This window comes from Convolutriloba macropyga, chromosome 6 (genome assembly GCF_964194025.1).
Source record: "Convolutriloba macropyga chromosome 6, txConMacr16.3, whole genome shotgun sequence".
NCBI classification, from domain to species: domain Eukaryota; kingdom Metazoa; phylum Xenacoelomorpha; order Acoela; family Convolutidae; genus Convolutriloba; species Convolutriloba macropyga.
The window spans coordinates 11,319,271-11,463,449 of record NC_134473.1 but is presented as its reverse complement, the minus strand read 5'-3'; the positions used below and the strand labels follow the sequence as shown (position 1 = coordinate 11,463,449).

General features: G+C 35.1%; 3 protein-coding genes across 3 annotated transcripts; all 3 read right to left on the bottom strand.

The window, feature by feature from the left end:
• Positions 1 to 28,459: 28,459 nt before the first annotated feature.
• Positions 28,460 to 43,992, bottom strand: LOC142340762 (serine incorporator 3-like). The gene is made up of 9 exons (XM_075391467.1): positions 43,613 to 43,992; positions 43,147 to 43,331; positions 36,693 to 36,775; positions 36,314 to 36,407; positions 35,188 to 35,402; positions 34,406 to 34,583; positions 33,572 to 33,615; positions 29,238 to 29,376; positions 28,460 to 28,902 (listed from the first exon to the last, which is right to left on the bottom strand). The coding sequence occupies exons 1-9, from the start codon at positions 43,811 to 43,813 to the stop codon at positions 28,752 to 28,754; spliced, it is 1,290 nt and encodes a 429-aa protein (XP_075247582.1). The 5' UTR covers positions 43,814 to 43,992; the 3' UTR covers positions 28,460 to 28,751.
• Positions 43,993 to 48,942: 4,950 nt separating this feature from the next.
• Positions 48,943 to 104,220, bottom strand: LOC142340761 (microspherule protein 1-like). The gene is made up of 3 exons (XM_075391466.1): positions 103,904 to 104,220; positions 55,421 to 56,092; positions 48,943 to 49,394 (listed from the first exon to the last, which is right to left on the bottom strand). Exons 1-3 carry the CDS (start codon positions 104,215 to 104,217, stop codon positions 49,001 to 49,003), a joined length of 1,380 nt encoding a protein of 459 aa, XP_075247581.1. The 5' UTR covers positions 104,218 to 104,220; the 3' UTR covers positions 48,943 to 49,000.
• Positions 104,221 to 113,579: 9,359 nt separating this feature from the next.
• Positions 113,580 to 129,101, bottom strand: LOC142340760 (carnosine N-methyltransferase-like). Its single transcript, XM_075391465.1, has 7 exons — positions 128,782 to 129,101; positions 126,916 to 127,048; positions 126,371 to 126,634; positions 121,388 to 121,558; positions 118,423 to 118,679; positions 117,553 to 117,841; positions 113,580 to 113,789 (listed from the first exon to the last, which is right to left on the bottom strand). Exons 1-7 carry the CDS (start codon positions 129,022 to 129,024, stop codon positions 113,617 to 113,619), a joined length of 1,530 nt encoding a protein of 509 aa, XP_075247580.1. The 5' UTR covers positions 129,025 to 129,101; the 3' UTR covers positions 113,580 to 113,616.
• Between the last annotated feature and the right edge of the window lie 15,078 nt (positions 129,102 to 144,179).

Sequence of the window (144,179 nt, the reverse complement as noted above, 5' to 3'; positions counted from 1 at the left end):
CGCTGGTTATCAAATGAAAAACGTTTATAGTTTTCTACGAAAGAAAACGCTCTCATATGCCAGTTTTTTTGGTACATTTAGATTATAGTCATTTGTTAACTTTCTCGGTTCGAAAAATTGGCGTTTGTTAACTTTCTCGGTTCGAAATATTGGCGTTTTGGCACCTAGTACATCGCCATTGATTAATTATATAACTTATATTAATGACAATTCATTCAATTTGTTATCATCTTACGATTAAACTATGCTGCTATTGATAATATTAACACATCAAAATACTTTAAAATTGAGTGAACCTATGAATACAGAAATTACTGGAAAATGTCACTCCGACTTTCATAGCGCCACCGCACACTAACTGCTACAAAATGTATGAAAGATGAATAATATGCCTTAAGCCTTCAACAATGTGAGCTGAATCCCGCTCCGTCGCCGTAAAAAAATTGAGGGCAAAAATAAATTAACTGCCGTACTTTAACGAACATGATATACAAAGACAAGGGAAAATTTACAAAATCTACTTTTATACAGCATATTCTTCAAAATTATTTTAACAGAACTCGGATTGAAAATCACTATTTATAATTTTCCTTTAGTATGTTCAACAGTTTTTTACTTCAATTTTCACCTGGAGTTTATCAAGTTAGGATAACAGCTGGGAGTAAGAGAATGTCATTCCACCTGTGATTAAAGCCCCTGCGTTATCTTCAATCTTGCGCCACTTCGAGATCAACTGAAAATCTACACAACTTTTTAGAACCAAAAATTTGTCTCTGAACCGAAACAGCTTCAAATTAGGATGAGTTTCCATACACTCTCGGTTTTTTCGGAGCCATTTTTTAACGTTAGACCAGAAATCTGGTTTGAAAATGGTCGTTCTGATCCGATTTCCAGACTTGTAAGTTTTGAAACTGGGCCAGAAATCGAATGCCACGGCTTCTAAAGAGGGCTGGGCGTTCAATACAAGCAAGGCAAAATTAGACAAGTAGTCACAGAAACTTTTCAATTCATGACGAATCAGTGCGAAAGTTTCGAGATTAGCAGTTAACTTTTTGATCTGTCGTTTGAAAAACTGATCCAATTCGGAACGATCAAGATCATCGTCCACCCAAACGATTACTAGATTCTTGATATGTTTACATTGCACTATACATGGCATGATGTAATAGTCAATTTTCACCGTCCGGCAACATGCAGGCAAATCCAAGTGCAAATTATCGCAGCTTTTCAGATCACCGTCAGTAGATTCTAGTACTAATTCCAGGAATGTCAGATTAGGAAAATTTTTAGTCAAGAATGGAAACACGTCATAGATATTGTCAGACTCTTGTTGTGTCAACTGCAGGACCTGAACGGAAGGGAATTGGCCGGTCAATTTTGGCCAATCTTGGTCATACAATTCGAGGCAAATTGATGACAAAGCGTGTTTACGCAATTTCTTTCCTCTTGTCACGTCTTGCAACAACGGTACAATCTGTTCAAACTCCAACTCTTCGATGTTAGGAAAAGCATCTAACATAGCCGCAATATGCGGATTACAACCTCTGCCTGATTCATCGTAAATTTCGACGAAGTCCACGAGCACTTTATAGACAGCACTTGGAAAAATGTCGAAATGAGGCTTCTCAAATTTCATGTCAAGGGGGAAATCTCCGCCCGTTTTCAGTGAGATCTTAGAAACGGGTGAAAGTAACTGTTCAAGTTTTTCAGCTAAACGATAAAAATGTTGCCAGTGAGAGCTTGTGGGAATATATACACTTAAAAAGCGAAGCCTCGATGCAAAAATGTTGTTGCAAGGGCCTATGCATAAATCAATTTTCCCGATTACTGCTTCAATTTGATTTGGGCCGGGTACATCTACGGTCATGCGACTACATTGCCAATCGAAGTGTTTGTTTAAAGTTTCCAAAAGATTCCAAGGAGACGCCTTGGTCAAAATGACATTCCAGTCCTTGAAACGCAAGTATATTTCAACTCTGGATTGTTTCACTTTCTCATTGAGATCATGGCATGTTGCTCGTAGGTTCAAAACGTGAAGAACTCCAATGCCGAAGCAGAAGTTGTAAACGTCTGAGATGTCAGTTACGAGAAATTGGCATATTTTCTCAATTAAGGGTTGAGGTAATTGAGAAAGTGATGCCATCAATTTTTACAGATCATGCACAACTGAAAATAAAGCTATGCTTATCTTAACAAAAGTCGACTTGGGACAATTTCAAGAGTAGTGGATAAAACAGGGGTTCCAGCCACCAGCCCAATTTGTCTCATTCCCCTCATGCTAGCCGCATTCGGGGAAATGAGCCAAATTGTACTGGTAACTGGAACCCCTGTTTTATCCACTACTATGTTGTTGTTGTGACTTTTCGGCATCAAGCCGAGGGGATTGCTCCCATAAGTTTTGGTCTTGATTCAACTATTTTCTGCAATCGGAGCAATAACAGTCTATAAAGTTCAATAAATGATCAAAAGGAAAAGTGCTTGTCATGCTAAAATGGCCGCAACCATTAACAGAAATGGCCACCACCATTAACAATGCTATCAAACGGGTGAAAATTGCGAATATAAGACATCTTTAAATATTAGCTTGTAAGTTAAGTATTCATTAAAATTTTTTTAAGAATTTTAAATAAGATATACAGAGTATTCAATTTAACAGGACTTAATATTATTTTACTTTAAAATAGGTAATTACTTGGGAAAGGATAAATAATTTTAAGTTATCAAACATGTCTAGAAGAAGTAATGTTCTAGAATAATTCTCCATGAGTGGACTTTTTTCTCCACAGCACTTTTTGGCTATTCATCATGAGTTTCACTTCACTACAAAAACTAGCGATAAATTTTTAACATTTGTTTTCATTTGACGAGACTTCAATAACTGGAGCGTTGTCAAATACTTCTTTATCTGCAGAAAACTTAAACGAGTTGAGTATGAGTAATTTAACAACTCAAATGATTATATTTTGTAAGGAGAACAAATGCGTGCCCATCAACACCACCGAAGAGGAAAGTGAGACTGGAAATTGAACTAAAACATAACTCTTCCAGTTATTCCTTACCAAGTTCAAGAAGGACCTACTAAATTCCGATTGTCAGGAAACAGTGGACAAGTTTGAAGTCAATGTGCCAGAATTTTAATTGTTCCATGGTAAACTGAGAAATTCATTCAATATTGACGAGTTTGAGTCTTATCTAACTACAGTCAACAATATGCAGGGAAAGCTGAATCGTTTATATCTGCTGACAATGTCTGACAGAGGATACAAAGGGGAAAAGTGAAACAAGATCATCAATAAAACATTAATGATATTCCCTGGAAACAACTGCTGATTGATGAAGGATATTCCTACTCTACTATCCGGAGTTAAATGGTGAAACACGGGCGGAGCCCTATAAAACTCTCTCAAGCATGTGAAAACTGTCCAAGGATCAGTGAAACTTCTTCGCAGATCCTAGTTTCAACAGACTACTATTCGGAATGGAAAAAACTACCAACAATGTTCTTAGCAGAAGTTCATAATGATAGTCAGCTATAGTCTCTGTGCATGACAGAGTTAAAATTTTCATAAATGATAAAAAAAATGATTGTTATTGGGAAATATATTTAACATTAATTTGATATCCTTGCTACTGATACATTTATATTGATATCCTTACCACTGATGCATTTATATTGATATCCTCACTACTGATATATTAATATTGATATCCCACTAATATTAATATCCGTCTGCTGAAAAAAAACTTCTTTGCTCGAATTTTGTTAGTAACTCAATTTATAAACTGAAATTGAAAATGGAAGTTCTAATACCAACAGATTGTAGACCTATAATTTGGCTATGTTGCTGTGAAGTTTCAATTTACCACAGTTAGCAGTTGTTAAACAGGTGGGTTTGCAAGGTTGAAAAACTAAAAGCAATAATGAAATTTTTTCGTTAATGAACTTTAACATTATGAAATCTCTCTATTGGATTCAATAACTCCAATATCCAACAAAGCTTAGGTTTAGGCTTCACTAAAGTCAGTATGAACAACTGAAAAATTCCACACCGAAATTTTGTCGGAAATCCGGAGCCAGCTACAGATCGAATCACAACGAATTGTAAAGAATCTGATGCAATTTGGTAATGAATTTTGTCTTTTCTTCCGAATAAGGCTTCAAATAGAAATTCTACGACTTCAGTGCAATAGTCACAGTTGTTGTTGATAGTATGGTAAACTCAGAAATTCCCAATTAATTGTTCGCAAGATTAGGGGAGAAAAAAACTAAAGATACTTTGAGCAATTCACGCAAATTTCTTTCAAATAGTTTTTTGTGCATAATTGGCAAACTGCTTCGCAGATTAGTGAAACCGCTTCGCAGACAGGTCTTCGACCATGTTTCACCATCAGTAAAACTGCTTCGCAGATCCCTGCTGTGAGACTGTATATGGGACACACTGTGATGGGTATACAGTCAAAAACACTGAGATCGGTAGAAACACAGTGATTAGTGTTTTTCAGCTTAACTCTAACTTCTATGTTGAAATTTTTGACATATATCCTAAATCGATCTCTGGTATGTTTATATCTATATCTTTGCAGATAAACACATAGTCTACAATTAAAATTTTTAAATCTAAATCCGCTGTTGATTTACTTTACACATAATACAAGTTATATATAGATTAGGATCATTATAATGTATATAATGTCTGTTCTTAAAGTAACCTTTACAGATATAACACTCAATTAAACTATACAAAAATTTACCACAGCACCTTCTCCAAGAGTTATCTTTAGAACTATCACATTTTACTGATTTAGACATTTTTAATTTGTAAAATTTCAAAAATGAATTTTTGTCTTTAAAAAAAAGATGTCCCAAGTAGAAAGCGCAACCTTTTGGTTCTATTTGTGATTTGGCCGTAGAAACAAGGAAGCAAATTATCAAACACAATTTAAGTGATGAACACCTAAACCGTGCGAGAAAGGAAATGGAAGATGAAACTATGGGACTTCCTCCATGTTACACCATGGAGAGGGTGTATGACTCAGAAGAAGAATATAACTTCCTCAGACCTAAAACTAAAGGGGCTTCGCCCTTTGTTCCCCAATCTAAGAATAAAACTAAAAATATTATTAAAACTAAACCCATCACTAAACCTAAAACTAAAACCGAAGATGGGCTGGAGGCCATGCTGCGCCATAGTATCTACTCTGGATTTAAGTATGAATGTAAAGAATGTCATGCAGAATTAAGAAATAAATTAGCCCTAGATACTCACTCATAAAGTCATAATAGTAAGTACCTAGAAAACACAGAATAGTTTGATATAAACTCTAGCCAGAACATGAAAGAATTTTTTATTACTGATAAAGCCGGAGATTACATTGAAGATATTGATGAAGCTATAAATAAGTCTTTAGACGAAATTAAAAACTGTTACCATTCTCGTAAACATAAGAGTTTAAAATATAAGATCACATCCGAGTGTGAATACAAGAAGAGAAACAAAGAAGAAGTTAAAACCACTAAAAAATTTATCAACACTGACTATATTATTAATAACGCAATAAATGAAAATGGAGACTTTACACAATGCCTAAACTTTGAAAAAGAAATATACAAGAATTAAGGCTATGAATTTGAGTTTCTTGGACTAAGAAGTATTCAGATAAAAATCGAACCGACCAAAGCATCTAATGGTAGTTATTTAGATTTGCCTCCCAATCTGAAAAACTCTAAATCAATAATAAACATACGCAATTCCAACTAACTACTACTGCTGCTTGGCTACATCCCACTATGGACCACGCAACACTCGAAAACAAATATGTAAATAATTTAATTGAACCAAGACAGCAACATGAAGATGACTTTTCTTATGTAATAAGAATACAGAAATTGTACAATATTAATATTTGGGTATACAGACCTTGTGGTGAGGGCAAAGTAGAATTGTTTAAACCGGTGGATGATTTTTATAAAAAAAGAAAAGATGGGGATCAGAATATTAGTTTGGGGAAATCCCTCCGCTCTAATTAAAAACATATAAAACTTGTTAGATCGACCAAATAAAATGAATTATAAATTTTATTACTGTGATAGATGTACATATTGGTTTAATTCTCAAATTAAATATGACAAACAGGTATGTAGTCACTATTTCAAACCAGAGATTATTGGTCCTAAGAAAAAACATATTACTTCTATAAATGAACATAAACATCAGAATATAAAAAATATAATAACTGCTGATATAGAATATTGCATTGTTAATTTCTCATCTAATGACTGAAAATATGTAATAGCTGAACACATACCAATAAGTGTGGGTTACAACTGACAAGGTAATTTCAAACACTATTTTGGTTTGGAGTGTATCAAAAGATTTGCTGGTGATCTATTAGAAATAGAAACAGAGAATAACTTCAAGTGTAATGAAAAGATTGTATTTATTAAAGAAGATAAACTACATCATGAAAATAACACTTGCCATATATGCAGCAAAACAAGTGTTATTAAAGTAAGAGATCACTGTCATGAAACTGGTAACTATAGAGGTCCCGCATGTAAAATGTGTAATCTGAGGTACAAACAACAAAACTTCATTCCTGTAACATTCCATAATGGCTCCGGCTATGATTTCAGTCTACTATATAGTGCATTCTTTAAACAAAATAATGGCAAAAGAAAAGTAGATAACATAACACTAGCTGCTGGTAAGTCGAAGATGTTTAGTATTGGTTGTCTTGAATTCTTAGATAGTTTTAACTTCTTATCTATGCCTCTATATCAAATGGCGAAAATATATCATTGTAAAACTAAAACATTATATCCATATGGACACTTTGGTTTGGACTCATACCAAGAAGTTATAGATAAGATTTTAAAAAACTTCAATCCTCACTATCTAAATAATTACCAACACAAGAAGAAGTTGATATCTTTAATAAAGACAACAGCCATAAATCTGGTAAAGATCTAACTATAGAGTGTTTACGGAATGATATGGAAATATTAGACTACTGCATGAATGAAAATGTTAAATTAAGTATGAACGAATTCATTCTCAACCATCTACACTATGTAAGTCTCTCGGGTTATAGTTTTGATGGTTAAGGTCAAGTGGTGTTACCTTAGATACATTACAAGATAAACAAATGCTAGAAGATTTCATTGAAGCAAAGAGTGGTGGTATATGTGGTATAATGGGTGACAGATACATTAATAACAGAAATATACGGTACATAGACGCATACAACCTATACGGCTGTGCAATGAAGCAAAAGCTACCTTATAAGGGCTTTGAGTACTATAGCACATCTCTAGATGAAATAATAAATAATCCAGATGATAGTGATCATGGTTACTATATAATTTGTGATATTAACTATACTAATAGTTCTAAAGACAGAACAAAGCAACTAGCAATAATGCCTAATAAAACAAAGATAAATGATAATGAATTAGGCTACAGAGAAAGAGAAACAGGTAAGGCGAGAACAGAGAAATTAACCTCAGATCAAAACAACAAAACAGATAATGTGGTTCATTATTGGATGTTAAAAATTTATGTTAAGATGGGCGTAAAAGTAACTAAAAATCATAGAGTAATTAAATTTAAACAAGTTTACATATGTAGACACTTTATTCAAAACAATACTAATAAAAGAGCAGCAGCTAAAACTGAAGCGGAAAAGGATGTAAGGAAATTAATGAATAACTCACTGTATGGAATGATATGCATGAATCCTCTACACTTCCTTCAAAGTAAGTTCCTACACGATGAAGAAAAGATAATGAAAAGTATATGTAAACCAACATTTAAGAATATTACTAGATATATAAGGATTTGAGCCAAATTGAAAATATATAGAGAAAAAAAGAATATGATTTTCCAGTATATGTAGGCGTTACTATATTAGAATTAAGTAAATTACACATGTATGATGCATTCTATAAAATTTTTTAACCATCTCTCAAAGATCTACAGCTCCATTATATGGATACTGATAGTATGTATTAAGCTTTAGTGAGGGTAATGTACCCGACGAATTCATGGATCTGTCCAACCTAGAGGAACCAATCAAAACTAATAATAATGTCTCCGGCAAATTCAAACATGAATTGGGAAGTAGAAGAAAAAAGAGTTTATAGCCCTGTCACCAAAGACATATAGCTTCAAAGTTTATCCTAAGAATACTAAAGAGAAAGGAGTAAAGAATTGTAACAATGCTAAATATGAAGAGTTTTATAATGCCTTAATGTATAACACACAGAGAACTGTAGATGAAAGTAGAATACAGAAAGTTGGTGATAACATGACAACAACAAAAAACAAATAAGATTAGTCTAAATACATTTGATGATAAAAGATTTTATGTAAAAAGTATTAAAAGCTATCCTCATGAGAATCTATATTTATTCAAAAAAGATCTAGTAAATAAAATCTGCGAAACAGGTTCCCTGATTAATGCTGCATCGTTTGATTTAGACAAAGACCAAATAACTATTAAAACTCTAGAACTAACCATTAATGTTGATAGAAAGTTAATTAAGGCAGCAATTAAACTATATAATGAGCCATAAAAAATGACTAAGCTAGATAAACTTATAGAATTAAACATTCTAGAAAAACAAAACAGAAAAAATGAATTAGAAGATAAAATAAGACAACAAGAGTAATATTGTGACATAGAATAGTTATTTGATCCAGTAACTAAAACTTTAAATACAAAGTGAAGCATTACTAGCAATAGTGAAGCAATGCAAGCTCTTCAAAACTAAACTTTAGTAGCACTCGAGGATAACACAAAGGTTTTATAAGCTTTAGACTCCTAACATCAAAGCAGCTTTCTTGATGATCGAGCTGTAACTTTAAAAGATGATAGAGGCAAAACATTTTCTGCAGACAATGATATGATTGATATTTTGCTACTAATGGGTAAACAAACAAATAAACAGTTCGAATTAATATCAGTAGATCCAAATTCGAAAAAATTTCAAATAAATGGTACAGATGTATCTCTAGTACCTGATGGTATGAAAATGAATGGTAAAGTCTATGATTTTTCTAAGGGCCTCCTTGTGTTTTTTACTAATAAAGATGTACACGAAAGAGATATAAAAGTTGATGAAAACAAAAGCAAACAAATTCTAAAGAATATTGATTATAAACAAAGAGGAGATACTAATTGTAGTAGATCAAAACTTATAGGAACAATTTTGGCTAGTATCGTTGAACCTACTTCTCAGGTTATATCAAGACCAACCTCTAGTGAAGATGAAAAAATCGACGTTATACCAATGATTATGAACAAGGGGCAGTAGGAGAAGAAGAAGAAGAAAAGGAAGAAACTGATTACGAGACTGATAAACAAATAGAAGCTAGTGGTCTTAGCAAGGGCCTCTGGCCTTGGTTCTCCAAAGCCGACCCCAACAACTTAATAGAAAGATTAAAAGAATTTATACTGGAAACAAAAGCTGGGCATGATGGATTATATGATGAAATGTTAAATATATCTAAACAACTATTATCTATGAATATTATTAATCAAGAACAACTAGACAATTTTGTTTTTAATTATGGTAAAAAAAATATGGTGCAAAATCAACAGATACTAACTAAAGAAGTATTCAGTCCTCAAATAACAAAGATTAGAAGAGACAGAATAATACCATTATATAAAGATGCAACATGGTCAGCTGATTTAATTGATAAGTCATCTCTAAGTAAAAACAATAATAATTATAAGTTTATCTTTAATTTTAGCCCATCTGGTTTATCTATAACTAATGTTGTTAAAATAGTATTAGGTGAACATAGAAAACCAGAAAAGTCATGGACAGATAGAGTTAGTGAGTTTTACAATAAAAAAATTAAATCTTTACTTAAAGAATATGAAACCGAGTTATATTATACTTATAGTGATTTAGAGACCGTATTCATAGAGAGATTTAATAGAACAATGTTACACATAATTAATAAACCAACGTGTATCAAGGGCGATGGTAATTGGGTAACTATATTTAATGATGCTGTTGTAACATATAATAATAACGTTCACTCAACAATTAATATGACACCTGTTGATGCTTCTAATAATCCTGATAAAGTTACATATTTTATATCTACTTCGACTAAGATTAAACCAAAACTTAAAGTCGGTGATTATGTCAGGAATGCTGATAAACGTAATATCGTTTCTAAAGGATACACTTCTAATTGGAATAAAGAATTATTTAAAGTTAAGGAAGTTTTAAAAACACAACAGCCGACATATAAGAGAGACATGAATGGAAAGATAATAGGAGGTAGATATTATGAACAGGAAATATTAAATTCAGAGTTTGATTTCGAATCTAATAATAAGGTTTTGGAATCATTAAATATAGTTCTTTCTTTAAACAAATTCAAAGATGACGAGAAATAGATTCAATCAGGCTAAACAACAATCGGGGAACCCAATTCTCGGATCAACAACAACCAATAATCTAACAACAAACAAGCCCCGAGAATTGTTCTTAGACGATAACAATAATATTGACATGAAAGATACCTATAAAATACAATTGTACACCCCCCATAGATGAAAAAGATTTTGTTAATAAGGAGTATTGTGACAATAACTTATTGTCCTCTTCTAATGGAATAGACATTTTAAGTAAAAATATAACTGAACAAAGAAAGGTTGGCTTTGATAAAGTTACAACTAAAATCTTAAAACTAAACAAAATACAAGTTTATGAAGAACTAATTAATGAGTTTATTAAATCGGCAAATGAAGTTACAAAAACTGTTAAATTTTGTATTAAAGTTGCTAGTGATACCATCTCTAAGTTTAATCAATTAAAACAAGAGGTTGATAATAGTAAGTTTAATCAAACTATTACTAACATTCACCTATATGATATGTTCAATGCTGGTCTAAAACAAATTCTCTAAAAGAGATTGAGACTTATTTTAGTAAATTAAAATGGAAGAAACTAAACCCAGTGCACCCGTACTTTATCCCAATATCAGAGAAGCCGTTTCGCGGATCACCTCTTTCTCAGAACAAAACATCAATGCTAAAATCCTAGCTAATAATAAATTTAATAAGAATATTACCATTATAAAGGATATTAAAAATTATTATGAAACTGAAACTGGTAACTATAATAAGAAGTTAAGTAGATATAAAAATTATTTTAACGTAGCTGAGATAACAGAAATGCTATTATCATCAATAGCAACAACTGCAACATCAACATCAGTTGCAATAACGGGTATAGGTTTGCGTTATTCTATACCTACAGCTTTTGCTACAGCAACTGTTTGTGGTTCATTATCAAAAACAATTGATACTAAAATAAGAAAAAAAATTATATAGTATTCACAAATGTATATTTCTAGTAAACAGTTTAGTAACAAGTTTAATAACCTATATACTAAAACAATGAATGATAATAAAACAGATATTAATGAGTATAATGAATTAGTTAACGTATATGAAGAATTTAAGAGGAATTGGCGAAGCCGCAACTCCGTTGATAAAAAAGTAAATTGAAAATTTTTTTAAACTAAAGTTATTAGTGTTTAGTTATAATAGTATGTTTAGTAATAACAATATTATTAGTATTAATATTTACCGTTAGATATAACCAGTCATAGTTATACCCATAGCTATAATCATAGTTATAGTTATATTTAAACTCTAAAAAAGTTAAATTTAAACTCTAATATTTAAACTCTAATATAATTAATTATCTTTTCTTTGTACCTAAATATAACCCTCTACCTTTCTGTACTACTTTTATACCTTAACCAATTGTTGCAAATTTAATTAAATTAGGTGTGGCTGATAAAGCAGCTATTCGGTTTCTACTTGCCGCTGTACTTCCTATTTTACTTGCTATTTCTAATGCTCTCAGTGGATTAATAGCAAGTTTCTTTACAAAGTTAACAGTAGCTTTACCAACACTTTTAATGAAATCTCCAATCCCTGAGCTTCTATTGTTGCATCTCTGAGAGTCATTGACTTATTTCTACTATAATGTCTACCACCAACACAATATGAATAACTTTTAAACTTATTAAAGTTACTCATATTTCTATATATATTTAAAAAAAGAAGTTTAAAAGTATAATCCCTTTGTTGTTAATCCTAAAGCCAAATGGGCTTCGCCCTTGGTTCCCCAACCACTACCTGAGCCTAAACCGAAAACCAAGACTAAGCATGAAGCAAAAGGTCTGTCAGGGAACCTACTTCGCAGATGGCATAACATCGGTGAAGCCGGTTCCCGGATGGACGGAGTCCTATTTCTAAAAAATAAAAAGAAATTAGATATTATTTATGCTAAAGGTTTTGTTAAGACTAGTAGGAAATGGTTTGGCTAGTTTATAACATCAGCCATATTATTACGGTCACTATTAACACTTACAACCTTTCTAGTTAATACCAATGCATGACAAATAACATCTGCAACTGCGGCACTAAATTTAAAATTAAGTTGTATTGGTTGTACGCCTATATGATCATTTTGATATCTAGTATGAAATACATATATTCTATAACTACTTTTGAATGTTCTAAGATTTATATATGGTTTAATATTATGAGATAATCTACTATAATCTTTATTAAAATTAACAATCCCTTTAAAAGTCTCATTATAGTTATTAGTGCCATAATTATTATTCCTTCTATCCTCAGTATAAAATTCACCACCAATCTTAAAGGAGCACTCAGTAACATTCATTATATCGAATGTATTTGCAACATGAGTTTGTTCATTAACATTATTTTTTTCTAAACCAATTATTATATATTGTGCTCTGTCCATACCAGTTTACATACCTAAATAAAATAAAAAGTTAGTACCATTGGGCACATTCTTATAAAACGTCGTTCTTTCATAATAAATAAAATCAATCTTAATTTTTTTATTTAATCCTTTCTGTACAAAAATTCTATTATCATTAATAGGATCAATACTAGGTACACACCACATTATATCTCTAATTTCTATATTACCATCAATAGCTGTTGCATCAGCACCAGCATTAATTTTAAATAGAGCGCTATGATTATTATTTAATTTTTAATATTAGTTTAAATCCTAACCCAAATAAATTCTTTTCTAAATCATTTACAAACCCAAATATATTACTCATCTTAACCATGATATACATATGACCTCGTTCTGCAGCAGCATGATCACCTTTGATTTGGCTATCTCTATTACCCAGATTTCTAACAAAATCACTCTCATATTCATCATCAGTACTAGTTAACAACTTATACATTAATAGATTAGTTTGACAAGGATCTATATATTCACTAGCCCTACCACCACTAGTTTCAAGCTTAACTGTACTAAATAATGCAATCATACCATATTTAACTAATCTGATTTTAGCACTATTAGCAAATACACCACCAGCATTATCTGATACAGCAAAAACTATCTCCAGATATGAATCGTGTATATTTAAATCAATCTCTTCTCTATGGAGAATGGTATTAATATTACCATTAAACGTACTCATTGTTGATAGATTATTTGGTATATGTTTTAAATTCTAACATTTGTGTATATCATTATTTTAACCTTAAATTGCATCCAAATTAAAGTCCATTTTTATGAGTTAAAAAATGTATAACTAAAAATTTATAACTAACTACAACTATAACTACAGATATAACTATCAGGGAACCTGCTTCGCAGATAAATACAGCATTATTTGAATAATAAAAATGACTGATAATTTAATCTTAAATGAACAACAAAATATACATGAAGCTCTAACTACAACTAAAGAGGAACACACACTTAATATTAGAATGATGAAGCCAACAGAAAAGTTTAACTTTAGTGAACCTATACTTTATACAACAAAGTTAGGTTTAATCAGATTATCGGTATATAACTCAGTGTTTAATGTGAATAGAAGGAGTAATCAATTTTTATGCGATGGCGAAGTTTTGACTGTTATACCAGGTGCATATGAATCAATCGAAATAGCAGAATTAATAAAAGAAGAAACTAATGGCAGTTTTATAATAGAACCTGATAAGAATACAATGAAAAGTATAATGGAAATAAAGCAGGGTTCACTTAACTTTGATATAGAAAACTCAATAGCCCCATTACTAGGATTTAGAAAAATAGTTTATAAACAAGGTAAATATACATCTCAAAACATTATCGATATTATGGGTTTTAGTACCATTAACATCCACTGTAATATTATATCTGGTACCATTAAATATAATGGTAAAAACACAGACATACTATATACTTTTACTTTAACAGAACAACCAGGTTACTTGACAAATATTATACCAACTAATATCTTTTATCAAAATGTAACAAAGGATAGAATAGAAGATATACAATTTCATATTAAAGATGAGCATGGAAGACCTATTGATTTCATTAGCTTCTTTATATCTTTGAATAGTTGATCGGGAGAGGGTAAATTTTTTATTTCTTTAAAAAAACACTATGTCTTCATACTTTAAATCTTCATTTTGATCACAAGTAGGACCAATGATATATAACCTATCAAATTGTATACTAACCGAAAATAGATTCTTTAATAAGAATGTCTTTCCGCATTCACTAGGACCAGCTATTACACATCTGAAGCTTTCTGGGAATGAAGCATTGACAATTATATTATCATCATCTAGCCATGATTGTAGACTCCCATTAACATCATTCCGCAAAGCAGTTCCCTTGATAGACCTTTGGTCATGCCCTGCCATCTGCAAAGGTGATACCCTACTGCGGGGCTTTACCAGTGGGGTATTTTCTCTAAGTAGATAGATATCAACTTCATCTTCACTATCAATGTCGTTATCTTTACAACACTCATCATACATTCCTGGATATTTAAATTGATTAACTGGAATATTCAAAGCACTCTTTATTCTAATACTCTTGATTCATTACCGAGTAAATATACAAAAATAGAAGAAAGCTTTGGTGGATTTATAAATATAAGTCTAGTGAAATTTGAATATGAAAAGTCACCATTACATACGATTGTTTATGGTGGTACTGGTATAGAAAAGACTTTTTTATTAGACAATACTTAAAGTTATACTTAGATCAAGATCGCGAAGCATGGTCGGAGACCCATCAAAATCAAAATCAAGATAACAAAAACATAATATTAGTTTGTAAAAATAAAAGAGATCGGATCAATCGAGAAACTGGAAAGCCCTATAGTAATTTCAATTTGTGTGATATAAATATGATCACATCAAAAAATGTGCACTTGTTTTGAGATTGTGTAATTCTTCTTGATGATATGGTTGATAAGTTAAATAAAGATATTATTTTACAGAAGGAAGACATCATAAAATTCAAATGATTGTAATGTGTCATAATCCAGCCCAGATAATTAATACAGCAAGAATGAGTTCTAATACTATTTGTTTAACAACTGATAACGGGGCTGATCAATTTGAAAATTTTAATCAAATACATAAATGTGAACATAAGTTCTATGAAATAATTAATCAATTAAATAGTAACTATTATAATTGTACAGATGGAATGTCTGATGGACCTTGTTTTGGTATAACTAAAAATAATAAGAAAGAAAATAGTTTTATTATCATTAATAGTAATAGAACAATGATATATGATTCAAGAGTTGGTTTCCTTGATTTAAAAGCTCTTAGTTTAAAAGATGAATTAGAAAGAGAAGATATAAATAAACTTATAGCATATATGAAACCACTCATGATAAATGCAACAGACGAAATACCATTAAACACGATAATTATCAGTTTTATTTTAATAAACTTCTTACTTTAAATAAAATTAAATTTCAGAATGATGTTTTAACAAAAAAGAAAACTTTTATTATTATTGATAGAAATAGAACTATCATATATGACTCGAGAGTTGGTTTCCTAGAATTAAAAGCTCATAGTTTAAAAGATGAATTAGAAAGAGATGAGATAAATAAAATTATTGATTATATAAAACCACTAATGAATAATGCTACAGTTAGAAATACTAATAATATAAATAATTTTCAGTTCTTTTTAATAAACTTCTTACATCAAGAGGAATAAAAATTCAGAATGATGTTCTAACTAAGAAAACAATTAAAGCTAATGCTTTAAAAGTAGTATCATACTTAAGCGGAATTTTAAGTACGTGTTTTATGATATATAATTTCAAATTTCCTGATACAACAGTAAAAACTGCTGGTCTTGTAGCAGCGGGTGCAAGCAGTATATTAAAAAGAACAAATACTTTAATCAATTATGCTTATGGGACTTCCTCCAAATATTTGAATGAAGAGACTTGTACTTTAAACAAAAAGGGATTGGATGATTTAAAAAAAAGATTTAAATATAATACTCTTAATAAGTTAAGTAAGGAAACTTTAGCTAGGTTTGTCTGCTCCATAGATTATACGATAGCTTTAATGGAAATTTTGTTTGTTTTAGATTGGAATTGTAAAATTGAAATTTTGGCTTGTTATAAATAATGGTTATAGAATGTTTAGAGTGTAATTATAAATGTGGAACTCTTTTACTTTAGCTTTTCATTATAAAATAGAACATAAGGATAAAATTAGTGGGTGTGCATGTCTGGATGAATCATTGTGAAGAATTTGTATCAAAGAACTTGCTCCGCCAATCGGCGAAGCCGGTTGATGGATCAAGGAACTTGCTTCGCCAATCTGTGAAGCCGGACTCCATTCACATGAAACAAACTGTTCTAGTTCTGGCTTTAAGTCTAGTTCTCTTTCCAATTCTAGTTCTAATTCTATTTCTAATTCTAATTCCACTTCTAATTCTAATTCCAATTCTAATTCTAATTCTAATTCTAGCCCTAAGCCTAACCCCAAGCCTAAACCCACATATGCTAATATCAATTTTGTTATAACAAAAAAAGTTTGTAATAATTGCAAGGTTATAAAACAAATAACAACTTTTGATAAAAATAAATCAATATGTAAAGAAAGCAATTGAAAAAAGGTTAATTGTGAATATTGTTCTTCTATTATTAGCTTTAATGGATTAAGGAGTCATATAAAAAAATCTCATAAGGATATAGATCTGGCCAAAGCCATAAAAGAAGAAACAGAGTTTTGTAAATATTATATAGTTTCTAAATTAAAAGCCAAAGGTATAGATATAGATAAACTATTAGAAGAATAAAGAGATAAGCGCATTTCCGCATGCTTGCGCATAATTTTGAGTAAGGGGAGCATGCGCAACAGTGCGCGTGCAAATGGCGTGCGCAATCATGCGGGTTGGGGCTTATTTGTGGTTAATTTTTGTTTTTGATTGAGAGTATAGTAGTGGATAAAACAGGAGTTACAGTCGACAGATCAATTTGGCCCATTTTCCCGAATTTGTGAGGGGGAATGAGCCAAATCGGACTGGTGGCTGTAACCCCTGTTTTATCCACTACTTTCAAGGTCTTGAAAGCTCTTCTCATATCCACTAAATACTGAATTGACTAAATTTGAACCAGAAGGACGCAGCTAATATGCGAGCTCATTTATATATTGTACTAAAATCTTGTACTCTTTTGATACATCGCAACAACTTACCCTTACAAGATAGAGAAATCACAATCAGATCAAAATCAAATAGAGGTTAACCGAACAATTTAATCAAGAAGTGAGTTACGATTGAGGTGAGTCAAGTTTGCCCTTCAAACTTATCAAACGATTGTATTGGCTGACTGGTTATCAATTCATATAAACACACAAAATGCAAAAACAAAAAAACAGACAAAATGTTACCCAAGACTAAGTCCGCGACCCAAGAGAGGTATTGGTCAGACTGACTTGGGTTGCGGACAGGGGGGTCCGGTGCGACCGTTCACAATGGTCTGACCAAGGGCAATTTTGGTCTGTTCGGTCTGTCGAATACCTATATTTCGGTCTGTTCGGTCCGGTCAATACCCATATGTCGACTTCCGAATATATCCAAATGACAGCGAAGGGATTTAATCTTTGTTTCAAAACTATTCCCAGATTTTGGAGAAAATGCGATATTTTGTCAACTTCTAAATTATCCTCATTAGCAAAGATTAAATCCATTCGCTGTCATTTGGATATGTTCGGAAGTCTTAATTACGCATCCAATTTAGAAAACAAGTTGAACTTGAACAAAATCAGAATAATTGACAACAACCAAACAAACAAAAAGCCAATTGGGTGAAAGAACAAAGACAAAACTCAAAATTTTCGAAATTTTTATGAAACGAAAGACATCACTTTTATATGTTTGTTTCCCAATCAGTTGAACAGCAAATCAGTTGAACAGCAATTGCAGAATTTTAGTCAGGTCCTAAAAACTTTAACTATGAACTTCAGCCACTCTTAAGATTCCTTTATACCAGTACAGAATTCAACGGGTCTTATATTACTCACACTAAACCAAACCTACAGAAAAATTAGCGAAAAAATTTCAATCTTTACTGAAAAAACTATAAAACAGTTTAGTTTTTTTAAAACTAATTAAATTGTCAATGAGACCTGTTAGTAATTGGGACTGTTAGTATCAATGCAATACGAATAGATTAATGAGAAAGAAAACTGCATACTTTTAATTGAAAACACGATTTTATGTCTAAGACAACAAACTCATTAGTGGCCCACGTACCTGATCAAAAAACTATCTAATCACGATTAGGACAGATTAACTCAGTAAATAATATATTGAAAATTTAAATTTCATAGACTCTTAGTAAGAACATCTCAATACAAAACATGCACAGCACATGCAATTTGCTAAAAATATAATGAAAGGACACTAGAACCAATGGACGGTCAAAAACCCAAATCCAACGCAGCCTCACAAGATGTATAATTACAATTTTATCAATTTGAAAACAAGTTTTGCTAAGAAAAAAATAATTTTGACCTCTAAAGTCTTTCAACTGACGTTTTCATTGTACATTAACTTTCCTCACCACTAATTGATTGTGATTAAAATATAAAAGCTCAAGAAAATTTATTAGATTATAAGTCAAGTTAAAAATTATCGCCGTACAGCAAAGAGAGAAAGATCATTCAATTACAAGTCACCCAGAACAGATAATCAGATTTTAAGTCACGAGTTAGCTGTGTCAGATCAGGCACTGTATCTTACCAAAAACTTCCGCCAACAAATCATTTATCAAATCAAATAAACTAAACCCGCTGACTGAAAAAAAAACAAAAATCCTGAAAATAGCTGCCCAATTCATCGAAGAACTAAATACAACCCCAGAACAGATATAACAAAAAGAAGTTTTACAGCTTGAAGCAGCTAGGATTTCTCGGTAAGGAGGACAAATTAAAGGTCGAGAAAAAGTTATTTTTCCAAAGTTTGTTAATATTTCTAAAATAAAATCGGAAAACATATGCTGTCCTATGAATGCAATCCACAGTTCCAATAAAGCTTCCACAGCAAAAACAAATTGGATTCCGATTTGACTACTAATTGACCTTTGAAGGCTGAAAAGCGAGTTTAAAGGGCAAAATCAGCAAAAAAAACACTGGAAATCGAAAATTGCATGTTCATTTTTGAAAAAATTAAGTGACAAGTCACTCTTTTCATCTGCTAAAACACAAGCTATCAATCAGCATCCTTCTTCCACTAAAAAAAGGTGAGACCATTTTTTACAGAGACTGCAGCAAAACTAGAAAAAAATCTATAGTCAATGATCAAAAAATTATCTTTTAAAAATCAGAATAATTGATAACTGCAATTTAAAACAACCAAACAAGCAAAAAGCCAAATGGGTGAGAGAACAAAGACAGACAAAACTCAAATACTTCGAAATTTTTATGAAACGAAAGAGATCACTTTTATATGTTTGTTTCCCAATCAATTGAATAGGAAAATTAGATGCAGATGTGCCTCATTTTAATCCTATGAAGACTTTTAGTCAGGTCTTAAAATTTTTAACTATGGACTTCAGCCACTCTTAAGATTCCTTTATACCAGTATAGAAATCAACGGGTCTTTAACTACTCACACTACCAAACCTACAGAAAAATTAGCCAGAAAAATTAATTTTTTACTGAAACAAATCTCATTGACTATAAAAAGATTTACTTTTTTGAAACTCATTAAATTGTCAATAAGACCTCTTAGTAATTGGGAGTGTTTGTATCAATACAAAAGGAAGAAATTAACGGAAAAGAAAACTACTTACTTTCAAATGAAAACACGATTTTATGTCCAGGACAACAAACTTATTAGTGGCACACATACTTAATCAAAAAACTATCTAATCACGATTAGGACAGATTAACTCAGTAAACAATATTTTGTAATTTTAATTTTTATAGACTATTAATGAGAACATGTCGATACAAAACATGCGTAGCATATGAAATTTGCTATAAATGTCAAGAAGGGACACTATTTCCAATGAAACGTCAAAAACCCTAATCCAGCGCAACCTCACAAGATGTATAATTACAATTTTATCAAGTTGAAAACAAATTTTGCCAAGTAACATAAAAATTTTGACCTCTAATTTTTTTCATGTGACGTTTTCCTTGTACTTCAATTTTTCTCACCACTAATTGATTGTGATTAAATTATAAAAGCTCAAGTAAGCTTTATTAGATTATAAGTCAAGTTAAAAATTATCGCCGTACAGCAAAGAGAGAAAGATCATTCAATTACAAGTCACCCAAAACAGATAATCAAAAATTAAGTCACGAGTTAGCTATGTCAGATCAGGCACTGTATCTTGCCAAAAAGTTCCTCCTACAAATCATTTATCAAAGCAAATCTCCTAAACCCACAGACTGAAAAAAAAAACCAAAAATCCGGAAAATAGCTGCCCAATTCATCGAAAAACTAAATACAACTCCAGAAAAGATTTCCACATTGAACCAAGAAAATGCACAAGTTTTACGGCTTGAAACAGCTAGGATTTCTCGGTAAGGAGAACAAATTAAAGGTCGAGAAAAAGTTATTTTTCCAAAATCTGGTAATATTTCTAAAATAAAGTCGGAAAACATATGCTGTCCTATAAATACACTCCAAAGTTCTAATAAGGCTTTCACAGCAAAAACAAATTAGATTCCGATTTGACTACTATTTGACCTTTGAAGGCTGAAAAGGGAGTTTAAAGGGCAAAATCAGCAAAAAAAGAAAAACACTGGAAATCGAAAATTGCTTGTTCATTTTTGAAAAAATTAAGTGACAAGTCGCACTTTTCATCTGCTAAAAACACAAGCTATCAATCAGCATCATTCTTCCACTAAAAGAGCAGTGAGACCATTCTTTACAGAGACTGCAACAAAATGAGAAAAAAAAACATCTATAGTCAAAGATCAAAAAATTATCTTGTACAAAATCAGAATAATTGATAACTGCAATTTAAAACAACCAAACAAGCCAAAAGCCAAATGGGTGAGAGACCGACGAAAGACAAAACTCAAAATTTTCAAAATTTTTAATGAAACGAAAGACATCAAAAAACTATCTAATCACGATTAGGACAGATTAACTCAGTAAAAAGTATTTTGTAATTTTAATTTTTATAGACTATTAATGAGAACATGTCGATACAAAACATGCGTAGCATATGAAATTTGCTATAAATGTCAAGAAAGGACACTATTTCCAATGAAACGTCAAAAGCCCTAATCCAGCGCAACCGCACAAGATGTATAATTACAATTTTATCAAGTTGAAAACAAATTTTGCCAAATAACATAAAAATTTTGACCTCTAAATTTTTTCATCTGACGTTTTCCTTGTACTTCAATTTTTCTCACCACTAATTGATTGTGATTTAATTATAAAAGCTCAAGTAAGCTTTATTAGATTATAAGTCAAGTTAAAAATTATCGCCGTACAGCAAAGAGAGAAAGATCATTCAATTACAAGTCACCCAAAACAGATAATCAAAAATTAAGTCACGAGTTAGCTATGTCAGATCAGGCACTGTATCTTGCCAAAAACTTCCTCCAACAAATCATTTATCAAAGCAAATCTCCTAAACCCACAGACTGAAAAAAAACAAAAATCCTGAAAATAGCTGCCCAATTCATCGAAAAACTAAATACAACCCCAGAAAAGATTTCCACATTGAAGCAAAAAAACTGCACAAGTTTTACGGCTTGAAGCAGCTAGGATTTATCGGTAAGGAGGACAAGTTAAAGGTCGAGAAAAAGTTATTTTTCCAAAGTTTGTTAATATTTCTAAAATAAAATCGGAAAACATATGCTGTCCTATGAATACACTCCAAAGTTCCAATAAAGCTTCAAAAGCAAAGACAAATTAGATTCCGATTTGACTACTATTTGACCTTTGAAGGCTGAAAAGGGAGTTTAAAAGGCAAAACCAGCAAAATCAAAAGAAAATTACCTGAAATCGAAATTTGCTTGTTCTTTTTTGAAAACATCAAGTGACAAGTCACACTTTTCATCTGCCAAAAACACAAGCTATCAATCAGCATCATTCTTCCACTAAAAGAGCAGTGAGACCATTCTTTACAGAGACTGCAACAAAATGAGAAAAAAAACATCTATAGTCAAAGATAAAAAAATTATCTTGTACAAAATCAGAATAATTGATAACTGCAATTTAAAACAACCAAACAAGCCAAAAGCCAAATGGGTGAGAGACCGACGAAAGACAAAACTCAAAATTTTCAAAATTTTTATGAAACGAAAGACATCATTTTTATATGTTTGTTTCCCAATCAGTTGAACAGGAATTTTAGATGCAGATGTGCCTCATTTTTATCCTATGAAGACTTTTAGTCAGGTCTTAAAAACTTTAACTATGAACTTCAGCCACTCTTAAGATTCCTTTATTCCAGTAACTAAATCAACGGGTCTTTTCTTGATCAAACTGTACCAAACCTACAATAAATTAGCCAAAAATAAAAAGAAATAAATTTGTACTGAATGAAACAGATTCAAAGTTTTCAATATCATTGACTATAACAAGACATTTAGTTTTTTAAACCTCGTAAAATTGTCAATGAGACCTATTAGTATTGAAATTTAGTATCAATACAATAAGAATGAGTAATGGAAAAGAACATTACAGATTTTATATGAAAACACGATTTTATGTCGCAGTCAACAAACTCATTAGTGGCGCACATTCCTAGTCAAAAAAATATCCAATCACAATAAGGACAGAATAACTCAGTAAAAGACCTTTTGTAATTTAAATTTTGATAGACTCTTAATAAGAGGATGTCTATACAAAACATGCATAGTACAACAATTCTTATAAATATCAGGAAAGGACACTAGATCCAATGAAACGCCAGACAAAAAACATATCTAACGCAACCTCATAAGATGTATAATGACAATTTTATCAAGGTGAAAACAAATTTTGCCAAATAAAAACATTCGAACACTAATATTTCTCCTGTAGCTTTTCCATTGTACTTAAATTTTTCTCACCACTAATTGATTGTGAGTAAAAAATAAGAGCTCAACTAAGATTCATTAGATTTGAAGCTAAAAATTATCTCTGCACATCAAATAGAGAAAGATCATTCAATTACAAGTCAACCAAGATAGATAATCAGAGAAATTGGGTCAGGAGTTAGCTATGTTAGATCAGGCACTGGATCATGCCAAAAACTTGTTCCAACAAATCTTTTATCAAATCAAATAAACTCACAAACAAAAATCCTGAATAAAACTGCCAAATTCTTCGAAAAACTTTAAAGCTCAAGCTTTAAAAACCAAAAACATCCCCAAAGTAAATTTCCATGAACCACAAAAAACTGCACAAGTTTACCAGTTTTAAGCAGTCAGGACATCTGGCTAATGAGGACAATTTAGAGGTCGAAAAAGATTATTTTTCCTAAAATCTGGTAACATTTCTAAAATAAAGTCGGAAAACATTTGCTGTCCTATGAAAACAATCAAAACTTCCAAAGAATTTCCAAGTTCTCTAGCAAAAGAAATGATTCAGATATTACTACGATTTGACCTGTGAAGGCTCACAAGGGATATTGAAGGGCAAAACCAGCAAAATCGAAATTTGCTTGTTCTTTTTGAAAAAATTGAGTAACAAGTCACATTTTCCATCTGCTAAAAGCTCTAGCTATCAATCAGCGTCTTTCTTCCACTAAAAGAACAGTGAGATCATTCTTTACAGAGACTGTAACAAAACTACAAAAAAAAAACATTTTTAGTCAAAGATCAAAAAATTAACTTTTACTAATCTACATGAGTTCAAAGTAATAAATGACATAAAATATAAACGACGAACATTATTTAGGTCAGCTAAAATTCATGTGAATGTTATTGAGACCAGTCAACATGGGAACTCCGTAACAAAACAATGAAAAAATGGACAATTTTTTTTTAAAATACTAACAAAATTCAGTCAAGTCAACAAAATCTTTAGTTGACAACAGACCGATTCAAACAACAGCATATGTTCACCATTCGAATTGATTGCATGAATTTAGAGTACATCGCCAGCAAATCACGAGATAAAATCAGAAGAAGTCGAATAGCTGAACAAAGCAAGCCACAAAAACAGCTAAAAAACCGAATAACCAGTTCCAAATTCGAATCTGTTACATTTTAAGAAACCACGAATAGCCTTGATGCCACTTTAGGCTTACCAGAGCCCTTTATTAATGAAAATTAACACAATTGCGCAAGAATGGGAACAGAATGGGAGCAAAATTGAAATGTTCACAAAATCTCTAATCCTCAACAACCAGAAAAAGCCAAGTTTCGAAAAGGCTATGCAATTTTACATTCTACGCTACACGGGTTTTATTAAAAAACCACTCTCTACGATAACTAATTCGATCAGCCAAAATTGACAACAAAAAGATCCAGTTGAGCAACGAGTTCCTCCCCCATAAGAGTGGTCGGAACAATCAGACAAAAAGCGTCAAATGTAATTTATTGGCATAACATTATTCGTAAGAATTTTTGCGATTCTAGTTTAATTGATATGAAATCTCCAACGGAAACGTTTAAATTGAGATCTTAATAGCTTTTAATTGAACTGACATAATTTGATATTTTGGTAGAATTTTTAGTTAAAATTGTGTATCATTCAATGCTTTAAGACAGCCATGTTAATACTTAAAATCTTGGTTACGCTAACAACGAAATATATATGGCCTGTTTGCAGCAGACCTAAATTCTGAAACAACCGACATAAATCAGGCGAATTTCTTTCAAACGACCGGCGAGCGGTTGGCTTTGTCAGCAGCTAGGTACGAGGCTATCTTTAGCTTAATTAAAGGAGTTTGAGGTGAGCGCAGCGGGAGGGGGTGCTTTGCACAAAGGCGGACTGAGTGGGTCAGCAAGGGGGCCTCTGGCTGCACGGGAACGCAAGTACTTACGGCATGAACGATGTACAGATGTTGGGACTGGGGTGAAATGAGGGGGGCTGATATGGGACAGGGATGAATTTGGGGGGAGGGGGTCCAGAAACCAGCTCTTTAAACCATGAGAATACATCTCTAAAACAGTTCCAGTGAATCTCATAATTGAGACTAGTCAGCTGAAAGACTCAAAGAGAACTTGATGCCTCTGGGCGCTACTTGTTTACCAAGTTTTTGAGGCCGAAAAGTTAATATTTTCGACATAAAGTCAAAATCAGTAATATAATTGCTACAAACTTGGTTTGAGAGCAATTAATAACATCAATTAATGTCCCGCTCAAGATCAAGAAGTGAAGGCTGAAAAAGAAGAAAATCGAAAACAGAACAATTAAGTTTAAAAAACATGTTATTGATGCAAAAACTCGGCCTCAAGGGGGTTCGGCTCCGCGCGAAAAACACAACCTACAACCACTCAAAAATGAATCTCTTCGGTAAATGAATCGATCAGCTAAAATTGACTGAACAAAAGAAATCCGGTTCAGCAAAGACTCCCCCCCCCCCATAAGTGGCGTCGGAACAATCAGACCAAAAGCGTCACATAAAGTTTATTGGAAGAACATTCATCGTAAGAATTTGAGATTCTAATTTAATTGAGATGAAATCTCCCAACGTTCGAATTGAGATCCTAATTGCAGTTTATTTGAACTGAGGTAATTTGAATGTTGGGTATAATTTTTACTTAACATTTTGTATCATTCAATGCTTTAAGACAGCCATGTTATTACTTGGAATCTTGGTTACGTAAACAAACAAATGTATATGGCTGGATTGCAACAGACCTAATTTCTGTGAAAACCGACTTATCAAGCAAAATTGTTCAAACGACCAGCGAGTGGTTGGCTTCGTACGGTTTAACGAGGCTAGCTTTGGCTTAGTTGAAGGGGCTGGAGGTGACCGCACTGGGGCAGGGGTGGATTGAGGGGGGGCCTTTGCAGAGGCGGATTAAGGGTGGACAGGGGTGAAGTGATGGGGGCTGATATGGGAGAGGGCCGAAGTTGGGGGGGGGGGGGTCAAACTCTTTAAAGAACCCGCTCTTTAAACCATGAGAATACATCTCTAGAACAGTTGCAGTGAATCGCATACTCGAGATTAATGAGCTTTAAGGCTCTAAAAGAACTTGATGCCTCTGGGCGCTACTTGTTTACCCCGTTTTTGAGGTCGAAAAGTTAATATTTTTGACAAAGTCAAAATCAATAATATAATTGCTATAAACTTGATTTGAGAGCACTCAATAACATCAGTTAAGGTTCCGCTGAAGATCAAGAAGTGGAGCGTGAAAAAGTTACCCAAAAAGAAAATCGAAAACAAAAACGAATAAGTGAAAATTGTTATGGGTGCGAAAACTCCGGCCTCATAGGGGTTCGGATCCGCGACACACAGAACACCTTAACCACTAAGCTACACCGTCTTTAAACCTTCCCCGCTCAAATCGCTTTTATATTAGCAACAAACAATGGTAGCAATTGAGATCACTCAAAAATGAAACATAGCTGGCATATTACCAGAAATTAGCCGCAATACCTTCGTAGATCTGCAGTCTCAAAAAACAGTAAAAAAGACAGATCAAAAACTACGTCTTTTCATTGAAGGCTGACATGTTATATTTTGGTTTTAAATATTTACAAGTTTTGCTGCCTCTATTAGTTGCTCTCAAATAACCTTCATTTGGAGTGACACACACCCATTTGACCTTATCTCTTTGAATTAAAGTAAATAAAAGTCAATTACAAAGTCAGGAAGTCATTTTTGAGAGCGAGGTAAGTCAAGTGTGACCAAAAATTTAATCAAGCGAATAAACAAAAAACTCGCTCCACTAAGAGCGAAAAGTGACGTCACATACGCATTCTAGTTGACATTGCATGAACGAATGAACAAAAAGCAGATTTGAAGTGGTTGTGACGTCATATGGTCGCAACAGAAATCGCGACGGCGAAATAGAAAAACATAGCAGGACAAGTCCTGACGTACAATTCATAGAATTTTCTTTGACTAAACAGAAAACTAGACTTAGAACTAACTTAGCTATGAATGGATTGGGAAAACCATTTAGAAAAACATCCGATCCAAAAAATCGAAAAAACAGTAAAAATCAAAGTGAAATTGCCGCATGTGAACAAACCACTAGCGAGAAAGCGAATTTTTGTTCAAACACCGTTTTCTCGCTCTAAATTTAGATAGAAAAAATTTCACGCCGCACAACCACTCGCTTTTTAGCTCCACTTCCTGTTTCGGCGTGACCAAAATCACTACTCCAATTTGACTTCAGCAATCATGAAAATGTGTGAACGGATCTTAAAAAAAGACAGCGCCCCAATACAATTCAAACTCTTTGAATTGTAAAAAAGACAGCGCCCCAATACAATTCAAATTTTTTGAATTGTAAAAAACAAGAGAAGGCCAATAATAGCCCCAGCTATCGCTGTGCGGCTATTAAAAAGAGAATTATCAAAAAGTCAAAGAATGTTCTTGAACAAAAGAGCAAAACGGTTTTCCAATAATTGCCTCAAACTTCGTTCGAGAGCAATTAATAAACAACCAACTAACGTCTGGCGAATTAGTTTCAAACGACTGGCGAGCAGTTGGCTTCGTCAGTAGCTAGCCACGGTTTAGAGAGGCTAGCATTAGCGTAATTGAAGGGGCGTGAGGTGAGCGCAGCTGGGGAGGTGGAGCTTTGGGGGTGGTGTGAGGTGTGGGGCTGTGTGTGTGTGTGTGTGTGTGTGGGGGGGGGGGGGGGTTGTGTGTGGGGGGATTGTTTTTTTTTGGGGGGGTTTCTGTTTATCTTATACTTGGAGACTAATGAGCTGAAAGGCTCTAAGAGAACTTAACGCCCACTGGGCGCTACCTGTTTATCCCGTTATTGAGGACGTAAAGTCAAATGGGTCAGATAAAAAATCGGTCAAGGGAAAAATTGCATAAAAAGACCAACCGGAATATTATAATTGCTACAAAAATCGTTTGAGAGCAATTAAAAAGGTCAATTGAAAAACCATCCCCTAAAAAGGTAATCGTTGAACGCGGGGAAGACAAGTCAACTCAGTAATTCGAAATATTCTGTCCCATATTTGTTCACACTTCGATTTCTCCTTCATCACAGCGCTAGTACAGAAACAATTGGGAGAGACTGAATTAAATAGACTGTTGAAATGGCTAAGTGATCAATCTGACACTGCAAGTAACATCTAAGGAATTATCAAATTTAAAAACTTATAACTTAATGATAGACCCGATCAATAATTGGACTGACAATATTTTTTGAAGCATTTCTGAGGGCAGAAATGTGGAATATGAGCACATAACTTCATGCTGTATTTAGTTTTTTTAAATAAATTAGCTTTTCTATATCAGAACTTGTTCACTATCTAATGTTCGTTCTAATCGTCATCTTGATCTCTGTCTTCGGTTAAAATTCTCTATCCGTCAGGATCATCGGTGCAAATAGGACCCAAATGTAGGTGGCGAAGCAGACCCATGATGAGGATATTTTGACCCACTTGGAGATAGAAGAGTCAGTGAAGTCGTCATCCTCCAGAGAACTATCCACTTCATTTGGGCTAAAATGACAGCACACTCTATATCATGAGTAATAAATCAGTACACCATAGGCCACTTTTTGAATGGTTTTACCCAAATCTTTTTAATTTTAAGCGCAACAGTAAAGATGCGTTTTCAGAAATCTTTTGAAATTATCCAAATTTTGCTTTTCGCGGATTTATTGAGGCAATGTGTTCCATGTCTTGGGACCGCTGACCAACCAAACGTCCTCCGAGCGCTGTCTGATTAGTTATGAATTAGGTATGATTCAAATGCACCTTATGACAGTATATCAAGAATCAAAATAGATTAACTGTCTTCAAAAAGAGTCTGCTTATCAGAAAAAGTGACCGACCTGAACCACTGTGTGAGTGTCATCATAATGTAGAGACATGCAGCTGCCATAGCCAGGTGGAAGAGAGAGTGGTTGTAGGACACCTCGTCTTCTTCGTCATCTATCACCGCTTGTTTCCCACCCTCCTCACCCCCATCATCTAAATCAGTTCCATACCGAATACACACTAAACCTCTGAAAAAGATGCATTGCTTCCTAACAGCAAATGCCCACAATCCGAAATAATTGTACCCTTATTAGAAAATAAACAACACAGCCGGCAGATTGCCGGAAAATAGCCGCGATACACGCTTGTGGCCTACCATGAATTGAAACAACTGAAGAAATAAGATTGACAGATCGACCACCAGCTTTTTAATAGACCATTAGACTTTTTGGGTTAGATTCGGACGGTCATTTTTATGAGACACATTTGCCCTACACGGAAAAAGCCCTAATGGAGCTTTTTCAAAAATAATATTCCATACTAAAACTCAAGACTCTATTACTCAGGAATTAGGGCATATAAGTTTGGCACTACTTAGATGCGCACTATTGACCTTTAATTAGTAAATGTTCATAAAATTTAAAGTTCATTAAGCAACTTCAGAAGTAATTTGTTGAGAAAGGTAAGTCACGCAATTGAACTAAAAGCAGAAATGACGTCACGAACACAAAATTTAACTGCAAAGCAGTAGAAGTGATTGAAAAGTCAATTCCAAGAAGTCAGGGTAAGACGAAACAAAAATCTGTTAGACGAAGTTAAGAAAAATCAGGAGCGCAATAAGAGCCTGCTGGAATTGCTGACGCGGCTATTAATAACCGACTAACGAAGAATTGCTCTCAAACGACCGGTGGAAACTCTAATCAATTGCACTTTTCAGTCTGGGGGATACTAAAATCTTTACTAGGCTTTAAATAACTTTATTAGTAGTTACTTTACACCACTATTAAGACTTAAAGTGAAAAATGACCCCAATTGTGGGGTACTTTTCGTTTGACTACTAGAATTAAATCAAATCTCCGCCAATTGAGTTCAGCTGCTTGAAATAGTGAATGAGAGAAATTTAGATTATGCAAAATGTAAAAGTTAAAGTGTCCAAAATTAATATGCCTACCAGGATTAATTTCCACGCAATGCAAGACAATTAACATTGTATAATTGATTAGCAGAGCTGGAAAAAACCTAATCAGCTACTGAAATAACAAATAAACCGACTAACGTTGGGTTACTCTCCAACGACATGCGGGGAAACTTAATTCAGAGGAGGTAGCTTAAAAATTTTTTTGTGGGCGCAAGATAACCAATTTAAGAGGGGTCCGAACCTTTAAAAAAAGACAGCTCTCCAAAACAATTCAAACTCTTCGAACTGTAAAAAAAACTCTTCGAACTCTTCAAACTGTAAGTTTACCGTTTTTATTAAAAAAGCAAAATCGAAAATTGAACAAGATATAAAAACTTACCAATGTTAACATGACAATTAATTGGTCAACATACTGTTCAAAATTGATTTTATTCGTTAACACATTAGTTGAAAAGAAACTTTTCGCATCAAAAACTCAAAAATCAAGGGCCAATGTTTTAAAAAAGCTCTAGTTTTAGAAAATCCATTCCAAGATAGGAAAAATAAAAACTTTTAACAGAATTCTGGGTATACGGCGATTTCAGAAATAATTGATTTTTAACTTCTTGGATCTTCTTATTTAGAATTTAGCTCAGAAATAAATTACAAAATATTCAACTAAACAAAAAGGAGAAAAATCGTCACAAAACGGCTAAAATTGGTTTAAAAATATTAGCAATATAGCTATACTCAACGTGCTAATTCGCAGCTACAAAAACAGTTTAAAAAAGGAACAAATATAGTAAAAACTTTTCGTTCATTGAGCAGCTCAATGAGCTCATTTCACGGAATCTGGAAATAGACTTGGAAAAACTAGATTAGTTGGCTACAGAGAGTGAGAAATGACGTCACGCGCGCAAATCATGTTAGTGAGAGGAAGAAGTCATTCAGAAAAATGTTAATCGAAAAAGAGCGCCAAATGAGACAAAAAAAACATGGCAGGACGAAAAATTGACAGAAAAAACGAGACCTAGATTGGACTATGAAGGGATTGGCGAAATCATTTAGATAAAATCCGACCGAAAAAATAAAAAACAGTTAAAATCAAAGTCAAAATGCTGCATGTGAACAAAAACCCACTAGAGAAAGCGAAATTTGTTCGAATACCGTTTTCTCGCTCTACTTTGAAATTAGCGCAAAAATTTCACACCACAAGAACACTCGCTTTTCCGCTCCCTTTCCTGTTTCGGTGTGACCAAAATCATCACTCTAACTTGACTTCAAAAATCATGAGAATATGTGCACATATCTCAAAAAAAGACAGCGCCCCAATACAATTCAAATTCAAATGAATTGTAAAACACAGCCGAGAGAAGTCCGGAAGCGACTCGAAGCGTAAAAACTTTACAAAAAAAAAACGAAATTGCAGCTGAATTCATTAGCTTTTGTTTCAAACCGTAAACTCATTCCCCCGGTCTGATCCAAAAATTGAGAAATTTAAACCACTGTCGCCAAAAGAAACAAAATGCAGCAAAAAATATATTATTGAAAACGTTTGGTAACGTTAGAAAAAGTGCAACATAATTAGGATTGTCAAAACACTGATAGGCTGAAAAAGCTGAAAGGGCTATCAATTCCACTCAAATAATTCATCATTCTAATCTCAAAAAGATCGCGAAAGCAAACGGCAGGTAATAATAAAAACTTAAGTAAAGAAACTAAGTTAAATTTTTCAAAAAAAAAATACTCAAACTAAAGAATCAGCAAACTACTACAGTAAGATCGCTAATCCTTGCAATTAACACAAAAACTACACAAAAACTTTTTCCTTATCGTATATATGCTAGACAAAATGATTTCAAACTAATTCAAGAATTAAAATAATCCAAGAAAAGCGACAAAATAACATTCGAAGGCAAGAAATTGTTTAAGAACATTACCAAGGCCAGAACAAAAAATACAATAAAAAGTGATTTGGGAATTTTGGAAAAGGCTTGCTAGCAAATTCTCAGCACTGCCTTATGTTCAATGAAATAATTACAAACCAATGAAATTAAGAAAATCTCAGAAAAAGCTGATATCACTCAATTCTTTAATAACTGAAAAAAAACAATAAAACCAATATAACAGTAGGTGCCAAGACAGAGCTAAAAAGAAACAAACTAGAATTTGAAGAACATGGACACAACGTAAGTAACACCGTAACAAACACTAATTCTTGATTTTTGAAAGTAAAAAAAAAATAAAGTAAAAAACACGAAAAAAGAAACATTTCATTTTTCAGCATTCGAGACATAGAAGACAATGAGCCATCCGAGACAAAGATCCATCCCCCTGAACGGAACAAAAAAAGCAGAAAGCAAACACATGAAACATTGAAACATTTTGCAAAAAATTATAGTCAAAAAATATTTAAGACTGTATTTATAAAAAAATTTTTATTTTTTTTAACAGTTTTTCAAAAATTTAATGCCTAAAAATTATTGAAGTTTTGATTGAAACGAAATTAAATCCCCTCATATTGCAGAAAAAGACTAATTCTTGTAATTAAAACAAAAATACAGACAAAAAAACGGAAGAAAAATTGAAAAAACTGCAAAAATCTGATTAGCATATGTAAAATTTTATAAAAACAAAAATACATCGAGGTAGAAAGAGGCTTGGAGCATATGAATTATCAACATGACGTTGCCATATTAACCAATTTTCGACTAAAAGACGGCTAAAAGATCCAAAAATGAAGAAATTAATAGAAAAAATGCCAAAAATAAATTAAAAAATAAAGAAATAGGTGCATATTTTGAACTTGAAACGCGTTTTCAGGCTCTGCAAAACACGGTGATATTAAATTCCAAGGTTTACATTTCCAAAAACGCATCGAATAAAAATCATTTCTACAAAAAACCAAATTACAAGCAAAAAAATTGGGCCAATTCGACGAAAAAACGGCTAAAAACGGTTATCTATGTGCCATTCCGTCAAAAACTACTTTTCAAAGTCAAAAAGTGATTCACTAAACGCAGCGCATGATCAAAAAACTTCTCTCGCTCAGAAAAAAATAGTTCACACAGCAATTTTTCTCACTTTCACTTTCAGGTCAAAACAGCGTCTGAACGAATAGTACTTCCGGTAAAAAAAAACCTTAAGAAAAACAATACTCCTCTTCGAGTCGTAAAAAACCAAGAGCACCGCAATATAGCTCCGCTCAGCTTAAAGCTTCGCAGCTATATATAAAAAAAACAAAATTCATTATCTCGAATGTTTTGTAAATAGATGACGTTTCGATCTCACCTGCGGCATAACTTGACGAGCTATCTTCTTTGCTCGAAGTGCCACTGAAACAGAATAACTACAATTATATTTTGAAAAACAATGCATCTCCAAACAATTATCTGCATCGCTTTTGGCAGACAACAGCTGATATCTGCTTATTCTAAATTTCACTATAAACAGTAAAAAATTGGGAAATTCTAAATGTGCATTTAGTTGCACAAACATAAGACTTTATAAATGAAACAGAGGTTACTTGAAACACACCGCGGTATCATACTGTCATGGTTACAGTGTATAATAATTTAGAACTTACATTTACTTTACGATCTACTAAAGTACAGAGAAACGATAGAAAAATGTTTGAGAATTGATTTGCTTCTCTTTGAAAATGGCCGTCAGGAGCCACCCATTGAAGGCTACTTACTTCTTCTTGGAGCTAAATAGTGAGACATCTCAGATGAAAGGTATATTGATCAAAACTTTGACTCAGTGCTCATAGGTCCTTTAGTCTGGCAATCAAAATAAGTATTGTGCCAGACTTCAAATATTACAATGGTCGAGGGACAATCACATTTTTGGCAATCATACGGCATTGATGTTGTTTGTGAGGTGCAGGAAAACTGCAACAATCAATTTTTCGCGATGTCAACTGCAACAATCAATTAATGCGCACAATGTGAAAACATAATCGACCAACGTCGGACGAATTGCCCTCGAACGAGTGGCGGGGGGGGGGGTGGATTCTATTGCTGGATTCTAGTCTGCTTATGTTTGTCGGGGAATAAGTTCGCTAATAAAAGAGCAATTATTCAGTACTTCTCATACATTGCGTATTCTCGAATTCGGACTTGCCTAGCAATTAGAACGGTGAAGTCAGTAAGTAGGAGGGCTATAGTGATGCCGACCCACTCAGCTGTGCTTCCAGTAGGGTTGCAGTCATCTCTGGGATCAGACGAGAGCGCCATGTAGGTGAGCCCAACTGCGAACAGACTCGTCACTGAGGCTTGCAATAGCCCGCTTCTAGGGTTCTCTGAAACAGTTATATCCTGTTAATTTGACCCCACTTAGTAAATGCTTGGCAGAGATAAAAGTACATATTGATTAGAAAAGTAGGCCTCATTAACTTTCGGCAGTTTATAAAGTGTTGATGCACGCGAACAGAACACTACTATTGTTAGCAACACCCCGGCAAAAATGTTCGGCGTATAAATTGAGCACCGTGAAGGCACCTAATTGAGCGCCGACCCGACCGTCCACAGGCCGAGGACCAGATCCATCCGGCGAGGCAGAATGCAAACGAAGCAGATCAAATACAGGTATGGGTTACATAAGCATAACATTCATCCCTTTAAAAACACAGCTGTTCAGTTAAAGCATCTTTTAATTTCTCACACATAGCAACACATGTTTGTATTTGCTACAAATTAGTAGACGAAATGGACATATTGGTTTCAAGCTTACATTAGGAAACACAAACCGAGTAACGTCGGACAAAACGACACGCGGGGCAATTTAATTTAGGGGCTGTTGCCTAGATAAATTTTTCTTAACTTGGTTCGAGAGCAATGCAAATGGTGCGTGGTTGGCAACAAGATAGTTACTCTGGATTCATCATCCAGATGTCATACACTAACCCTCTTGAACTTTGGGCAGAATTGACAGAGCAGAAATGATAATGCATAGGATGATTAGCACCACTAGGACTATTGTGTTGTCAATGCAGGATGATCCCGAGAAGTAGAAGAAGAGGAAGATTACTCCTAAAAGAGCAGCTGTGTACATTGCCACCATGAAGGAGATCAACATTCCCATCCAGCACTTGTTGTCCGTGTCCTCCATCCTACCGACCCTGTCAAACGAAATTAATTTCAAACTCCAGAAAATAAACCATTACATCATTCGAAAAGAGAATTCATTATCTTGAGTACATACACTGTGTTACCAAAAATCTACGTACATTTGAAGAATTTTTAAGCTCTACAAACATCAAATAAAACAACATTTCCGTCTTTTCCGTTTAAGCGTAGAAAACAAGAATGAAATAAAAAATTTTTCACGCCCTAACGCAAATTATTCTTACAGAGCAGCAATTCTGCCGTACGTAGATTTAGGTACCACTGTATTTTAATGGGCGTTGCTTCTCATTGAGGTTTGTATAACCTAAGATGTGCGACTGATAGTAATAAAGCATATAGTCATAAGGGTGCAAAAATACCATTTCTAGATGGTCATCTATTGTTAACACGAAATTTTATCAGGGAGAGCACCAACAATTTTCAAGAGGTGCCTTCTGTAAAAAAAATTGTTTCTGATAACAAAGAAAATCTTTTGGAAATTACGGGGCATAGAAAGATAAAATGCAAAATTTGCACCGCCGTACAGCCAGCTAACTGATTTCATCAAGAGGCCGAGATTAAACTAATAGCACCAGTTGACAGTAAGAAAGCTCGACAGAAGCCACTTTGCGACACTTAGAATACGCTGAGTTTGCTTTCCAGTACCACAATAATTAATCAATACAAAAGCGAAAATCAGGCGCAAAAACTTAAGCGATTAAAAGAAAGGTCCCGATATTTTTCCAGTAGTTAGACCAATCCCAAAATTAGAGCAATCAAATTTACAAAGCAGACAACAGCGTCCTCCCGTTTTCATCACCTTTCAATCCTGTTTTGGGTCGAATTCAAAACATGATTAATATTCTATTCAAGTAATGAACGAGAGTCAAATTATATCTGATTAATATCTCTTTTAAATTCTTACCATGACTCGTTCCAGGCATGAGCAAAGTCAATGAGCATCAAAATTTGGACACAAATGAACACAAATCCACCGATCAAACCCATCACGTACAATGCTAAAACACGTCTATTGCATAATAAATTTCTTCAACAAGCTCAGGGCTTTAGTTCTCTTCATTACAGTCCCTTGCCAAATATGTATTGGCACATTTAAGAGGCAACTCAGTTTATTTGGACTAGTGAAATGGGCATTCTAATCTTAATATTTTGAAGAGAGCAATTCAAAACGCCTTTCCCCTTACGCTTTTATGTATCCAGCCTTTAATTGTTACCATGTAAACCCCACCCGAGCGTAAAACTAGAGCAGTAACCTTCTCATGAAAGTACAATTAAATGCTCACTCATGTAGAAAGCATCGGTTGTCGGAATGAAGAAGACGCCCACAATGCAACCAATGAGCAGCAAAAATTTCCACAGCCAGAATCTAAACAGAAACCATGGAATACAGCATTGCACGTTAAAAGAACCGTTGAATTGATTGCACATCTTGAACGTTTCTTCATTAATTTATATCAACATGATCTGGATGTGGCGTCGATTGGCAATATAAATGCAAAAAAATTCATTGAGGGATTTCTGAGATATCACTTTATTAGGGGATTCAAATGACGTCCTTAGAGGTAATTATTATATACCACTATTAAGATCAAAAGTGAAATGGTGGCTCCAATTGCGGCGCACTTTCTAGTCGTCATTTAATGATCTCTCGCTGCGATAACAATAGCTGTTTATCTTACCGGTGAAATAAGTTAACGCCCAATCAACACTACGACATCTGCTTCATAAGACTACGAGTATATCCAATTTTTTAAATCACCACTCTTACTATATCAACAGTGGCGATAAAAGAGTGATAAACTCGTAGTCCAATCACGGCAACAGTGGTTCAAGTAATGCAACTGTTGTAATCGCAAGGAGATTCTTAATTTTACCACACGGTTGTTATAGCCTTCTCGAACTATTCAATAACTCAGCTTCGCCTCGTAAAAATTCTCGATGGCAATAACAACCGTGTGGACTATTCATTAGTAAAATGCCGCCAATAAAGTTCAGCTATTTGGAATTGTGAGAGAGAAAGTTAAAAAAGTTAAAACGGTCAAGCAAAAACTTCGCATAAAAAAGACGCACGTTTTCGATAATTGCCTCATACTTCGGTCGGGGGCAATTAATTATGCGGTACGTAAGGTCATCTACATGTTGTAAATGTAGATGACCTTAATAAGATAAACCAAAATGTAGATAAACCAAAAAATGGAGCCTCTTTTCCTATAATATACAATTAGCAAGCGTGGATTCTCAAAAAAGGGCTTCATTTTTGTTCCGACTCCCACTTTTGGTGGGGAGGAGGAACTATATACTCAACTGGCTTTTTTTTGTTCAGTGAATTTTGGCCGATCGATATACTCATCGTAGAGAATTGTGAGTCGTATCATTGAAAAGCCCGTCCAGCGTAGAATACGGAAATAAAAATTTTTTTTATCGATTTTCGTTTTTTTACAGGGAGTTATCGAGGTTTGAAGTTTTGTGAACATTCGACTGTTTTTGTACACATTTTCAGTAATTTTTGCTAAAGTTTGACACAATTTCGCTAATATAGTTCAAAATAAGTTAAAATTTTTAACGGCATAGTGTTGTTGTTACCATTAGAGATAGAAGAGAGTTGATGAATTGTTTGATTGAAGTTTTTTTTGGCTATAATTTTTGATAAAATTTTCAAAATTCACTTTTTTCATCAAAAATGGCACAAAAAATGCTTTTTGGTCCACTTCGTTAAAGTTTGCCAGACTTCGTGACCTAGAAACCTTAAAGCAGACTCCCTAATCTCAAAAAGAGCGCTAGTGGCAATTAGGTGCCGTATGAAAGTCTTCTGGAATTAAAACTTTGCCGTTTTTTGCAGATTTGTCTCGATAATTATACAAAATGCAGCGTTCTTGTTATTAATATTTGAAGAATTCCACGCAACAATTGGTCTAATTCGCAAACACTTGGAACACTTGGTCGGTTTGCTGGGCGCGCGACAAAATCAGGGAAAGGTTCGACAATATCACGGATTCTTAAAATCAGAGACTTTTTGGTTTATAATTTCATGCTGCCTTTTTTCAAAATATTTTGCTTTTGTTTTTTTAATGTTAATTACTGACAATATTTTTTATTCACGGCTCCATCAATGATCACTCTAATTTACGTAAATTTGAGGCCAAATGTAGATATAGTTTTACAGAGAACCAAAGGGTTTTTATGGCTTTGAGGAAGAGTTTTAGTAAAATTTAACTGAATTCTTGTCTTTTGCCTTCAATTGTTATTCTTTTGACAGTCTGAATTTTAAATTTAAACAATCAAAGATCTAAATTTCGTCCTCAAGAGGAGCAAGTGGACCTTTTCTATTCATTCGGTTGTTACCTAATGTCTCTTATGTTATTGAATGTATTTGTTTTAGGGAAAATTCTGTGATTTTTGAACTTGTCAATTTTTTTATGATATTTTAGTCAACATTTTGTTTATTCTCAGTAAATAAAGGTAGATCTCTCCTCCGTATAGAAGACAAACTATTGTTGTAGCCAATTATTTTAACAGAAGGTTTTCTAGCTTTTGGTACTACGAGTTTTCATACAAAATTTTCTGTGCAAAAATTTTTGTGCAAAATTTCCCATTTTTGCTGTTGTTTTTGTTTCTTTTGTAAATTGTAGCATTATTTAACAATCTAACTGAAAAAAAACTTTACAACACTTGAAATTGAACATCTTTTTGATTTCATAACATATGGTTCGTAGGGCTGCGACACCGTTCTCTTGCAGAAATTTTTTTATTTTTGCCCTTTATTTGTTGTTAATTTTTGTTGTCATATGCCAAATATTGTGTAATTAAAGGTCTCAGTGGCCAACTATAGATAAACAAATGAACTTAATAACTGATACCGGTAAATAGCTAATGGTTGTTTTGAATTTCGAATTATATTTCTAAAAAAAAAGAGTAATAGTATTCTTCAACTTATCCCTTTTTGTTCTGATTTGCGTTTTTTTCGTATTATACGATGTTGTATCATTTTCGTAAATTAACCTCATTATTTAGAGCTCTTTCTAATGTTTTGTTGAATCAAACAATTATTTTTCGTTTTGTTAAATGTTTTAAATGATGTCTTCAGGGCTTAGACAATTTGTTTCAGAAGAATTTTGTGAAGTATAGATACTTTTCAGTTTTTGTGGTTCTTTTTGTTGTCATTTTGTGATAGTCGTTTTACAAAAAGACGTTATGGTGGTGAAAGCAGACGCAAATGAAGATGTTATATTCTCGCGGTTAATATCTTATAAAATTAAGGGCTTCAAAACTGTGGTTTCGTAAAGTTGTTTGAAAATCATTAGTTCAGCTTGAATTTAATGTTATTTTATAGTCTTATGATTCAGTCTCATTAACAACAGTTGCAATTAATTTTCCGAGTAGTTGCAAGACAAACTGTTTACTCTTTAAGTCGAAAGCTTTTGTTGGCTATGATTTTTGAAAATACTTGTTCTTAATAAAAAATAGATTTTTGAGATCTGCCAATTTTATTTCTGTTAAATTGTAGCTAAGCATCTCTATATTCACATCATTTATCTATTGAAATACAAATTGCTCTTCATAACAGTTTTATTTTCCTCAAATGGTCTTTCTTCTTGGAACAACCAGTTTTCATAAAACCAATTTTCGTGATTTTTGCATATTTGCCCCTTTCTTGTAGGTTTTTGTTCTCTTTTCACAATATCACATTAATGGGCGTCATATAATATAAAAATTTTGTTGCCTTTAAAAAAGGCAAACGAAGATTTTTATTGTTTTTAATATTTAATTGATTGGGGGGACATCGTTTTCGTGCATAATTTTTCGCGCAAAATTTTAGTTTTGCCTGTACGTGTCGTTTTTTTGTAGTCGTATGCCTTATCCTGGATACTGAAAGGCATCAGTCGCTCTTTTTGGAGGTATAAAAGACTCTCTCAATGATTTCATTTGATGCGTAATGTTTTTAATCAGTTCGAATATAATTCTTTTTAAAAGAAGCAATGTTTTAATAAACTTTGCTTCTTTTGCTTATTTCTAGTCAACTTGTTGCCAAGTCGCATTGAGGAAAAGTCCCATATTTTGTTCCAATAAAGTGCCGGTGATCGTCCGAGTATAAATTTTATCTGATGCCATTTTGATTTGGTTATTAGTGGTTTTCAAAAAACGGACTAGGGATTTTGGTCGTAATTAATATTTGTAACTATTTGATTTTTATTGCCGTTTTTTCTGGTAGTCATATTATGGTAGCCACAGGTCTCATAAACCCTCTAGAGTAGAATGTTTTTTTCTTTAGTAGTTTGTTGAACGATATGTTAATTTTTTATCTCTTCGTTTGGAAAATAATTAAGTGAAAAATTTAGATGAGCAGGGTCGGACCTTAATGTGCCTCGTTTACCGAGCTTCCTTGTATTAATTACCGAGCCTCCTTGTATTAATATCATCATCACTTCACGGTTATTGAAACTGAAAACATTAATTTAGAAGAGCAATTTTGCAACACGCAAAAACAAAACAATATTACAAAAATAACCAAATAACACGAGCGAATTGCTCTCGAAAACAATGACGAGTGCTTGATTGCGTCATTAGCCAGCTGCGGCTTAGGGAGGCTAGCTTTACCTGCTTATCCCTTTTTGAGGACGAAAGATCAAATGGTCAAATAAAAAAAACTACAGACAAAAAGTCGGTAGTACAAAAAGCCGCATTAAAAAGACTATCAGACATCCACAACTGATATAATTGCAGCAGACGTCGTTTGAGAGCAATCAATTACTCAATACCAATCAAACTCAAAATCATAGACCATTTCCCTGCTTTGCAAACATAGCCGGCAGATTGCCGGAAAATAACCGCGATAGACGCTTGTGGCCTTCCATGAATTGAAACAACTAAAGAAAAGATAGACAGATTGACCAACAGTCCTTTAATAGACCACCAGACTTTTGTGGTTAGATTCAGACTGTAATTTTTATGAGACAAACGCGCCCTATGAGGAAAAATCAATAATGGACCTGTTTCAAAATTAATATTCGATATCATAAGCCCAATATTCTAATACTCAAGAATTAGGGCAAATACTTTTGGCACTACTTAGATGCACACTGTTGCGCTTTATCTAGTAAATGTTCATAAAAGTAATTGCCATATCTGAGTTCAAAGTCATTTTTTGTATGAGGTAAGTCACGCAACCGACCTAAAAGCAGAAAAAATGACGCCACGTCCTCAGATTTTAAATGCAAAGCAGTAAAATCACTGAAACTGAACAAGTCAACTCCAAGAAGTCAGGTCGCAAGAATCATCGATGGAGACGACCAATTAAAAAACATAGCAGGACAAGTCCTGCAATACAATCGAAAGAATTGGGCGAAAAACTTAGAAGTACTCTATCTGACCAGCAGATCAATTGAACAATGCTAATTGCTAAAACTATTTTAGCTTTTACCACGAAGGAAAAAATTGATGTCCTTAATTATACCTACTTCAAAAAATGTTCAAGACCAATTATTATCTCTGAAATCGTTCCAGTATTATATCCACCAGGCCTGAAAAAACTCATTGGCCCATGAAGACCAATTAACTCAGAAAATGAGAAAAATTCAAAGAAAATGTTATAAATTGCAAAGTTTAATGAAAAGTTGCTGAAAATCGTGATATTAATATCTTTCGAATCATTTCTGTTTCTCTAGAGGTTATCCAGTAGCCCAATTCCAAGCCTTAAAAAATTCGTTGTCTCAAAGATCGATCGACAATGATTTTTAAAAAATTCAAATTTTATAAAAAAAAAAATAGAACTTCGTTATATTAAGAAGTTGAAAACCATTCCATAGCCCCAAGCATCAATGCAATAACATGCTATCAAACCCTGGAGGACATTTACTGGCTACTGAGGCAAGAAATAATGAATAAAGGACAAATGTTTTCAAATTGCAAATTAAATCAAAAAATTTCTAAAAATTGAAAAGTTAAATTGTTGGAAACAATTCCGTTGGCACTAATAACCATGCAGTAACTTCTTATCAGACCGTGGTGTTCTGGTTCTTGAAGCTGGACAGAAATCAAAATTAACAAAAATTTTAGGAAAATTTAAAAAAATCATATTTTATTTATCAAAAATGCTGAAAATTCGAGACTAAAATGTTCAAACCAAATCCTTCCATTGCTACTATAAATGCAGTGCCCTACTATCAAACCTCAAAGGATATTCCCTGAACCCTGAGGCTGGAAAAACTCAAAATGACAAAAATTGTCAAAAAACTTAAAAATGCAAAAATCAGTAACATTTTGCGTGTTTGTGTTTGTAGTACCAAAACATATAGCTCATAGAATTGTCATAACAGGTAACTTTCTCTCGCAAAAGACCTTCATCAACTTTTAAAAACTTCACCTTAAGACTAATCAAACAAAAAAACTCAAAAAAATCACAAAAATTATGTAAAATTGTACCATTTTGAGCCCAAAACTCCTAAGAATGACCTTTTAACCTTAATTAAGGTCATCCCAGCAGCTGCATCACTCTAAGCACTTGAAGGACTACGAAAGCCCAATTTGGACCTCTAATGAAGTTCAATGTCCGCTGGGCTTTACCCGTTTCGAAAGATCAAAGTCATTAAAAAATGTGTAAAAACATCTTAAGAAAAACACAGCGCACCAATACAATCCAAATTCTTTGGATTGTAAAACACCACGATGTTCCCAATAATAGCCGCTATCGCTTCGCGGCTATTAAAAATAGAAAATTTTGACAGTTTTAATTCTGTTTACCCTCTGTCAAATTTGACTCTGGGATCTGCGCTTGATTTGGCACAGAGCATGAGAACAGCCATGAACATAAAGTACAGGAATCCGGCTAGACAAACGTGATACACTGCAGAGAAACCCAATACCCTCTTGCACACTGAGCCCTCTTTCACTTGTTGCTCCTCACAGAAGTCGTAGTACATCTTGATCTGAGCAATAATTCAATATTTCTTACTTTAACATACTTAGTTAATTATTAGGGTAATGAGGTAATTGGTAGTATCGACACAGTAACTACAATGGTCGGAGTTGCATATCAGAATTAGTAGAAATGGAAACTGTCCAAAAAATCCGACAACCAAATAAAATGCCAGATTGAAAATTACAGTTTAATGCGTTTGTTGAGAAATACCATCACGCATCATCTTATTTACACCTCCATCTTAAGGAACTCTTTTTGACTAAGTAATTGTTTTTTATGAGCACTTACATCTTCCAGCCATTTTTCCACAGGTGTGCTCAGCAAGACAAGAGACAACAATGCGATCAGAGTGAGCATGGACAAGTACATGAGCCTGGTGGATGTTGAGGCCTTGATGGCTGGGAGACATGAGCAGCAGCATGAACAGATCGAGGATCCAATGCAACACGCAATCTGCGCAGCACAGCACGTACCCAGAACTAGCCCCATTGCGGACCAACAATTGAAGTAATCTTCCTCCAAAAATTAATTGAGTTAGCGAATAAAAACAAGATATGACAACTACAGAATTAAATTTGAGAACACAATTGATAAAATAACTTCACACAGGATTAAAACATTTCAGCCACATCAACAATCTGAAAAATCAACTTCAAATTTGAATTAAATTAACAACAGCTGCGAAACCTTACTGCTGAAATTAACATACCCAAATCATCACTTCCAAATTTTGATCAGATTGCATGTATTCGGCTCTGCTATCTTTTGACATGGGATTAGAGTAACGTTAACGGATTCCACTAACATTATTCACAAATGAGGCAAATTTGAGACACCGCCACAAAAGTGGCGTAATAAATTACGGCTCACTATAAATACGCTGACCTTGTCAAAAGAACATTAGTAATTTGTGTAGTCTCTATACGCAATGAACATATATATAATCAAGTCTGCTCTATCTAAGTGACCTTTAAGGACCTGCGACACTCCTGCTCGCCTTTTAGGGTTTTGGGAAGATCAAGTGAGCTGCGAACATAAACATATCGAACAAATTGTCGAAAAGTAGCCGCCATTGATTCCCGTAACCCCGAATGAGATTGAAAAGAAACACATTGATTGATTTCCCATTTTTTCTTATCTGAGGGTTATTTTGATTGTTTCTTAATGAGAGCATACATGGAATAGTATCCTATCATCATTAAAAGGCTTATAAGAACAACGTTCAAGTAGCGTGCATCTAAAACGGGGATTTATGGGTTAATTTAACTTCTCTTTCTCATTTAGTTTTTTAATACAGACTCTATTCGAGTCAGTATCAAAAAAACTGCACAAAAATGGTCCGAAGAGCAACTGCTGTTTAAAGCCACTTTGCGCATAATGAGTGAAGAATGAAACAAAGTAATGAAGATTTTCAAAGCAGATTGAAAGATAGCTGGAAAATGCCAGAAAATAGCCATGATAGCTTCGTAGATCTACAGTTTCGAAAAGAGGGAATGAACACAAAGAAAAATCTTTTTCTTAAATGCTGAGATGTTATATTTTTACGAATCAGTTTAACTTATTGCTGCTACTATTAGCTGCCGCCAAATTCCCCGCAATTAGTGACAAGCACTCCATTGACATTATTATCTCTTTGAATTAGAGCAAAGAAAAGCCAATTTCAGAGTGAGGAAGTCATTTTTGAGGTGAAGTAAGTCACGTGTGAGCAACAATTTAAGCACGCGAATGAACAAAAAAAAACTCACCTAAGCGTCAAAAAGGACGTCATGCACGCAATTCAGTTGAAATTGCATGAACAAAAAGAAGATTTTGCGTGATTGTGACGTCATATCAAAAATCCTGTTGACCAATTAAAAAACCAAGAGACTGTAAATGAAACCTCAAAAAGCCGCTCGTGAACAAAAAATTCGCTAGCTTAGAGAAAAATTGATGATACCCAGATTTCCAGCGCCTTTTCAAAAAAGAAATGAACAAAAATTTTCTCTCGTCCCTCTGGTCTTCGAATTTATTAACCCAAACAACTTTTTAAACTTCATTCACTACGCAAAGTTCGGTTTTCTTTGCTCGCTCACTAACTAAAAAGATATACAAAAGCATAAGGCCTCCTCATGTCGTAAAAATAGGTCCACAATAACAATCTGCATAGAATAGAAGCCGAGGGACCGAGGGACGCTGTTAACGACATTAACGTTCGAACGATCACCTGACAATTCTCTCTAAAAGTAGACCCAAAAAAGTGCGCAAGAGAACTAAAACACCTCATGCAATCTGAACACAAATTAAAGCAGAAATACCCGCGAAACAGACTTACGTGAAGTAAAATATAGATAGCAACAGATACAGAATTGAGTTGATGAAGTGGTCAACTTTTTTAATGACCAAAACGTTTTTTAAAATAATAATAAGTATATATCCGTTATTTTAACTTGCTCGAAACGCTTTATTATTAATATTGATTATAATATAAGAGTCAAATATTCGCCTTGATTCGGGGGATACAGTGATCTCAAGTGACCTTGATAAAGTCAGAAGTCATTTGGAGAGCATGGTAAGTCAGGTATAATAAAAACTTATCTCGCAATTCAGCTTAAAACTCACGGCCAATTAGTTTAAGACATGACGTCACGCACATATAAGTATCAAAAGAGCAGTGAAATAACGGCATGAAAAGATCAACAAAATTTCTCTTTTGAAGTTTCTGTGTGAAAAAATGTAAAACGAAAAGCGTCACACAAAACAAAACAAACACCATGATCACCGCATTATAGGTTACAATTTCGCATCTATAAACATAGCCGGCAGATTGCCTTAATAGCTGCGAAAGAATAGACGTGCGGGCCCTATAATAGGGATAGAAACAGAAACAGATATAAGTCGAAGTTATCGACGCCGCTCAAAAAGAAATGTAAAAAACATTCAGCGATAAAACAAACATACACAGCAGATTGCGGGAAAATAACCGCCGTTGATCCCAATAACCCCCACCTAATAAGATTGGGAGTGGAAAAGGGAAAAATATTAACGGAAAAAATGATTTTTGTACACAAACAATTTTAAAGTGCAATCTATTTTCATGTCATTTGGTGCTGAATATGATCCTGTTTCGTATTGAGACGCCATAGGAGCTAGTATCAATACTAATAAGCATTAGAGACAATAACTAAGAATAAAGTTCGAGTAACGGGTATCTAAAAGTGGGCTTTATGGGTTTAACCCGTTTCTATTTCTGATTTCGTTTTCTGATAATGAATCTGTTCATTTTGAATTGTTTACTGAGCAACTGCTGTCTGGAAACACTTTTAGCAGAACGAGAGAAGAGTGAAACTAGCGTAGAGAAGTCAAAAAGAATTCACGTAAAATGTTGAACAAGCTGTGAACTAAGATAAAGCAAATTTTTTTATTCGACGAAGCAAAAAAAAACAGGAGCGCTAAAATAGCCGGCTGAGAAGCTGAGGCGGCTATTAATAGAGATTATGAGAAAAAACAAATATCATTGCAATAAGCATTTTCATAAGGGCCTTTATTACAGATATGAGATCCTTTGACCTTAATATAAAGTGAAAAAGTCATTTTATTTAGTGAGGTAAGTCAAGTACGATCAAAATTGAATCATGCAAATAACCTAAAAAGTTTTGTTAGAGAGGGTGAGAAATGAACTCACGCGCGCAAATCCCGTTAGTGAGGGGAAGAAGCCATTAAAAAAATTTAACTTTTTTCAGCTTTTCTGCGTGAAAAGTGAAACGAAAAAGAGCGTCAGACAACGAGACAAAAAAAAACATAGCAAACAAGACAAGTCCTGACGTATAATTCAAAAAATTTTCAATCACAAAACAAAAACTAGGCCTAGAAAGCGCTGTGAGTGGATTGGGAAATCCATCTCTAAAACAAATCCGGTAAAAAACTAAAAAAAAAAAAACAGAAAACTAACGTCAAAATGCCGCATGTGAACAAAAAACCACTAGCGAGAAAATGGAAATTTGGTTCAAACAAATTAGGCATATAATGAACTATGAACCGAATGTGAGAGCCATTTAGAAAAAAAATCTGATTCAAAAATTGAAAAACGTAAGAAATAGAAAAAAAATGTAGAAAATCAAAGTGAAATTGCCGCAAGTGAACAAAAAATCACTAGCGAGAAAGCGAAATTTTGCTCAAACAACGTTTTCTCACTCTACTTTAAAATTAGAATGAACAAAAGGCAGATTTGAAGTGATTGTGACATCAAATGGTTGTAACAAAAATCTAGACGAAACAAAAATGGTCGTAACAGAAATCACTAACGAGAAAGCGAAATTTTGCTCAGACAACGTTTTCTCGCACTACTCTAAAATTAGAATGAACAGAAAGCAGATTTGAAATGATTGTGACGTCGAATGGTCGTAACAAAAATCTAGACGAAAAAAAAACAAAGCAGGACAAGTCCTGACGTACAATACAAAGAATTTTCATTGACTAAACAAAAAACTAGACATAGAACGGACTACGAGCGAATTGGGAAAACAATTTTAAAAAAACAGAAAATCAATGTCAAAATGCCGCATGTGAACAACAGAACACTAGCGAGAAAATGAAACTTAGTTCAAAAAACTAGGCCTAGAATGAACTATGAAAGGATTGGGAAAATCATTAAGAAAAAATCCGATCCGAAAAATCAAAAAAACAGTGAAAATCAAAGCAAAATTGCTGCTTGTGAACAACAAAATCACTAGCTAGAAAGTGAAATTGTGCTCAAACAACGTTTTCTCACTCTACTTTAAAATAAGAGTGACGAAAAAATTTCACGCCGCAAAACCACTCGTTTTTTCGCTCCACTTCCTGTTTCGGCGTGACCAAAATTACTACTCCAATTTGACTTCAAAAATCATGAACAAGTGTGAACAGATCTTAAAGACATAGCCAGCAAATTGCCGGAATAGCTGCGAAAAAACAGATATGCGTGGCATATATAAGAGACAGCAACAGATACAGATCTAAAAAGAAAAAAAAAACGACGCCGCTCAAAAAGCTATGTAGAAGAGATTCAGCGATAAATTAAAAAAAGCTTGTTAAAATTCATTCCGCAGAAGCCTTTTTATTAGGGACCAGTATTGCACATGAGTTCCTTTGACCTTAATTTAATTCAAATTAAACTTAACTTTTAAAAAGCAAAAGCCATTTTATTGAGTGAGGTAAGTCATGTATGATCAAAATCTAATCACGCAAATGAACTTAAAACCTTTGCTAGACAGAGAATGAGAAATGACGTCACGCGCGAAAGCTGTTAGTTAGAGGAAGAAGTCGTTCAAAAATTTGACTTTTTCGCTCCACTTCCTGTTTTGGCGTGGCCAAAATCACTATTCCAATTTGACTTCAAAAACCATGAAAATGTGTGAACAGATCTTAAAAAAAGAGCACCCCAATACAATTCAAATACTTTGAATTGTAAAAACCAAGAGCACCGCAATATAGGTCCGCTAGGCTTACAGCTTCGCAACTATAAAAAAAGACAGCGCCCCAATACCATTCAAGTTGTTGAATTGCAAAAATTCTGAATTGTAAAAATTCTTCGAATTGTAAAAAAGCAAGAGCACCGCAATATAACTCCGCTCAGCTTACAGCTTGGCAGCTGTAAAAAGAGATTGAATTAGGAAACTAAATTCACAAGTCAAAATAAATTCACAATAATCCAGCTGATTGTCAAGTTAGATTCTCAGACTTGAAATCTCTGCCATCTCTATTTACATTACCTTCCTTTTTACTCGCAGCAATTTTCAAAATCTCTTCGTTAAATTTCTCTTTGATCTGAGCAACTAGACTTGAATTAGTCAGAAACAGAAGAGCAATTTTGCATATAATGATGACACTGTTATCAAGAAGTCGTTTTTTATTGCCAGGCAGCACGGCTTTTCCATCCACAAACACGGGCCTTTTACCCTGATTGTGGAAAACAAATTCCCCACTGGGAAGCAGTATCAAAGTCGCTTGTACCCTGGATATTTTGTGAGCGGGTCCCTCCAGGCTAAGATCCACGTCAACAGTGTTGTCTTTGCAACTCCGACCGAGGGTGATTGAGCGAGATTGCATAAGGAACCTGAAATGCAAATCATGCAAATACAAATAAAGTGCATCTTTTTAGGGGGTTATCATAAGGAAACGGCTCGTGCGAGTCTGTGCATAGCACAGTCTTCCAACATACAACAAACATATCCGGCAGATTGCCGGAAAATAGCCGCCGTTGATTCCAATAAGCATGATTGGGATTGAACGAATAGAATATATTGAAAAAAAAAGATTTTTGTACAAAAATATTTTTTAAGTCCGATTTATTTTGATGGCATTTCGTAGTTGAACATACTTCTGTTTCTTAGAGAGAGGCTACAGGGGCTACTATCAACACCAATAAGCATTAGAGGTGGTAACTAAGACTTATAGGAACGACGTTCAAATAGCGGGCATCTAAAATTGGGCTTTATGGGTTTATCCCGTTTCTATTTCTGACTTCAATTTTTTATACCGACTCTGTTCATTTTGAATTGCTTTGCTTAGCAACTGATGTTCAAATTCACTTTTAGCAGAATGAGAGAAAAGAGAAACTAGCCTTGAGAAGTCAAAAAGATTTCACGCAAAATGTCGAAAAAGCGGCAAAATGGTAAAGCGAAAAAAAGTTTGACGAAGTAAAAAAAAACGAGCGCAATAATAGCCGGCTGAGAAGATGAGGGCGGCTATTAAACAACGTATGCAAAAACAACTTTTAAATTTTGTCAGAGAAACTGTTGGGAGCATTCGAAAGCAATTTAAATCCATTGGAGAAAATTTCTTGTACTGTTTCAACCAAAAAACGCCTCTTTACTCGACAAACAAGAAAGAAGACTCTTCACCACATGCTAGAAAAAGAAAAGTAGTACAATTTGAAACACAGCACACCTACACAAAAACCACCAAACCAAAAAACAAACTTTTCAAAATATTCTTTTTGTAAGTCGTCAATATTTTCGTCACTGTTTATTTAGGTCTTTCGTTCTTTTTTCTCATAAGAAAACCACTAGTTGTTTGGACTTTTAGAGGCAACTATCAGTAACTGTATTTGTTCACAGTAATTTTTGAAATGTAACTTTTTCACTTTTTGCCTCACTTTTGATATTTCACGAGCATAATGGGACATTAATTTTTTTAAATCACGCAGATGTGTCGTCAAAGAGATATTGAAACAAACAGTTTTATGTTCTTAAATATTAAAAGCCACATTCTGTAGCAAAGAAGAACAAATTTTTCATGATTGCTGACAGTTCTTGCACTCTGCCTCTACATGTACTTAACATTTAAAGTAATAAGCTCTCCCAGACTAGCTCTTTCTCTCCCTCTCATTTAAACACACACCATACAAATTCACACACACTCACACACACACACACATACATATACAAACAACCACGAAAGCGAACCATACATACAACGCACACATGCATACAACCACACAAGCGAACCATACATACAACGCACACATACACAAATACAAACACCGATATAAAAAACAATTTAAAATTTACTTTTTGGCATCTGAACTTCACTCAAGGTTCATCGACCGTTATTTTAAGTTCTGAAAGGTCCAGGTAAAGATTTTGGTGAGGCCCTCTCTGAGCAATTGTACCGGTAAAAGCAATATTGACAATAAAACTTGAAATGATTTTTCTGGAGTTGTCAAAAAATGTCTTTTTTGATTTTCCACAAGCATAATGTGACAATTTACCAGTGATATCTGAAAGCAAACAGCTTTGGTGTTTGACATATTTAAGGCCGCAATTGCTATCAATTATAAAGTGATATTCTTGGTTTCCGACAATTCTTGCACTGTGCCTCTATTTGTGACTAAATTTATAGTAACTTACTCTCTCATTCTCCGTCTCTCATTCACATTTCATACACGCTCAAAATTCTGTACTTCCACAAAAGTACGCGCACACATTCACACACAAACAATTACAAACCTCGTTTCCAAAAAAACGTTTTAAAGATTTTCTTTTTGCTATCCAATCTTAAATCGAGGTTTGTCACAGACATTTTAGTTCTTGATTGATTTTCCTGGAAAAAGGAGACTTCTACAAGCATTTGTATCGGCAATCGTAAACATAACCGACTAGCGTCGGGCGAATTGCTCTCAAACGACAGGCGAGCGGTTGGCTTCGTCAGTACCTAGCCCCTGTTTAGTGAGGTTAGCTTTAGCTCGATTGAAGGGGCCTGAGATTAGGGTAATAGACGATGACACCACGCCATATAACAGCCGCTGAAGTACGGCATCAACAAAAGAATAAAGGATAGAGAGAGAGAGAGAGAGATTAAACGTGAGCGAGAAGGAGAAAGAAAGAAACGCCAGCCAACACAGAGAGAGGAAGAGAGAGCTAGGAACTTTTTCCATGATGAGACTCGACTCTACAACTCCAAGTTTTCTAAAATTGTTAAACTAAATCATATAGAAAAAACTGAAATAGCAAAATTCCAATGAAAAAGTCTCCACACTTCGCAGTAAAGAAAATGTTCAAAAACATATTTTGTCTTTGGATTTTTGTTAGGTAACTCATCTGCAAGACTTAAAAAGTCTTGCAGATGGGTTATGTAATGATCGTTAAACTCAGAAAAGGACAAAAAATTCAAACATTTTAAAAACAATAGCAAATTTTAACAAAATCTTGCTAAAATTCGTGATAATAACATCTTCAGAACACCATTCCGTTGTCTCAAGCGACCATCTATGCCTATTTCAAGCCTTAAACAACTTCACTGGCTCATAAAGACCCATGCACTTGGAACATGATAATAATTTTTCAAATAAAAATTTATCAAAAAATTTCAAAAACTCGAGTCACTAAAATAATGATAACCATTGCATTAACTCTAGAAACCAAGCAGCAGCTTAGTATCAAACCTCAAAGGAGGCTTTTTGGCTCTTCAGGCTGAAAAAACCTTGAAAAATGAAATTTCTAGAAAACAAGAAGATTGACAAAATTTTTTTTTTAAAAAATGCTATAACTCGTTAAATGTTAAAATCTTTAAAAACACTCCATTGCATTTAGAGACTATACAATAACTTGTTATCAAACTCTAGAGGAGGTTCCTTGGCTCTTGAGGCTAGATAAACCTATAAAATAACAAAAATTGTCAAAAAACAAATTGCAATTTTAATAAAAACAAATCGATAAAATTTGCGATATTAAAAAGTTGAAAACCATTCAATTACCACTAAAAAGATGCAGCCACATATTATCCAACCCTTAAGCAGGTTTTCTGAAACCTGAGGCTGAAAAATCAAGAATAATGACAATAAATGTTAAAAAAAATGCTAAAATTCGTGATGTCAAAATCTTGAAAATTTCGTTACGACTAGAAACTTTACAGTAACCTATCATCAAACCCTAGAGGAGGCTGCTTGGCTTCTGAGGCTGAAAAAAATCTAAAAAACTACAAAAAACTTCAAAAAAACTTGAAAAAAAAGCAAGTTTTAAAAAAAAAAATTGCTTAACTTTGTGACATCAAAAACTTGAAAAACTATTCTATGCCCATTAGAAATCTATCAGTACCTTATTATTAACCCCTGAAAATTTTTTCTGACCCCTGGGTCTGGAAAGACCTGAATAAGGAAAAAAATGTCAACAAATTTGAAAAAATTGCACGTTTTGTCAAAAAATTGCTAAAATTCGTGACGTTAAAATGTTGAAACCATTCTATTACTACTAGAAACTACGCAGTAACCTATTATAAAACCATAGACTGACTTCCTTGACATCTAGGGTTGATAAAACTCAAAAATTTGACAGAAGTTTTACAAAAATGACAAAAATTTTCAAAAAGCTTGAAAAAAATTGTGAAAATTTGTACAAATTTGCGTGTTTTTAGCGAGCGGTTGTTCGTCAGTAACTAGCCATGGGGGGGGGGGGGGGGAAGGGTGGTGCTGATGGAGGTGGCAACAGTCGGGTGGGGGGCAACAGCGCGGTAGGGGGTGGGGGGCAATAGTGGGGGGGTCAACAGTTGGGGGGGGGGGTCTTCAACCTCTAAGAACCGCTCTTCACACCATAATTATAAGTCTCCAAAACAGTTTGAGCTGAAACAGCTGAAAGGCTCTAAGAGCACTTAATGCCCGCTGGGCGCTACCTGTTTATCCCGTTTTTGAGGACGAAAAGTCAAAAGCATCAGACGAAAAATCGGTCAAGCGAAAAATCGCATAAAAAAAGACCGACAGGACTAAAATGATTGCTACAAACTTCGTTTGAGAGCAATTAATAATTGACACTATTTTGAAATGAACATTTTGAACTTTTTTGAAACAATTTGTCATTTTTGATGTTTCATGTGCATAAGCGGCCAATTCGTTTTTTTATAAATCTCGCAAATTTGTTAAAAACTGAATTAAAAAACTATTTTCATTCCATCAATTATTAAAACTGCAATTATTAAGTAATTTCTCTAACCTTTTCAAAATTTCAGTTTTTGCACCCTGTCTTTGTGTCTACATGAATAGGAACGTTGAACGCTGTCCTGAAGGGCTCTCATTTATTAGCAATGAGGTCCTTTGATTGACAGTTAAATTTACCTTTTGGAATTTTCACTATATAAAGTAAGAGTTTTTTTCAAAGAAAAACCAAATTTCAATAATTTTTATGTAAAAGAAAGAAGAAAATCCTTTTAAAAGCACACTTTGTTCTTCAGATGAGAAGCGTCACAACCAAACCACGATTTGGTTTTCCAAAAATATCCAAAGACTAGGAACGATAAAATTTTGAAGGGCAATTTCATAACAGACGTGAAAGATAATTAAAATCATTTCAAAAAAATCATTAACATTTGTATTAAATTTTTCAGCATGGCCATTTATAAACTCCAACTCTCGTTTTTTTAAAACTCTGACTCTCCTTTATAAACTCCAGCTCTCTATCTCTCTTTTTTTAAACAAACGCTCTGTTCTGGTTCATTTGCTGTTCACTTCATGAAACTGTTTTTTACTCTGTCTCCAATACTGAATAGGTTAGTTATTTGAATTAAGAAATGTACTTTCAAAGTACTCAAGATTCAGAAAAGAATACATTTTTTCTACTCTTAGTTTTTATATTCAAAATGGTTTTTTTTAAATATTTTGAGTGCTGTAAAGTGGAAGTCTTCGGTTTCCCATAAATATTTTTCGTTAGGGAACAAAAATGGTCCGTTTACTGTGTTGTAACCAGCAGAACACAAAGAGACGGTTAAAAAGATTTTAAACAAAATTTTGAAAGAGGCAATCTAACTGATTTCTTTGAAATTTTCGGTCAAAAAGTTTAAGCTGTTAATTTTTTAGTCTCGAAACCGAGAAGATATACCGGTTTAAAATCTCTATTTATCTTAACTGAATTCACTGCAAATTTTTTTGCATGTTTTTGTCTTATATTTCAACTGCGATCTGTCCCCCGTATCCTCACCCACGTCGGATGAATTGCCCTCGAACAACAGGCGGGGGGGGGGGGTAATTTAGGGGTGTCGTTTTTTTATAGGTGCATAAGATCGGCATTCATGGGAGTTCGGACCCGAGACCTACCGGATAGCAATCAGACATCTTAATCACTAATCTACAACGCTTTTGAGAATCAACCACTAACCATCTCTTTTATGTTAGCAACAAACTTTATTTCGGAATGAGAGCAATTGATATCACTCGAAACAAAGAAATGAAGCGTGAAAAAATCACTTGAGAAGTCCCAGAATGTTCTAGAAAAAAAGCGACCAAACTTCGTTCAAGAGCAATTAAATAGTTCTTGTATTTATTCAGATAAGTATTGAAATTAATTTCCGATTTTATATTGGGCAAACTGTTATAGACGACCTCCATGCTCTCGTTATTTTTCACCGTTAATTGAAAACCTTTTTTATGCGGTAACCTCTTCACAGCTGCTAAAGATACAAACCAAACAAACTCCTGTTACGATCGACTGATGATTGGGCGTCTCCATGATCTCGTTATTCGTCCAAGTTGTTTGTAAATCGTTGAGCCGCATTAAAATTAATTCTTGCTTCTAACCTAATTGCCAACCTATTATTCATCATCAATGACGATAAACAGTCAATTGAGCAACATAAATTCGACAAAGTCTGACTAACCTCATTGATTTCCCTCTCAAAACTGCGAAAGTTGAGTCGTCAAAATCAGAGAGTTTGTTGCCAGTCGTGTGTCCGAGTAAGAACTGCCACCTCGGCAGCTCAGTCTCCAGAGCTTTTATCTCTTCTTGTGCTCTTATTCCGGCTAAATTTATCTCATTTTGGATTACTGGATCGGTGAATTGAACTTTGTTCAGATTGTTCACAATATTCTCAGCTAACTTTTCTTCAACATCTGCAAAATTTTCTTGACTGACTTGGTTATTGACACCTTGATTGGCTAGCAAATTGTATCTGCGTAACAACAGCCAGTGTTTTCGTAATACTTTTGCCGTTCGAGATACGTGAAATATGTTTCGGTGCTTCATGAGAACGTTTTGAAACAGTTCTAGTGAAGGTAAGTTATTTGAGTTTATATCACAGAGAATATGCTCCTCGGCTTCTGAGAAAAGAGCTTTTCCGAGAACTCGTCGCTTTACATCAATGGGAATCTTACGAAGTCTCTCTTGAACAAACAGCGAAATAGTTGAGTCATAAAGAATAGACTCCCACCGTTCTTGGATCTCCTGTAGAGTGAAATGAGTTGAGAACTTGACAGCTGCAAACACAGCCAGCAGATCATTTGTCTGGATGACGGAATCAATGAGAACCAGGTCATCTTCTGGTCGCCAAATTCTAAAACAAAGACAACCGTTCATTGATGCATATAAAGCACTAGCCCGTCCGATCTCAAACACTGCAGAATATCCTCAGCACATGTCTTTGACCGTTTTGCGCAGAAAATATAGCCCGCAGATAACCGGAAAATAGCAAGGAAGTCGCACTTTGACTTCATGGGCAAAACAAATAATAATTTATTTTGATATCAACGCAAAGCAAAGCCAACTATTATCCATTTCTAAAAATTGGCTCTCGTCACATCTCAGCTAATGTCTGTAATCATCACATCTGCAGATGCAACGGCAAACCAATTCTAGATTTCACAAAGCAAAACTGAAAAAAAAAGACACAAACTCCATAAAATGAATAAATACTAACCAAAAAATTGCTTAATTTAACACTCCATTTAATTCAAAAACTTCATAAGGCTAGCTGTCATCACAGGTCTGTAACCATCACATCCAACGAGCCCGTAAAAAATTAGAAAGACAGCAAGACTGAAAAAACATTTTCCAGAGGAGCAAAAAACGGCAATTACCTATTTAAAATGCCATTACTCATCGCACATTTTGGCTAACTTCAAGCCAGAATAATTGAAAAGTAATCGACATCATTTTATAGCGCTGACAATTAATATAAAAAAAACAAAATCAGAGAGAATTAGCTCTCGTCACAGCTTAGCAGAGATGAGTAACCATTACATCTACAGATACAAAGCCGATGAGCAAAACAATACCAGATATAACAAAGCAAAAGTGAAAAAATAACAACATCCGCAAAAAAGATATATCATAAAAACAAAAAACAACCAAAAGAAAACACTTCAATCAATTCGAAAATCTCAGAAGGCTAGTTGTCGTCACTGTTCAGGTCTGTAATCATCATAACCAAAGAAGCCGAAAAAAACATAAAACTGGAAAAATGACACTTCATAGAAGAGCAACAAACAGCCATAACCCATTTAAAATGCTATTACTTATCGCACTTACTTGCCAACTTCAAGGCAAAACAAATGAAAATTTAGTTTGATATCAACGCAAAGCAAAGCCAATTATTATCCATTTCTAAAAATTGGATAATTGGATCCCGTCACATTTCAGCTCATTTTTCTGTAATCATCACATCTGCAGATGCTGGGGCGGACAGCGAACCAATTCTAAAAATCACAAAGCATAATTGAAAAAAACATCCACAAAAAAGGATGAATGACTTCAACAAAACAACTGCTAAAGATAACACCTCAATCAATTCGAAAATCTCAGAAGGCTAGCTTTCGTCACTGGTCAGCACAGGTCTGTAATCATCCTAACCAAAGAAGCCGAAAAAAAAACATAAAACTGGAAAAATGACACTTCATAGAAGAGCAACAAACAGCCATAACCCATTTAAAATGCTATTACTTATCGCACTTACTTGCCAACTTCAAGGCCAAACAAATGAAAATTTAGTTTGATATCAACGCAAAGCAAAGCCAATTATTATCCATTTCCAAAAATTGGATAATTGGATCTCGTCACATTTCAGCTCATTTTTCTGCAATCATCACATCTGCAGCTGCAGGGGCGGACAGCGAACCAATTCTAAATATCACAAAGCATAATTAAAAAACATCCACAAAAAAGGATCAATGACTTCAACAAAAAAAAACTGCTAAAGATAACACCTCAATCAATTCGAAAATCTCAGAAGGCTAGCTTTCGTCACTGGTCAGCACAGGTCTGTACTCATCACATCTAAAGAACACGTAAAAAACATAAGACCGGGAGAATGAAACTTGATAGAAGAGCAAAGAACAGCCATTACGCATTCATCACGCGATGCCAATAATCATCGCTTATACCCGTTAACTGCGAGCCAAAATAATTGAAACGTATTTTGACATCAAATCAAAGCGCAGATACCTAATATCAATAATTAAAAATTAGACAGAATTACAGCTTAGCACAGTATGTAATATACAAAACTAGAGATAAAAGCGATGAGCAAAACAATACTAGATATAACAAAGCAAAAGTGAAAAAATAACAACATCCGCAAAAAAGATATATTATAAAAACAAAAAACAACCAAAAGAAAACACTTCAATCAATTCGAAAATCTCAGAAGGCTAGTTGTCGTCACTGTTCAGGTCTGTAATCATCATAACCAAAGAAGCCGAAAAAAACATAAAACTGGAAAAATGACACTTCATAGAAGAGCAACAAACAGCCATAACCCATTTAAAATGCTATTACTTATCGCACTTACTAGCCAACTTCAAGGCAAAACAAATGAAAATTTAGTTTGATATCAACGCAAAGCAAAGCCAATTATTATCCATTTCTAAAAATTGGATAATTGGATCCCGTCACATTTCAGCTCATTTTTCTGTAATCATCACATCTGCAGATGCAGGGGCGGACAGCAAACCAATTCTAAAAATCACAAAGCATAATTGAAAAAAACATCCACAAAAAAGGATTAATGACTTCAACAAAACAACTGCTAAAGATAACACCTCAATCAATTCGAAACTCTCAGAAGGCTAGCTTTCGTCACTGGTCAGCACAGGTCTGTAATCATCCTAACCAAAGAAGCCGAAAAAAAACATAAAACTGGAAAAATGACACTTCATAGAAGAGCAACAAACAGCCATAACCCATTTAAAATGCTATTACTTATCGCACTTACTTGCCAACTTCGAGGCCAAACAAATGAAAATTTAGTTTGATATCAACGCAAAGCAAAGCCAATTATTATCCATTTCCAAAAATTGGATAATTGGATCTCGTCACATTTCAGCTCATTTTTCTGTAATCATCACATCTGCAGCTGCAGGGGCGGACAGCGAACCAATTCTAAATATCACAAAGCATAATTAAAAAACATCCACAAAAAAGGATCAATGACTTCAACAAAAAAAACTGCTAAAGATAACACCTCAATCAATTCGAAAATCTCAGAAGGCTAGCTTTCGTCACTGGTCAGCACAGGTCTGTACTCATCACATCTAAAGAACACGTAAAAAACATAAGACCGGGAGAATGAAACTTGATAGAAGAGTAAAGAACAGCCATTACGCATTCATCACGCGATGCCAATAATCATCGCTTATACCTGTTAACTGCGAGCCAAAATAATTGAAACGTATTTTGACATCAAATCAAAGCGCAGATACCTAATATCAATAACTAAAAATTAGACAGAATTACAGCTTAGCACAGTATGTAATATACAAAACTAGAGATAAAAGCGATGAGCAAAACAATACTAGATATCACAAAGCAAAAATGAACAAACAACATCCGCAAAATGACTTTAACCATGAAAAACCTACAAAATGACATTTTTTATAAGAGCAACAAACAGTCCGCACCCATTTAAATACAATTACTGATCGCACAATTTTGCTTAATTCAAGATAAAAATAATTTAAAAATACTTAAGACCTCATTTTATAGTGCACACAATAATTATCAATAACTAAACCTCTCGGCACAGCTTAGCAGAGGTGTAATAATCACATCTACAGATAAAAGGCAATACAGGATAGCACAAAGCAAAAGTGCTAAAATCAAACAGCTAAAGATAACAATTCAAAAATCTCAGAAGGCTAGCTGTCATTACTGGTCAGCACAGGTCTAAAATCATAACATCTAACGAGCCCGTGAAAACAAAAAAAAACAGAGCGAGATTAAAAATTAACAATTTTAGAGGAGCAAGAAACGGCCATTACCTATTTAAAACGCAATTACTCTTGGCACCTCTTTGCTAACTTCAAGCCAAAATATTTGAAAATTAAATCTAACATAATTTTATAGCGAAGACAGTAATAATTAATAAAAAAAATACGAGAGAAGAAGCTCCCGGCACAGCTTAGCAGATGTGTTTAATTTATCACATCAACATCGACAGATACAAAGCCCATGAGCAAAACATTACCAGACATCACAAAGCAAAAATGAAAAAGCAAACTGCTAATGACAACAATTCAATCAATTCAAAAACCTTATAAGGCTAACTGCCGTCACTGGTCAGCACAGGTCTGTAATCATCACATCTAAAAAACACGTAACAAAGAAAAACAGAACAAGAATGGAAAAATTACACTTTTTATAGAAGTGCAACAAACAGCCATTACCCATTTAAAAGCGATTACTCATTGCACATTTCTGCTAACTTAGAGGAAAAATAACTGAAAACTAAATTTGACATCCACTTCTAGCTCAGACAATTATTATCATTAACTTAAAATCAGAATAAGCTCTCCTCACAGCTTAGCACAAGTGCTTAATCATCAAATCTAGAGATAAAGGCGATGAGCAAAGCAATGCAGAACATCACAAAGCAAAAATGAGAAAACAACATGCGCAAAAATGGATAGTCTGTAATCATCAAAAATAAAGAACCGGAAAACAAACATAAGGCTGTAAAAACGACATTTTATAGAAGAGCAACAAACAACTATTACCAATTTAAAATGCAATCACTCATCGCAGAGTTTTGCTAATTTCAAGGAAAAATAATTGAAAAGTAATTTTGACACCCACATTAAGCTCAATCAATTAATATCAATCACTTAAAATCAGAATAAGCTCTCGTCACAGCTTAGCACAAGTGCATAACCAACAAATCTAGAGATGAAGGCGATAAGCAAAACAATGCCGGCTATCAGAAAGCAAAAGAGAAAAAACTCCCGCACATAAATGGATGGTCTGCAATCATCATAAAAAAAACCAGAAAACAAACATAACGCTGGAATAATGACGCTTTTGTAGAAGAGAAACAAACAGCTATTACCAATTTAAAATTCAATTACTCATCGCATATTTTTGCTAACTTCAAGGCAAAATTATTGAAAAATTAGTTTGACATCGACTTTTAGCGCAGACAATTATTATCAAAAACTTTAAATCAGAAGAAGCTCTCCTCGCAGCTTAGCACAAGTGCTTAATCATTAAATCTAGAGATCAAGGCGATGAGCAAAGCAATGCCGAACATCACAAAGCAAAAATGAGAAAACAACATCCGCAAAAATGGATACTCTGTAATCATCATAAATAAAGAACCAGAAAACAAACATAAGGCTGTAAAAATGATCTTTTTATAGAAGAGCATCAAACAACTATAGCAAATTTAAAATGCAATTACTCATCGCACATTTTTGCTAACTTCAAGGAAAAATAATTGAAAATTAATTTTGACACCCACATTTAGCGCAAACAGTTATTATCAGTCACTTAAAATCAGAATAAGCTCTCGTCACAGCTTAGCACAAGTGCATAATCATGAAATCTAGAGATGAAGGCGATGAGCAAAACAATGCCGGACATCAGAAAGCAAAAGAGAAAAAAAACAACACCCGCAAAAATGGATGGTCTGTAATCATAATAAATAAAGAACCAAAAAACAAACATAACGCTGGAAAAATGACATTTTTTGTAGAAGAGCAACAAAGAGCTATTACCAATTTAAAACTCAATTACTCATCGCACATTTTTTCTAACTTCAAGAAAAAATTATTGAAAAATTATTTTGACATCCACTTTTAGCGCAGACAATTATTATCAATAACCTAAAATCAGAATAAGCTCTCATCACAGCTTAGCACAATTGCTTAATCATCAAATCTAGAGATAAAGGAGATTAAAAAACAATGCCGGACATATCAAAGCAAAAGGGAAAAAACATCCGCAAAAATGGATAAATTACTTTATCGAAAAAGGAAGATAACACTTCAATTAATTCAAAAATCTCAGAAGGCAAGCCGGCGTCACTGGTCAGCAGAGATCTGTGATCATCATAAATAAAGAACCAGAAAACAAACAGAACGCTGGAAAATGACAATTTATAGAAGAGCAACAAACAACTATGATCAATTTAAAATGCAATTACTCATCGCAGAGTTTTGCTATTTTCAAGGAAAAATAATTGAAAATTAAGTTTGACACCCACATTTAGCTCAATCAATTAATATCAATCAGCTAAAATCAGAATAAGCTCTCGTCACAGCTTAGCACAAGTGCATAATCATCACATCTAGAGATAAAGGTGATGAGCAAGACAATGCCGGACATCACAAAGCAAAAGGGAAAAACATACGCAAAAATGGATAAATTACGTTAATGAAAAACGGAAGATAACACTTCAATTAATTCGAAAATCGAATTCAATTATTTCAATTAATTCGAAAAGCTAGCCGTCGTCACTGGTCAACACAGGTCTGTAATCATCATAAATAAAGAACCAGAAAGCAAACAAAACGCTGGAATAATGACGCTTTTGTAGAAGAGAAACAAACAGCTATTACCAATTTAAAATTCAATTACTCATCGCATATTTCTGCTAACTTCAAGGAAAAATTATTGAAAAAATAGTTTGACATCGACTATTAGCGCAGACAATTATTATCAGTCACTTAAAATCAGAATAAGCTCTCGTCACAGCTTAGCACAAGTGCATAATCATGAAATCTAGAGATGAAGGCGATGAGCAAAACAATGCCGGACATCAGAAACCAAAAGTGAAAAAAACAACACCCGCAGAAATGGATGGTCTGTAATCATAATAAATAAAGAACCAGAAAACAAACATAAGGCTGTAAAAATGATCTTTTTATAGAAAAGCATCAAACAACAATTACCAATTTAAAATGCAATTACTCATCGCACATTTTTGCTAACTTCAAGGAAAAATAATTGAAAAGTAATTTTGACACCCACATTTAGCGCAAACAATTATTATCAGTCACTTAAAATCAGAATAAGCTCTCGTCACAGCTTAGCACAAGTGCATAATCATGAAATCTAGGGATGAAGGCGATGAGCAAAACAATACCGGACATCAGAAAGCAAAAGTGAAAAAAACAGCACCCGCAAAAACGGATGGTCTGTAATCATAATAAATAAAGAACCAGAAAACAAACATAACGCTGGAAAAATGACGTTTTTGTAGAAGAGCAACAAACAGCTATAATCAATTTAAAATGCAATTACTCATCGCAGAGTTTTGCTAATTTCACGAAAAAATAATTGAAAATTAATTTTGACACCCACATTTAGCTCAATCAATTAATATCAATCAGCTAAAATCAGAATAAGCTCTCGTCACAGCTTAGCACAAGTGCATAATCATCAAATCTAGAGATAAAGGTGATGAGCAAGACAATGCCGGACATCACAAAGCAAAAGGGAAAAACATACGCAAAAATGGATAAATTACGTTAACGAAAAACGGAAGATAACACTTCAATTAATTCGAAAATCGAATTCAATTAATTCAATTAATTAGAAAAGCTAGCCGTCGTCACTGGTCAGCACAGGTCTGTAATCACCATAAATAAAGAACCAGAAAACAAACAACGCTGGAAAAATGACATTATATAGAAGAGCAACTAACGTCTATAATCAATTTAAAATGCAATTACTCATCGCACATTTTTGCTAACTTCAAGGAAAAATTATTAAACAATTACTGTGACATCCACTTTTAGCGCAGACAATTATTATCATTAACTTAAAATCAGATTAAGCTCTCGTCACAGCTTAGCGCACGTGATTAATAATCAAATCTAGAGATAAAGGCGATGAGCAAAGCAATGCCGAACATCACAAAGCAAAAATGAAAAAACATCCGCAAAAATGGATAGTCTGTTGTAATCATCATAAATAAAGAACCAGAAAACAAACATAACGCTGGGAAAACAACCATTTTGTAGAGGAGCAACAAACAGCTATTACCAATTCAAAAAAAATTACTAATTTAAAATTCAATTACTCATCGCACATTTTTGCTAACTTCAAGGAAAAATTATTAAAAAATTATTGTGACATCCACTTTTAGCGTAGACAATTATTATCAATAACTTAAAATCAGAATGAGCTCTCGTCACAGCTTAGCACAAGTGCATAATCATGAATCCTAGAGATGAAGACGATGAGCAAAACAATGCCGGACATCAGAAAGCAAAAGTGAAAAAAAACAACACCCGCAAAAATGGATGGTCTGTAATCATAATAAATAAAGAACCAGAAAACAAACATAACGCTGGAAAAATGACGTTCTTGTAGAAGAGCAACAAACGGCTATTACCAATTTAAAACTCAATTACTCATCGCACATTTTTGCTAACTTCAAGAAAAATTATTGAAAATTAATTTTGACACCCACATTTAGCGCAAACAATTATTATCAGTCACTTAAAATCAGAATAAGCTCTCGTCACAGATTAGCACAAGTGCTTAATCATCAAATCTAGATATAAAGGCGATGAGCAAAGCAAGGGCGGACATCACAAAGCAAAAGGAAAACATCCGCAAAAATGGATAAATTACTTCAACGAAAAACGGAACATAACACTTCAATTAATTAGAAAATCTCAGAAGGCTAGCCCTCGTTACTGGTCACTCCCGCACATAAATGGATGGTCTGTAATCATCATAAACAAAGAATCAGAAAAGAAACATAACGCTGGAAAAATGACGTTTTACAGAAGAGCAACAAACAGATATAATCAATTTAAAATGCAATTACCCATCGCACATTTTTGCTAACTTCAAGGAAAAACTGTTGAAAATTAATTTTGACAGCCACTTTTACCGCACATTTATTATGAATTACTTAAAATCAGACAGAGCTCTCATCACAGCTTAGCACAAGTGCTTAATCATTAAACCGTAGAGAAAAAGGCGATGAGCAAAACAATGCCGGACATCACAAAGCAAAATAGAAAAAACATCCGCAAAAATGGATGGGCTGTAATCATCATTAATAAAGAACCAGAAAACAAACATAACGCTGGAAAAATGAAATTTTTATAGAAGAGCAACTAACGTCTATAATCAATTTAAAATGCAATTACTCATCGCATATTTCTGCTAACTTCAAGGAAAACTATTGTTGAAAATTATTGACATCCACTTTTAGCGCAGACCACTATGTCGATAACTTAAAATCAGAATAAGCTCTCGTCACTGATTAGATTAAGAACTTAATCATCAAATCTAGAGATGAAGGCGATGAGCAAAACAATGCCGGACATCACAAACCAAAAAGGAAAAAAACATCCGCAAGAATGGCTAAATTACTTTAACGAAAAATGGAAGATAACACTTCAATTAGTTCGAAAATCTCAGAAGACTAGGCGTCGTCACTGGTCAGCACAGGTCTGTAATCATCATAAATAAAGAACCAGAAAACCAACATAACGCTGGAAAAATTACATTTTATAGAAGAGCAACAAACAGCCATTACCAATTTAATATGCAATTACTTATCGTACATACTTGTTAACTTCAAGTCAAAACAATTGGAAATTTATTTTGATATCAGCGCAACGCAAATCAACTTATTATCCATTTCTTAAAATTGGATAATTCGTTCTTGTCATATCTCAGCTCAGGTCTGTAATCATCACATCTGCAGAAGCAAGAGCTGACAGCAAACCAATTGTAGACATCACAAAGCAAAACTGAAAAAACCCAAACTCCATTAAAAAGAAAACCTAATGTACTAAAAAGTTGCTTAAGTTAACACTCCATTCAATTCAAAAATCGCAGAAGGTTAGCTGTTTTCAACGGTCAAAGGCCTGTAATCATAACATCTATAGAAAGAATCCTTCACCCCATCATCATAAGTAAATAAAGAACCCAATTGTAATCAATAACTAAAACTCAAAGAGAGTAAGCTCTCGTCACAGCTTAGCACAGGTGTATAATCATCACTTCTAAAGTTACAAAGGCGATGAGCAAAATAATACCAGATATAACAAAGCAGAAGGAAAAAACAAGATCCGCAAAAATGCATAAATTACTTTAACGAAACACTGCCAAAAAACACTTCAACAAATTCGAATATCGCAAAAGGCTGGTTATCGTCACTGATCAGCACAAGTCTGTAATGATCATAGACAATCCGCAACAAAAAACAACAGGAATGCAAAAATGACGCTTTTAAAGAAGAGCAACAAAAAGCCATTACCCATATATAATATTATAATGATGCCAACTTCTGGCTAACTTCAACGCCAAATGAAAATTATTTTCACATCAACTTATTGCGCAGACCATTATTATCAATAACTAAAAATCAGAGAATAAGCTCTCGTCACAGTTTAGCAGAAGTGTGTAATTATCACATCTACAGATACAAAGCCGATGAGCAAAACAAAACCAGATATCACAATGCAAAAGTGAAAAACAAACTGCTAAAGACACCAATTCAACTAATTAAAAATCTCAGAAGGCTAGCTGTCATCGTTCAGCAAAGAACGGTAATCATAACATCTAACGAGCCCGTAAAAAATAATAAAAAACAGAGCAAGACTGAAAAAATAACAATTTTAGAGGAGCAGGAAACGGCCATTACCTACTTAAACCGCAACTATTCATTACCCCTTTTTGCTAACTTCAAGCCAAAATAAGCGAAAAGTAATTTTAACAACTTTTTATAGCGCAGACAATAATAACAATAACTATAAATCAGAGAGAATAAACCCTCTTCAAAGCTTACCACAGGTGTATAAACAGCACAACTAGAGATACAAAGGCGATGAACGAAATGTCACCAGACATAACATAGATGTAAAAACAACATCCGCAAAATGGATAAATTACTTTAACGAAACACTGCCAAAAGAAAACACCTCAACCTTTTCAAAAATCTCAGAAGGCTGGCTATCGTCACTGGTCAGCACAGGTCTGCAATGATCATAGAGAATCAGCAACAAAAACACAACATGAGAACGAAAGGACGCTGTTTAAAGAAAAGCAACAAAACGCCATTACCCATTTAAAATAATATAAGGATTGCAAATTCTTGCTAATTTCGACACCAAACGAAAATTATTTTCACATCAGCCGATTGCGCCGACCATTATTATCAATTACTAAAAATCAGAGAATAAGCTCTCGTCACAGCGTGTGTAATCAACACAACTACAGATACAAAGCCGATGAGTAAAACAGTACCAGATATCAGAGAGGAAAAGTGAACATCCACAAAAACGAATAAATTACTTTATCAAAAAAACAGCCAAATGAAAACACTTCAATCAAATCGAAAATCTCAGAAGGCTAGCTGTCGTCACTGGTCGCAGGTCTGTAATCATAATCAAAGAAAGCGCAACAGAAAAACATAACGACTTGGAAAATGACACTTCTGATAGTAGAGCAAAAAACAGCATTCACCCATTCAAGATGCTATTACTCATCGCACATATTTGCTAACTGCAAGCCAAAATAATTGAAAAGGAATTCCGACATCACATCATTGCGCAGATAAATATTATCAGTAACTAAAAATCAGAGAATAAGCACTCCTCGCAGCTAGCACATGTGTGTAATCATGAAATCTAGAGATAAAGCAGATGGGTAAAACAATACTAGATATCACAAAGCAAAAGTGAGCAAACCATTTTCGCAAAAATGGATCAATCACGTTTGCGAAAAACTGATAAAGATAGCACTTCAATCAATTCGAAAATCTCAGAAGTTTAGCTCTCGTCATTGGTCAGCACAGGTCTGTACTCATCACATCTAAAGAACACGTAAAAAACATAAGACCGGGAGAATGAAACTTGATAGAAGAGCAAAGAACAGCCATTACGCATTCATCACGCGATGCCAATAATCATCGCTTATACCTGTTAACTGTGAGCCAAAATAATTGAAACGTATTTTGACATCAAATCAAAGCGCAGATACCTAATATCAATAACTAAAAATTAGACAGAATTACAGCTTAGCACAGTATGTAATATACAAAACTAGAGATAAAAGCGATGAGCAAAACAATACTAGATATCACAAAGCAAAAATGAACAAACAACATCCGCAAAATGACTTTAACCATGAAAAACTGATCAAGATAACATTTCAAACAATTCGAAAATCTCAGAAGGCTAGCTCTTGTCATTGGTTAGCACGGGTCTGTAATCATCACATCTAAAGTAAACATCACATCTAAAAACACGTAAAAAAGAAAAACGTAACAAGACTCGAAAAACGACACTTTTGATAGAAGAGCAAAAACCGCAATCACCCATTCAAAATGCTAACACTCATCGCACATATTTGCTAACTGCAAGCCAAAATAATTGAAAATTAATTTTGAAATCATATCATTGCGCAGATAATTAATATCAATAACTAAAAATCAGTGAATAAGTTCTCGTCACAGCTTAGCACAGTGTGTAATGATCAAATCTAGAGATAAAGCCGATCAGAAAACAATACTAAATACCACAAAGCAAAAGTGAACAAACAACATCCGCAAAAATGAATCAATGACATTAAAGAAAAACTGATAAAGATAACACTTCAATCGATTCAAAAATCTCAGAAGGCTAGCTCTCGTCATTGGTCAGCACAGGTCTGTAATCATCACATCTAAAGAACACGTAACAAAGAAAAACGTAACAAGACTGGAAAAAAAGACATTTTCGATAGAAGAGCAAAAGGAGCCATCAAGCATTCAAAATGCTATTATTCATCGCACATATTTGCTAACTGCAAGCCAAAAAAATTAAAAATTAATTTTGATATCAAATCGTAGCGCAGATAATTAATATCAATAACAAAATCAGAGAGAATAAGCTCTCGTCACAGCTTAGCACAGGTGTGTAACCATCCAATTTAGAGATGAGGGCGACGAGAAAAAGAAAACTGGATATCACAAAGAAAAAGGAACAAACAACCTCCGCAAAAATGGATCAATGACTTTTACAAAAAACTGATTAAGATATCATTTCAATCAATTCGAGAATCTCAGAAGGTTAGCTCTGTCATTGGTCAGCACAGGTCTGTAATAATTACAACTAAAGAACACGTAAAGAAAAACATAGCAGAACTGGAAAAATGACACTTTTGATAGAAGAGCAAAAAACAGCCATCACACATTCAAAATGCTATTACTAATCGCACATATTTGCTATCTTAAAGCCCAAAATATTTGAAAAAAAATTTTGGAAAAAATCATATCAAAGATAATTAATATCAATAACTAAAAACCAGAGAGAATAGGCACTCTTCACAGGTTAGCAGAGTTGTTTAATCATCGAATCTAGAGATAAAGGCGATGAGCGAAACAAAACTAGACATCAAAAAGCATAAGGTGCGTAGTCACCAAATTTAGATATGAGGGCGACGAGAAAAACAATACTAGATACCACAAAGCAAAAGCTAACAAACAACATCCGCAAAATGATCAATGACTCTTACAACAAAACTGATAAAGATAACATTTCAATCAATTCCAGAATCTCAGAAGGTTACCTCTGTCATTGGTCAACACAGGTCTGTAATCATCACATCTAAAGAAATTGTAACGATGAAAAACGTTACAAGACTGGAGAGAGGACACTTTCGATAGAAGAGCAAAAAACAGCCATCACCCACTCAAAAGGCTACTACTCATCGCACATATTTGCTATCTTAAAGCGCAAAATAATTGAAAAATAATTTCGGAAAAAGATCATATCAAAGATAAATAAAATCAATAACTAAAAATCAGAGAGAATAAGTTCTCGTCACAGCTTACCACAGGTGTGTAATATTCAAATCTAGAGATAAAGGCGATTAGCAATAATACTAGATACCACAAAGCAAAAGTGAACAAACAACCGCAAAAATGAATCAATGACTTTAACGAAAAACTGATAAAGATAACACTTCAATCAATTCGAAGATCTCGGAGGGCTAGCTCTCGCCATTGGTCATCACAGGTTTGTAACCATTACATCTAAGGAACACATAACAAAGAAAACCATAACAAGTGTGGAAAAAAGACACTTTTGATAGAAGAGCAAAAAGAGCCATCATGCATTCAAGATTCATCACGCATTCATCAAGCGACGCTATTACTCATCGCAAATATTTGCTAACTGCAAGCCAAAATAATTGAAAGTTAATTTTGACATCAAATCATAGCGCAGATAACTAATATCAATAACTAAAAATTAGAGAGAAAGCTCTCCTCACAAATTAGCACAGTGTGTAATATTCAAATCGAGAGACAAAAGCGTTGAGCAAAACAATACTAGATATCACAAAGCAGAAGTGAACAACATCCGCAAAATGACTAACGAAAAACTAATTATGATAACATTTCAATCAATTCGAAAATCTCAGAAGACTAGCTCTCGTCATTGGTCAGCACAGGTCTGTAATCATCACATCTAAAGAAGACATAACAAAGAAAATCATAACAAGAGTGGAAAATGACACTTTAGATAGAAGAGCAAAAAGAGCCATAACGCATTCAAGAATCATCACGCATTCATCATGCGATGCTATATCTCATCGCACATATTTGCTATCTCCAGGCCCAAAATATTTGAAGATTAATTTTGGAATCAAATCATAGCGCAGATAATATCAATAATTAAAAATCAGGAAGAAAAAGCACTCGTCATAGCTTAGCACAGCTGTGTAATCATCAAATCTAGAGATAAAGGCGATGATCGAAACAATACTAGACATCACAAATCAAAAGTGAACAAACAACACCCACAAAAATAGACCAATGACTTTAACAAAAAAATGCATAAGATAACACTTCAATCAATTCGACAATCTCAGAAGGCTAGCTCTCGTCATTGGTCAGCACAGGTCTGTAATCATCACATCTAAAGAACACGTAACAAAGAAAAACGTAACAAGACTGGAAAAAAGGACATTTTCGATAGAAGATCAAAAGGAGCCATCACGCATTCAAAATGCTATTATTCATCGCACATATTTGCTAACTGCAAGCCAAAAAAATCAAAAATTAATTTTGATATCAGATCGTAGCGCAGATAATTAATATCAATAACTAAGAATCAGAGAGAATAAGCTCTCGCCACAGCTTAGCACAAGTGTGTAATCATCAAATTTAGAGATAAGGGCGATGAGAAAAACGATACTAGATATCACAAAGCAAAAGCGAACAAACAACATCAGCAAAATCGATAAATGACTATAACAAAAATACTGATATAAAAAACATTTCAATCAATTCCAGAATCTCAAAAGGTTAGATCTCGTCATTGGTCAGCACAGATCTGTAATCATCACATCTAAGAACACGTAAAGAAAAACATAAGACTGGAAAAATGACACTTTTGATAGAAGAGCAAAAAACAGCCATCACATACAAAATGCTATTACTAATCGCACATACTTGCTAACTGCAAGCCAAAAAAATTGGAAATGAGTTTTGACATCATATCACTGCGCAGATAATTGAAATCAAAAACTAAAAATCAGAGAGAATAAGTTCTCGTCACAGCTTAGCACAGGTGTGTAATCATCAAATCTAGAGATAAAGGCGATGAGCAAAACAAATTTAGATACCACAAAGCAAAAGTGAACAAACAACATCCGCAAAAATGGATCAATGACTTTAACGAAAAACTGATAAGGTAACATTTCAATCAATTCAAAAATCTCAGAAGGCTAGCTCTCGTCATTGGTCAGCACAGGTCTGTAATCATCACATCTAAAGAACACGTAACAAAAAAAAACGTAACAAGACTGGAAAAAAGGACACTTTCGATAGAAGAGCAAAAAGAGCCATCACGCATTTAAGATTCATCACGCAATGCTATTACTCATCGCATATATTTGCTAACTGCAAGCCAAATAAATTGAAAATCAATTTTGACATCAAATCATAGCGCAGATAATTAATATCAATAACTAAAAATCAGAAAGAATAAGCTCTCGTCGCAATTTAGCACAGGTGTGTAATCATCAAATTTAGCAGTAAGGGCAATGAGAAAAACAATGCCAGATTTCACAAAGCAGAAGTGCACAAACAACATCCTCAAAAAAGGATCAAAGAATTTTTAGAAAAACTGATAAAAATAACACTTCAATCAATTCAAGAATCTCAGAAGGCTAGCTCTCGTCATTGGTCAGCACAGGTCTGTATTCATCACATCTAAAGAACACGTAACAAAAAATATGACAAGAGTGGAAAAATGAAACATTTGATGGAAGAGCAAAAACCAGCCATTAGGCATTCGACATGCTATTACTCATCGCACATATTTGCTATCTCCAAGCCCAAAAAATTTAGAAATTTAATTTTGACATCAAATCATAGCGCAGATAATTAATATCAATAACTAAAAATCAGATAGAAAAAGCTCTCGTCACAGCTCAGCACAGGTGTGTATTTATCAAATCTAGAGATAAAGGCTATGAGCGAAACAACATTAGCTATCAAAAAGCAAAAGTGAACAAACATGGATCAATGACTTTAACGGTAAACTGATAAAGATAACACTTCAATCAATTCGAAAATCTCAGAAGCCTAGCTGCCCTCATTGGTCAGCACCGGTCTGTAATCATCACATCTAAAAAACACGTAACAAAGAAAAACGTAACAAGACTGCAAACGGACACTTTCGATAGAAGAGCAAAAAACAGCCATCACCCACTCAAAAGGCTACTACTCATCGCACATATTTGCTAACTGCAAGCCAAAATAATTGAAAATCAATTTTGACATCAAATCATAGCGCAGATAATTAATATCAATAACTAAAAATCAGAAAGAATAAGCTCTCATCGCAATTTAGCACAGGTGTGTAATCATCAAATTTAGCAGTAAGGGCAATGAGAAAAACAATGCCAGATTTCACAAAGCAGAAGTGCACAAACAACATCCTCAAAAAAGGATCAAAGAATTTTTAGAAAAACTGATAAAAATAACACTTCAATCAATTCAAGAATCTCAGAAGGCTAGCTCTCGTCATTGGTCAGCACAGGTCTGTATTCATCACATCTAAAGAACACGTAACAAAAAATATGACAAGACTGGAAAAATGAAACATTTGATAGAAGAGCAAAAACCAGCCATTAGGCATTCGACATGCTATTACTCATCGCACATATTTGCTATCTCCAAGCCCAAAAAATTTAGAAATTTAATTTTGACATCAAATCATAGCGCAGATAATTAATATCAATAACTAAAAATCAGAGAAAAAAAGCTCTCGTCACAGCTCAGCACAGGTGTGTATTTATCAAATCTAGAGATAAAGGCTATGAGCGAAACAACATTAGCTATCACAAAGCAAAAGTGAACAAACATGGATCAATGACTTTAACGGTAAACTGATAAAGATAACACTTCAATCAATTCGAAAATCTCAGAAGCCTAGCTGCCCTCATTGGTCAGCACCGGTCTGTAATCATCACATCTAAAAAACACGTAACAAAGAAAAACGTAACAAGACTGCAAAAAGGACACTTTCATAGAAGAGCAAAAAACAGCCATCACCCACTCAAACGGCTACTACTCATCGCACATATTTGCTAACTGCAAGTCAAAATAATTGAAAATCAATTTTGACATCAAATCATATCGCAGATAATTAATATCAATAACTAAAAATCAGAAAGAATAAGCACTCGTGGCATATTAGCACAGGTGTGTAATCATCAAATTTAGAGATAAGGGCAATGAGAAAAACAATGCCAGATATCACAAAGCAGAAGTGGACAAACAACCTCCTCAAAAATGGATCAAAGAATTTTCAGAAAACCTGATAAAAAATAACACTTCAATCAATTCAAGAATCTCAGAAGGCTAGCGCTCGTCATTGGTCAGCACAGGTCTGTAATCATCACATCTAACGAACACGCAACAAAGAAAAACGTAACAAGACTGGAAAAAGGACACTTTCGATAGAAGAGCAAAAAACAACCATCACCCACTCAAAAGACTATTACTCATCGCACATATTTGCTAACTTCAAGCCCAAAAAATTCGAAAATTAATTTTGGAATCAAATCATAGTGCAGATAATTAAAATCAATAATTAAAAATCAGGGAGAGAAAGCACTCGTCACAGCTTAGCACAGCTGTGTAATCATCAAATCTAGAGATAAAGGCCATGAGCGAAACAACACTAGATATCACAAAGCAGAAGTGGACAAACAACATCCTCAAAAATGGATCAAAGAATTTTCAGAAAAACTGATAAAAAATAACACTTCAATCAATTCAAGAATCTCAGAAGGCTAGCGCTCGTCATTGGTCAGCACAGGTCTGTAATCATCACATCTAACGAACACGCAACAAAGAAAAACGTAACAAGACTGGAAAAAGGACACTTTCGATAGAAGAGCAAAAAACAACCATCACCCACTCAAAAGACTATTACTCATCGCACATATTTGCTAACTCCAAGCCCAAAAAATTCGAAAATTAATTTTGGAATCAAATCATAGTGCAGATAATTAAAATCAATAATTAAAAATCAGGGAGAGAAAGCACTCGTCACAGCTTAGCACAGCTGTGTAATCATCGAATCTAGAGATAAAGGCCATGAGCGAAACAACACTAGATATCACAGAGCAGAAGTGGACAAACAACATCCTCAAAAATGGATCAAAGAATTTTAAGAAAAACTGATAAAAAATAACACTTCAATCAATTCAAGAATCTCAGAATGCTAGCGCTCGTCATTGGTCAGCACAGGTCTGTAATCATCACATCTAAACAACACGCAACAAAGAAAACGTAATTAGACTGGAAAAAGGACACTTTCGATAGAAGAGGACAAAACAACCATCACCCACTCAAAAGACTATTACTCATCGCACATATTTGCTAACTTCAAGCCCAAAAAATTCGAAAATTAATTTTGGAATCAAATCATAGTGCAGATAATTAAAATCAATAATTAAAAATCAGGGAGAAAAAGCACTCGTCACAGCTTAGCACAGCTGTGTAATCATCAAATCTAGAGATAAAGGCCATGAGCGAAACAACACTAGATATCACAAAGCAGAAGTGGACAAACAACATCCTCAAAAATGGATCAAAGAATTTTCAGAAAAACTGAAAAATAACACTTCAATCAATTCAAGAATCTCAGAAGGCTAGCGCTCGTCATTGGTCAGCACAGGTCTGTAATCATCACATCTAACGAACACGCAACAAAGAAAAACGTAACAAGACTGGAAAAAGGACACTTTCGATAGAAGAGCAAAAAACAACCATCACCCACTCAAAAGACCATTACTCATCGCACATATTTGCTAACTCCAAGCCCAAAAAATTCGAAAATTAATTTTGGAATCAAGTCATAGTGCAGATAATTAAAATCAATAATTAAAAATCACGGAGAGAAAGCACTCGTCACAGCTTAGCACAGCTGTGTAATAATCAAATCTAGAGATAAAGGCCATGAGCGAAACAACACTAGATATCACAAAACAGAAGTGGACAAACAACATCCTCAAACAAGGATCAAAGAACTTTAAGAAAAACTGATAAAAAATAACACTTCACTCAATTCAAGAATCTCAGAAGGCTAGCGCTCGTCATTGGTCAGCACAGGTCTGTAATCATCACATCTAAAGAACACGCAACAAAGAAAAACGTAACAAGACTGGAAAAAGGACACTTTCGATAGAAGAGCAAAAAACAACCATCACCCACTCAAAAGACTATTACTCATCGCACATATTTGCTAACTTCAAGCCCAAAAAATTCGAAAATTAATTTTGGAATCAAATCATAGTGCAGATAATTAAAATCAATAATTAAAAATCAGGGAGAAAAAGCACTCGTCACAGCTTAGCACAGCTGTGTAATCATCAAATCTAGAGATAAAGGCCATGAGCGAAACAACACTAGATATCACAAAGCAGAAGTGGACAAACAACATCCTCAAAAATGGATCAAAGAATTTTCAGAAAAACTGAAAAATAACACTTCAATCAATTCAAGAATCTCAGAAGGCTAGCGCTCGTCATTGGTCAGCACAGGTCTGTAATCATCACATCTAACGAACACGCAACAAAGAAAAACGTAACAAGACTGGAAAAAGGACACTTTCGATAGAAGAGCAAAAAACAACCATCACCCACTCAAAAGACCATTACTCATCGCACATATTTGCTAACTCCAAGCCCAAAAAATTCGAAAATTAATTTTGGAATCAAGTCATAGTGCAGATAATTAAAATCAATAATTAAAAATCACGGAGAGAAAGCACTCGTCACAGCTTAGCACAGCTGTGTAATAATCAAATCTAGAGATAAAGGCCATGAGCGAAACAACACTAGATATCACAAAGCAGAAGTGGACAAACAACATCCTCAAACAAGGATCAAAGAACTTTAAGAAAAACTGATAAAAAATAACACTTCACTCAATTCAAGAATCTCAGAAGGCTAGCGCTCGTCATTGGTCAGCACAGGTCTGTAATCATCACATCTAAAGAACACGCAACAAAGAAAAACGTAACAAGACTGGAAAAAGGACACTTTCGATAGAAGAGCAAAAAACAACCATCACCCACTCAAAAGACTATTACTCATCGCACATATTTGCTAACTTCAAGCCCAAAAAATTCGAAAATTAATTTTGGAATCAAATCATAGTGCAGATAATTAAAATCAATAATTAAAAATCAGGGAGAGAAAGCACTCGTCACAGCTTAGCACAGCTGTGTAATCATCAAATCTAGAGATAAAGGCCATGAGCGAAACAACACTAGATATCACAAAGCAGAAGTGGACAAACAACATCCTCAAAAATGGATCAAAGAATTTTAAGAAAAACTGATAAAAAATAACACTTCAATCAATTCAAGAATCTCAGAAGGCCAGCGCTCGTCATTGGTCAGCACAGGTCTGTAATCATCACATCTAAAGAACACGCAACAAAGAAAAACGTAACAAGACTGGAAAAAGGACACTTTCGATAGAAGAGCAAAAAACAACCATCACCCACTCAAAACACTATTACTCATCGCACATATTTGCTAACTCCAAGCCCAAAAAATTCGAAAATTAATTTTGGAATCAAATCATAGTGCAGATAATTAAAATCAATAATTAAAAATCAGGGAGAGAAAGCACTCGTCGCAGCTTAGCACAGCTGTGTAATCATCAAATCTAGAGATAAAGGCCATGAGCGAAACAACACTAGATATCACAAAGCAGAAGTGGACAAACAACATCCTCAAAAATGGATCAAAGAATTTTAAGAAAAACTGATAAAAAATAACACTTCAATCAATTCAACAATCTCAGAAGGCTAGCGCTCGTCATTGGTCAGCACAGGTCTGTAATCATCAAATCAAAAGAAATTGTAACGATGAAAAACGTTACAAGACTGGAGAGAAGACACTTTCGATAGAAGAGCAAAAAACAGCCATCACCCATTCAAAATGCTATTATCCATCGCGCATATTTGCTAACTGCAAGCCAATAAAATTGAAAAACAATTTTGACATCAAATCACAGCACAGATAATATCAATAACTAAAAATCAGAGAGAATAAGCTCTCCTCCCAGCATAGCACAGGTGTGTAATCATCAAATTTAGAGATAAAGGCGATGAGAAAAACAATACTAGATATCACAAAGCAGAAGTGGACAAAAAACATCCGCAAAAATGGATCAATATCTCAGAAGGCTGGCTCTCGTCATTGGTCAGCATAGGTCTGCAATCATCACAACTAAAAAACACGTAGCAAAGAAAAATCTAACAAGACTGGAAAAATGACACCTTTGATAGAAGAGCAAAAAAGAGCCATCACCCATTCAAAATGCTTTTACTCATGGCACATATTTGCTAACTGCAAGCCAAAATATTTAAAAAATAATTTTGACATCAAATCATTGCGCAGATAATTAACATCAATAACTAAAAATCAGAGATAACAAGCTCTCTTCATAGCTTAGCACAGGGTGCAATAATCAAATCTAGAGATAAAAGCGTTCAGCAAAACAAAACAAAATATCACAAAGCAAAAGTGAACAACATCTGCCAAATGACTTTAAAGAAAAACTATTAAAGATGACATTTTAGTCAATTCGAAAACCTCAGAAGACTAGCTCTCGTCATTGGTCAGCACAGGTCTGTAATAATCACTCTATAGAACACATAACAAAGAAAATTATAACAGAGTGGAAAAATGACACTTTTGATAGAAGAGCAAAAAAAGCCATCACGCATTCAAGACTCATCACGCATTCATCAAGCGAAGCTATTACTCATCGCACATATTTGCTATCTCCAAGCCCAAAATATTCTAAAATTAATTTTGGAATCAAATCATAGTGCAGATAATTAAAATCAATAATTAAAAATCAGGGAGAAAAAGCACTCGTCACAGCTTAGCACAGCTGTGTAATCATCAAATCTAGAGATAAAGGCGAAGAGCCAAACAACATTAGCTATCACAAAGCAAAAGTGAACAAACATGGATCAATGACTTTAACGGTAAACTGATAAAGATAACACTTCAATCAATCCAAAAATCTCAGAAGGCTAGCTGTCGTCATTGGTCAGCACAGGTCTGTAATCATCACATCTAACGAAAACCTAACAAAAAAAACGTAACAAGAGTGGAAAAAGGACACTTTCGATAGAAGAGCAAAGAACAACCATCACCCACTCAAAAGGCTATTACTCATCGCACATATTTGCTAACTGCAAGCCAAAATAATTGAAATCAAATTTGACATCAAATCATAGCGCAGATCATTAAAATCAATAACTAAAAATCAGAGAATAAACTCTCGTCGCAGCTTAGCGCAGGTGTGTAATCATCAAATCTAGAGATATAGGCCATGAGCGAAACATCACTAGATATCACAAAGCAAAAGTGAACAAACAACATCCTCAAAAATGGATCGCTGACTTTAGAGAAAAACTGATAAAGATAACACTTCAATCAATTCGAAAATCACAGAAGGCTAGCTCTCGTCATTGGTCAGCACAGTTCTGTAATCATCAAATCAAAATAAATTGTAACGAAGAAAAACATAACAAGACTGGAAAAAGGACACTTTCGATAGAAGAGCAAGAAACAGCCATCACCCATTCAAAATGCTATTACTCATCGCACATATTTGCTATCTCCAAGCCCAAAATATTTGAAATTCAATTTTGACATCAAATCATAGCGCAGATAAATAATATCAATAACTAAAAATCAGAGAGAATAAGCTCTCGTCAGAGCTTAGCACAGGTGTGTAATCATCAAATCTAGAGATAAGGGCCATGAGCGAAACAACACTAGATATCACAAAGCAAAAGTGAACAAACAACATCCTCAAAAATGGATCGATGACTTCAACGAAAAACTGATAAAGATAACACTTCAATCAATTCGAAAATCTCAGAAGGCTAGCTCTCGTCATTGGTCAGCCCAGGTCTGTAATCATCGTCATTCGTCAGCTCAGGTCTGTAATCATCAAATCAAAAGAAATTGTAAGGATGAAAAACGTTACAAGACTGGAGAGAGGACACTTTCGATAGAAGAGCAAAAAACAACCATCACCCACTCAAAAGGCTACTACTCATCGCACATATTTGCTAACTTCAAGCCCAAAAAATTCGAAAATTAATTTTGGAATCAAATCATAGTGCAGATAATTAAAATCAATAATTAAAAATCAGGGAGAGAAAGCTCTCATCACAGCTTAGCACAGGTGTGTAATCATCAAATCTAGAGATAAAGGCCATGAGCGAAACAACACTAGATATCACAAAGCAAAAGTGAACAAACAACATCCTCAAAAATGGATCGATGACTTCAACGAAAAACTGATAAAGATAACACTTCAATCAATTCGAAAATCACAGAAGGCTAGCTCTCGTCATTGGTCAGCACAGGTCTGTAATCATCACATCTAAAGAAATTGTAACGATGAAAAACGTTACAAGACTGGAGAGAGGACACTTTCGATAGAAGAGCAAAAAACAACAATCAACCACTCAAAAGGCTACTACTCATCGCACATATTTGCTAACTGCAAGCCAAAATAATTGAAAATCAATTTTGACATCAAATCATAGCGCAGATATTTAAAATCAATAACTAAAAATCGGAGAGAATAAGCTATCATCACAGCTTAGCACAGGTGTGTAATCATCAAATCTAGAGATAAAAGCGTTGAGCAAAACAATACAACACATCACAAAGCAAAATAAAACAACATCCGCCAAATGACTTTAACGAAAAACTAATGAAGATAACATTTCACTCAATTCGAAAATCTCAGAAGACTAGCTCTCGTCATTGGTCAGCACAGGTCTGTAATCATCACATCTAAAGAACACGTAACAAAGAAAAACGTAACAAGACTGGAAAAAGGACACTTTCGATAGAAGAGCAAAAAACAACCATCACCCACTCAAAAGGCTATTACTCATCGCACATATTTGCTAACTCCAGGCCCAAAATATTCGAAAATTAATTTTAGAATCAAATCATAGTGCAGATAATTAAAATCAATGATTAAAAATCAGGGAGAAAAAGCACTTGTCACAGCTTAGCACAGCTGTGTAATCATCAAATCTAGAGATAAAGGCGATGAGCCAAACAACATTAGCTATCACAAAGCAAAAGTGAACAAACATGGATCAATGGCTTTAACGGTAAACTGATAAAGATAACAGTTCAGTCAATTCCAAAAATCTCAGAAGGCTAGCTGTCGTCATTGGTCAGCACAGGTCTGTAATCATCACATCTAAAGAGCACGTAACAAAGAAAAACGTAACAAGACTGGAAAAGGACACTTTCGATAGAAGAGCAAGAAACAACCATCAACCACTCAAAAGGCTATTACTCATCGCACATATTTGCTAACTGCAAGCCAAAATAATTGAAAATCAATTTTAACATCACATCATTGCGCAGATAATTGATATCAATAACTAAAACTCAGAGAGAATAAGTTCTCGTCACAGCTTAGCACAGTGTGTAATGATCAAATATAGAGATAAAGGCGATGAGCCAAACAACATTAGCTATCACAAAGCAAAAGTGAACAAACATGGATTAATGGCTTTAACGGTAAACTGATAAAGATAACACTTCAGTCAATTCGAAAATCTCAGAAGGCTAGCTGTCGTCATTGGTCAGCACAGGTCTGTAATCATCACATCTAAAGAGCACGTTACAAAGAAAAACGTAACAAGACTGGAAAAGGACACTTTCGATAGAAGAGCAAGAAACAACAATCAACCACTCAAAAGGCTATAACTCATCGCACATATTTGCTAACTGCAAGCCAAAATAATTGAAAATCAATTTTGACATCACATCATTGCGCAGATAATTAATATCAATAACTAAAAATCAGAAAGAATAAGTTCTCGTCTCAGCTTAGCAAAGTGTGTAATGATCAAATCTAGAGATAAAAGCGATGAGCCAAACAACATTAGCTATCACAAAGCAAAAGTAAACAAACATGGATAAATGACTTTAACGGTAAACTGATAAAGATAACACTTCAATCAATTCAAAAATCTCAGAAGGCTAGCTGTCGTCATTGGTCAGCACAGGTCTGTGATCATGACATCTAAAGAAAACGTAACAAAAAAAACGTAACAAGAGTGGAAAAAGGACACTTTCGATAGAAGAGCAAAGAACAACCATCAACCACTCAAAAGGCTATTACTCATCGCACATATTTGCTAACTGCAAGCCAAAATAATTTAAAATCAATTTTGACATCACATCATTGAGCAGAAAATTAATATCAATAACTAAAAATCAGAGAGAATAAGTTCTCGTCACAGCTTAGCACAGTGTGTAATGATCAGATCTAGAGATAAAGGCGATGAGCCAAACATTAGCTATCACAAAGCAAAAGTGAACAAACCTGGATCAATGGCTTTAACGGTAAACTGATAAAGATAACACTTCAGTCAATTCGAAAATCTCAGAAGGCTAGCTGTCGTCATTGGTCAGCACAGGTCTGTAATCATCACATCTAAAGAGCACGTAACAAAGAAAAACGTAACAAGACTGGAAAAGGACACTTTCGATAGAAGAGCAAGAAACAACCATCAACCACTCAAAAGGCTATTACTCATCGCACATATTTGTTAACTGCAAGCCAAAAAAATTGAAAATCAATTTTGACATCACATCATTGCGCAGATAATTAATATCAATAACTAAAAATCAGAGAGAATAAGTTCTCGTCACAGCTTAGCACAGTGTGTAATGATCATATCTAGAGATAAAAGCGATGAGCCAAGCAACATTAGCTATCACAAAGCAAAAGTGAACAAACATGGATCAATGACTTTAACGGTAAACTGATAAAGACAACACTTCAATCAATTCGAAAATCTCAGAAGGCTAGCTGTCGTCATTGGTCAGCACAGGTCTGTAATCATCACATCTAAAGAACACGTAACAAAGAAAAACATAACAAGACTGGAAAAAGGACACTTTCGATAGAAGAGCAAAAAACAACCATCACCCACTCAAAAGGCTATTACTCAACGCACATATTTGCTAACTTCAAGCCCAAAATATTCGAAAATTAATTTTGGAATCAAATCATAGTGCAGATAATTAAATCAATATTTAAAAATCAGGAAGAAAAAGCACTCGTCACAGCTTAGCACAGCTGTGTAATCATCAAATCTAGAGATAAAGGCGATGAGCCAAACAACATTAGCTATCACAAAGCAAAAATGAACAAACATGGATCAATGACTTTAACGGTAAACTGATAAAGATAACACTTCAATCAATTCGAAAATCTCAGAAGGCTAGCTTTCGTCATTGGTCAGCACAGGTGTAATCATCAAATCTAAAGAACACGCAACGAAGAAAAACGTAACAAGACCGGAAAAAGGACACTTTCGATAGAAGAGCAAAAAACAACCATCACCCACTCAAAAGGCTATTACTCATCGCACATATTTGCTAACTCCAAGCCCAAAATATTCGACAATTAATTTTGGAATCAAATCATAGTGCAGATAATTAAAATGAATAATTAAAAATCAGGCAGAAAAAGCACTCGTCACAGCTTAGCACAGGTGTGTAATCATCAAATCTAGAGATAAAGGCGATGAGCAAAATAAATTTAGATACCACAAAGCAAAAGTGAACAAACAACATCCGCAAAAATGGATCAATGACTTTAACGAAAAACTGATAAAGATAACACTTCAATCAATTCAAAAATCTCAGAAGGCTAGCTCTCGTCATTGGTCAGCACAGGTCTGTAATCATCACATCTAAAGAACACGTAACAAAGAAAAACGTAACACGACTGGAAAAAGGACACTTTCGATAGAAGAGCAAAAAACAACCATCACCCACTCAAAAGGCTATTACTCATCGCACATATTTGCTAACTCCAAGCCCAAAATATTCGAAAATTAATTTTGGAATCAAATCATAGTGCAGATAATGAAAAAATCAATAGTTAAAAATCAGGCACAAAAAGCACTCGTCACAGCTTAGCACAGCTGTGTAATCATCACGTCTAGAGATAAAGGCTGTGGGGAAAATAGTACCTATATATCACGAAGCAAAAACGAGGAAATATAGGCAAAAATGGATAAATTATTTTAACGAAAAACGGCCTAAGATAACACTGAAACAATCGCGCAATTTTCAGAAGGCTAGCTGTCGTCACTGATCAGCACAGGTCTGTATTCATCATAAAAAAAACCCGAAGCAAAAAAAAACAAGACAGGGAAAAGGAAACTTTTTAGAGATGAGCAGCAAACGGTCATCACCCATTCAAAATGCTAATACTCATCACACATTCGCCATCTCCCAGCCAAAAATATTTGAAAATTAATTTTAGAATCAAATCATAGCGCAGATAATCAATATCAATAAAAATCAGAGAGAAAAACACTCATTACAGGTTAGCACAGCTGTGTAATCATCATATCTAGAGATAAAGGCGATGAGCAAAACAATAATAAATATCACAAAGCAAAAGTGAACAAACAACATCCGCAAAAATGGATCAATGCCTTCAACGCAAAACTGATAGATTTAACACTTCAATCAATTCGAAAATCACAGAGGGTTAGCTGTCGTCATCGGTCAGCTCAGGTATGTAATCATCACATCTAAAGAACACGTAACAAAGAAAAACATAAGACTGGAAAAATAACCTTTTTTTATGGCAGAGCAAAAAACAGCCAAAACGCAATCAAGATGCTATTGCTCATCGCACATATTTGCTATCTCCCAGCCCAAAATATTAGAAAATTAATTTTAACATCAAATTATAGCGCAGATAATAAATATTAATAACTAAAAATCAGAGAGAATAAGCTCTCGTCATAGCTTAGCACAGGTGTGTAATCATCACATTTTGAGATAAAGTCTATGCGAAAACAATACCTGATATCACAAAGCAAAAACAAGAAAACAACGTAGACAAAAATGGATAAAATTAACGAAGAACGGCCTAAGATGACACTGAAATCATATCCAAATCTCAAGAAGGCTAGCTGTCGTCACTGGTCAGCACAGGTCTGTATTCATCATAAATAAAGAACCCGAAACAAAACAAGACTGGGAAAATGACACTTTTTAGAGAAGAGCAGCAAACAGTCATTACCCATTCAAAATGCTATTACTCATCACACATATTTGCTATATCCAAGCCCAAAATATTCGAAAATTAATTCTGGAATCAAATCATAGTGCAGATAATTAAAATCAATATTTAAAAATCAGGAAGAAAAAGCACTCGTCACAGCTTAGCACAGCTGTGTAATCACCAAATCTAGAGATAAAGGCGATGAGCCAAACATCAAATCACAGCGCAGATAATTAATATCAATAACTGAAAATCAGAGAGAATAGGCTCTCGTCACAGCTTAGCAGAGGAGAGTAATCACAACATATAGAGCTACAAAGGCGTTGAGCCAAACGATGACAATAATAAGATCTGCAAAAACTAATAAATTAATGTAACGAAAAACTGCTAAGGATAACACTTCAATCATTTCGAAAAACTCAGAAGGCTAGCTGTCGTCACTGCTCAGCACAGGTCTGTAATGATCATAAAAGATCTAGCAAAAACACAACAAGACTGGGAAAGGACACTTTTGGTAGAAGAGTAACAAAATCATCAAAGAGCAACAAGCCATCACCCATTCAAAATAATATTACTCATCACCCATATTTTCTATCTCCAAACCAAAACTCATGAAAATTATTTCTGACATCACATCATTGCGCAGATAATTAATATCAAAAAAAAATCAGAGAGAACAAGTTCTCGTCACAGCTTAGCACAGGTGTGTAATCATCAAATCTAGAGATAAAGGCGATGAGCGAAACAATACCAGATATCATAAAGCAAAAACGAGGAAACATAGGCAAAAATGGATAAACTTTTTTAACGAAAAACGACCTAAGATAACACTGAAATCATCTCGCATATCTCAGAAGGCTAGTTGTCGTCACTGGTCAGCACAGGTCTGTGTTCATCATAAACAAAGAACCCGAAACAAAAACCAGACTGGGAAAATGACATTTTAGAGAAGAGCAACAGTCATCACCCACTCAAACGATACTAGAGATCACAAAGCAAAAGTGAAGAAAAGCAATATCTGCAAATACTAATAAATTAAAGTGTAGAAAAACTGCTAAGGATAACATTTCAATCATTTCGAAAAACTCAGAAGGCTAGATGTCGTCACTGCTCAGCACAGGTCTGTGATCATCATAAATAAAAAATCTAACAAAAACAACAAAACTGGAAAATTGACACTTTTGATTGAGGAGCAAAAACAGCCATCACGCATTCATCACGGAATGCTATTACTCATCGCACATATTTGATATCTCCAAGCCCAAAATATTTGAAAAATATTTTTAGAATCAAATCATAGCGCAGATAATTCATATCAAAAACTAAAAATCAGAGAGAATAAGCACTCGTTAGAGCTTAGCACAGCTGTGTAATCATCATATCTAGAGATAAAGGCGATGAGCGAAACAATACTCGACATCACAAAGCAAAAAAGTCCAAATAGCATCCGCATAAATGGATCACTATCTTAGAAGGCTAGCTCTCGTCATTGGTCAGCATAGGTCTGTGATCATCACATCCAAAAAACACGTAACAAAGAAAAACGTAACAAGACTGGAAAAATGACACTTTTGATAGAAGAGCGAGAAACCGCCATCAGCCATTCAAAATGCCATTACTCATCGCAAATTATTGCTAACTGCAAGCCAAAACAATTGAAAAAAAATTTTGACATCAAATTATAGCGCAGATAATTAATATCAATAACTAAAAATCAGAGAGAATAAGCTCTCGTCATAGCTTAGCACAGATGTGTAATCAACAAATCTAAAGATGAAGACAATGAGCGAAAAAAAACTAGATATCACAAAGCAAAAGTGAATAAAAAATATTCGCAAAAATGGATCAATGAATTTTACGAAAAATTGATAAAAAATAACACTTCAATCAATTCGAAAATCTCCTATGGCTAGTTCTCGTCATTGGTCAGCACAGGTCTGCAATCATCACATCTGAAGAAAACGTAAAGTAAAACGTAACAAGACTGGAAAAAAGACATTTTTGATAGAAAAGCAAAAAACCACCATCACCCATTCGAAACGCTATTATTCATCGCACATATTTGCTATCTCCAAGCCCAAAACATTTGAAAAATAATTTTAGAATCAAATCATAGCGCAGATAATTAATATCAAAAACTAAAAATCAGAGAGAATAAGCACTCGTTAGAGCTTAGCACAGCTGTGTAATCATCATATCTAGAGATAAAGGCGATGAGCAAAACAATACTAGACATCACAAAGCAAAAAAGACCAAACAGCATCCGCATAAATGGATCACTATCTTAGAAGGCTAGCTCTCGTCATTGGTCAGCATATGTCTGTAATCATCACATCCAAAAAACACGTAACAAAGAAAAACGTAACAAGATTGGAAAAATGACACTTTTGATAGAAGAGCAAGAAACCGCCATCAGCCATTCAAAATGCCATTACTCATTGCACATTATTGCTAACTGCAAGCCCAAACAATTGAAAAAAAAATTTGACATCAAATTATAGCGCAAATAATTAATATCAGTAACTAAAAATCAGAGAGAATAAGCTCTCGTCATAGCTTAGCACAGATGTGTAATCATCAAATCTAAAGATGAAGACGATGAGCGAAACAAAACTAGATATCACAAAGCAAAAGTGAATAAAAAATATTCGCAAAAATGGATCAATGAATTTTACGAAAAATTGATAAAAAATAACACTTCAATCAATTCGAAAATCTCCTATGGCTAGTTCTCGTCATTAGTCAGCACAGGTCTGCAATCATCACATCTGAAGAAAACGTAAAGTAAAACGTAACAAGACTGGAAAAAAGACATTTTTGATAGAAAAGCAAAAAACCACCATCACCCATTCCAAACGCTATTATTCATCGCACATATTTGCTATCTCCAAGCCCAAAACATTTGAAAAATAATTTTAGAATCAAATCATAGCGCAGATAATTAATATCAAAAACTAAAAATCAGAGAGAATAAGCACTCGTTAGAGCTTAGCACAGCTGTGTAATCATCATATCTAGAGATAAAGGCGATGAGCAAAACAATACTAGACATCACAAAGCAAAAAAGACCAAACAGCATCCGCATAAATGGATCACAATCTTAGAAGGCTAGCTCTCGTCATTGGTCAGCATATGTCTGTAATCATCACATCCAAAAAACACGTAACAAAGAAAAACGTAACAAGATTGGAAAAATGACACTTTTGATAGAAGAGCAAGAAACCGCCATCAGCCATTCAAAATGCCATTACTCATTGCACATTATTGCTAACTGCAAGCCCAAACAATTGAAAAAAAAATTTGACATCAAATTATAGCGCAAATAATTAATATCAGTAACTAAAAATCAGAGAGAATAAGCTCTCGTCATAGCTTAGCACAGATGTGTAATCATCAAATCTAAAGATGAAGACGATGAGCGAAACAAAACTAGATATCACAAAGCAAAAGTGAACAAAAAATATTCGCAAAAATGGATCAATGAATTTTACGAAAAATTGATAAAAAAATAACACTTCAATCAATTCGAGAATCTCCTATGGCTAGTTCTCGTCATTGGTCAGCACAGGTCTGTAATCATCACATCTGAAGAAAACGTAAAGTAAAACGTAACAAGACTGGAAAAAAGACATTTTTGATAGAAAAGCAAAAAACCGCCATCACCCATTCGAAACGCTATTGCTCATCGCACATATTTAATATCTCCACAACCAAAATATTTCAAAATGAATTTTGACATTAAATCATAGCGCAGATAATTAAAATCAATAACTAAAAATCAGAAGGAATAAATTCTCGTCTCAGCTTAGCACAGGTGTGTAATCATCAAATCTACAGATAAAGGCTATGCGGAAACAATACCAGAGACCACAAAGCAAAAACGAGGAAACATAGGCAAAAATGGATAAGTTTTTTTAACGAAAAACGACCTAAGATAACACTGAAATCATCTCGCATATCTCAGAAGGCTAGTTGTCGTCACTGGTCAGCACAGGTCTGTGTTCATCATAAACAAAGAACCGGAAACAAAAAAACAAGACTGGGAAAATGACACTTTTTAGAGTAGAGCACCAACCAGTCATCACCCATTTAAAATGCTATCACACATATTTGCTATCTCCAAGCCAAAATAAAAGAAAACCAATTTTGACATCAAATCACAACGCAGATAATTATCAATAAATAAAAATCAGAGAGAGTAGGCTCTCGTCACAGCTTAGCAGAGGAGATAATCACAACATCTAGAGCTACAAAGGCGTAGAGCCAAACGATACCACAGATCACAAAGCAAAAGTGAAGAAAAGCAATATCTGCAAAAACTAATAATTTATTGTAACGAAAAACTGCTAAGGCTAACACTTCAATCATTTCGAAAAACTCAGAAGGCTAGCTGTTGTCACTGCTCAGCACAGGTCTGTAATCATCATTAAAAAACATTAACAAAAACACAACAAGACTGGAAAAATGACATTTTTGATAAAGGAGCAAAAACAGCCATCACGCACTCAAAATGCTATTACTCATCACACATATTTGCTATCTCCAAGCCAAAACAAAAAAAACTAATTCTGACATCAAATCATAGCGCAGATAATTATTATCGATGACTAAAAATCAGAGAGAATAAACTCTTGTCACAGCTTAGCAGAGGTGTCTAATCATCTCAGAAGGCTAGTTGTCGTCATTGGTCAGCACAGGTCTGTAATCATCACATCTAAAGAACACGTAACAAAGAAAAACATAACATGACTGGAAAAAAGACACTTGATAGAAGAGCAACAAACAGCCTTCACCGGTTCAAAATTCTATTACTCATCGCACATATTTGCTAACAGCAAGCCAAAATAATTGAAAATTAATTTGACATCAAATCATAGCGCAAATAATTATTATCAATAACAAAATCAGAGAGAATAAGCTCTCGTCACAGCTCAGCACAGGTGTGTAATCATCACATTTAAAGAAACAAACTCGAACAGCAAAACAATACCAGATATGATGAAGCAGAAATCGGATCAAAATCACAAAATCAACAAAATTAGATAAATTACAATTCAAATACATTGATAGGGAAGCTATCAAAGCTGACTTGGTCTCAGCGCAAGAACAATGGAGACATTTTTTTCAAGCGCAAGAACAATGGAGAAAAAACGATTTACACTTTCATTCACTCGAAAAACTCAGGAGTCTAGCTGTATCGTTACAAATAAGGAAAATTGACACGCTTCTTATAGAAATAAAAATTTTAAAAAGCTATTACTCGTCGCACACACTTACTAACTTCAAAACAAAAATTGGAAAATAAATCTGTTATCAACGGAAAGCGCAGACAGTTACAATCATTTTCAAAAATCAGAGGATAAACTCTCAACGCAGCATAGCACAGTTCTGTAATCATCACATCTATGGATACACGGCGGACAGCAAAACAATACCAGGTGTCACAAAGCGAATCTGTGACAAAAATAAACTCCCAAAAACTAAACTACTGCAAAAAACAACGATCTCTGAAGCTATCAAAGCTGAAATGTGCTCGGCGCAAAAAAATGAACAGGAAATTTTTTCGATTTACGAAGATTAAACAGCTAGAATTTACATTTTCATTCACTCGGAAAACTCAGGAGTCTAGCTGCCTCGTTACAAATATGGAACATTGCACCCTTTTTATATAAGCGCAACAAGCAGCAATCAATCATTTAAAAAGCATATTCACTAAATTCAAAACAAAAGAACTGGAAAAAAATTTTGATATCAACGGAAAGCTTAGGCACTTATAATCAATTTCCAAAAATCGGAGAATTAGCTTTCAACACAGCGCAGCACAGTTCTGTAATCATCACATCTAAAGATACAAGGGAGGACAGCAAAACAATACCTGATATCTTGAAGCAAATCTGAAAAACAACAAACTCCCGAAAATTAAATTACTGCAAAAAAAGCTAAACTTAACACTTCATTTGATTCCAAAATCTCAGAAGGCTAGCTAAAACTTAGAACTAATATCATTTCGTAAAATACAAAGAAGATCTAGCTATATTTAACATTTTATTTAACTCGTAAAATGCGGAAGGTTAGTTGTCGTCAACGATCAGCACAGGTCTGTAATCATCATAGAAAATCCGCAACAGAAACCACAACAGGACTGCAAAATGACGCTTTTTATAGAAGCGCAACAAGTAGCAATTACTCATTTAAAAAGTTATTACTCATCGCACAACTTTGACTTCAAAACAAAAAAATGAAAATTGTGATAACAACCGAAAGCGCAGACACTCAGAATCCGTTTCCAAAAATCAGAGAATTAGCTCTCAACACAGCGCAGCACAGGTCTGTAATCAACACATCTAAAAAACCGTAACAAATAAAAGCATAAGAGGACTGAAAAACGAATGAACTTCTCATAGAAGAGCAGCAAACGGCCATTACCAATTTGAAATGCAATTACAAATCGCAAATTTTTTCTACCATCAAGTCAAACTAATTGAATATTAGTTTTGACATCAACTTATAGCGCAGACAATTATTATCAATAACCAAAAACCAGAGAGAAAAAGCTCTCGTCACAGCATGGGACAGGAGGATAATCACTACATATAGAGATGTAACGGCGATGAGCAAAACAATACCGGACATCAGAAAGCAAAAGTGAAAAAAACAGCACCCGCAAAAACGGATGGTCTGTAATCATAATAAATAAAGAACCAGAAAACAAACATAACGCTGGAAAAATGACGTTTTTGTAGAAGAGCAACAAACAGCTATAATCAATTTAAAATGCAATTACTCATCGCAGAGTTTTGCTAATTTCAAGAAAAAATAATTGAAAATTAATTTTGACACCCACATTTAGCTCAATCAAAACAAAATAAAACCAAATATCACACCGTAAGAGAAAAAAACATCCGCAAAAAATGAAAAATTACTGTAACGAAAAATTGCCCAGGAAAACACTTCAATCAATTCGCAAATCGCAGAAGGCTAGCTGAGAACTGGAAAAAATGACACTTTTTATAGAAGAGCAACAAACAGCCACTACTCATTGAAAATTGTATTACAGATCGCACATTTTTGCTAACTTCAAGGCAATTTAATTGCAAATTATATTTGACATCAACTAATACCGCAGACAATTATTAGCAAAAACAAAAAATCAGAGAATAGGCTCTCCTCACAGCTTAGCGATCATTAAATCTAGAGATAAAGGCGATGGGCAAAACACAACTAGAAATTACAAAGAAAAAGTGAACAAACAACACCCGCAAAAAAGGATCAAAGAATTTAACGAAAGACTCCTAAAGATAACACTTCAATCAAATCAAAACACTCAAAACCACTCGTCACAGCTTAGAGCACACTTGCTTGACCATCAGTTCTAGAGATAAAGGCGATGAGCAAAACCATGCCGGACATCAAAGCAAAACTGAAAAAACAACGTCCGCAAAAATGGATAAATTACTTCGACGATAAACTGATTAAGGTAAGACTTCAACTAATTCGAAAATCTCAAAAGGCTAGCTGTAGTCACTGGTCATCACAGGTGGTTCACTAATGTCAAAAAAACATAAGTCGGGAAAAATGACACTTTAGATAGATCAACAAACAGCTATTACCCATTCAGAATGATAATACTCATTTGCACTAATTTGCTAACTCCAAGCCAAAACAATTGAAAATTAAATTTGACATCAAACCCTAGCGCAGATAATTATTATCAGCAACTAAAAATCAGAGAGAAAGAGCTCTTCTCACAGCTTAGCACAGGCGAGCAATCAACACATCTAGAGCTACAAAGGCGATGAGCCAAACGATACAAGAGATCACAAAGCAAAAGTGAAGAAACACAACATTCACAAAAATGGATAAATTACGAAACTGCTAAAGATAAGACTTCAACTAATTCGAAAATCTCAGAAGGCTAGCTGTCGTCACTGGTCAGCGCAGGTCAGTAATCATAATAACTATAGAACCCATAACAAAAAAAAACATAGGACTGGAAAAACCACACTTTTGATGGATCCACAAACAGCTATTGACCATTCAAAATGATAATACTCAACGCACATATTTGCTCCAAGCCAAAATAATTAAAAATAATTTTTGACATCAAATCATAGCGCAGATAATTATTGGCAATTACTAAAAATTAGAGAATAGGCTCTCGCCACAGATTAGCAGAGGTGTATAATCATCACATCTAGAGCTACAAAGGCGATGAGCCAAACGATACCAGAGATCACAAAGCAAAAGTGAAGAAACACAGTCTCTGGAAAAATGGATAAATTAATTTAACGTAAAACCGCCAAGGATAACACTTCAATCTATTCGAAAAACTCAGAAGACTAGCTGTCGTCACTTGTCAGCACAGGTCTGTAATCATCACAAAAAAAGAATCTGTAACAGAAACATATATGACTGAAAAAAAAGACACTTTTGATGTAAGAGCAAAAAACAGCCATCACCAATTCAAAATGCTATTTTTTACACATTCGCTTTCCCAAAGCCAAAATAAAGGAAAATTAACTTTGACATCAAATCACAGCGCAGACATTTATTATCAATAACTAGAAATCAGAGAGAATAAGCTCTCGTCACAGATTAACAGAGGTGTATAATCATCACAACAAGAGATAGAAAGGCGATGAGCAAAAATTACCAGATATAACAAAGCAGAAGAGAAAAAACGGCCCCAAAAATGGATAAATTACTAACAAAAAACCTCTAAAGATTACACTTCAATCAATTCAAAAACCTCAGAAGGCTAGCAGTCGTCACTGGTCAGCACAGGTCTGTAATCATCATAATCAAAGAACCCGAAAAAACATGAGACTAGAAAAATGACACTTCTATCACATCGAGAGGTAAAGGCGATGGGCAAAACAATACCAGATACCACAAAAACGGAACAACATCGTCAAAAATGGATTAATTACTTTACCGAGATAACACTGAAACCATTTTGCAAATCTCAGGAGGCTAGCTATCGTCACTGGTCAGCACAGTAAGTAATCATCATAAGTAAAGAACCCGGAACCAAAAAAACATGAAACGGGAAAATGTCACTTTATATAGATGAGCAACATACAGCCATTACCAATGCCATTAGCTCTAGTCATAGCTCAGTCCAGGTCTGTAATCATCATAGAAAATCCGCAACAGAAACCACAACAGGACTGCAAAATGACGCTTTTTATAGAAGCGCAACAAGTAGCAATTACTCATTTAAAAAGTTATTACTCATCGCACAACTTTGACTTCAAAACAAAAAAATGAAAATTGTGATAACAACCGAAAGCGCAGACACTCAGAATCCGTTTCCAAAAATCAGAGAATTAGCTCTCAACACAGCGCAGCACAGGTCTGTAATCAACACATCTAAAAAACCGTAACAAATAAAAGCATAAGAGGACTGAAAAACGAATGAACTTCTCATAGAAGAGCAGCAAACGGCCATTACCAATTTGAAATGCAATTACAAATCGCAAATTTTTTCTACCTTCAAGTCAAACTAATTGAATATTAGTTTTGACATCAACTTATAGCGCAGACAATTATTATCAATAACCAAAAACCAGAGAGAAAAAGCTCTCGTCACAGCATGGGACAGGAGGATAATCACTACATATAGAGATGTAACGGCGATGAGCAAAACAATACCGGACATCAGAAAGCAAAAGTGAAAAAAACAGCACCCGCAAAAACGGATGGTCTGTAATCATAATAAATAAAGAACCAGAAAACAAACATAACGCTGGAAAAATGACGTTTTTGTAGAAGAGCAACAAACAGCTATAATCAATTTAAAATGCAATTACTCATCGCAGAGTTTTGCTAATTTCAAGAAAAAATAATTGAAAATTAATTTTGACACCCACATTTAGCTCAATCAAAACAAAATAAAACCAAATATCACACCGTAAGAGAAAAAAACATCCGCAAAAAATGAAAAATCACTGTAACGAAAAATTGCCCAGGAAAACACTTCAATCAATTCACAAATCGCAGAAGGCTAGCTGAGAACTGGAAAAAATGACACTTTTTATAGAAGAGCAACAAACAGCCACTACTCATTGAAAATTGTATTACAGATCGCACATTTTTGCTAACTTCAAGGCAATTTAATTGCAAATTATATTTGACATCAACTAATACCGCAGACAATTATTAGCAAAAACAAAAAATCAGAGAATAGGCTCTCCTCACAGCTTAGCGATCATTAAATCTAGAGATAAAGGCGATGGGCAAAACACAACTAAAAATTACAAAGAAAAAGTGAACATACAACACCCGCAAAAAAGGATCAAAGAATTTAACGAAAGACTCCTAAAGATAACACTTCAATCAAATCAAAACACTCAGAACCACTCGTCACAGCTTAGAGCACACTTGCTTGACCATCAGTTCTAGAGATAAAGGCGATGAGCAAAACCATGCCGGACATCAAAGCAAAACTGAAAAAACAACGTCCGCAAAAATGGATAAATTACTTCGACGATAAACTGATTAAGGTAACACTTCAACTAATTCGAAAATCTCAAAAGGCTAGCTGTAGTCACTGGTCATCACAGGTGGTTCACTAATGTCAAAAAAACATAAGTCGGGAAAAATGACACTTTAGATAGATCAACAAACAGCTATTACCCATTCAGAATGATAATACTCATTTGCACTAATTTGCTAACTCCAAGCCAAAACAATTGAATATTAAATTTGACATCAAACCCTAGCGCAGATAATTATTATCAGCAACTAAAAATCAGAGAGAAAGAGCTCTTCTCACAGCTTAGCACAGGCGAGCAATCAACACATCTAGAGCTACAAAGGCGATGAGCCAAACGATACAAGAGATCACAAAGCAAAAGTGAAGAAACACAACATCCACAAAAATGGATAAATTACGAAACTGCTAAAGATAAGACTTCAACTAATTCGAAAATCTCAGAAGGCTAGCTGTCGTCACTGGTCAGCGCAGGTCAGTAATCATAATAACTATAGAACCCATAACAAAAAAAACATAGGACTGGAAAAACCACACTTTTGATGGATCCACAAACAGCTATTGACCATTCAAAATGATAATACTCAACGCACATATTTGCTCCAAGCCAAAATAATTAAAAATAATTTTTGACATCAAATCATAGCGCAGATAATTATTGGCAATTACTAAAAATTAGAGAATAGGCTCTCGTCACAGATTAGCAGAGGTGTATAATCATCACATCTAGAGCTACAAAGGCGATGAGCCAAACGATACCAGAGATCACAAAGCAAAAGTGAAGAAACACAGTCTCTGGAAAAATGGATAAATTAATTTAACGTAAAACCGCCAAGGATAACACTTCAATCTATTCGAAAAACTCAGAAGACTAGCTGTCGTCACTTGTCAGCACAGGTCTGTAATCATCACAAAAAAAGAATCTGTAACAGAAACATATATGACTGAAAAAAAAGACACTTTTGATGTAAGAGCAAAAAACAGCCATCACCAATTCAAAATGCTATTTTTTACACATTCGCTTTCCCAAAGCCAAAATAAAGGAAAATTAACTTTGACATCAAATCACAGCGCAGACATTTATTATCAATAACTAGAAATCAGAGAGAATAAGCTCTCGTCACAGATTAACAGAGGTGTATAATCATCACAACAAGAGATAGAAAGGCGATGAGCAAAAATTACCAGATATAACAAAGCAGAAGAGAAAAAACGGCCCCAAAAATGGATAAATTACTAACAAAAAACCTCTAAAGATTACACTTCAATCAATTCAAAAACCTCAGAAGGCTAGCAGTCGTCACTGGTCAGCACAGGTCTGTAATCATCATAATCAAAGAACCCGAAAAAACATGAGACTAGAAAAATGACACTTCTATCACATCTAGAGGTAAAGGCGATGGGCAAAACAATACCAGATACCACAAAAACGGAACAACATCGTCAAAAATGGATTAATTACTTTACCGAGATAACACTGAAACCATTTTGCAAATCTCAGGAGGCTAGCTATCGTCACTGGTCAGCACAGTAAGTAATCATCATAAGTAAAGAACCCGGAACCAAAAAAACATGAAACGGGAAAATGTCACTTTATATAGATGAGCAACATACAGCCATTACCAATGCCATTAGCTCTAGTCATAGCTCAGTCCAGGTCTGTAATCATCATAGAAAATCCGCAACAGAAACCACAACAGGACTGCAAAATGACGCTTTTTATAGAAGCGCAACAAGTAGCAATTACTCATTTAAAAAGTTATTACTCATCGCACAACTTTGACTTCAAAACAAAAAAATGAAAATTGTGATAACAACCGAAAGCGCAGACACTCAGAATCCGTTTCCAAAAATCAGAGAATTAGCTCTCAACACAGCGCAGCACAGTTCTGTAACCATCACATCCACAGATGCAAGGGCGAACAGCAAAACGATATCAGATGTCACAGAGCAAAACTGTAAAAAAAACAACACAAGCTTCCAAAAAAAATTACTGCAGAAAAACACTTCACCTCATTCCAAAATCTCAGAAGTGTAGCTAATGCTAAGAACTTAAATAAATTTGTAAAAAATAAAGATCTAAATATATTTAACACTTCGTGCAACTCAGAAGGCTAGTTGTCAACGGTCTGTAATCATCACATCTATATAACCGTAACGAAAAAGCATGACAAGACTGAAAATTTAAAAAACTTTTTTAGAAGAGCAACAAACGGCCATTACCAATTTGAAATGCAACTACACATCGCACAATCTTGATACCTTCAAACTAAGTAAATATAAAACAGAAAAGAGAAAATTCCCAAAAATTGATAAATTACTGTAACGAAAAACTGCTAAGGATAACACTACAATCATTTCGCAAATCTCAGAAGGCTAGCTGAGAACTGGAAAAACGGCACTTTTTATAGAACAGCAACAAACAGCCACTACTCATTGAAAATTGTATTACTCATCGCACATATTTGCTAACTTCAAGACAAAACAAGTGAAGATCTATTTTCATATCAACACAAAGCAAAGCCAATTATTACCAATCTCTAAACAGTAGAGACAGTAGAGACTTAGCTATCGTCCCAGCACAACTCAGGAGTCTAGCGGCATCGTTACAAATATGGAACATTGCCACGCTTTTTATATAAGCTCAACAAGCAACAATTAATCATTTAAATAGCATATTCACTAAATTCAAAACAAAAGAATTGGAAAACAATTTTGATATCAATGGAAAGCGCAGACACTTATAATCAATATCTAAAAACTGGAGAATTAACTCTCAACACAGCGCAGCACAGTTCTGTAATCATCACATCTAAAGATACAAGGCAGGACAGCAATACATTTTTGCTACATTCAATATAAACTAATTGAATATTATTTTTGACATCAACTTATAGCGCAGACAATTATCAATAACAAAAAACCATAGAGAATGAGCTCTCGTCACAGCATGGCAGAGGTGGATAATCACTACATATAGAGACCGAAAGGTGATGAGCAAAATGAAACCACATCACACCGCAAAAATGAAAAAGCAACATCCGCAAAAATGGATAAATTACTGTAACGAAAAATTCTCTAAGGATAACACTTCAAGCAATTCGATAATCTTAGAAGGCTAGCTGTCGTCACTGGTCAGCAGAGGGCTGTAATCATAATCAAAGAAACCGCAACAGAAAAACATAACGGGAAAATGACACTTTTTATAGAAGAGCAACGAACAGCCGTTAGCGATTTACAATGCCATTAGCTCTCGTCACAGCTCAGCCCAGGTCTGTAATCATCACATCTATAGATACAAGGGTGGTCAGCAAAACAATACCAGATGTCACAAAGCAAAAATGTGAAATGAGAAGATCTCAAATCTGACATAAGCTTACCACACAAAAAAAAATGAAAAGAAAACTTCTAAAAATTTTTTCAATGTACAAAGAATAAATAGCTTAACTTTACAGTTGCTCGAAAAACTTTACAGGAGCCTGGCTGTATCATTACAATACAGGACCTCCCAGGCGAAAGTAACCATAAAGTAATATCCGATTTCGTCAAACTGCTTCTGGAGACCGAAAATATCCAAAGCGATCCATTAACGTGCTCACCGGAAAGCGACAACAGAATTCCTTTTTATTTGCTTGGAACATAGGACCAAGCGACTAAAAACAGAAGCTTCTCTGTTCACTTTCTAGGCAAAGGCCAAATCGCACAAGCGCGCAGCACAGGTCTGTAATCATGCCCAGAATACTGAAAGCCTAAAATAAAACCAGAAATCAAAAAGCGAAAAGCTTTAAGAACTCAATGAAGCTCAAGAGATGAATGATTCTATATTGAGGAAAAATAAGAGGGCAGATTTTTATCGCACATATGTACCCACTGCAATGCGACGAAACAGCCAATATCAAATTTTGTCGAAGACAACAAACAAAATGTAAACAACAGGTATTCAATCTGAATGTGAAATCTAGGTATGTCACTGCGAAAAAGCTATTTGCTTATCACTACTCAGCCATTTCAGTTCTAAAAGAACAACGGCAATTTTTAGACTGAGAAGGAAACGCGGCACCGGACATCAAGACGCCATAGACTTATTTGCCAAAATTTAGCCAGGGCTCCGCTCATAATAAAAATTGAGAAAGGAGAAAAAAAAGTGTTGCTCAATTTCGGAAGTGAAGCACTGAACTTGGTCTTTATTGAGTAATAGTAATACATATTCCTCACGAAAGAAAAGATTTCGTTTTGGAGGGGAAGATTGTTCGTTCTCAGCACTGTTCAGCATATGTATTTGATTATAATAGATTCAAAATAAAAAAAACAGATGCTAGATACCGAAAGGGTCAAACTGAACAAAAACTGAAAGCCATCAAACGAAGAATGCGTCACAAACTCACACAAAACATTAAAATTAAAGCATTGTATATTCAATGAAAAATAACTAAATTTGAACAATTTCAGTTCTATTAGAACAGTAAAACTCCTATTAGAAATTTCAGGAATGATTTACAGAACTTTTTATCGATAAAAAAGGAGGAAGAACTATGTGCCTAAACACCGATTGACCAAAAATATCAAATTAAAGACTGCAAAAGAAAGAACATAGCCGGCAGATTGCCGGAATAGCTGCGAAATAGACTTGCGTGCCGTAAAATACAGATGGAAAAAGATACAGAAGTGAGTTGATATAGTTATCGCCGCCGCCTATAAAACTTACAAGTTTATTTCAAAGGAGGTTGTTTTTGGGTGCAAAAAAATTTTCCATGTCGCGTCTCGAACCGGCGATCTCCGGATTAACAGCCAGTCGCCTTAACCACTCGGCTGTCGGACCATACAATCTGTTTTCTTACAATCAATTTTGTTTTAGGAACAGATTCTGTTTCTGAATAACCGCAATTTAGGTCACGTAGAAAACGTGAAATCAAGCGCGAAAAAGCCATTTAAGCAGTGACGAGACAGAAAGTTCTAGAACAAATGTAAACCGAAAATAAAGCGTCAGACGACGAAACAAAAAAACATAGCAGGACAAGTCCTGACGTACAATTCAAAGAATTTTCATTGACTAAACAGAAAAACTAGACCTAGAATGGACTATGAGTGAATTAAGAAAACCATTTTAAAAAAAAATCAGAACAAAAAATTAAGAAATAAACAGAAAATCAATGTCAAAATGCCGCATGTGAACAAAAAACCACTAGCGAGAAATGAAAATTTAATTCAAACAAAAAACTAGGCCTCGAATGAGCTGTGAATGGATTGGGAAAACCATTTAGAAAAAAATCCGATCCAAAAAATCGAAAAAAACAGTAAAAATCAGAGTGAAATTGCCGCATGTGAACAAAAAACCACTACCGAGAAACCGAATTTTTGTTCAAACACCGTTTTCTCACTCTACTTTAAAATTAGAGCGAAAAAAATTCACGCCGCAAAACCACTCGCTTTTTCGCTCCATTTCCTGTTTCGGCGTGACCAAAATCACTACTCCAATTTGACTTCAAAAATCATGAAAATGTGTGAACAGATCTTAAAAAAAAAAGACAGCGCCCCATTACAATTCAAATTCTTTGAATTGTAAAAAACCAAGAGCACCGCAATATAGCTACGCTCAGCTTACAGCTTCGCAGCTATAATCAGATCTCATCTCTCTACATCAATTAAATGCCAAGCATAGATGTTTAATTACGGAGACCGTTAACATTGATCTTTGAGCTGCGCAATCACACTTTATGCTCAATTGTTTTAAACAGGAAACAAAAGAATCAAACTATATTTTTAACAACTTCAAAAGAAGGAAGTGTAGAGAGCACGCGGGTCTACAGAAAAATATGACGAATGCGTAAATCTGCAGGCAGATTACGGATAGTAGCAAAAACCATATTTACAAAATTCTGATTTGCAAATTAGTGAGAAGTTTGTCAAGTGTATGAACGCAGTCGCAAGAACGCGATTCAATTATCTTCAATAGTTGTTGTTTACCTTTATCAATCTCAACCAGACAAATAAACAATTCAGAATAAAGGTTCTTTTCTTTTATCTTTTCGTGTTCTTGTACTAAAAATTTTCCAAAAAAATGCTCAAATCAGAGCCGAACCGAAAAAGATGCAGTTTAAAACTGTAACTCCTTAGCATTACGATGCTCTAAAGAGAAACGAGCCCGTAGCAACAAAAAACGACAAATCCATCCGAAAGCAAGAATGAGCGTCGGCTTATTCTTAGAAATAAAGGCACAAAAGTCAATCACCACCAATCAATGAGGCTGAAACGCAGCAAATTAAAATGAAATCGGTTATGCTGAATAAAGATAAGTAATCGAGCGGCAGCAGGAAATTTTTGAACAAATTTTAAACACTGAAAAAATATCTGCCGAGAGGAGCAAGCGAATGGCTAATAGTAAGGCATTACCAATTGTCTATCAAAATAATAGAAAACGAACTAAATGACTAAAACCATATCCAGGCAATGCAGAAATCAACATATTTACGAAACGTTACAGAAAAGGTCAGAAAATTACTAGCCCCGAACTTACGAAAAAAGTCGAAAGACGCTGATAAAGTTCAATAAATTGGACAGTTCTGTCGACAAAATGAAGAAAAATTGGATATTTGGATTCGATTACCCAACACTAACTCAATAAGACTTGAAGATCTGCATTTGAAAAAAATCGGGTGATGAAATCAATTAATTGAAACATGTCAAATTGTATCATTTGAGCAAAGATTATCAGTAAGGATAATCTTTGCTCAAAAATTAACTCCGTTAGCAATGAAAAACAATTTAATACTGAGGAGACAAAGAGAAACAACAAAGTACGAACATTACGAAGAAAGATGTAGACTTTGGTCGTAACATTCCGGGAGTTCATGGATAAGTTTTGATTGGACTGTAGTTGATCTTGAAAGATTCTTTATTAATGAAGCAAGATCTAATTTCAAAACTTTGTGAAGAGCTCTATCCAATCAATAATTTGTCATAAACAATAGTTAGTAATGCGAATGACCTGTCAGGCAAATTATAACAAATTAAAAGAAAAGTTGAAAAACAGTAACAAATACAAGAAAATTTACACGAGAAAACGTTCATCTTCATTCGACTATATTTCTAAAACAAAACTGAAAAATGACAATATATATTGGAAACATAGCCGGCAGATTGCCGGAATAGCTGCGAAAGAATAGACTTGCGTGCCGTATAATATGGATAGAAACAGATACAGATCTAAACTGAAAACATAGCTCGCAGATTGCCAGAAAATAGCAACAATAGTTTCGTAGATCTGCAGTCTCAAAAACAAGACAGACCAAAAAAATTCGTCTTTTCATTGAAGGCTGTTATGTTATATTTTGATTAAAAATCTGTATAAGTTTTTGATGCCTCTACTAGCTGCTCTCAAATAACCTTCATTAAGAGTGGCACACACCCATTTGACCTTATCTCTTTGAATTGAAGTAAATAAAAGTCAATTTCAAAGTGAGGAAGTCATTTTTCAGAGTGAGGTAAGTCAAGTGTGACCAAAAATTTAATCAGGCGAATTAACAAAAAAACTAGCTCCACTAAGAGCAAATAATGACGTCACAAACGCATTTCAATTGAAATGGCATAAACGAATGAACAAAAAGCAAATTTGAAGGGGTTGTGACGTCATATGGTCGTAACAAAAATGGCGACGACGAAAAAAAAACTAAGAAAAGGCCAATAATAGCCCCAGCTATCGCTGTGCAGCTATTAAAAAATTCGACGCCGCTCAAAAAGCAAGGTAAAAAAATCAGCGATAAATTGAAAAGCTTGTTAAAATGCATTCCACAGAAGCATTTTATTAGGAATCTTTACTGAACATATGAATTCCTTTGACCTTAAACTAATTCAAATTAAACATAGGTTTTAAAGTGCAAAGGTCATTTTATTGATTGAGGTATATCACGTATGATCAAAATATAATCACACAAATGAGCTTAAAACCTTTGCAGGAGAGAGAATGAGAAATGACGTCACGCGCTCAAAAGCTGTTAGTGAGAGGAAGAAGTTATCCAGAAAATTTCACTTTTTCAGCTTTGCTGTGTGAATAAATGTAAAACGAGCGTCAGACGACGAAATAAAAAAACATAGCAGGACAAGTCCTGACGTAAAATTCAAAGAATTCTCATTGACTAAACAAAAAACCAGACCTAGTACGGACTATTAGTGAATTGAGAAAACCATTTCTAAAACAATCAGACAAATTTTTTAAAAAAAAAAATGAAAAAATGCCACATGTGAACAAAAAACCACTAGCGAGAATTTCGTTCAAACAAAAAACTATGCCTAGAAATAATTTAAAATGGATTGGGAAAACCATTTAGAAAAAAAATCGAAAAAACAGTAAAAACCAAAGTGAAATTGCCGCATGTGAACAAAAAAAAACCACTAGAGGGAAAGCGAATTTTTGTTCAAACACCGTTTTCTCACTCTACTTTAAAATTAGAGCACGAAAATTGCACGCTGCAAACCACTCGCTTTTTCGCTCCACTTCCTGTTTTGGCGTGACCAAAATCACCACTCCAATTTGACTTCAAAAATCATGAAAATGTGTGAACAGATTTTTAAAAAAAAAGACAGCGCCCCAATACAATTCAAATTCTTTGAACTGTAAAAAATCAAGAGCACCGCAATATAGCTCCGCTCAGCTTACAGCTTCGCAGCTATAAAAACTTATCTGAATTCATCCAAAAATCGTTTCCTCGGTCAACTTGAGCTGCTCATTTTTCAAAATAAACTCAACCATAAAAAGCAACTGAACAGAAATCTCAAAAAAATCTTGGTATCAAATCCGAAATTTTGCGTAACTAAACACCAATTTCAAAATAACGTTCAATATTTCGCTATAATTGACCAACAAGCTGGTTATTGCAGATCAGCAAGTAATTCAACGATACCCTAATTGCAGTTTTTCCAAGAAAGTGCTGTACGTAAACTTGAGCTGAGAAGATTGATTTCAACCCAATCTGTATTCCATAAACGAACGGAAGGATAACCTTTTATTGTGCAATTACTTACGTGTTCATGAATTGAGCTCTGCTTTTGAGTCGTTTCGATGTACTTTTCAATCGCTTCGAACTAGTGGGAACATTGACCGAAGCTGTCAAAAATACTGTCGCTCCTCCCTGGGGAGACACGCTATTGTCATCACCGTTTTGCTCATCTTGCTTCGAATGGTCAGTGGTCTTCGATGGCGAGGCAGAGACAGAATCTTGGATCTCTCGATTCCTGAAGACAGCTTCCATGTTTGGGACTTGGTCGTAGGTGTCATCGCTGAACCTTCGACGCTTGATTGCACGACTAGGTCGCGAGCTTGTTTGACTCTCAGTCATTAAATATCTGAAGAAGACCATCAAGAATTTATAACAAACATGACAAACAACAAGAATAGCTGGCCCATTTCCAGAAAATAGCGGCCATAGCTTCGTACATCTGCAGTCTCAAACATAACCGACTAACGACGGGCGAATTGCTCTCAAACGACCGCCGAGCGGTTGGCTTCGTCAGTATCTAGCCACGGTTTAGTGAGGTTAGCTTTAGCTTGATTGAAGGGTAATAGACGATGAGATTAGGGTAATAGACGATGACATCATGCCACATAACAGCCGCTGAAGTGCGGCATCAACAAAAGAATTATGGAGAAAGAGAGAGAGAGAGAGAGAGAGAGAGAGATTAAACGTGAGCGAGAAGGAGAATGAAAGAAACGCCAGCCAACGCAGAGAGAGCGAGAGAGAGAGCTACGAATTTTCTCCATGATAACATTGGACTCTACAACTTCAAGTTTTCTAAACTTGTTTTTAACTAAATCATATAAAAAAATGAAAGTGCAAAATTCCAAAGAAAAGTTTCCACATTTCGCAGTGAAGAAAACATTTTTTGTCTCTGGATTTTTGTCATGTAACCCATCTGGAAGACTAAAAAAGCTTCGTTGGCCAGTAATGATCGTTAAACTCAGAAAAGGACAAAAATAATCAAAAATTTTAAACAATTGCAAATTTTAAAATCCTGCTAAAATTCGTGATATTAATATCTTCAGAACACCATTCCATTGTCTCCAGAGACCATCTAGTATGCCTATATCAATCCTTTAACAGTTTCACTGGCTCATAAAGATCCATACACTTGGAATATGATAATGTATTTTCAAAAGATTTTCAAACTAAAATTTATCAAAAAATTTCTGAAACTCGAGTCATTATACTCAGCTTAGCCACAGCTTAGTATCGAACCTCGAAGGAGGCTTCTAGATTTTTGAGACTGGAAATACCTAAAAAAAAATGACAAAACTTTCAAAAAGTCATGAAGATTGCCAAAAATTTTTCAAAAAAATGCTAAAATTCGTTAGATGTTAAAATCTCTAAAAACACTCCATTGCATCTAGAAACTATACAATTACTTGTTATCAAACTCCACAGGAGGTTCCTTGGCTCTTGAGGCAAGATATACCTAAAAAATGACAAAAAATGTCAAAAAACTTAAAAAAAAATTGCAAAATTTATAAAAACAAATTGATAAAATTTGTGAAATTAAAAAGTTTAAAACCCTTCCATTACCACTAAAAACTGAGCAGCCACATTTTATAAAACACTTAAGCAGGTTTTCTGAACCCTGAGGTTGAAGAATCTTGAATAATGACAATAAATGTTTAAAAAAATTAAAAAATGCTATTTTTTTCAAAAAAAAATGCTAAATTTCGTGATGTTAAAATCTTGAAAACAATTCCATTACGTCTAGAAACTACACAGTAACCTATCATCAATCCTAGAGGAGGCTTCTTGGATCTTGAGGCTGGAGAAACCAAAAAACCGACAAAAAATTTTCAAAAACCTAGAAAAAATTTGCAAGTTTTTTCAAAAAACTGCAAAAATTCGCGAAGTTGAAATGTTGAAACCATTCCATTACCACTAGAAACTGTGCAGTAACCTATTATCAAACCATAGAGTGGGCTTCTTGACATCTAGGGTTTATAAAAAGTTAATTTGACAAAAGTTTTACAAAAATGACAAAATTTTTCAAAAAGCTTGAAAAAAAATTGTGAAAATTTGCGTGTTTTTAGCAAGCAATTGTTCGTCAGTAACTAGCCAAGGGTGGGAGGGGGTGCTGATGGGGGTGGGAACAGTCGGAAGGGGGAGCAACAGCGCGGTGGGGGGGGGTTGGGGGCAATAGTGGGGGGGTCAACAGTTGGGGGGGTCTTCAACCTCTAAGAACCGCTCTTCAGAGCATAATTATAAGTCTCCAAAACAGTTTGAGCTGAAACAGAGCTGAAAGGCTCTAAGGGCACTTAATGCCCGCTGGGCGCTGCCTGTTTATCCCGTTTTTGAGGACGAAAAGTCAAAAGCGTCAGACGAAAAATCGGTCCAGCGAAAAATCGCATAAAAAAAAGACCGACAGGACTAATATATTTGCGTTTGAGAGCAATTAAAAAGATAACAAAACGGACCGAAAAAGAAAATTCTCTTCGTTTTATTAATGGCTGAGATGTTACATTTTGATTAAGAATCTATTTAACATATTGCTGCCTCTATTAGCTCCTCTCAATTCAATAAGAGTGACACACACTCATTTGACCTTATTTACTTGCAGTAAAGAAAAGTCACTTTGAAAGTGAAGAGTCATTTTTGAATGAGTAAAGGCTTTGTAATCAAAAGCCTAATCACGATAATGAACAAAACAAATTCATTCAACAAAGAGTGAAATGACTTCACGCACGCAATTCAGTTGAAATTGCATTAATGAATGAACCAAACGCATATTTGAAGTAATTGCAAAGATTACTTCGAATCTGCATATATTTATAGGCCCTTTTTAAAAAAGCGAATTTTTGAACTTTGCCCTTTCATAATCTAACTTCTGTCAACTTGCAGCTTATCCTCCTAAATGACAAGTCCTATTCATTTTCTTGTGAAGCAGAAATGAATCCCTTCATTGGTTTTATTATTTGATGGTTTAAAGAATTTGACACTCTGTGTTCATAAAAAATATATTCAGAGTTGGTCAATTCATCTATAACAGTGGTTCGTTCCTTGATTACTTCAGATTAACGACAGTTCCAATTAGCATTGAAAGGAGGACCAATTGAACATACATCGCTTAGTGAATAGTTGATGGTTTTAGTGAATTCGACACTGCTTTAAAGCACACTTTTGATGAGTTTTTAGTTGTTGCCCACTTTTGTAATTCTTTCTGAAGTCATATGGCTTGTTCTGAACAATGACAGGTCTCATTTGCTTCCTATGAAGGTGCAAGTGAACCTATCTATTGTTTTAGCTCTCTCCTCGAGGCTCTCATGACTTCAAACATATTTGTTCTCAAAAAATCAGAATTTTTGAACGTTGCTCCTTTGTTATTCTTACTTGTCATCTTGTAGCTTAATCTCATTGATCGCAGGTTCCATCCACTTTGCATAATCGTTCCAGATAATAGATCATGGTTTGATTGTCTGACCAGTTTTTGTAAATTTTTCTGTCTTCGTAAATCGTTAACTTTTGGGTTTGGGCCTTAATTTGTTATTTTAGAATCATATGACTCAGTCGCACTAATGACATGTCCCATTGGCTACCTCGTGAGTTATACATGGACCCAATTCTAGCTCTGAATCAAATTAACTGCACAATCAGTTTTCTCCAGATCTATCGCTAGTTCTTGCGCAAATCTCTTCTGCAACGGAAGATTTTCCACTGGACCCATTCCAGTGTTTCTACGATAAAATCTACCGGTAAAAAATCTCTCATTCAAAATTTAGTGTAAAATAGCCGGCAGATTGCCGGAAAATAGCCGCGATAGACGCTTGTGACCTTCCATGAACTGAAACAACCGAAGAAATAAGAGATAGATCGACCACCAGTCCTTTAATAGACCACTAAGGATAGATTCGGACTGTCAATTTTTTGACACATACGGTCTATAAGGAAAAAGTGCTCAGAGCTTTTTCAAAATTGATATTCGAAATCAAAAACTCAAGACTAATACTCAAGAATTAGGGCGTATAAGTTTGGCACTACTTAGATACACACTATTGATCTTTAACTAAAATGTTCATAAAATTTAAAGTTCCATAAGTGAGTTCAGAAGTCATTTTTTTAAGTGAGGTAAGTGACGCAATTGGCCTAAAAGCAGAAATGACGTAACGCACACAAATTTTAACTGCAAAGAAATAGAAGTTAGTAAAAAGGTCAATTCCAAGAAGTCAGCTTAGTATCGAACCTCGAAGGAGGCTTCTAGATTTTTGAGACTGGAAATACCTAAAAATAATGACAAAACTTTCAAAAAGTCATGAAGATTGCCAAAAATTTTTCAAAAAAATGCTAAAATTCGTTAGATGTTAAAATCTCTAAAAACACTCCATTGCATCTAGAAACTATACAATTACTTGTTATCAAACTCCAAAGGAGGTTCCTTGGCTCTTGAGGCAAGATAAACCTAAAAAATGACAAAAAATGTCAAAAAACTTAAAAAAAATTGCAAAATTTATAAAAACAAATTGATAAAATTTGTGAAATTAAAAAGTTTAAAACCCTTCCATTACCACTAAAAACTGAGCAGCCACATTTTATAAAACACTTAAGCAGGTTTTCTGAACCCTGAGGTTGAAGAATCTTGAGTAATGACAATAAATGTTTAAAAAAATTAAAAAATGCTATTTTTTTCAAAAAAAATGCTAAATTTCGTGATGTTAAAATCTTGAAAACAATTCCATTACGTCTAGAAACTACACAGTAACCTATCATCAATCCTAGAGGAGGCTTCTTGGATCTTGAGGCTGGAGAAACCAAAAAACCGACAAAAAATTTTCAAAAACCTTGAAAAAATTTTCAAGTTTTTTCAAAAAACTGCAAAAATTCGCGAAGTTGAAATGTTGAAACCATTCCATTACCACTAGAAACTGTGCAGTAACCTATTATCAAACCATAGAGTGGGCTTCTTGACATCTAGGGTTTATAAAAAGTTAATTTGACAAAAGTTTTACAAAAATGACAAAATTTTTCAAAAAGCTAGAAAATTTGCGTGTTTTTAGCAAGCAATTGTTCGTCAGTAAATAGCCAAGGGTGGGAGGGGTGCTGATGGGGGTGGGAACAGTCGGAAGGGGGAGCAACAGCGCGGTGGGGGGGGGGGGGTTGGGGGCAATAGTGGGGGGTCAACAGTTGGGGGGGGTCTTCAACCTCTAAGAACCGCTCTTCAGAGCATAATTATAAGTCTCCAAAACAGTTTGAGCTGAAACAGAGCTGAAAGGTTCTAAGGGCACTTAATGCCCGCTGGGCGCTGCCTGTTCATCCCGTTTTTGAGGACGAAAAGTCAAAAGCGTCAGACGAAAAATCGGTCAAGCGAAAAATCGCATAAAAAAAAGACCGACAGGACTAATATATTTGCGTTTGAGAGCAATTAAAAAGATAACAAAACGGACCGAAAAAGAAAATTCTCTTCGTTTTATTAATGGCTGAGATGTTACATTTTGATTAAGAATCTGTTTAACATATTGCTGCCTCTATTAGCTCCTCTCAATTCAATAAGAGTGACACACACTCATTTGACCTTATTTACTTGCAGTAAAGAAAAGTCACTTTGAAAGTGAAGAGTCATTTTTGAATGAGTAAAGGCTTTTGTAATCAAAAGCCTAATCACGATAATGAACAAAACAAATTCCTTCAACAAAGAGTGAAATGACTTCACGCACGCAATTCAGTTGAAATTGCATTAATGAATGAACCAAACGCATATTTGAAGTAATTGCAAAGATTACTTCGAATCTGCATATATTTATAGGCCTTTTTTAAAAAAGCGAATTTTTGAACTTTGCCCTTTCATAATCTAACTTCTGTCAACTTGCAGCTTATCCTCCTAAATGACAAGTCCTATTCATTTTCTTGTGAAGCAGAAATGAATCCCTTCATTGGTTTTATTATTTGATGGTTTAAAGAATTTGACACTCTGTGTTCATAAAAAATATATTCAGAGTTGGTCAATTCATCTATAACAGTGGTTCGTTCCTTGATTACTTCAGATTAACGACAGTTCCAATTAGCATTGAAAGGAGGACCAATTGAACATACATCGCTTAGTGAATAGTTTATGGTTTTAGTGAATTCGACACTGCTTTAAAGCACACTTTTGATGAGTTTTTAGTTGTTGCCCACTTTTGTAATTCTTTCTGAAGTCATATGGCTTGTTCTGAACAATGACAGGTCTCATTTGCTTCCTATGAAGGTGCAAGTGAACCTATCTATTGTTTTAGCTCTCTCCTCGAGGCTCTCATGACTTCAAACATATTTGTTCTCAAAAAATCAGAATTTTTGAACGTTGCTCCTTTGTTATTCTTACTTGTCATCTTGTAGCTTAATCTCATTGATCGCAGGTTCCATCCACTTTGCATAATCGTTCCAGATAATAGATCATGGTTTGATTGTCTGACCAGTTTTTGTAAATTTTTCTGTCTTCGTAAATCGTTAACTTTTGGGTTTGGGCCTTAATTTGTTATTTTAGAATCATATGACTCAGTCGCACTAATGACATGTCCCATTGGCTACCTCGTGAGTTATACATGGACCCAATTCTAGCTCTGAATCAAATTAACTGCACAATCAGTTTTCTCCAGATCTATCGCTAGTTCTTGCGCAAATCTCTTCTGCAACGGAAGATTTTCCACTGGACCCATTCCAGTGTTTCTACGATAAAATCTACCGGTAAAAAATCTCTCATTCAAAATTTAGTGTAAAATAGCCGGCAGATTGCCGGAAAATAGCCGCGATAGACGCTTGTGACCTTCCATGAACTGAAACAACCGAAGAAATAAGAGATAGATCGACCACCAGTCCTTTAATAGACCACTAAGGATAGATTCGGACTGTCAATTTTATGACACATACGGTCTATAAGGAAAAAGTGCTCAGAGCTTTTTCAAAATTGATATTCGAAATCAAAAACTCAAGACTAACACTCAAGAATTAGGGCGTATAAGTTTGGCACTACTTAGATACACACTATTGATCTTTAACTAAAATGTTCATAAAATTTAAAGTTCCATAAGTGAGTTCAGAAGTCATTTTTTTAAGTGAAGTAAGTCACGCAATTGGCCTAAAAGCAGAAATGACGTAACGCACACAAATTTTAACTGCAAAGAAATAGAAGTTAGTAAAAAGGTCAATTCCAAGAAGTCAGGTCGTAAGAATCATCGATGGAGACGACGAATTAAAAAACATAGCAGGACATGTCCTGAAATACAATCCAAGTAATTGAATGAAAGACAGACCTAATGAACCTGACCAGCAGATCAATTGAACAATCCCAGCCGACAAAATCTCAAAAGTTGAGAAACTAAAAGAATCAAACAAACTAACCAAAAAAAAACGATCATTGCTAAAACCCTTGAAGCTTTTAACTTGAAGGCCATATATGACTGATTTCAAAATACTCATTAACTCACGCAAAAACCTTGAAAGAGATGAATCTGCGACTAAAAGTAGATAAACTGGACAAATATGACAAATGCATCAAGAAACCGAGAAGAGAAAATTTAAAGGAAATTTCCAATAATAGGGCTATAAAAAAGTCAAAACATTTTTTTTACTCTGGAGTTCTGTTTTGTAAACCGTCTACAACATTTGAAAAGTTTCGTTGGCCAGTATAGATAGTTAAACTCTATAGAGAATTTTAAATTGCAAGCTTTATTTAAAAAATTCCCTAAAATTTCAAAAAATTGGAAACTATTTTATTGCCCCTAGAAACTATGTAGTAACATACTAGCAAACCCTATAGGAGGTTCCCTGGCCACTGAATAAAAATTTCAAAAATTTAAAGAAAAAAATTGCAACTTTAAAAATATTTTCAGTAATCTGTTAGCAAACCCTATATGAGGATTCTTGCCCCCCTGGGGCTGGAAAACTTGAATAATGACAATAAATCTCAGAAAATTTGAAAAAAACCAAGTTTGATTTTAAAAAATTGGTAAAATTCATGAAGTCAAAATGTTTAAAACAACTTCATTACCACTAAAAACTATGCAATAACTTATTATTAAACACCAGAGAAGCTTTTTTGACATCAAAGTCTGAAACAACTCAAAAAATGACAAAAATTTTCAAACAATTAGTATAAATTAGTAGAAAAAATTAGTGTAAATTACCGTGTTCATGTTTGTTCATGAGTAGAAATAGATATAGCGCTTAAAGTGGCCGTAAAAAGCAATTACGTCTTGCAAAGGACCTTTATCAACTTCAATAAACCTAAATTTCAGACTGGTCTAACAAAAAATCCCAAAAATGACGAAAAAGTGCTAAAAATTTCATTATTTTAGGCTCAAAAGCTCCAAAAAATGACCTTTTAACCTTGAATTACGGCCTTCCCAGTAGCTTCGCCACTCGAGCTTGAGGGACTACTAAACACGGGCCTCTAACGAAACATGATACCCGCTGAGCATTACCTGTTTATCCCGTTTTGAAAGCTCAAAGTCATGAAAACAGGTGTGAAAACATCTTACAAAAATTAAAAAAAAACATAGCAGGACAAGTCCTGACGTACAATTCAAAAAATTTTCATTGACTAAACAGAAAACTAGACCTAAAAAGGACTATGAATGGATTAGGTAAACCATTTAGAAAAAATCTGATCCAAAAAATCGATTAAAAAAACAGAAAAAATCAAAGCGAAATTGCCGCATGTGAACAAAAAACCACCAGCGAGAAAGCGAATTTTTGTCCAAACACCAGTTTCTGACTCTACTTTGAATTTAGAGCGAAAAAAATTTCACACCGCAAAACCACTCGCTTTTTCACTCCACTTCCTGTTTCGGCGTGACCAAAATCACTACTCCAATTTGACTTCAAAAATCATGAAAATGTGTGAACAGATCTTAAAAAAAAAGACAGCGCCCCAATACAATTCAAATTCTTTGAATTGTAAAAAGACAGAGCACCAACACAATCCCATTCTTGGATTGTAAAAAAACCACGATGTCCCCAATAATAGCCGCTATCGCTTCGCGGCTATTAATAAGGACTCGTCTGCAACTTGTTATTAAATTAAAGGCAGCCGTTTTGCATTGGAATGAACAAAAGAGACTTATGAAGAATAAATGCAGGACTTTTAAATTACGTCACCTCATTATTCGCGTACTGACCTCTATTTAGAAGTTTTTGATTAACACGATGAGCTTTAATCCTAATATAGAAACATTTCGGTGAAAATCGTCAAAAAGCGTCAACAAATAATTCCTCAATTCCAACGATTCATGTAAGCATTCTCAATAACAATATTTACATGTGCAACCAGCATCTAATATCACAAAGAGTAAATAAAAAATTGCTCAAATAATCGACAAAGCGAAAACTAAACAAATATAAAATGAAATATTAGTTTTACAAAGATTTTCACAATTGAGAGTGGGGTAGCACTTAGTAGTCTTTGGTCATGCTTCTTTTTCTCAGTTTTTTAAGATTTTTTCCATAAATCACTATCGTTTACACGCCTCTAAATTTTATAGGTAAATTCCACAATTGTTTAAAGATCTGAGATTTGATGGTAACTTTACAATTGTTGCCAACTATGCAATAATTGAAGTTCTTCAGAAATATATAACAATCACTTCGAGAATGTTTCGTATGTTTGTTAATCATATTCAGAATTTGATGATGCAACACTCACTACTTAAGAACGGATTACTTCGTTCTAATTGAGGTTTGAAAATCATTTTTAATTATACAAAAGAGAAAAAGAAACAGTTCTTTTCCCATTTTGCTCTTTCAAAGCTGTGGAGTGACTCCGGGTTTGAGAGCAACAAGGAGGGGTGTCTTGTAGTTGTAACTTAGAAGGTTGTTTTGATTGTCCAAATAAGGAGATTCTAAGCCGTAGTCCACTTTCTCAATGTCGAAACCAACCTTCTTAATAACCAAAACAAGCTCGTCATACGTCAGTTCTGAAACATAACAGTAGAAATATATAGAAACCATTAACTTATAATCAAGCAAGAAAAATATGCAAAAACGATATTGTAGAATTATTATTAGCACCCACTATGTCGTTTATCAATACTGCCTCAAAACAGAGACGAGAGAGCACTCAAGACACAACAAAAAAAGCCGAACAAATTTACCATTAGTGGTATAAATGTTTTCACCGACAAAAAAGCAGTTAGAAGTTATAGAGGGTTTGAGGGTTTCTGAAATTCCTTTTTTTTTGTAAAAAAACCTTGTAGCTAGAACATTTCGATCGCTACTGAGCTTGATCTGTCGGTAATATTTGTAACAAAAACTAGAATATTTGTGAATTCAAACAAATATATTTCCGCAGATAGACATGTGCGAGATATCCAGGGACGCCGCGCAAAGAGTTTACTGTTAGAGATATATTTGAAAAAATTCCATTCTACATTCTTCCCTTCCAATTTAATGGCTTCCATCATTTGGTTCGAGCACCAACACAAATGTCGACCTTGTAAAACATAGCCGGTAGATTGCCGGAAAATAGCCGCGATAGACGCTTGTGGCCTTCCGTGGCGTCTAAAGAAATGATAGAGATTGACCACCAGTCCTTTAATAGACCACTAGACTTTTTGGGTTAGATTCGGACTGTCATTTTTATGACACATGCTCTATCATTTATACGCTCTATCGCTCTATAAGGAAAAGGCCCCAACAGCTTTTTCAAAATTAATATTAGAAATCAAAAACTCTAATACTCTAAGACTCTAATACTCAAGAATTAGGGTATATACGTTTGGCACTACTTAGATGTACATTATTGATCTTTAACTGTTAAATGCTCATAAAAATCATATAGTAAAAGTTTATTAAGCAAGTTCAGCAGTCATCTTTTTGCGTGAGGTAAGTCACGCAATTGACCTAAAAGCATAATAAAATTTTAACAAAGCAGCAGAAGTCACAGAAATTGAAAGTCGAGGGTCGCACGAATCATCGATGAAAAGGACTAATTAAAAACATAAACCGACTAATGTCGGAAGAATTGCTCGAACGACAGGCGGGTGGAAAAACATTTGACCCCACCGGGATTCGAACCAGCAACCTCCCGCTTCATAACCATATGAACTGCCGACTGTGCTATTTCGCCCTTACTTTTGCTATGCCGCAACCAAGTTTATTTTAGCAACAGGCTTTATTTCGGAGACCAACAGAGATCACTCAAAAATGAAGAAAGAAGGCGTGAAAAAGTCACTTCAGAAGTCAAGAATGTTCTAGAAGAACCGCGCAAAATGATCAGGCAAAAAATTTGCAAAAAAAGACCAACACGTTTACAATAATTGCTACGAACTTCGTTCAAGAGCAACTAAAATGCATAGACGGAAGAATTCGGGAAACGATTCGGAGAGTCGTCTCCCTAAAAAATACTTAAACTAACTGGTACTTAATAAAGTGACTATTAAAACTGAAAAAATATGAAAAACTCAATTAATCCTGTATTTAATACATGCAAAAATTACTGCGAAACTTGTGTAACGGAAAGCAAACATCAAACTGCTCAAGCGGCAAAGTGCAAGCTATGTTAAGCTGTCAAAATCTTCTATCTCTGAAGGAAAGTTAGAGGAAAATTAAAAACTGCAAGAAAAGTTGTTACAAAATTTAACAACTTCGGTAAATTTTCTCATTTAAGCCACTAATTTATAGCATAAAATTTGTAATCAATTAATAACAAAAAAAACTTAAGCAGTAGTTGTCATTCTTAATCCCAATGAACGCGATGATAAACTAAGAAAAAAATTTATCAAGTCGAATGGCCATGAAATTAATCAAGAAAAAGACATGAGAATGATCAAAATTCAAAGGCAAAAAGTCTTACATTACCAAAACCTAGCCCAATGAATAATCCCAGACGAAAATTCAACCACAATTTTTAACAGTGAACCTAGCAAAATCTCAGTGCTATAGGGTACTCAAAAACAAGCGGCAAATGAAAAATTAAAAAAACCAAGACTGGAAATATTAGTTGAAAACCATACCTACGAAACTAACAAAAGCAGGGCCAATAAAACAATAAAACTATAAATCTTTGGAGATTGTTGGAAGGATACATGCTAAAGTGTGGAGAACACGGATAGTGTCAGAAAGATACGAAACTAATTCGAAACTGTTGAAAAAAAAGGAAATTCTATTTAAAAATGAAATTGAAACCCATTAAGCAAAAAACATGATTTTTTCATTATAAAGCACTCGAGGCTCTAAACATTTGCATGCTCATCATCATGTCTCAGTAGGAAACAGTACGAGCTCGAAACAAAAAATTTGAAAAAAGTTAAAAAAAAATGAACAAAATTTTAAAATGAATTTCAAAGGCTTATTGCAAAATTAAAACTAATTCAATTAAAAAAAAAACAAAAAACTTGACGGTACAGATGAAGAGTTTTAAAAACGGTTCTAATATTAAAGACCCACAAAAAAAACAAGAAACTGGACCTAAAACCGCCAAAACCGGATTAGTTTTGTACACTGAATAAAATCTCACTGCAAAAAAGGCATACAATTGATAAATTATCAAAAGGACGTTGTCATATTTATTGAGCGAATAGAAGTCCGCTCTAAGCTCCAAAAAGGAAGAATTAGGTGGACAAACTCAAAAATTGAAAAAAAGTGCCAATTTTGCACTTAAAACACAATATTAGGCACGCAAAAACATTATGGTATCAATTTTTGAGGGTTACAAATTCATGCAGCATCGATCAGAACTTATTTCCACGAGAAAAGAATGGAACAACCAAAATTGGCCAAATAGACGAAAACACGGCTTAAACTGTCATCTATACGCGCCACTCTCTCAAAAAACACTTTTCGAAGTCGAAAATTCATTCACTCAACGCAGAGCATGATCAATTCACTTCTCTCGTTCAGAAAAAAATTAGTTCACAGGGCAATTTTACTCACTTTTGCTCTTAGGTCAAAACGCCCTTTGAACAAATAGTACTTCCTGTAAAAAACATAGCCGGCAGATTGCCGGAATAGCTGCGAAAGAATAGACTTGCGTGCCATATAATAGAGATAGAAACAGATACAGATATAAGTTCAAAAAGGCATCGACGCCGTTCAAAAAGCTGTTTAAAAGAATTCAGCGATAAATTAATAAAGCTCGTTAAAATTCACTGCTCAGAAGCCCTTTCATTCTGGACTTTTAATTCCCATATGAAATCCTTTGACCTTAACTTAATTCAATTTAAACTTAAGGTTTAAAGTGCAAAAGTCATTCTATTGAGTGAGGTAAGTCAGATATGATTTAAATCTAATCACGCAAAAACTGACATCGCGCGCGCAAAAGCAGTTAAGGAGAGGAAGAAGTCATTAGAAGAGTTTGACTTTTTCAGCTTTGCTGTGTGAACAAATGTAAAACGAAAAAGAGCGTCAGAACACAAAACAAAATAAAAACCAAGGACTCCGCAATATAGCTCCGCTTAGCTTACAGCTTCGCAGCTATAAAAACCGTAAGAAAACCAATACTCCTCTTCGAGTCGTAAAAAACCACGATGTCCCAATAATAGCCATATCGCTTCTCGGCTATTAAACAATATAAAAGCATTACTAGCAAGACAATCATAAAGTAGCTCATATGTGCAATTGCGTAGCAATTACAGACTTAAAGCTGATGCGACAGCCATTTCTGCCTATACTCAAAGCAATCTCTACCCATCTATATTTTCTGGATTCATAATTTCTGGTATCAATAAATGTTATCTTTACCAATGGAGAGTTCTCCGGGCATGTCAGTGTAGTGGTATAGTAGTGGTCCTAAATTGATGAGACATCCTCCTGGTTTTAACATCTTGTACATCAATTCCAAGTATTCAATCACATTCCTGGCAGTGTCCAGGAAAAAGCAGGAGGCAATGCAGTCCCATTGACAACTGTGGTTACCATAAACCTCAAGGAAGTCTCCGGCACTCATTGAGAAGGCGGGAGTGGCACCACTTGAAAGTTCAGATTCTTTGAATGCAAGAGCATCTCTTGGATTTATATCGGGAATTTGAACCTGCGAAAATACATTCAGGTGATATTCAACTATCATATCATAGCTTTAAATTAAGCAACAGAACACGTGGTTATAAAAAGCCCAGAATGCTCAAAATGCGAGCACTAAATGTTTGTTCGAGTTTACGGTTAACTGTTCAGTTTAATGCATGATGTCCCAAGTAAATAGACCAAAAGTTAAATATAATTGTTGCGTTTAGCAGGTTGTTTTTACAGACTACCATCTACCCATTGGACAGTAACTGCTATACTTGGTATTTCAAAAAATTTCTCCATTCCACGCCTATACAACGCTTATGTTTCCATTTGAGCTGAAATTGAGAAATTGTTTCGAGCGATTTCGCAAGTACGCAACTTAAACATTCGTTGCGATGAATTTCAGGGTGCAAGGTAATTGACCAATCAGATATGAGAACGGTCGTGATATTTTGTTCGGTTGTGACAGTTTCATATCAAGTCCCATAAGCCGCTGAAGAGCTATTTCAGGAATCAAAATCTTTCAACACTACTCTGTTTATATGAAACATTAATTTTTTCCACGTAAATACAAGGCAATAATCATTTGAGACGCTTTGAACTGACCGCTTTGCACTGTTTTTCTTGACTGAACTGATTGCAGGGTTGTGTGGCCCATGGGTAGAGAGTGTACTGTTTAGGCCTCAGAGTGTGATTGAGAATGAATGAGGAAGCATACAACATGAACACACTCCATTCACTGCCCTGGCATGTGTAGCCAAGAGATGCGATCTCAAACGCCAGTCGACCAAGACCCGCCCCAGGTACCAGCACTTCGACAGTTCTCTTGTCCTCTAACTTGCCGTACCGCTTCGAGATCTCATCTGAAAATTGTTCTATCGGTTTGGGAAATTTCGCCACGCAAAATTATTTAAACGGTACATTTACTTTCAGTACAAAAAGGCTATTTGATTTCTCAACCATCGAATATAACTTCAATCAAATGCTGAAGAAATTACGCAAATAGCCTCGTTAAATTGACCATAGAAAGTATAACTTCAAAAATGGCGAAAAGGCAAGTATGTCCAAAAGCGTCAACACTTCCATTTTTCATATTCTAATTCACTCTTTATACATTTGTGAATAATATCTTCGCTCCCTACGAACAATCATTTTGTTCCATAAGCTTATGCAAGATAAAAACATACCCGGCAGATTGCCGGAAAATAGCCGCCGTTGATTCCACTAAGCATGATTGGGATTGAACGAATTTTTTAAGTCCGATTTATTTTGATGGCATTTCGTAGTTGAACATACTTCTGTTTCTTAGAGAGAGGCTACAGGGGCTACTATCAACACCAATAAGCATTAGAGGTGGTAACTAAGACTTATAGGAACGACGTTCAAATAGCGGGCATCTAAAATTGGGCTTTATGGGTTTATCCCGTTTCTATTTCTGACTTCAATTTTTTATACCGACTCTGTTCATTTTGAATTGCTTTGCTTAGCAACTGATGTTCAAATTCACTTTTAGCAGAATGAGAGAAGAGAGAAACTAGCCTTGAGAAGTCAAAAAGATTTCACGCAAAATGTCGAAAAAGCGGCAAAACGGTAAAGCGAAAAAAAGTTTGACGAAGTAAAAACATAGCCGGAAGAATTCCGGAAGCGACTCGAAGCGTAAGAAATTCACTAACAAAACCGTGATTGCAATGGAAGCCACTACTTTTTGTATTGAACCATTAACTCATTACCTCTCCAGGTCTGCTCTAAAAATTGGTGAAACTTAAACCACTGTCAACCAAGAGAAACAAAATGCAGCAAAATCTTATATTACTGAAAACGTTTGGTAACGTTAAAAAATCCAGAAAAATTAAGGTGGCCAAAACCTGATAGTCTGAAAAAGCTGACAAGGTTATCAATAGCCCTCAAATAATTCATGATTCTAATCTGAAAAAGATCGCGAGAGCAAACGGCAGATAGTAATCTTAGTAACTAAGTCAAATCTTTTCAAAAAAGAAAGCTAAAATAGAAAACACCTATAATTACACTTTTAATCACTGCGATTAAGACAAAAAACAACACACATCTGTTCCTTCCTGTACATAAGCTAGACAACATGATTCCATACTAAATCAAAAATAAAATTGATCATAGAAAAGACATAAGCAGCAGAATATTAGAAGGCAAAAAATCGTTTTAATTAATACCTAGGCCGGAAGAAAGCTGTAGTAATTATTCATAAGTGAAAATTTTGGAAAAAGCTTGCTATCAAACTCTCAGTACTGCCTTATGTGGAATGAAATCAATTGCAAACCAAAGAAATGACGAAAATCTAAGAAAAAGCTTAAATCATTCATTTTTTACAACTGAAAAAATCAACATACCGAAAAAAATGTAGGTGCCAGGACAAAGCTACTATTATACTAACTAGAATGTAAATATGGGCACAATGTAAGGAACACCGAAACAAAAAGACATTCCTGACTTTTGAAAGTTGAAAATCAATTTAAAAAATTCAAGAAAAACGATTACATTTCGTTGTTCAGCATTCAAGATACAGAAAAGATAACTAGTCATCCGATACAAAGATCTATCCTCCTGAAGAGAACAAAAAATAGGATAAAGCAGAATTCATAAATACGAAACATTGAAACACTTTCCAAAAAAATGGTCAAAGAACTTTTAAGTTAAGCCTGCATTTATGAAAAAGTTTTAACTTTTTTTTTTCAAAACTTATGGCCAAAAAATGATTGAATTTTTATTGAAACGGAATTAAAGTCCCTCATGTTGCACAAAAAAACTATTTCTAGCAATTACAACCAAAATACAAACGAAAAATTGACGAACATCGGAAAAAAACTACCAAAATCGGATTAGCATATGTACAGTTTTATGAAACAAAATTACAAAAAGGTAGAAAGAGGCGTTGGGTATAGGAATTATCAAAGAGAAGTTGCCATATTATCTGATTTTTGACAAAGAGACGGTTAAAAGATCCAAAAATGAAGAAATTAATATAAAAAAGCCAAAAATTAACTAAAAAATCAAGAATTATGTGCCAATTTTCAACTTGAAATGCATTTTCAGGCACTGCAAAACACTGTGGTATCAATTTCCGAGGTTGACATTTCAATATAGTATCGAATAAAATTTATTTCTACAAGAAACCAAATTAAAAGCAAAAAAATTGGGCCACTAAGACGAAAAAACGGCTAAAAACGGTCATCTATATGTGCAATTCAGTCAAAAACTAATTTTCAAAGTCAAAAAGTCATTCACTAAACGCAGCGCATGATCAAAAAGCTTCTCTCGCTTAGCGAAAAACTGTTCACCAAGACAGCTTTTCTCACTTTCGCTTTTAGGTCAAAATGCCGCTTGAACAAATCTACTTCCTGTAAAAAAAACCGAAAGAAAACCAATACTCCTCTTCGAGTCGTAAAAAAAATACGAGCGCAACAATAGCCGGCTGAGAAGATGAGGGCGGCTATTAATAATGCATATTATGGCTTTTTATTGGCAAGTAAAATTATACGTAAGAAATTAATGTTGCGCGGGAGATGCAGACTGATGCCAAATGCAGTGCTCTCCTTACCAAGAATAGGGGCGTAGCTCCTCTTCCTCTCGTCCTCTCCCTCGATGGCCCAGTCCCTCACGAACTGTCTGAGAGTGGTGCGCATCTTCTCGTGGTCAGTGAGACTGGGGAGTGCCTGGTGTGTGGAGTGAGAGAACAGGTACTTGAAGAAGGCGTCTCCATTCGGGTCCACTGCACACAAAAAAAAATTGATTCACATTTGATGTTAATAAACAACCTATTCATCCAAGTAAAACTATACGGCGTCGAAATATCCGAGACAGATCATCAAAGATTTATCGACGGAAACTGATATTGAGTAGTTATGTTTTATAATTTATGATCACGCGATGCCTTGCAACGTATGGTAACCTATGTTATACACATATTAAGGCAGCTGCAAAAGTATAGAACTGGAAGATTCGCGAACCCAAATCATCAGAAGCATAGCACACGACTTTGATATAGTCAGTGGAGAAACATCAATCAATAATTGACACCCGCGCAGCGGTTCGAGATATGAGCCGGAGTTTCCAGGTATTTTTTAAGCGTTTCAGAGTCACATAACCTTGCTTGAAGCACTTAGGAAATTTCAAAATGCCACAAGTTATAAAATTTGGTACAGTGTATAGGAAAATCTGGTATTCTAAATCCGGCACTGCATAGATATGGCATTTTATAAATTGCACGTGCGCTTCAGAAACAGTTGAGGTGCCTTGATTTATTGATGGATTGATGAAGTTCGTAATTCTCTTAAACCCTGCAGTTAATAATGTGAGTACTTAATAAAAATTAGCAGGCCCGCACAACCATCACAAGACGATCATTTAAACGAAGGTTCTAAAAATGTTGAGATTTCTGTTTCGCATCAACTCGGGCCCGAAGCCATGCCCCTGTTTAACGGCCATAGGTCTTACCAGTTACGCTACTGATACATAATGCACTTTTCTTTTGCCCTTTCTATATCAGCAAATTTCTTTACAACGACGTTTGGGAACCGCTTGTTTTCACTATGCCGCATGCTTAATAAGCGCATAAAAGTGAAGTTTAGGAGCTTCAATATGGCCGCATAGCGCGTCCAAAAACGCAGGTATTACATTATGCTCTATGTTTGAGGACCGTAAAAACATGTGACGCTCAAGTGCGACTTGTAGATATATAGAAGAACGAAAAAAATTATGACAAATACAAAAAGGATTAAAGATAAGACTCAGTGAAAGAGATAACAGACAGGCAGACAGGAAAGAATGAAAGACAACAATTACCCATCTTTTGGGCCAAGAAGTCCATCTTTTAGGAGCCCTTTTCATCAACAATTTGGGAGCGAACCCATGCCCCTCGCTTCAGAGTCAAAGGTTTTATCCTTTACGCTATCGATGCGTTTTGCTATTGACTATAGCGCTTTGTATATGAGCCATATTTTGGCTCGCTTGTTTTTGCTGTACCGCATGCTTTATGAGCGCAAAAGCAAGAATAGATTAGGAGCTTAAGAATGGCAGTATGTATAGCGAGTCACAAAAACCTTTTTACTACGCCTGGCAGCACCTTTAAAACATGTGAAGATAAGAGCTTTGGTAACCATTGCGCCCAAATGAAAGTTAATAGTCAATGGCTTTTTGGCCGGATTGATTTTGATAAGCGAAATGCTCAATGAGCACACTCGCACACTCGTCTCAAACTGAGCACAATGAGCACACTCGCACACTCGTGTGTATTACGCACACTCGTCTCAAAACATGCTGCCTAATATTATTAGGCAGCATGTTTAAGAACCGTTACAAAGCGTACTAGGAGCGCCGCTAACCATTGCGCTCAAGTGCGACCCATTTTTAATTTTTGGCTCAAGCATTTTGCAGCCAATTTTCGCAAAAAAACTCGGCCGCGAACCTACGCCCATCGCTCAACAGCAATAGGTCCGATCCTTTACGAAAACGATGCCTATTGTTATCGTGTACTGCACTCTTTACATCACCGAACTTCTGGTCAATGGGATTTTTGGCTCGCTTGTTTTTGTTATGAGGCATGCTTAATGAGCGCAGAATATACATATTAGGAGTTTAAATATGACGGTATAGCGCATCTCAAAACGCATTTATTATGACAGACTGCGTGATTAAAGACCTTGAAAACATAATAAGATAGGCGCGCTGTTAACCATTGTGATCAAGTGTGACTGATGTTTAATATAGTAGAAGCAAAGGATGAGTCAACAAGCCTAAAACTGTTCAAAACTTAAGTTTTATAGCAACTTTTTTGGATAATAGTAATAGAATAGCAAAACAGAAGCTTTAATGAAATATGTTGAGCGAGTACATGCTTAACTGGTTTTCTTGATAAGCCCATTTTGAGCAATTGGTATACTCAACGTACAGAACTGTGAGAGAAAGGAAAAAGGAAAGAAAGAGAGAGAGAGAAGGGGATAAAAAGAGAATGAAACAAAGAGAAGCAGAGAATCGAAAAAGAGAGGAGAGAAAAAGAGAAAGAAACACACACACACACACACACACACACACACACACACACACACACACACACACACACAGAGAGAGAGAGAGAGAGAGGAAGAGAGAAAAGGAAAGGAAAGATGGATAGATGGGAGGGAGGGAGAGTCGAAAAGAAGTAAAGAGGAGAGAGAGAGAGAGAGAAACATGCAGAGAGAGAGAGAGAGAGAGAGAGAGAGAGAGAGAGAGATAGAGAAAGAAAAAGAGAGGGAGATAGAAACAAAGAGAGAGAGAGAGAGAGAAAGAGAAGAACGCGAGAGAAGACAGAACAGAAAAAGGGAACAAAAGATAAAAGAGCTAGAGAGAGAGAAAGAAAAGATAGAGATAGGGATAGGAGGGAGAGAGAGGGAGAGAGAAAGGGATTAAAGAAAGCAGAAAGAAAAACGGGAGAAATGTCTAATCAGTTTTTACAGAAATCCCCCGCTCAAAAAATTGAAGTTTAAAATAACTAAGACCAACAGACATGAAAGCAGAATTGCTTGAAAGAGAAAACAATCGCAAATATGGCGGTTTAGCCCGTCCTAAAACGCATGCATTATAAGCTTGCTCCATGTTTAGAAACCATTAAAATATTACGATAGGAGCGTTGTCAAACCATTGCTCTCAAGTGCGACTTTTGCGTATTAAAAGAAATATACAGAAGAACGACTAAAAATTTAACAACAAAATAGAGAAATTGATAGGAGCGAGATAGAGAGAAGGAAAACGGAGAAAGACCGAAGAAATGAAGTGTGTGAAAAATGATTGCCCAAAAAATCGTTTCCAAGCAACAATAAAAACGGCAAAAGATCCATCGGTTTTTACGAAAATCCAGGTCTCGGAAAATTGAAATTAAAAAACAAAAGACCAAGAGACAGGAAAGAAGACTTGCTACAAAAAAACAATTGTCATTTTATAATCCGAAAAACACACACTCATTCACACACAGGGACGTTAATCAACTAATGTCGCAAGGATGGCTCTGGATTTCAAGCCGGCATGGCGTAGATTAGAAATTTATGGCTACCAATGGCAAGGTACGCGACACGGGTGGGAACCCACTACCTTCAGATTAGTAGTCCTCCATCTTACCAACGCTGCTATAACCGCTACGAACCAAAGTCTCTCCCGATCGCCATAAATAAACATATTTCAGATTGAGAGCAATTGAGATCACGCAAAAACCAAAAACTGAAGCTTGAAAAACTTACTTGAAAGAAAAGATTGTTTTAGAAAAGCGCAAAAAAAGATGGGTACCGACACGGGTTCGAACCCTCGACCCTCAGAATTGTAGTCGTCCATCTTACCAACTGCGCTATAACGACTACATACCACCATTTCTCACAATCGCTTTTATCTTATCAATAAAAATATTTCAGATTGAGAGCATTTGACATCACGCATAAATCAAAAAGGAAAGCATCCAAAAACTTAGTTGAAAGCAAGGAGTGTTCTAGAATAGCGCAGAATCTGTTCGGCTAAGGCTTTGCAGAAAAACACACGTTTACAATAAGAACTTCAAACTTAGATCGGGAGCAATTAAAAAACACGTAGCACCCATGACAGTAAATCCTGCCTCTTGGCGAGCGTACTTTCAAGCCCTCTTAGCTTCGTGGTAACTGCACCTGACTAACACTCTTTTATCCCAGGTTCAGTTCTCAGCCATATACTTGGAGCCTTTTAGTTCACTGAACTCTCTCGATATGTTAGCTTAACCATGCTGCTCAATGCGCTTCTTAAAAATGCGCCCCGAGAGGCCCCTTAAACATACAAAATTTTCCCTCAAATTTAGAGCTCACGCGTTTAAAATATAGGATTAGCATTTTTCCTTCTAACACACACAGGAACATAAAACGGCTCAGCATCGCAGAAGTGCTCTCGAACAACAGGCGGAATGATGTTGTTAGAAATTTTCATGTCTAAAAAAGATGGGTACCGACACGGGTTCGAACACTCGAACCTCAGAATAGTAGTCGTCCATCTTACCAACTGCGCTATAACGACTACACACGACCTTTTCTCACAATCGCTTTTATCTTATCAATAAAAATATTTCAGATTGAGAGCATTTGAGATCACGCATAAATCAAAAAGGAAAGCATGAAAAACTTAGTTGAAAGCAAGGAGTGTTCTAGAATAGCGCAGAATCTGTACGGCTAAAACTTTGCAGAAAAACACACGTTTACAATAAGAACTTCAAACTTAGTTCGGTAGCAATTAAAAAACACGTAGTACCCAGGACATTAAATTCTCCCTCTTGGCGAGCATAATTTCAAGCCCTCTAAGCGTCGTGGTAACTGCACCTGACTAACAGTCTTTTGTACCATGTTCGGTTCTCACCAATCTACTTTGAGCCTTTTAGGTCATTGAACTCTCTCGATATGTTCGCTTAACGATGGTGTTCAATGCGGCTCTTAACATGTGCTTCGAGAAGTTCCATAAACATGCAAAAAATTTGTACCATTTTAGAGCCTCCGCGTTCAATATATAGGATATGGGTTTACTTAAGGGGGGAACAACTTACTGTCTGCGACCACTTCCTTCAGAGGATTGTTATCCTGGAACATGTGCATCACATCTCTGATGACTTCATTGAGGAACTGCTGATTGAGTCTGATGCACTCCTCTATCTTTGCGTGTCTACTGATAAACCCAATTTCTTCTAGAATCTTCCTGTGTCGCTCATTCACGCCTTTGTCTACGATCTGTTGTTGTTGCTGCTGGAAATTACTTTTGAGGAAACCATTACCGGTAGCATTGCCGTTTCTGCCGCCCACATTGATCGGACCTGTAATAATCACACATGGTTGGCAAAGACCATCTGGTCAAAATTGATTTCCAACGCCTATTCCAGACGTACCCTAAAAAATTCGTCCAATAGTTATTTCAGCACCAAACGTTCCGGAAAAAAAAACAGAAAGAGTTAAACTTGAAAACACGCACACAGATGCTCAAGCCAAATTCTATCACAGTCTTTCCGTTTGCACATACAAAAAGCATGTCATCCGAGAATTCAGAATACATTTAAGCCAAGCCTAAACGTGCGCAAAAAGAGCGTATGGTACCGACCTGTTGATGAGTTGGCTGCAGTGGACTCTTTGCTCACGTCTTTTAATCTCTTCTCAACAAACCGACCAATGTGTTCTTTTGAATAAGAGGCATACGTTCTCGCGATTTTGAGGAAGTGGAGTCGCTCTGCTTCCTAAAAACAACATTTTCATACTCCTGAATTAAGCAATAATTGGATCTTTTCCGTTTGTGCCCCCCAGCTTAGTGGGTGATATTATTTCCACCCCCAGACGCACATGCCATATTTTAACAATGATATACTATGTAATGACGCGCGCTCTTTAACTGGGCTGCACAAACGAAAAGATCAATAATTTTATAGGGCGTCGAATAAACGTTACTGAGCTGTTCAGTAACTCATCCATCTGTCCCATTGTAGCTTAAAATATCACTTCTGGTCAGGCTATCTCAAATGATAATTTCACGGTCCTACAACACTAAGAAAGTAAGAAAGTAAAAGTATAGGGCTAATTTGTCCAGTGAAAAAAGTTGAGAATACCACATGCATCTAAAAGGCAAACAAAACTGGTTATTACAATGCCGTATAGCGTCATTGCTAATGTCTCAATCGTGGGGGTGGGGGGGGGGGGGGGGAGGGGGGCTTGATCAATAAGTTTTTGCTAAGTGGCAAATGATGTCATTAAAGCTCAGTACAGACCACAATGAAGTGAAAACTGAAACCCATGAAACGAAACCGGACTTTGACATTTATTAGTCAACTGCCAGGAATTAAGTAAGCGGCTTTCTGAATAAAAAAAATTGGGTCGTTCCCGATATACCCCCCCCCCCCAAGCTTAGTGGTCACATAACCTTTAGCCCCCCCCCATCATGGTTAATATATAATGGTAAATCATAATGGGGGGCTGTACTTTTATGGGGGTGGGGGGGGGGGGCTATAATGGGACAGACCCGAACAATTTATACCATAACCGACTAACGTCGGTCGAATTGCTCTCAAACGGACAGGCTAGCGGTTGGTTTTGGTAGGGGCTCAGAGATTCTAGCATTGAAGGGGGAGAAGTTGGGGAAGGGGTGGGGGTGAGGGGTCAAGCGAAAGCGATGGGGGGAGGGGTTGGGAGGGCCGGACGAGAGGGGTCCAAACCTCCAGGTGGAGGAGGTTGGACTGGGGGCATGTAGGGGGCTGAATGCGGGGTGTGAATTGGGGGGGGGGGGGGGGTGTCAAATTTTCAAGAACATAGCTGGCAGATTGCCAGAAAATAGCCGCAATAGATTCGTAGATCGGCAGTCTAAAAAACAGTAAAAAAAGACAGACCAAAAAAATTCGTCTTTTCTGATCTGTTATATTTTGATTGAAAATCTGTATAATTTATTGCTGCCTCTATTAGCTGATCTCAAATAACCTTCATTTAGAGTGACACACACCCATTTGACCTTATCTCTTTGAATTAAAGTAAATAAAAGTCAACTTCAAATTGAGGAAGTTTGAGAGTGAGGTAAGTCAAGTGTTACCAAAAATTTAATCACGCGCATGAACAAAAAGACTCGCTCAACTAAGAGCGAAAAATGACGTCACACATGCAATTCAGTTGAAATTGCATGAACGAATGAACAAAAAGTGGCTGTGACGTCATATGGTCGTAACAAAAATCATGACAACGAAATAAAAAAACAGCAGGACAAGTCCTGACGTACAATTCAAAGAATTTTCATTGACTAAACAGAAAAACTAGACCTAGAATGATTGCTACAAATTTTGTTTGAGAGCAATTAATCATACAGAATAAATGACTACAACTTGCATAAACTACAAAATAAATGACTACAATAATTGCTTCAAACGTGGTCTAAGAGCAATTAAACAGAAGAACCATTAAACACAAAGAACAGCCACCGCTGTTGTAATACCTCATCTTCATCTGGTTGCATTGGTCTCTTGGGTGGGTTTCCAATCAGCTGCTGCTGGTGATTGTGGCTATCGGCTGGAGCGTGATTGTGGGTTGTGTTGTTATGACCATTATCAGTGGCGTGCGAGTGGTGGTTGTGTTGCTCATAGGGACGGATGAACTGTTCTGGTTCTGCATTGTGATTCATCGCATGGTTCAAGTTGGCATTGGCATTATGTAAAAACTGGTTGTTTGGCTCGGCCATAAAGGAAATAGATGTAGAGTTGGGTTCAAATCAAAATAGCAAAAATTACAATCTATCTGAAATCAAAAACAATTACAATGTGCGCCGTTGAACTGAATTTTGAAAGTCACACAATTTGAAAATTACAGCCTCGAGAATGGTTTCAATCTTTTCCAAACGTGACCAATAAGTTTTGATTGAAAGAGTAGGTTAATTTGGATTCGAAACTATGTTCAAAATCACTGCTCAGGAGGCTCTTGTAACTTGTACTGAAGGATCCATCCATAGTACACCAGAAGTAGGACCGCATGATTGATCGCCCTAATATTTCTATACCTCTTTTAACGAACTTTTGTCAGAGGCCAATATTTTCCTGACAAAAATTGGAAAATCAACCGAAACAAAACTAAGGAATCCAAATCTGTGTATTAGAATGTTCAGATTTAACTCGACGATTAAACAAAAAACAAGCTTAAAAATTAGTTTGCCGTAACGTAATAAACCAAGCTTCAGAGAGTTAACTAATCATGAATCACACACAGAAATAACTAATAATTAAACTACGAGCATTAAAAAAGATTCGATCAGGAGAATGACTTGAACTGTGGTACTTGAATATTTTGAGATCCAAAGAAAGATAGACCGAGTTTTCATGTTTTCGATCGAAAGGTCAAAAACTTTGTAATTTGGCGGCCAATTTGACTTATAGAAAGAGATAAGATTCAACTAAGCCAATTCAGCCTAGGCACTTTGGTTAGTTAAAGTCTTTTCAACTGTAGGTTTCTTAAAGGTAGCAACTGGTTTCTGCAACAAACGTTTCTTAAAGGTAGCAGCCTTTCTAAAGGCTTCACTAGCAACCGATTTTAGTAATCATCCACTCGCATAACCTGTTACAGTTAACGTTTTTCATAGTTTTATCTTGTGAAAACACTTTTTCGATAATGAATATTTATCATGACGTAATTTTTAAACTTCTAAACACCTTTGGCTCGAAGAAAGAGTAACCAAGTTCTTGTTCTTGGCGAACGCCAAAAATGTGTTTAGTAGGAAACACGACAGTCAAAAGAAGATGAAAAATCCGAAAAGTTAAATATCTAAACAGAGCCAAATAAGTAAGGACGCTACTACTAAGAAGACAAATAGCTTTCATGTATCCAAGATATGAAAAAATGGAATGTACAATTCCCTATAACTAACTAGACAAATGGCTTTTATGTATTTAATAGTGTTGAAAAAGCAGATAATTTCGAAGCTGCCCAAATTATACAACCTAAATATACAAAACTGACGCACAACCAAAATTCACGATATGCATAAATGAAGTGAACGTTTATAAAATTTCTAAGAAAAGTGTACAATTCAAAAATTAGAAACATAACAAATAAATTAACTGCATAAATACTTCATTAACAAGAGAGACCATGTATTACTCGATTGCGTTATTCAAAAAAACAACTAAATGATACATTAGAAGAGAGGAACATCGCCATTTCTAGATGAAAAACCTGCTATCTTGAGCAAAAATTGTTTAATATTTCAAAAGAAAAGTTTGAGAACCCTGTCATTTCCCAAAAACCGTTAGCTTTATCAATTAATAAAAGAACTTTATTAATCCAACTGTCGATACTAGTAAATATGAGATATTGCTATAATACATACGCCTATACATTGCAGCTCATTAACCTCAGCCGATTATCAAAACAACCAACAACCGTCGCACGAATTTCTCTCGACCGATAAGCAAGGATTGTTTGCGGCCAGCTGAGCACAGGCTCAGCCCAAAAGGGGAAGTTATTGATACAAAGTGCATGGGGTCCAAAATCGCCATCTAAAACATGAGTTTCTCCCAGCTCAAGCGCCCCTCAGCAACTTTGTTGAACCGTAGACTTCGAACTTAGTGAAGCTGTAACAGCTGCTCAGAGCTCATGACTTTGTGCGTTGTCATTTTATTCTATTTCTTTCGACAAAAACTCAAATCACTCGAGCGAGCCAAAGCACACCAGTAGAAGAAAGTTTTTTGTATCGGCAAAATTTCTTCGATCCATAACACTTTCAACCACTAATGCAAATGGGATAACAAAAACAAGCAAGGCCTGACATATGACCACATGTCATATGAACGCTAATAGAAAGAACAATATAACCAAACACCTCTTCAGAGTTTTATTTAAAAACCCATATACTACTATGGTAAGACGATAAATAATTTGGGGAGCGCGATAATTGTCACAGGAAACTCTGGAAGTTAGGAAAACATACATTACAGAAATTTGAGCAATTGCTGTTGAACTGGGGGGGGGGGTGCATTCTTTAATAGACTGTTTGAGCTGGGAAGGGTAGCTGATTGTACCCTTCTTTAGCGGGGGGAAATAACTTCACTAAAAGATTTCACATTAGAGCTTATATACACCACACCATTCTTAAAGCAATTTTGGCTGGTTTTAAGGAGGCTTTTAGAAGTTATCTTCCACCAATTGACTCTGCTCCTAGGATTTGCTATAAAGAGAGCAAGCAACTCAGATTCCGAAAAACGCAAGAGGTTGGGGAAATAACGAAAATAATTCATCCAAAAAGTCAAATCTAAATCTAGTCCACCAAAAATTTTGCATAAAACAAATAACTATTATTCCTTCAAAATTCCTTCGAGAGCAATTATAATACTCAACAACGGAATTAAAAGTAATGCTCTTCAACAAAAACATGGGACTTTTTATTTGACCAAAATGTTTGAGAAAGTTTCAACTCGTAGACCACCATACCGCTAACAACGAATATTAAGATCCGAATCGCGCTTAAGTCCCTTAGACTATCAGAAACTGACTAAGCAGAAGTCAGATCGATTGACCAAATCTGTCTCATACCTAACAAGCACTAAAATCACATGCAATTTTCTCGGTGTACTTTTCAACAATTTTTAAAGAGCAGATCACTACCAATATTTACGTGTTTGTATACTTTTAGCTAAACACTGACTAGAAAACGCTTTATTTTACACCGTTTTGATCACAACAATGATTATACGAAGCGACAATCTCCGATTAAAAACGAAAAAGCAAACTTTAAAACAATTTCGTATAAGTGCGTCAAAGTAGCCAATTTTTAGATATTATCAGCAACGCAGTACACCTCATGACTAAGTTGCCAAATTAAGCGTATTTAACGATACTGTACAGAATACAATAATTACACTGTCATATTTTGAAAACTTGAACAATGAAAATTTATTAAGTTTGCTGCATTAATCAATTCAACACAACTCACTTATAACATAGTGTCGCAGTTACAAAACACACGAGACGCAAGAAACGGTACTGATGCAGATAAAACCACGAAAATAATTTGAACCACCATAAAAACTAAAGCTAGTCTGGTGTATATATAGTTTTTTAACAAACTAATTAGCAATCTCATTAAGGGGGCAAAATGGCGAATGTAGATCCAAATTTATATTCTGATATTGGTAACATGACTTATGCCGAAACTGACGAGCAAAAACCTACAACATCCATTAGCTACATGGAAAATGGAAGCCATGAAGCAATTCGAGAAGATGAGTTGTACGGACTGTACGATGTTGCAACCTCCGATTCCAAACCTGCCACGATTCTACGGGAACATGCCAAAGAGGGAACTATACCAAAAAGCAGTTCAGATGCAGTTGACCAAACCGACCATCCAGCAAACCCAACTAAGAGTCAAAAAGTCAACGTCCCAGCACAACCCCAGCCATCATCACAAGACTCATCAAACACAGTTCCAGATCAAGCCCTAAGCACAGAGCCCAAATCAACAAACCTGCGTACATCTCAAGAGCCCAACCAAGACACAAATATCAACAACAACAACATAAGTCAAAACCCAGGAAGCGGTGGACAAGCGAATCAAGATATCCTGGCGCAGCTACATCCGCAAAATTTTTACGTTGACGAAGTCGAAATGGCCAGGCTTCGTGAAACAAACAACACAATAGAACCCAAGCTCACCGGCAATAATGAAGCCAGTGAACAATACGCAGTTCCAGAATACGATAGAAGAACTCGCAACTATGCAGTAACTTCAGTCCCAACTTCTTTAGAGAGAAGTGCAGAGGATGGTTATACGGACGGTCCAATTTCTTCGGCATCCAAAAAAGATAATGATTCGGTCCAAAACTTTTGTTCCAGTCCATGTCGGAGCAGCATCACAGTTCCGAAATGGGCAGCTATAGTAGTGTATGTATCGATTATAATGCTCACAATTGTCTCAGCAATTCTTATTGGGTTAGTTGCTGATTTGAGGGAGAAGTACTCGGATCTTGAAGAAAAAGTTAATTCTGCAATTTATCCTTTTTCGTGATCGTATAAAAAATATGGGAAATTTCCACTCAACGATTTAATTCTATGAAACAGTAGTAGATAATTCTGCGGAGTACTAACATTTTTTCAGATTCATAGTACTTATTGATGTCTAGCAAATATGAGTACAATTACCACACCAACTTTGTTCTTATCTTTCTTCGTGTATTCAGTTTCTAATTTTTCTTTTAATAGTGGAAGAGGCCCTAATTTATTATTTAATTCCATTTTTTTTAAATATATTTATTTGTGTGGTGCTGTCTAACTGCTTGTTCTTGGAGCAGCTATAGCTGAATCACTTGGTTCCGTCTGCTTTGTCCTTACTGTAAAAAAAATCCAACAACTAGAATTTCCGATTTTTTGTTTTTAACAGAAAATTTAATTCTACTGTCTTCGACAAAAAAAATGACCTATTATATCAGAATTTCAAATGCGTTCAGATGTGAAGAGAATCGATGTAATTCACTTCACTGAAGATTTTCTATCAAATAATATATATCAGCTATCAATTTTTCGTTCTCTTTTGTCGAGAACAGTAGAAAAATTGATAGCTGATACCTTTTAGTTGATTGAAACAGTTCATTAAAGTCAAATGCATCAATACTCTTCACACCTGAACACCTCTGGAATTTTGATTTAACAGGTCACATGCCTCCGGGCATTCCCGCAATACCAGGATATACCTATTCAAAAGTACTGCAGTAAAAAACTGTTACCATTGAGATACTGTCCTTTAGCCTTGAGAACTTAGTGCATGGAGGAACGAACCGTATGATTTCTTTCAACTATATGACGTCACACAAGACGACGGATTCACTGAATCAACTCTCAACTAGCGAGTGCTTCTGATCCCCCTTCCGAACTTGCAACATTAAATTCAGAGCTTAAATAACATTGAAACATTTATTCAACATATACATCTGTAATAATTAGATATTCAAAATAATCAGCTCAATTTACAACTATATTAATGTAGTTCTGATAGCACATTGATAAAAGTCTGATGAGAAAATTCACACATCCATTAAGTATTGACCGCACGCAAATATAATTTACAGATTGTTACACGGACACTAAGAACATTTCTAAGATAGAAAATCACAAAAAGAGAAAAAACGTCTCATTCAATATTCTTTACTGGATGCCTGTGAATTAAGAACACCATAAACGCTGGTGCTTTATGGGTAATGCATGTATGACCGCTAGAAGACTAAAGGGGTGTGGCGATCTGATACTTATATAAAAATAAAAATATGCTCAAATGGCCATTTATGACTAATTTTAGCTAATTTTTGCATTATTAAACATTAGCTCCCCACTCTCTCCGGTATTCTGGCGGTCGTAAATACATACCGCAATATCTAAAGGAATATCTAATTTTTTACTGAACTGTATCACGTCAGAAGAAAGAAAAATCTTAAAACCATTAAGTCCCCAAAACAGTAGTGAGGTACACGAGTTTTAATAGCCATTTGCGAAAAAAATTACTTCAAATATTTATTAACGTAAACTTAGGTCTATCTGCCTTCGCTGAAAATCAACACATGCGTTCAAAATTAACAAATCTTTGCTGTTGCCCTGGTTGATTTAAATAAATGAAGCTCTTGACAACTTAAAGATGAGGGTAGCAATATTAAGAATATTGCTTAATTGGACAATTAGTTACTTTTAGATTTTTACTTTTAGTTTATTGGACAACGACCCAGGATTTTTACACGTGAAAGTAAAGTTGGACCATATGGTTGTTTGCTCTGCTAATGGCCTGATTAGAGGGCATGAAACTACCAGACATTGAAAAAAAAGAGCGATAATGAGTCTGCCTCATTTAAGATTAACTGCTTTCCATAGATAAAAAGTGCTGTTCTAGATAGAGATGAGGTATCAATGGCCGATACATAAACTGCGAAGGAGCACAGACTGTTTGGCTGATAGCGCAAAGACTTCCTAAAAGTTCAGAGCTATAGTGGAAAGATTCAAAGACATGAGAAGCGGGCTGGAGTTTGTTAAGAGCGGTTTGTTATCGTATTCACGCGTCGATTTGAAAAGAGCGGCCGAAACATGTCGATCACCCGCGCTCGCAAATGTGCAAGGGTCCACAGGTGGAGCCACGTGCAGAACAAGGAGATAGCGCATTCCTTGGGTCGGTTGGGTGCAAAAGCCTGTATCGCGTTGCGAGAATAAAACCCCAGCGATTCATTTCTCTTCCAACTGTGTGTGCTAATTATTTAGGGGCGAAGCCCCTGTCATAATTTTTTGTTGCAAAAGTTAGAAAAATTGAATATGAACATAGCTGGCAGATTGCCAGAAAATAGCCGCAATAGATTCGTAGATCGGCAGTCTCAAAAACAAGACAGACCAAAAAAAATTCGTCTTTTCATTGAAGGCTGATCTGTTATATTTTGATTTAAAATCTGTGAAACTTATTGCTGCCTCCATTAGCTGATCTCAAATAACCTTCATTAAGAGTGACACACACCCATTTGACCTTATCTCTTTGAATTAAAGTAAATAAAAGTCAATTTCAAATTGAGGAAGTCATTTTTGAGAGTGAGGTAAGTCAAGTGTGACCAAGAATTTAATCACGCGCATGAACAAAAAAACTCGCTCCACTAAGAGCGAAAAATGACGTCACACATGCACTTCAGTTGAAATTGCATGAACGAAGGAACAAAAAGTGGCTGTGACGTCATATGGTCGTAACAAAAATCATGACGACGAAATAAAAAAACATAGCAGGACAAGTCCTGACGTACAATTCAAAGAATTTTCATTGACTAAACAGAAAGCTAGACCTAAAACGGACTATGAATGGATTGGGAAAACCATTTAGAAAGAAAACCGATCCAAAAAATCGAAAAAACAGGAAAAATCGAAGTGAAATTGCCGCATGTGAACAAAAAACCACTAGCGAGAAAGCGAATTTTTGTTCAAACACCGTTTTCTCACTCTACTTTAAATTTGGAGCGAAACAATTTCACGCCCCAAAACCACTCGCTTTTTCGCTCCACTTCCTGTTTCGGCGTGACCAAAATCACTACTCCAATTTGACTTCAAAAATCATGAAAATGTGTGAACAGATCTTAAAAAAAAAGACAGCGCCCCAATACAATTCAAATTCTTTGAATTGTAAAAAACCAAGAGAAGGCCAATAATAGCCCCAGCTATCGCTGTGCGGCTATTAAAAAAAGCAATTGGAAACCACCACAAATCGCTGAGACAAAATATGACGCAATAAAAAATACATTCAATCTACTAGCGGCCAGGACTGACGGTTCTTGTCATGCACCCAAACGTTTTGTCTGTTTCAAAAGGAACTACAAATGTCTTAGTTCTTGTCATCCTTAAGATATATAAACAGCAAAATAGATTTTAAGCCCCATATGACCAAGCGAGTTAAACAAACCTTAAAACAGATCAATTTCAAAAAAATATCCATCTACATTAATACATACTGTCTCAAAAACTACAGTAACAGCACAAAATCAATACCACAAGCAGTCAAAAAGCACTATCATGTGCTCAAATACTAGGATTCATTAATGGTTGTTATCCGGTTGTTCGTTTTGATCGAAGCTCTTCCGATTGATCAAATTAGTTTTGTTTACTCGAGCAAACTATTCGATATAGCAACTTTTCTGACAAGAATGATTAAGTTGCTGAATTTACAATGGTTGTTTACAGCATTACAGCTTCAACGATTAACCGAACGAAAAACTGTGCTGATCACTTATTACGATTTAACAATTTTGCTGTTTTATTTTTCATAGTAGGATAGCTTTAGCGGTTTGAATCTTCGAATGTGTGAGTTGACAACCACTATAACTGAAGAACTCCTTTTGGCAAAACCTTCACTTCAGTAGTACAACGGTTTATTAACGAGCAACTACTTTGTGTGTCTCAATTTTAATATCTGGTTATTTACATTACAATACAGGTAAATATTCGAGCAAATTTTCCAATATTCATTGGATTTCACTATGTAAAAGAGCTTGAACAAAATGATAGCATAAGAATAAGTTATTTGAAGTTAAAAGGTCAAATTTTGAACTCAATTTGAGCTCCGTCACACTCCCCTCCTCAGGGACTTACAGGCTCGAAAAAAATTTTGGTATCCATCATTCAGCGACGATGCTCAAATACGTACAAGAGTAGAAGTTTGCCACAGTTCCATACGAGTTAGAGAGAACACATGCGGGTAAAATAGAATAAACAATTGTCCAACAATAGTAGCAAAAGATGATCAAACAAATTGCTCGATTCCAGTCGAATAATAGTTTCTTGAATAAGTAGCCCATCGTAATATAGGAGGAAACGTTAGCCCGTTGCAGGGGCACTCCGATGCTTCTCCAGTTTGGCATGACAATTTATACTTTACAATACAACTGCATTATTTGACAGATCAGTGTCAATGCGTTGAGAACAAGTTTGTGAGCGACATGGGTCTGAAGTTGATTCTACAGTTTTGCTCATCGTAGATAATGACGTGCGTGAGTGAGATTTAGTTCTCGGTCTAGTGGCATCAATCACGATATGATAGTTGTCTTTCCATTTTTGTGGAATGGCATCAGCAGTAATGTTATCCTTCACAATAATTACTGGTCTGACAGCAATGTCGTTATGTCCTGATTGAAGGAATGAAGGAACAATTTAACAAATGATCTTGAATCTGTCATAGAGAGGAAAACAAAGTGTAAAATGAGGTTCCCAATGAAAACAATAACTCTGAGCGACAAGATAACTTTAATGGGACTTATTCCTTGAATTCAGACAAAAGAGTAGGCTTTAATGTTCACATGTAAGCATTAATTGGTCTCGCAATCAGAACTAAGTCATCACTTGACTTTATTTTTGGGCTTCGAATCAGCTTTGCTCTTACTTTTTTCAGAAGTTCTACTCCCGCTGTTGTTCGAGACTTGAAGTAGGTCATCTGATCAATTTGTCGAATCTCGCTCATCGAATGCTCCAAGAGATCTGGTAGCTTAACGTCGACAAGGTTTGCTTCAACTCAGTTGCAGCTCCCGAGATCGGATCAAATCTTCAAATTTTCTCCAACAATTATTTGAGTTGCTTTCGACTGTTATAATTCATATCTTGCATCCCGGAATGATTCGTTTCCATGACTTATGTACAGCGTCAAGACTCTACTCAAGCATTTCATAAGCATCAAAAGCCGAAGTGATTAGCCAAGTGCCATATCCTAAATTGGAAGCATTCGCTTGCGTAGGAAGGTAAAATACTTCCGTGTCGCAAGTCTACGCTGCTTTCAGGGTTGAACTAACGAAAAGTGGCCTAGCAAAAAAGACGATTCGTTTGAGTAGCGATAGTTCCACGGCATATTTGGTATCTAGCTGATCCTGGACATTCCTCGAAATGATCTTTTGTAGGTGTCACAGATTCCATTTGATCTTCTGATATAGCAAGATAGGGCTCTTCAATGACCGACAGGATTGCCATACGAAGTTCTGGCTGTGGTATCAAAACTATTTGAGCTTGGTACGTAGAAACAGCTTGTCGTAAGGTCAACGGTATGGCAAGTGTACGAAGTAGTCCTTCATCCAAAGTCACAACATCTCGAAGAATTTTTGCGTCAAATGATAATTATTCTGTTGGAGGTATGGCTAACGACAATCTGCTACCACTTAAAGAGTGGTCAGCAGCGACATATTTCAGTATAGCAGGTGAAGACTCATTAGGTACCGAGTACATTTGTACATATTGTTGTAGTAACGCTGAGATGGCATTTGAAATGAGCTGTTGATTCGAGAACAGCATTTGGGTGCAGTAACGTAGAATGTCAAAGTTACCCTCGAATAAGTTAAATCGTTCCTCGTTAATGACCCAATTTTTTTCTTTGTCTCTCATCTGGTTTTAGTCTCTCTAATCTCTTTAAGTTTAATTCCGACTAAGAAAACCTTTTCATCATTTTCAGTTTTTATCTGCATTACGCAGTCCGTCAGTGATAAAGTGAAGCAGTATGGTCAATCAATATTGGTTGCATTTTCCTTAGCTGTCCTAGCATGATCCAAAAAAGCCTGAGAGACAGCATTCGCCTCCTATTCCCTTGAGGACACCGGAACCAGAGAGCCCAATTCCAGTCATAACCGCAACAGCGACGTGTGCTCCTCGCTTAACACGGCTGTTTGTTCCTCTGACCTCATCACCGTTTTGACGAAACGTTGAAATTTATCGAATGAGTTGAACATCCAGACGCGACTTATTGACTTCTTTCTCTATCTTTGACATGATCCAATCAACATCGAAAGAAGAGGTATTTCCATTAAAACTGGGTGAGAAATCAAGTAGGCAGCTGATAGATAGTAATTTCCACATGTCATTCAAGCGTCTAAAGGATGTATTCAACTCTGGGTTTACGGGAAAGTTGTACGAGGGAAATGGAACCATGATCCAAAAAAGACTGAGACCGCATCCGCCTCCAATTCCCTTGAGTGCACCGGAACCAAAGAGCCCAATTCCAGTCACAACCGCAACAGCGACGTGTGCTCCTCGCTTAACACGGCTGTTTGTTCCTCTGACCTCATCACCGTTTTGACGAAACGTTGAAATTTATCGAATGAGTTGAACATCCAGACGCGACTTATTGACTTCTTTCTCTATCTTTGACATGATCCAATCAACATTAAAAGAAGAGGCATTTCCATTAAAACTGAATGAGAAATCAAGTGGGCAGTGGATAGATAGTTATTTCCACATGCCATTCAAGCGTCTGAAGGATGTATTCAACTCTGGTTTTAAGGAAGTTGTACGTGGGAAATGGAACCATGAATTGAACAGGGACGAATTTTTCAGCCAATAGCATTTTCGTTTCGTTGAAAATTATTCCTTTCTCGAGTACGTCATCAAAGTTGCGCTCTTCTGATGATTCAGCAGTATGGAGATTAGGATGAGTTTAAGGAACAACGTGGCAATCTTCATTTTTCTAAACGTGTTATTATCTATGAGTTTGTTTCAGGAATGGAGTTCTACGGCCATTTCTACAGGTTTTAGTATCAGGAAAAGGAAATGCAAATTTGTATATTATTTTTTAGTAAACAGTACCGCCGACTGTGGTGTTAGTTGTTAGGTGTGGAAACTATTAGGTGCACCAGCTATGTAGGTTTGTAGGATAATTGCTTCAGTTTAAAGCAGTACCACCGACTGTGGCGCGAGGAAAAAAAACAAAAAGTCCAATATTGCAGATGTGCATTAACTTGTGCGGTTTATATATTCTTAAATCAAGAAAGCTACGTAAACTCAACTGGGTCTGTTCTTCAAAATAAGCATGGATGAACTTGTAACTGTTGCCATATTCATTTTTTTTCGATACGTGCAAAACTAATAGCGGCATTCTTACAACGAAAGAGAAACGTAAGGAATTTTGCGACTTGTCGTTTTTTCGAGAAAGTCGGCAAATTGATTGTAAAAAGCGATCGTTCATGGTCCCCACTCTTGCGGAAGTGGAGTAAGCCCTCCGGGACGAGCATTACAAGTGATCATTCACGCGGATTGTAGAAGAGTGAATTCTCTTTCAAGTTGATATTTTAAGAGAATTTTTAAAATGTTTCGAAAATGTTACATTTTATACAGGTGCGAACTCTAAGAATACAAAAGAAACTAAGAGGATAAAAACCTCTCCCCGCAATAAATTGAGGATTGCTACAGGGAATTTTATGCTGGAGTGCAACGCTTTCTCATCTCTCAGTACTCTTAAACAGCATGTCTTGTGCAATGACTTCAAATCATCCAAAATCGAGATAATGTGGGCCCTGTAGGAGAACATTGGGTTAGAGTTTTAATTTTCAGTTTTTTGAAAATTCTAGCTCACTGAACTCGGTAATTGCTTTAGATTCTTGGTCTGGCTTGGCTATTGGGGCTAGACACATACGTCTTTTGGGAGTATTCAACTGTTTCTTGTTGGGAGAGGTATTCGCACTCTCCAGCAAGTCAAATTGGCGGCCCGGCACTTCTCTTACATGTTAAACACAATGAGCATTACAACGCTTATTATTATGAACTCCTAATTGAGTTCCCGTCAATAGAGGATGTCTTTATTTTTTCTTCACTCCTTTTTCTGCATGCAAAAATAAGGTGGCAGACTAAATAAAATTGACAAAGTTTTTTCGAATTTTTTTACACAAAAAAGATTTTCAAGCGATAACTAACTGAAACTACCTAGAGTAATTTTGCAGACTTGAGGCCATTCTAGACCCGATTTGCACTCATGCTGCCTCATGGCTATTCTTTTCACTTTTTTGTCCTGAATATGAAAATTCAATGTGTTCAAGCCTGCTATCAGGTTTGAGTAACTTCCTGGTTTAAAGGCTTTGTCTCTAACAATAAAGTTTAAGACAAATCGTTTCCAAAGGTTATCAAAAACTGATCCTTTGGCGTAACTTTTCATGTCTTTTAGTTTATCAAAAGAATTTATATTGAAAAGTTCTAGGTTTTGAAATTTGTCTTCATTAGCAGTTGTTTGAGTTATTGAGTCAGTGAGGTTTCGAATATCTGTCGTATGATAAAAAAAAAACCTGCAAATTATTTGTACTATCACTTATAAAATTTCCATTTTAGTTTCAAAAGAGAAACAATTTTATCTCTTTTCCGACTGATACGTAGTTGTGAGCAAAAACGTGTCACAAAGTAATTCGCTTACATCACTTTAAGCTAATAAAGACATTATGTTCGCATAAAAAAGCAGAAACGAAAGGGGTATCCTCACTTCTGCTGTTGGCTACTGGACTAGGAAGAAGAGCAGAGTTTCAGTTAGAAGATTGAAGTGCAGTCTGCTTCTGGAGAGAGTAGCTGGAGAGCGGGCGAAGTCCGTTGTTGAAGCTCCGAAACAACTGATTTTGAATTTTTCAGAGTCCTCCTTTTATCCTACTTTTCCATATGGCTTGAGTTTAGCCAATCAAAAACATTTACGTCAGAACTCTATTTCTTTTCTTTTGGCAGTACGTACCACACGGATCATGAACGAAACACATGCCCTCTCCTCAGCATCCTTCATAATTTGTTCATGCATTCAAAATTCAATCGGAACCACACACCCATATTTCAAGTAAATTACTTCTTAAAAAATTGCACAAATGTGTTTCTATTAAATCAGGGGTATGAAAAAGGTACTTCATTAAAAGGGTAGAGTAATTTGTTTTCGGGTGAAAACAACCACCTGAGCCCCTTTCTCTTTTCCTACCAACTACACCTTGAATTTCTATCTTCATTGTTTTGTTACTACTCCCTCGCCTTATACAATTTTAGAATGGCCGCTCGAAAAGCGCACACCTTGTCTTCGTCAAGCTCCAGCTCTGGTGCCTCGGAAAACCCAGTGAGCAGTGCGCCAACCGTTTCCTAGACGGCCACGATGGAGAATGTCCCATCCTCAGTGGAGCGAAACTGTCGCATAACGCAGTTTACGGTACCACCTGTCCAGCGGCCGCCAACCACCGACAGGGTCAGGCGATCGCGGTCGCCCTGACCGAGGTCAGACACGACATCAAATAACTCGGGCTGAGGGAGTGCCAGTCGCGGCTGCACCAGTCTGGCAATGTTACAAGAGAGGGCATGACCCTTAATTTTTACGGAAATGTCACGCTCGAACTTCATTTGAAGTTGCACATACACATTTGACTCAAGACTTATAACCGCCACCTGCATATTATATAAATACTAACGAGACTGAATTAACATTCTTTTCCTTCTACCATTAGTCAAGAAAATAACGCTTGACTCAGGCATATTTCTTTTGCTAGAAACATTTGAGGATATGCAACAATTAGTTTAGTCTTAAATTGCGTCTATTTTGCGATCTTAAAAAAATATGTCTGAGATTCAAAAAATCTATAAACCCATGAAAATTTCTACCAAAAGATTCAATTTAAAGCTGTGAGTTTGACGTTGTTACAAACTGTTGATATCAAAATCAATGATTGCTCTTTGAGCTCTTAATAAACTAACATCTACCTTTGTAGCCACTGAAAGTCCAGTAGCCCACAAAAATTCCCAATCAGAGACGCACAATTGTCGCTAGGTATTCCAAAAAGAAGTATAGCGATTGGATCTCAGCGTCCAAAAATTAATTAAAAATAGGACATTTTTTAAATCCGGATTCCAGGAAAAAGAGAATTCAAGATAAACTACGCACAACAAAAAAGTTGGAATAGCGCTTCATAGATGAATAGCTCTTTTCAGATATTGAGTGCTAAGCAATCGCCTCTGAATACTACAGCAGAGTAAATGTATCCTGTTTGGAAAACAGTCCTCAGGAATAATTATATTGATGCTGTGGTCAATTATTAACGATAACCACTGAACGTAAAGATCAAATCATGAGTTGTTACGTAATTTCCTTGCATGGAAACTTTAGACAGAAAAGTCCAAGTTTGAAGCAACTGACCACAGCAATTTTTTACCCATCGCTTACAACTCCAACCTTCAAACCTGGGAACTAAAGACTAAAACAGCTAAATGCTAAGCAATGCTTTCTTGAGGGCAAAACTTTACTCAGAGTTGTATCGTTTCATAGCATTTGAGGTTATTTTTTGAAGAACCAACCCAACTGCTAGACTACGCATTGTGGTGCTGTTTAGTTTTCAATATCAAATAAATTTTCGAAACATTTTGCTGCATGACAAGGTTTGAAAGAGAAAAAAATATAAACAGGATTAGAACTGTTTTCGGTTAAAGTCACCAGCTCTATAATTCCACGTTTTGAAATTCTTATTGTCTTTGTCAATTTAGTTTTCATTAACTATAAAAACTATTTCCCACAAGTTGTGTCAAATAACACTCCAAAACTCTTGGTGTTGGTGATCAGTGATGGAAGCGGAAGGTGTGCTAAACAATTTG

Bases quoted from the DNA above. Each gene is read 5' to 3' on its own strand.
- LOC142340761 (XM_075391466.1), bottom strand. From the start codon at position 104,217: ATGACTGAGAGTCAAACAAGCTCGCGACCTAGTCGTGCAATCAAGCGT. The intron at 56,093-103,903 runs GTAAGTAATTGC...TCTTTGTTTTAG, and splicing joins AGAGCTCAATTCATGAACAC to AATTTGGCGACCAGAAGATG. The intron at 49,395-55,420 runs GTTAGTCAGACT...TTTGCATTTCAG, and splicing joins TTGAGAGGGAAATCAATGAG to GTTCCTTATGCAATCTCGCT.
- LOC142340762 (XM_075391467.1), bottom strand. From the start codon at position 43,813: ATGGGGCTAGTTCTGGGTACGTGCTGTGCTGCGCAGATTGCGTGTTGC. The intron at 35,403-36,313 runs GTAAGAATTTAA...TTCGTTTGACAG, and splicing joins CATGCCTGGAACGAGTCATG to GGTCGGTAGGATGGAGGACA. The intron at 29,377-33,571 runs GTGAGATCGAAA...GAACTGATTTAG, and splicing joins CTCGTCAAGTTATGCCGCAG to ATGATGGGGGTGAGGAGGGT.
- LOC142340760 (XM_075391465.1), bottom strand. From the start codon at position 129,024: ATGGCCGAGCCAAACAACCAGTTTTTACATAATGCCAATGCCAACTTG. The intron at 127,049-128,781 runs GTATTACAACAG...TGTTGTTTTTAG, and splicing joins TGCAACCAGATGAAGATGAG to GAAGCAGAGCGACTCCACTT. The intron at 117,842-118,422 runs GTCAGTTCAAAG...GTATTTTCGCAG, and splicing joins AAGAAAAACAGTGCAAAGCG to GTTCAAATTCCCGATATAAA.